The sequence below is a fragment of the Meriones unguiculatus genome, chromosome 10 (assembly GCF_030254825.1).
Source record: "Meriones unguiculatus strain TT.TT164.6M chromosome 10, Bangor_MerUng_6.1, whole genome shotgun sequence".
NCBI lineage: Eukaryota > Metazoa > Chordata > Mammalia > Rodentia > Muridae > Meriones > Meriones unguiculatus.
In genome coordinates this window covers 112,265,890-112,405,049 of record NC_083358.1, presented here as the reverse complement: position 1 = coordinate 112,405,049, position 139,160 = coordinate 112,265,890, and the positions used below count along the sequence as shown (strand labels likewise).

The following is a 139,160-nucleotide window of genomic DNA, read 5'->3' as shown; positions in this document are numbered from 1 at the left end:
GGAGCAATTGTTCATGAGTCTCAAACTCTTTCGGGATTTTGTCTCGTCTCTCAGAAGGTCTCTGCTGGGCACCATATCTGTGTGCAGGGAAAGCTGGCGTGTGTGTGTGTGTGTGTGTGTGTGTGTGTGTGTGTGTGCGCACGCGCGCTCGTGCCTGCGTGTTGACAGACGGCTCCTGCCCTTTCCAGGCAGCTATTTTGAGAACTGTGGCTTTATGTTTCACTTTCCCGTCTTAATTAGATACTAGAAGAAAAAAATCTTGCAGCCAGTTACTTCCCTTTCTCTTTCCATATTCAGTTGAGAGTGAGAGAAATAATTTACAATGTATGAGGAGCGAGGGTGAAGAGAAAATTAATCTACTAGAGAAAGTCATTCCAAGAAGGGAAATTCTGCCAGAGTGCTGGCCAGGTTCAGTATTTTTGAGAATGTTCCTGTCTTTGAAGAGCTTGGCTCCCACCACGCTCCGAGGTGCTTTCATATTTAGGAACTCGGTACTTCAGTATCTAGTGTCTGTCTACAGAACAGATGGGATGCTTGGCTTCTGGGCCAGTGGAAGGAAAAAAGCCTGGATTTCTTCGGCAGGCACAGCATCTGCCCAAATTGGGAGCTGTATTCCGGAAGCCCCTGGGCTAGGAACCTCTTCCATGGTTTGCTCTAGCTAAGTAAATGCACGGTTTGAGGTCGAGCGGTGTCAAGAAGAAAATTCATACACAATTCAGCTCAGAAGTCAGTCTTTAAGCCTGGGTGAGAGGATCCTCTGGAGACCCCAAATCCAAGTTCATTATCTGCAGAGTGGCCTGGACTTTGCTTCCTTCAGTGGGATTCTGCCTACCCTGCTGGAAAGGATTAGTCTTTTAGAGGGGCGGGGCTAGAGCAGCCGGTGAAGTGGGGCAGGGCTTCGTTACTTCGCGGCCCGTCGCCTAGACAACCGATTGCAGATAGATGGAGACGGTACGCCAACAGCTAGCGGCACTCCGACAGCCAGCGGTACGCGGACAGCCAGTGGGACCGGAGCCGGGAACGCTGAGCCAGGAGCAGCTGAAGCAGTTGCGAGATTTCAAGGTGCGTGAGTTGGGACCTTCTCCTAAAACCTGTCTCGATCAAAGTCAAAGTGAAGATCCCCAGGACCGAGGTCCCTCGGACAGGGAGGAGGGCCCTGGGAGAGGATAGGAGGGACGAAGGGCCAGTTTCCTTGGATGAGTGTCAGAGGACTAGGTGGAGCGCTCCTGAGCCCAAAACCCACCAGGCATTTGAAAGTGCAGGACAAACCAAATAGAGTTTCTGACCGGAGAAATGACAGGGGACATAGATCAGTTGGTGGAGTGCTTGCTTAGCATGCCCTAACTGATGGGTTCTGATTCCCTCTAGCCCCTACCCCATGCGCATAAACCAGCACTCCCTAGGTAGAGACAAGAGGATGAAGGCCAGCTTCAGCAAATTGCAGGCCAGCCCAGGCAACTTGCAATATGAAACTCTGCCTGAAGAGAAAAGAAATGAGGCTGTCCCAAAAGAAAGTCTGAAGGCTGCCCTTTGGCTTTCAAGCACTCCAGGAAAAGACCTGGTTTGCCCCAGCCACTTCACACCTCCTTCCTGGGTTGAATCCTGGATCCGTTTCCCCAAATCCTTGACTCTTGGTTGCTGCTCTTTAGATCCAGACTCGGATCGAAAATGAAAAGTACTTGAGGACCCACAAAGAGGTGTCGTTGCTCATTAGCGGCTTCTTCAGGTAGGTGGTTTGACAGGCTAGCCCTGGGAACAGATGACTAGGTTAATATGTGTGCCCTCTTCTTTCTTTAGACACTCAGGAAGAATCTTCAGTTTGAAGCCAGCCTGAGCTGGCTCTAACAAAAACAACAGCAAAACTGTTCCCTTTTCCTTTTATTTTTTATTTTTTAAAGACAGGATCTTATAGCCAAGGGTGGCCTCAAACTCAAACTCATTATGTAGCATAGGTTAGCCTTGACCTTGTGATGATCATTCTGCCTGCACCTTCCGAGATGTTAGAACCACACAAATGCACCAGTCCAACTTGTTTCAGTCCTCTTAAAAGTTAAAAACACCTAAGACTCAAACTCTCGTAACTCTTGGCACTTTACATCCTTTAAAATACAGTGTTCAATTACTTGAGCTGTACAGATAAACACATGTATGGAATAACACTGGCGACACCCTGCGGTTCTCACCCTGGGAAGAAGAGGGTCCCAACAGTGCAGACTCTTGGCCCTTGCCTGCCTGAGAACACTAGATAAGTGACAGGAATCCACGGGATAAAGGCTCAAGGCTGTAAATCCAGCATTTTACGTGCTGAGGCAGGAGGATCACAAGTTCAAGGCCTGGACTGCATTAGGAGGATTTCTGAAAACAGAAAGAAAGAAAAGAAAAGAAAGAAAGATAATGAGGCAAAAGAATATTATTTTCTGAGTTTAAAGGTAATCTCATGGTCCCACGATTTGAGAGGCAGAGGCAGGAGGATTTGTGAGTTCAAGGCCAGTCTGATGACTTCTCTCAAAAAGCCAAAATCAATAAAGAAACACATAAATCTCCCATTTCTCAGTATGTCCTAGGATAGGTTTCAAGGCATTCCATCTGAAGAGAAGACTCTCAGACTCCAGAATGGCCGTATGGTGAAGGCACTGGATTTAAGGAAGTGGGTGTGGTGCGCACCTTTAACTCCATCACATGGGAGGCAGAGACAGGTGAATCTCTTTGAATTTGAGGCCAGTCTGGTCTACAGAGTGAGTTCCAGCCAAGGTTACATAGTGAGACCCTGTCTCAAAAATCTAATGGGGTTAACAAGCAAAGAACTGAAGGAAAGAATCCTGTAAGAACATGGATGAAGAAGAGGGCTAGCTCAAATTCTGTTTGGCCACATCTAAGCTAGCATGGTTAAAAGAACACTGGTATTGTCTTCTAGGCACTGTTGTGTTTCCATGCATCAGCAGTCATCAAACTGATTGTGATGGTATTGTCAGTCCTTGATTTATATTACTGGTCCAATGTTCCAAATGGTGGTACTGGTACCATGTGTGTCTCCATAGCAATTGTCCTGTGATGGCATCTTGGTAACATTTTGATGATCCTTTCAGTAACTCTAAAAAAGAGAGATGATGATGATGATTCTGAGACAGTTTAATTATGTAGTCTTGGCTGGTTTGGAACTCACTATGAAGACCCTCCTGGCTTCAAACTAACAGAGAAAAGCCTATCTCTGCCTCCCAAGAGCTGGGATTAAAGGCACACCAGCATGCTCAACCCATTATCATTTTTAGAAAGCCATCTTCAGTGTCTGGAGGGATGGCTCAGCAGTTTAGCCCACTTGCTGCTCTTACACAGGACCTGGGTTCAGTTCCCAGTACCTACATGGTAGCTAACAGCCAGTTCTAGGGAATCTGACAATTTCTTCTGCCCTACACAGGCATCAGACAGGCATGTAGTACACCTACATACATGCAAAAAACAAACAAACAAACAAACAAACAAAATACCCAAAACAAACCAACACTCCTGCACTTTAAATGAAAATAAATCTTAGAAGTAGGGCAGCTGGAGAGTGCTTATGCACTTAAGAGGCAGAGGCAGGCGAATCTATATGAGTTTGAGGCCAGCCTGGTCTACAGAATGAGTTCCAGGACAGCCATGGCTACACAGAAAAATTCTGTCTTGAAATGCCCACCCCACCCCACCCCAAAAAGAAAAAAACAAATAGAAGATGGCTTCTAGTGTTTCCATTTTTGCAAATGAGACAAGTTAAGTTCAAAGATGGGACGTACATTCCTCAAGTCCCTGACAAGGAAGACACCCCTGTTCTTCCCACTGGAAGATGTGCACAGGTGCACACTGGACACCTAGGGCTTAGATGTGTGATGCCCTGGATTCAAGTGCCATTTCCCCAGGCCTCTTTTGCTTTTCCTTGGATCTCACTAGTCTTTATATTTTTGCCATTTCTCCAAGGAGCTTCCGATTCCCACAGCAGGTGGGGAAGGAGTTAGTGAACACTGAGATCTTGTCTCTGTGAAAGGCGGAATTGATTATGGCCAGTGCATATACTGTGTGCACGCTTTTAACCCCAGCACTCAGAAGGCAGAGAAAGTGGATCGCTGTGGTTGAAGGTTCAAGGCCCATCTGGTCTACATAGTGAGGCCCAAACCAGCCAGGGCTACAGACTGAGAACCTGCCTTAAAACAAACAAACAAACAAACAGCAGAGTCCTCTGCCAGCGTCAGATGTGCGGATTATGTTTTTCTCTTTTATTCTAAGGGGAAATAAGGACTGGCATGACTCCAGGTCTGGGAGCTTGAAGTACAAGTTGGGCATAGTTTTGGCAGAAAAATTGAAAACAAACAGTAAGGACCCAGAGTTATATCTACGTTGGCAACATTCCCAAACACAGGGTTAGAACACTGGGTGGTGAATGGGGGTGGAGTGCGGGTGACCCTGTGTCTCTGTTTGTCTAAGACGTTTCCAGGAAGAGGAGAGGTGTGTGGGCCCAGCTCTGCACTATCCATGCAGCCCCAAAGCCTTCCTTTTCCCTCCTCCCAAGATCAAGCACCCCAGCCCATGGCTTTGCTGCCCTGCAGCTTAACTTGGTGAACTCCTCCTGGGCCCTCTGTGGCTTCTCCCTGGGCTGGTATTTGAAGTATGAGGGCTAGTTTGCTTGCTGTTAATTTCCTTGAGCAATGCCAGGGTGAGCTTTGCTCAGCTTTGCTCTGGAAGCTTTTACCCAGTCCTCTGTGAAGAGGAGAGGGAAGGAAGGGCTAGATGAAGACAGCTGGCCTGCTGTTCTGTCTCGGGGGTTCTGACATCCACTCCTGATGAAGGTTCGAATTATTCCCACTGGGAAGGGCATCCTCCAATTGAGCTTTTTGGTTTCTGTGATCTGTGGCAATTTAGCCCCCCTCTTCAGAGATACAGTGCACTTAATACCTTCGGTCTGGACCTGTGGAGTTAGAAGCAGAGGGACCAAACATTTTAGGTACCCAGAACTCTCAGACTTAGGACTGGAGATGCAGTGTCCTCATGTACTTAGGCAGATGCATCTTCCCAAACGACAGCTCTGATCTATCATTTCTTGTCTGGAAGAGTCTTGCCTTTTTTATTTGTTTTTAAACCTGTTGAATATACAGAGAAGTTACAAATCTGAAGCCAGATGAACTTGCCCATACACTTTATGCTCTGGGTAGAGAAACAACTTTACCAGCACTTCAGAGCCCGAGTGACCTCATTACTTATTTTTATTATAATTTCAGACACACTCTTACAACACAGGCTGGCTTCAGTTTCCCAGGTGTTGGGATGACAGGTGTAAGCCATGCCGCCGGCTTCTAGCAGAACAAACCCTTGGCAGTCTTGAATCCCTGCCTCCCTGCACCCACCTCCCTACTTTTACTCAGTACTCCCTCCGTTCTGTGATTGTGTGGCTGCAGCACTATTGCCATGCCCATCCCCCCTTTTTCTTTTTCACAGTGCCGGGCACCCCAGTGCCTCGTGCTAATAGCATCTGTTCTGCCACCTCCCGTCAGGAGCCCTCCTTTTCTCCTTCACTAAACATGTCTCTATGCCAACCAGACTGGTCTTTCTAGTTCTCCCCAGGCCCAGGGAGCCCAGGCAGACACCCCTGAGTGCTCTCCTGGACTCTGGGGATACAGTAGTAGACACAATCCAGCTGCTAAGCTCAAGGCATCACACACACACATACCTCAAGACTGTTTAGGCTTTGGTTGCTGTAGTTTCCCTGGACCTGGAATGCTCTTGTCCCTCAACCTTTATGTTTCCTAATTAAATCCCATTTGCACCACTAAGGGTTCCTTTCAATCCACTCTGTGAAGGGTTCTGGGGTACCACGTTCAGTAACCATTCCCCACCCCCAAAGCTATTGGATAGTCTTCTTTTCACACCTACTTTGAGGTTACTTGGCCTTTTGGAAAGCTTACCTATTTCCTTTTGTCTGGAAGTTCTTTGAGGTGGTGCTGTGTGTGTGTGTGTGTGTGTGTGTGTGTGCATACCTATGCTCTAGATTGTGGAGGCCAAGTGCTCTCTGCCTTATTCACAGGGTCTCTCACTGAACCTGAATGAGGCTGGGGGCCAACAAGCCCCAGTGATCCTTCTACCCCCAGTCACCACAATGCTGTGGTTACAGCACCAGGTCATGGCCCAGATTTTGACATGGATGCTGAGGGTCCAGATTCAGGTCCTCACGCTTGGGCAGCAAGTAGTCTGCCCTGAGACATTTCCCTAGCCCCTATCTTTTTTTCTTTCTTATTTTAAAATCATTCCTCATGTATTGTAGTCACTTATATGCATTTATACTGAATAACTGTCTAGCTGAACAGAAGGAGGAGAGAAACAAAATTATTGGGCTTGGGCATTCTTGGCAAGGGAGACTTTAGCTAAGAGAGTACCTTAAACTGGAGGTGGGCAGGCTACGGCAGCCCTTGGCCAAGAAAACTGTAGGGAGCAATGGCCTTGGGGACATAAGAGCTGGGCTCTCCTGTTCTGTTTTTTTGTTGTTTTTTTTTGTGTGTGTGTGTTTTGTTTGTTTGTTTTGTTTATTTTTGAGGCTTGGTTTCTTTATATGTAAAATGGGGATATAATTGTCACCTTACAGGGATGTTGTAAAGTGAGATAGTATTAGTGAGCCTGTTTTATCAACTGTGAGGCTTACTGGGTTGTCAGGCATTTCCAGGGTCCTGGTGGCATCAAACCATGGCATCATCTTTGTGTCTGTCTTGTGAGCAGAGATAACAGGCCATCTTGAAGTCCTTAAATATATATATTTTTAAAGCTTTGTTTATTGTCTCCCTGGCCTTGGGAAATCCATAGGTAAACTTCCTGAGACCATTACAGGGTCACATTTTTGTCTAGTCGGCATGGGCCTTTGAGAACCTAGAAGAATGGCTTAATATTTGCTTGGCCCGGGATTGTGAAAGCATCAGGTAACAAAGCCTCACCTGGCTGCTCCATAGCTCCTCTGTGGAATGAAGATAGCCTAGGCTTATTGCCGTTTGAATGCTTGGTTTATTTATTTTATTTTGACAGGGTCTCACTGTGTAGCCCTGGATGGTCTGGAACTCATGGAGATCCTCTTGCTTTTGTCTCCTGAGTGCCCAGGTTAAAGGTTAAAGGCATGGCCACTATGCCCAGCCCCTCTATTGTTTTGTTCTTTGCCCTAAACTCTCCGGTTTTGGTCTTAGACTCTTGATCTATTGACTTTTAGAATGGCAGGACTGCCCTTAATCCAATTCCCAAAGAGCAAGACAGGGCAGTGACTGAGGCCTGCCCAGCCCCATGTATCTCCTCCCTTACCCTTTAATGTTTTCCAGAGAAATGTTTCTGAAAAGACCAGACAACATCCTGGAATTTGCTGCACGTGAGTACCGAGGCAGCTGAATGTCCTCCATGCTTGTGTGAGAAGCAGGATTGGGGATTTAGAGAGGACAAGCCCGGGACTTTCTGTGGGGTCAGGGTTCCTTCTTCATTTGATATTCCTCACAGGGGCTGGGTTTGTTTATTGAAGGCTCTTTCATTCCCCTGTCTTTTTCTCAAAACCAGGCCGGAGCAGCGCTGGGGCAGGACTTCTCTTGGATTAAGAGCCCTGAGATCCCCAAAGGAGAATGGGGCTGCACGTTAGAACCACCTGGGGAGCTTTTAAAAATGCTGATGCTCAGGCCGCACCTCTAGAGATTTAGATTTAATTAGTCAAGCAGCCAAGGTTTTGAAGGCTCCCCAGGTGATTTTAATGGCCTTGGCTGCAGAGATGGCTTCGGGTCAAATGGCGTAGAGTGGGGAGCAGCAGCGGGTGTCTTGGGTGCGGTTAACCCTGGGAGCCCATTGCTCTAAACTCGCCTTCGCTGCCGCAGCAGATGCGCTGTGACTCACATTCTTCCTGGTGTAAAAACCCCCTCTGCTGTCATCATGCTGTGAGCTTGGCTCTCCTCAGGGAGGGTGTTCTCAGGAAAGGTCTTCGTTTCAGAGACAGAAGCTGGCAAACTGAGTGGAGACCAGAATAATATTTGGTTTTTATTTAGGTCCTAAGATGGACCCGGAGCAGAAACCTCAGAATCTCTGAGCTCTCCGTGGCTCCCGGAGCATCAAGTGGGTCACGAGCACAGAGCCTGAGCAACCTGCATGAGGCTTGCTTAGGATGGGTTTCTGGCATTCATGAGGGCAGCGGCCAGGGCGGGGGCAGCGGGCCAGGGCGGGCCTCTGTGAGAACTGAGTACATCGTCCAGTGGAGACCACCAGTGCGCGCTGCTAGGACAAAGCATCCGACCTTTTAGCAGAGTAAGCTGTTGTCCAGGCTGTCCCTTTCAGTGTAGATGATTCCGTTCCGATTTTTCATCCCAGACTATTTCACGGATCCAAGACTTCCCAACAGGATTTACATGCAGCTAATTAAAGACAAGAAAAGAGCCTAATTAGCAAAGCCACGATGCTCAGCTGCTGGGAGAAGCCAGAAGGAATCCAGCCTTCGGTGGGTGTTAGCCTCACTCTTGTGAAAAGCTACGGGTTTATGGGTCCAGGCTGTGAAAGCATGCAAGCAGGGAAACAGCAGAGCAACGCTGTGACGTTTTCCTGACAGTTTAGTGGGGATTAGAGACTGTGACCAGAAGCCTAGAGTTGGTCTCTGTGGCAATAAGCGGAATCTTTGGTGTAGTGAGGGGATTGGAAGGATAGAGTGGGAGGTGTCCTAGGGGGTAGGGGGATGGAGGAGAGTCTAGTCCTTCTCCTGAGCCCTAGAGATGAGGAGCACTGGGGCCGGGAGCAGCTTCCTTCCTCTTCCAACTGCTTGTTTGATCCTTTCCCCAACAACCCCGCCCCCAGGCAGGATGATCCCTGAAACCTTTTTGAAGGCTGTTTGCTTTGCTTCGCTTCTTCCTTTTTTAACGTGAGGTGGGAAAGGCCACACTTCTAATGTAGGGAAACCACTTCTGTTTTGCAGGGTCATCTGGAGCAGAGTTGTGTGGGCCTTCTCCTATTGCAAGAGCCTTAAAGATCCTCATTCAATACAGACCCACTGTGTCCTACTCTGCTCTTTTTCTCCTTGAGGTGGTCAGGGTCAGGGGTAGGAGGGACTGTTCTCACTCTAGCCGCTTTGCAAACCACAAACAGCGCGTCCAGACTTGAGCATCCTGTCTCCTTGACCTTCCTAATCATAAGGTGGTGATTCATGTTGCTTTCCATCGAAGCAATAGTGAGAGAAACTGATCGAAAGGACGTGAAGAGAGGTGGACAGACACTGAAAACTCAAGAGGGGCCACGAATCTTGTGAAATATACCCCTGGCAGGTGGCTGAGGAGGTAGAGGACTTTAGGAGCAAGCTGGCCATGTATTTGATGTCTGGCCAAGAGGCAGGAACATGGCAGATGGTAGCATGAAGCCCTTTGCACTTTGTACAGTTTAGGAGCGTGTGTTTGTGTGTGTGTGTGTGTGTGTGTGTTGTGCATTGTGCATCTTTCAGGGTTGGGGCCTCAGTCTTTGGCCTCTGCAGTCAGCTGGCTCCACTGTATAAAGGAGCTCTCATGTGTGTTTCACATGGCAACATCACCATGGCAACAGAAACACAGGCAGAGCGGTATTTGTATTCTCTTGCTCCTAGCTGCCCTCACTTGCCATAAAAAGGGCAATGGAACAGGAAGACTCAGAACCATCTAAGTTATGAACTGGACCCTCAGAGGTTGGTTGGTTCTTGTTTTAACACAGGTCTCACACTATAGACTAGGCGATCTCGAATCTGCTGTGGTCCTCCTGTGTCAGCCATGGCTTTGAAGGTTCTAGGATGATTCCCATTCATGCCACATCTGGCTCTAGAGGAGCTGTTTCTGTGCTTTCAGAATTAGACTTCAGCATCTCTGGCATGGACAGTGAGCTGTCCTTGCTTAGAAAGTACAAAACCAAGGGGCTGGGGAGAATGAAGTGCTTGCTTTGTAAGATGGAGGACCTGAGTTCAGAAGCCGCATTAGAAACCTCCAAGTGTGGCGGTGTCCCGGGACTGCAGGCATGTGTGGATTCCTGGGGCCCGCTGCTGAGCCAGCCTCGCCTAGGAGGTAAGTCCAGGCCAGTGAAAGACCCTGTCTCAAAAATAAAAATACAGTGAAATAAAAGTAGACGATGCTGGGAGAACACTTGAGGCTGTCGTCTGGCTCCACATGTGTGCTTGTGCATACACATGAGCACACACACACACACAAAGTCTGGTGTAGTGGCTCCTGACAAGAGTCCCAGCATTCAGGAAGTCAAATGCTAATTGCTGTGAATTCCAGGCCAGCATGGAGTACAGCATGCAGCCATGTCTCAAATGAACAGGGATGGAGAGAAGGCTAGGTGGTTAAGAGCACACATTGCTCTTCCTGAGGACTTGAGTTTGATTCCCAGCCCCTGCATCAGGCAGTTTGCAGCTGTCTGTAACCCCCAGCTCCAGGTGGATTTGACCTCTGTGGGCACTCACATTTATGTGCATGTAGTTCCCTCTCCCACATGCATAGAGTTAAAATAATAAACATATCTTTAAGCAAAGCAAGCTTTGATCAGAACACACACACAGTAAGGCTTTTTCCTGTGAGGTGTCACATTAGATGGGCTCATCCCAGTGAGAAGAACCTGCCAAGATGGGATGGGAGAATACAGGGATTTTGAGGTGCTTGAATGCCTGCTATAATGATGGTGGACTATATAATGGCTTATTCTGGGGCTGGAGAGATGGCTCAGTGGATAAGAGACTGTCAGCTTGCTCCTCCTAGAGGTCCTGAGTTCAGTTCCACATGGTGGCTCCCAACCATCTGTACTGGAATATGATGGCCTCTTCCAGCATGCAGGTGTACATGCAGATAGAGCACTCATACATAAAATAAAATAATAGCTCATTTTTAGGTGTGTGGGGGTTCCCTGATAAGACATGAGAAATATATGTCCCCTTATTGTTTAATATTTTTTATTTAAAGTTTTTATTTTATGTGTATGAATTTCGCCTGCATGTTTTTCTCTGCATCACATGTGTGCTTGGGACTCAGATAAGCCGCCAGAAGAAGGGGTTAGATTCCCCTGGAACTGGAGTTACAGACATTGTGAGCCACCATATTAGTACTGGGAATTGAACCCAGGTCCTCTGGAAAAACAGCCAGTGCTCTTAACCACCCTGTTTTATATGACTTTTAAAATGGCATACGAAGAAATGGGTTTCATGGTGATATTTGCATACATGTATGTTCTCTAAAGGAACAGAACCGATAGAATGAATCCATATAAATACGTCAATAGATTTATTGGTAGCCCAACAATGGCTCCCGCCTGACGGGAAGGCTAAGAATCCAGTAGCTGTTCAGTCCACAGGAGTAGATATCTGTGCCAGCTGTCCCGCTTGAGTGCTAGAGCAAGCCTAGGGAGCTACTGCTCTTTTGTGTACTTGGGCATGGTGAAGAAGTACGTTCTCACACCAGCAAAGGAATGTGTCAACGACAGCACAAATGAACTCAGCAGTGAGAGTGAGGGCAAGCAGGCAAAAAGGAAAGCTTCCTTCTTCCATGGCCTTTTATGTGGGCTGCCACCAGAAAGTGTAGCTCAGTTTTAGGATGGGTTACCCCACCTGCAATAGTCCAATCAAGAAAAACCCCTCACAGGTATGCTCAGCTGCCTGGGGCTTTAGTTGATTCCAGATATAGTCAAGTTGACAACCAAGGTTAGCCACCACAAATGTATGTTTGGTTCCTGTTGTCCTCCAGCCCCCCTTTCCTGAAATGTAGACATTTCACCGCCTTGCCAAGAAAGCATGGGTTTAACACTTGGTGGGAGGGTTTCTTATGTCCTTGGAATGAGAGAAGGTTTATGGTCTGGGAAGATGAAATTCTTTCCTCCCACAACTTTACCTGAATTTTTTTTTTTGGGGGGGGGTTCTCTGTGTAGCACTGGCTGTCCTGGAACTTACTCTGTAGACCATGCTGGCCTTGAACTCAGAGATCTGGCAGCCTCTGCCTCCTGAGTGCTGGCAATAAATGCTTGCCCTACCACGACTGGCCTAACATCTCATTTTTTTTTAGATTGAAAACTCCAGAAAGATGGGATCCAGGCCTGGCTGTCAGCAGTGACTGGGAACAGATGTTCATCAAGTGTGTGTGTGGAGAGAGTGAATGTGCACATAGTTGAATGAGCCATCACATTTCAGTATATCGACAACTATATATACCTATGATAGTAGCAGATATGTATTATAAAAGGCAGGAGAAAGAGCAGCTTTGGCTGGAGGACGGAGGGAGATCTTGTGTAAACTGGCGTGGAATGGGCAAGAAAGTTTTTCCAGGAAGATTTGGAGAACAGTTCCTCCCATTCTGCTGATGGCGGGAGGGCAGGGCACATCCTGTTATCACCTGCTCAAGCTTCTGCCTACGGCAGTATTGTGTTTGAGTCAGTGTTTCTCTGTGTAGTCCTGGTTGTCCTGAAACTCAGTCTGTAGACGAGGCTGGCTTCATACTCAGAAATCGGCTTTCTGAGGCTTTCTGAGTAAGCCTCCTGAGTGCTGAGATTAAATGTGTGAGCCACCACAACTGGCCTGTACTTTCTTTTTTTTTCTTTTTTCTGAGACAGGGTCTCATATAGCCCAGACTGGCTTCAAACTTGCTATGGTGGCAAGGCTGACCTCAAGCTCCTGCTCTTCTATCTCTGTCTCCAGAGTGTTAGGATTACAGACACATGCCACCACATTCAGCTCAAATTATAAATCTTTCTTGTTAACAACTGTTAACAAGATTTGTTAAGGGCAGCAGTTAGCAAAGTCTCAAGTATTTGATCATATGGGGTCTAGGCCAAGCATAACTGTTGTCGATGTTTTGGTTTGATATGTTTTTTGCTAAAATTCCAAGTTGGGGATTTTAGTTTGCCCACACCTGTTAAGTGTCTCCTGTGGTTCGTGATCTTTGCCAGGTGGAATTAGTTGAATTCTGAGGACTTTGGGGGGGGGGTTATAAATGTGACAGCCCAGAGGAAGAAGGTTCAGCTGCTTGGAGGAGGGCTGCTTGCTGCTTGGTTCATGCTGCTGCTGCTGCTGCTGCTGCTGCATTTGCTGTTTGCTGATTTGCTGATATCTGGACTTCTGGATTTCTGGACAACTGATATTGGTATTACCCCCAACAAATCCTACGACCCTACCCAGCGGGAAGTGATAGAACTCTGCCCCCTGCCCCCTAACCTTCTTTCTCTCCTACCTAGTGTTGGAGGGTTGGAAGGGAGGTAGAAGTGTTTAATAACCCTAAATAAAGTAGGTTTGTTACAAAATCAAGATAACACAGAACAATGACATTCCCTAATTTTCAAGCCTCCCTTTCATGTGCCTGTGGCATATATATAACAGGACGCCGGGAGGTTCTAGGGAAGCTTTTGTTGTTGTTGTTTTGTTTGTGAGACAGGGTTTCTCTATGTAGTCTTGGCTGTCCTGGACTAGCTTTGTAGACCAGTCTGGCCTCGAATTCACAGAGATCCACCTGCCTCTGCTGAGTGCTGAGATTATAGGCGTGTTTTTTAGGTATTCTAGGTATTATAATATAGGTATTATATTAGGTTTTATAGGTATTACCACACCCAGCTAGGAAGCTTGTTCTTGAGTGGGGCTGGTACAGCAAATGTAGCCAGTGTAGTATGTGCTTTTCCTTACCACCTAGACCTGAATATTCGATGCTTGAAGCCTAGCAGGTAGCATGAGAGCATATGAAATAACAGGTGTCAGGGTAAAAGCCAGTCTTCTGAAGCAACAGAGAAGATCTGAAGACCCCAGGCCTTGGTGGCATCTTGGTAGGGAAGGAAGCAGCAGAAGGAGGTGGCAAATAGCAGACAAACCACAAAAAGCACAGTTGACTAGGGAAAGGGTAGATTCTTACCTTGAGATGGAGAGAAAGCAAAAAGTTTAAATGATAACCTCCTGGGGAGAGATGCATTTACAAGGTGTCACCTATGGAACAGAAAGTCAAGGAAATTAGGACTAGAAAGGCCTGTGGGGAGACATGAGCCACTCCCTGGTCTCTCACCTGTACCTTGCAAGTCACCCCTTCCCTGTCCAGAGTGTACCCACTGAGAATGTTAATTTCCTCACTAGGCGGTCTGTTTACACTGGCTTCCATGGTAGGGGGGGTTATTTTACTCAGTAATTCCGGCAGCAGCAGGATTCAGTTTCCAGGATGGAGACATGTACCCAGTCTGGGCTCTCCTGGCTTTTCACTCCACCAGCCTCAGCTGGTCATCTGTTGCAAGAAGGCTCCTGGACCCCTAGTGCACTTCTACATTTCTGGCAAGAGTGGGCAGAGCCCCACTTCTGACACTGTTCCTATGCACAGAACCAGACTCAGGGTCATGTGACCGGTCCATCAGGAACTTAGCAGAGAGCAGGTCAGGGGGCAAAAGGAGGTCAGCTCCCCACACCCCTGACTCTCTGACTCGTTCTGGTAAAAGCTGGAGGATCTGGGAGAGGAATTTGGATAGCCATTTTTGTCTTTGCTGCTGGAGATCTAACCCATGGCCTTGAGCAAGCTAGCTAGGCACTCTATCACTGAACAATATCCCTGGTCCAAGAGGCGTCTTAAGAACCCTCATCTGAATATGCCACTCTCCTGCCAAAGGCCTCTTTTTAAGGCATTATTTTAAATTATGTGTAGGTGTGTAGGTGTGTCTGTGTGCATGTGCATACAGGTGCTTGAAGAGGCCAGAGGTGGAGTTACAAGTAGGTGTGAGTCACCTGATGTGGGTGCTGAGAACTGAACTTGGAGCCTCTGGAAGAGCAACCAGTGCTTTGAATTAGTGAGCCATCTCTCCAGCCTCTGCCTAAGGACTTATTGGTATCCCATGAACTTAACCTAGACGGCTCTCCTGGGGCCACAAAACTTCCAGAGACCTCACTCCCTACCTTACAGACGTCAGCCATCCTGTCTTTCCTTATTCTACAGCAGCCATGCTCACCTTCTCTCTCCCTCAAACATCCCAGTGCACTCATTTTGGGAGTTAGGGATTCTGCCTACTTCTCTTCCTACTTTGGTCCTCTGGTGAACCAAAATACTCTATGGTGAGAGGGAGATAAAAGCTTGCCCAGAGTGGTTTCAGCACACAGGGCTTGCTTCTCTCACACAGCTGTCTGGAAAGGCAGGTGCAGGCTGGTGCTGGTTCAGGACCAGCATATCTGACATTTCCAGGGATTGCAGGGGCAGACGGGAAACCATGAAGAGACTGTCAATATTTATTTTTCTCTTCTGGAAAGCAGCATGAGCCCAACATCTTGCTCTGCCTTGGCTGGGTTTCACAGACCTCTCCATGGTCAGAACTCTCTAGATGTTAAAAGGAGGTTAGAATTTGAATATTTAGGCAGCTTCAGTGCCAGACTTGGAGGACCCTTCCCTTGAGATCTGACTGGGGAGGTGGAAGTGTAAGGACCAGAAGTTTAAGGTCCTCCTCACATGTTGAGCTGGAGGCCAGCCTGAGCTGTATGAAACCCAGTCTCAGTCCAAACGAGAGCTGGAGAGCGGCTCAGTGTTTGAGAGGTCTCACTTTCCTCCAGAGAACTCCAGATCTGGTCCCAAAACCCACACGGTGGTTCACAGTCCTCTAACTCCAGTTCCAGGGAATCCGGTGCTGCCTTCTGGCCCCTCCCGCACTGCACACATGGTGTCTTAGAGTTTCTATTGCTGTGAAGGGACACTAGGACCATGGCAACTCTTTGAAGAGAAACATCTAACTGGGGCTGGCTTACAGTCCAGTTCCATGGCAGGAAGCATGGCAGCATGAAGGCATGCTGCTAGAGAGGTAGGATCTGTAGGCAGCAGGAAGAGAGAGCACTGGCTCTAGCTTGAGCTTTTGAAACCTCAGGCCTACCCCTAGTGACACACTTCCTCCAGTAAGGCTATACCTACTCCAACAAGGCCTCACTACTTAATAGTGCCACTCCCTTTGGGCCCATGGAGTCCATTTTAATTCAAACCACCACACATGGGATATACATACATACATACAAGCAAAGCACTCATACAAATGTTCAGAAACAAAGGTCTTGCCACGCGTGGTTGTGTGTGCCTTTAATCCCAGCACTTGGGAGGCAGAGGCAGGTGGAGCTGCAGTCATATCTTGATGAGTTTGAGGCCAGCCTGGCCTTCAAAGCAAGTCCAGGACAGCCAGGGCTACACAGAAAAACCCTATCTTGAAAAACCAAAAACCAAACCAAACCAAAAACAACAAAAACACACACGCAAAAACAAAAACAAATCCAAAGGTATCTTCCCCATTAGTTTCTAAATCATCCTTCCTATTGTGTTTCCTTCTCAGTACTCTTCACTGCTATTATTCTCTTACTGTCTGTGGCATGAACTTGTGAGTTCCTGTGATGGCAGCCCTTGCCGAGCCTGCTCAGTGCTCCATGACCAGCCCCTCAACAGTGTCTCATAAATGGTATTGCTCTAATACATCTTACAGATGGATTTGTAGGTGGGCAGCTGGAAGCATGAACTATGGGTAAGCCTTAATCTATTTGGTGGCACAGACAGCTAAATTCCAGGAAGTGTCAGGAGAGGGAGAGACAGGACTTGTGATTTGAATGAGGTCAGGTGTAAGGGAAGTGTAGGTTTCTTGCAGGGAGCAGCAGATTTTATTATTCATGGACACAGAAGGGAAGTGATGCAGAATGAAGTTAGTTCAGGTTTGTAGGAATTTGCAGCTGGGTCTTGGGTGGTATTAATCTGAAGAGCTGCGGTGGGGAAGGCAGAAATTAGCAGTGGGCTTGGCAGCAGCTGTTAGGTGAAGGTGTGTGGAGGGGCTACATACACCTGTGTAGGTGGCTCTCTATAGACGTCTACTCTTCTCTTGATGCTCCAGGCAGTGACTACTAAGTCCTGTTAAAGCCTAGTGAAATAACTGGGGGTGCGGAGGCACAAAATGCCAGCACTCAAGAATAGAGGCAGAATTTAGAGGAGTGTTATAATCTGCTTGCTTGCTTGCTTCCTCCTTGCCTTCTCACCTCTCTCTCTTTCCCCCTTCCTGGAACACACTATGAAGACCAGACTGGCCTCGAACTCACAGTGATCCACCTCCCTCTGCCTGGGTAAGTGCTGGGATCAAAGGTGTGCACCACCACTCCTCACTTTAGCATCCTTTCTATTGCTGTGATAAAACATTCTGGCCAAAAGTGACTTGGGGAGGAAAGGGGCTATTTCTCTTTCACATCCCAGTCACAGCCTGTCACCAAGGGAAGTACAGGCAAGAGCTCAAGGCAGGGCAGAAGCCGTGGAGGAATGCCATTCATTGGCTTGCTGCTCATGGCTTCCTTGGCCTGCTTCCTTCTGTAACCCAGGACCACCAGCCCAGGTATGACACTGTTCAGTGTACTGGCCCTCCCACATCAATCCTCAGTCAAGAAAGTGCATCACAGTCGCGCCCACAGGCCATCTAACAGGGGCATTTTCTCAACCTAGGTTCCTCATTCCAGGTGCTTTAATGTCAAGCTGATAAACAACTACCCAGGACAAGAGGTCAGTGCAAAGACGGCCAGCATTTAGAACGTGCTCTTGGAGCAGGAGACGATGGAGGGTCCAGAGACTTGATACTGTCTGTTCCTGTGATCTATTTTATTTCTAGGCTTACAAAGTCAGGAGCTTGCTGGAATTGTTGTTCAGATGGGATCTGATATTCAGGAACACGGAGCCCAGGCGTCTGGCTTGATCACCTAGTGCTCTGAAGAAATCCCAGTGCCAAGGGCCTTATCGCTCAAAATGGCTGCAACTCACTCGGGCTTGCCGTAAGAATCACCGACTGCAAGGTTTATTTATTACTCATTGCTGTGGTTATTCATTTACCAAATATCAGGACTCATCATACATTTGTGATGCAAAGACTTGAGGACAGTCTTTCCTAAAGGAACTCACGGCCCAAGGGAGCGGTGGAACCAGGGCAGCAGCAGGAAACCATGATTCCCCGGGCTTAGTGCTCTGGTTCCTACTGCCCTCTTGTGGGCATTTCTATGAAACCAGGAGAATTCCATTCCAGAACAAAGTCGAGAGATCTAGCAGAGGAACCAGAGCTTTGAGTGGAAAATATATACACATTTTCAGATTTCTTTCTTTTAAATCCTTTTTTTCTAGACAGGGTTTCTCTGTGTAGCCATGACTGTCCTGGAACTCACTCTGTGGACTAGGGCGGCCTCACACTCACAAGACCCACCTGCCACCATGCCCAGCTTCAGATTTCCTAAAAAAAAAAAAATCTTTTTTCTATTTTTGTGTCAGGTCCCTGGAGCTGGAGTTAGAGATGGCTGCAAGCCACCATGTGGATGCTGGGAACAGAACCCAAGTCCTCTGAGAGAGCAACAAGTGTTCCCTGAGCCAGCTCTCCATTTTCAGATTTCTGAAGTAGAAAGTTTCTTGGAAAATTCTAGAATCCAGGGCTTCACTTGTTGGCAGTGATGCCTCACTAAGCACTTAGATGCTTTTTTCTCCTCCCCTTAAAAAAAAGAAAAAAAATTATTCTAATTGTATAAGTGTTTACCATGTACATGTGTATGTTCACCATGTGTGAGCCTGACACCCACAGAGTCTGGAAAAGGGCACCAGGAGTTAGAGAGAGCTGTCATGTGAGCACTGGGAATGAAACCTGGGTTCTCAGCCATCTCTCCAGCCCCAGTGATTGCTGTCTAAACATGGCCGAAGGGGAAACCTGGAAAGGTTCCCCACTTCGTTTATTATTTTCTGTGATCATTCATTAGCAAATGCCAGGACTCATCATATATTTGTGATGCAAAGTCTTGGAATTCCCTCAAGGAATTCAGTCTAGTGAGTGAAGACAGATAAAGTACAGTTTCAAAATGAACCACAACACTCCCTGCACAATCTTCATGCCAAGTATCAGAAAAGCCTTAGGTGTATACCATTGTGTGTGGTTTCTCTTCAACAGGTGACAGGGAGTCAAATTGTGAGACATTCATGCTGAGCTAAGTAGGGTGAGAAGATGTCTTTTTTAAAAATTAATTAAATTTTAATTACAATTTATTCACTTTGTATCCCACCTATAGCCCCCTCCCTCAACTCCTCCCAATCCCACCTTTCCTCCCTTTTGTCCTCCCATGCCCTTCCCCCAGTCCACTGATAGGGGAGGTCCTCCTCCCCTTCTGTCTGACCCTAGCCTATCAGGTCTCATCAGGGCTGGCTGCATTGTCTTTCTCTGTGGCCTGGTAAAGCTGCTCCCCCCTGAAATGTCTTATGGAGGAATTCTCTCCTGCAGTAGAGGCTGAGGTGTCCTTTTAGAGCCTACTCTCAGTGCCAGGCATGGTGGCACACACCTTTAATCCCAGCACTCAGGGAGGCAGAGGCAGGAGGGTCTCTGTGAGTTCAAGGCCAGCCTGGCCTACAAAGCAAGTCCAGGACAGCCAGGGCCACAAAGAGAAACGCTGTCTCACAGGGAAGTTGGGGTGGCGGGGAGGGACCAGGAGCTAACTACAAGTTCAGCTGAACCTTTGGTGCCTGATCAGTCCTTTCCAGGACTGCCCAGCCCCCATAAGGTAACTCACAACCCTCTGTAACTTCAGTTCCAGGGGTTCTGATGCCCTCTTCTGGCCTAAGTAGGCATGCATGTGGTACAGACATACATTCAGGCAAAACACCCATAGACCTAAAATAATGTTTTTGTTTGTTTTGTTTTTTAAAGTGCTGGGGCAACAGAACAGCCAGGATCCCACAGCAGCAGGAGGCAGGGCTGCTGAGTGTCAATCACCACTTTACTTTGTTAAAACATTCACTTATGCCTGGGAAAGGGGATGGTCATGGAGAGAAATAGATCAGGTTTGAGAAATGCATCAGATTTCATAAAGGATGTGGTTGGGGCTATTCAATACACTTCAAAAAGACAATAAAAGTTAAGAGTGATTGCTCACCGATTAAAAGTTAAGTGTCCAAGGTTCTCAAGTTACCAAGCCAAGTCTGCAAGATAGGAAGGGCTCTACACGGAGCTTCAGCCTTACAAAGACACTCAGATCTCCTGCCTCTACAGGGCACAAAACACTGGCCATAAAGCCCTGGACTTGATACTTTCGATCAAATTCCCTCTCATCCCTTGGGCCTGTAAAAGTGTCTGTTTTTTGTTTTCCAAGACAGGGTTTCTTGTGTAGCCTTGACTGTTCTGAACTGATTTTGTAGACCAGCCTGTCCTCGAACTCAGAGATCCACCTGCTTCTGCTTCCCTGAGTGCTGGGATTACAGGCATGCACCATTGTACCTGGCTAAACACACCTACTTGTTTTGTTTTGTTCTTGACATTTGCAAAAGTGGCATTTTGGGTGCTCTCTCTTGTGCATACACACACACACACACACGGGGGGACAGAGAGAGAGAGAGAGAGAGAGAGAGAGAGAGAGAGAGAGAGAGAGAGAGAGCACACTTATCTTAGAGATACTAGAGGGGCTGGAGAGAAGGTTCAGCGGTTCTTCCAGGAGTCCTGAGTTCAATTCCCACCAACCACGTGGTGGCTCCCAATCTGTACTGCTAGAGAATGTGTTATGTGAAGTCAGGCAAGCCACTGAATGATTATGTTCCATCAGAGAAGCCCAAAGACATCCTTACTGGTGTGATAAATGTCTCTCCATTCAGTTTTTTCATCCCCATGACCAACATTTTAGTTTCCTTTGTAGGTATGTGTGTGCACAAGTGCATGTGCGTACATGCGCTTGCATGTGTAAGCCAGAGGCCAATGTGGTTCCTTCCTCTGTTGCTCTCCACCTTATCTTTTGAGACAGTGTCCCTGACTAAATGTAGGACTCGCCATGTCAGCTAGGCTGGCTGGCCAGCAACCCCTGGGGATCTCTAGGCTTGTGCTTCGTTTTCCTGTACAGACCAGAATCTCCTACCCAGAGAGTGGTGCTGCCACAGTGGGCTAGGCCCTCCACATCCAGTTAGTCAAGACAACTCCTCTACTGAGAGCCCCTTCTCAGATGACTCTCCTGAATCTACCTAGTGTGTGTGCCCACTTCTATTTCTTGTTCTGAGACAGAATCTTAATATGTAGCCCAGATTGTCCTTTAACTTCCAGCCTCCTGCCCTAGTCTTCTGGGTTCCAGGCTTACACAAACCTACTTTTGAGCCATTTCCATACCTCTCAGGCCGTACACTGCCACGGAAGTCCTGGCATTTCTCCATCATTTAGTGTGAGTCCTGGATTCCTTCCAAGCTTCCAAGTTTCCCAGACAACACAAGTGGGACTCTTGTCAGTGTATAAATCCTGAGCATAGGATGATGGCCCATACAGCCCACGTTCAGTACAGATAAAACCACATAAACCAACGCAACATACTATATGGACACACAGTAAAGAAGGCTCAACTAGAGCGCTGAGGAGACTCTGTCAAAAGGTGGGTGGTAGCAGGGTGCACCACAGGTCACAGACCCAGTGTACAGACTCAGTGTAGTTTGCCTGCAGATTAATTTTTTTTATTTTTTGGAAAATTTCTAGTGTTCCTCCTACCCCAAACATATGATCTAAACTTGGATTTGTTGGTGTAGAAACTGCACATACAGTGGCCAGCTGTGAAGGAACCAGTTCCTATACTTGGAAAGGCTGCAACATGCCGCCATCTGCCATCTGCCATCTGGAGACCTTGGGGAGACTGTGATTCAGTGAGTCTGAAGGCTTGAGTTCAGGGAGCTGATGGTGTAAATCTCAACAGAAAGGCTTGACGCCTCAGCTCAAGCAGGTGGGAAGCAGAATGGAAACAGTTCTCTTCCCTCCATTACTCTGATGAGCTTTTCCAAAATGGGGGAGTGATTAACTTGCTGAGCCTATGCCCCACTCTCATCAGCATTTCTGGGTCGCCGTTTGCTCTCTAACTATGCATTAGTTCCCGCACTCAGATGCCCTCTGGCGAAATCACTGGAAAACCTGTTTTTAATTTTAACTTTTGGGCAATTTTACACATGGATACCATGAAATGATATTTAAATCCCAACACCACCACCCCCCGTTACCATCTTGTCTCCCTCTCACTATTTTTGGTCCCTTTTTCCCAACTAATCATCTGTCACTCATCTTTTATTTTTTTTTAAAGATTTGTTTATCATGTATATAATGTTGTGTTTGCATGTACACCTACACGCCAGAAGGGGACACCAGATTTTATAGATGGTTGTGAGCCACCATGTGGTTGCTGGGAACTGAACTCAGGACCTCTGGAAGAGCAACCTCTGGGCCATTTTTCCAGCCCTGTCTCTCATCTTTAATTTTCAAGAAAACTACCATGGAGTGAGGCATGGTGGTACATCCATCTAGTCCCAGCACTCTAGAGGCAGAGGCATGGAGATCTCTGAGTTTGAGGACAGCCTGGTTTACAAAGTGAGTTCCAGGACAGCCAGGGCTACACAAAGAAACCCTTTCTTGAAAGGCCAAAAAGCAAGCAAACAAACATACAAAACAAAAACCCAAAGACCATGGAAGTGTATTTTAACAAAATATTTTATGTATGATTATTTTGCTTACACGTATGTATCCATACCATATTCATTTGTGACCAGAGATCAGAAAAAGGCATCAGATTCCTGGAGTTTAAGTTATGGATGATTGTGAGCAGCTATGTGGTTGCTGGGAATCGAACCTGGGTCCTCTACTGGAGCAACAAGTACTCTAACTACTGAGCCATCTTTCCGGGCCTATTTTTTTTTAAATGCTATTTTTACCCGTATAGGTATTTGCTGCACGTGTCTACTTGTGTTCAGTGCCTGGAAGGCCAGAGACGCCAATCCTCTACATGAACAGTAGTACCCTTAACTGCTGAGCCATCTCTCCAGACCCTTTTATCTTCTTTGTTCTCTTGAGACATGATCTCACAGCATAGCTCTGGCTGGCTTACAAATGGTTACAGAGACCAGGCTGGCTCCAAACTCAGAGATCACCTGCCTCTGCCCCAAGTGCTGGGGTTAAATGTGTGCGCCACCATGCCTGTCTTTTTATGCATGTCATAATTGCTATTCATGACAATGGCTGTTATGTCCAGAATGTATCATTTCCAGCACTCTTCCCACCCACCCACCTGGAATCTTATAATTGCTCTCCTCCCTATTCCTTGATGTGCCCTAGTCTTGGAGGAGGTGACAAAAATACCTTGTTTAGGGCTGTTATTATTTTCACACTTAGGTTTAAGCCTTTAATCTAGTGCAGCTCAAGGCTTTGGCCAGAGAAACTTCACTGTTTCAATGGTTAATATAGACTAGAAACTGGTCAAAATAAGAATAAGTACTTTTAAAAAAACGTGTATGGGTAACTGGGCTCAGTGGCACATGCCTGTAGTGTTCATTAATGAGTCTTATAAAAGTTTTTTTTAAATTAATTGTGTGTATGAACAATGTGTGGGTGCCCAGAGATAAGGGCACTGGTGAGAACTCCCTGGAGGTAGAGTCTTAGGTGGTTATGAGCTATTTAATGTAGGTGGTGAGAACCAAACTCAGGTCTCTAGAAAAGTATCCTATTAGTCAGGGTTCTCTAGGAGTGTTCCTCAGCCTCCCTAATGCTGTGACCCTTTAAAATAGTTCCCCATGTTGTGGTGATCTCCACCCACAAATTATTTTGTTGCTATTTCATAATTTTAATTTTGCTACTGTTATGAATCATAATGTAAATATTTGATATGCAGGATACTAATATGACCCCCCAGGGTTGAAAACTGTTGCTCTAGAAGAACAGAACTGCACATAAAGAGGATTTATTAGGGAGGCTTACAGCTTGTGGTCCAGCTAGTCCACAGTGGCTCTCTTCCTGAATGCTGGGATTAAAGGTGTCTACCACCATGCCCAGCCTACAACATCTAGTCTTGAATCATCATCTCCTGCTTATTCTCAGTCTGGAAAAATCAAGGTTTATTTATGGAATGTCAGCAGCTGGTTAAGAACTCCTTTTAAACTTTTTAAACCCCAGCTTCACTTTCTCTGTCAATCATCCTTAGGCCTTATTCAGATCTTGGTGGAATCCATGTGTCACTCACATGGAGAAAGAGAAAGTTTTAAGAGCAGATATATTGGCTATATGCAGAGTAGCCTGCTCATGGCAACTGTAGGACTCAGAATGGTTGTCATTTCCTTCTTTGTACCAGACTCCATGGCTCAAGACACCTTACTTGGTAACCTGCTCAAAAATCAACTGAAGTCCTTTATTTCTGCATGAGACACAATCTGGATGAGACGAAAGCAACTGTCAGAACAATGACTAGGCCCCTTCACTTGTTCCCATGCACTTTCCAACAGAAGAGACGGCTAAGAAGACTGCCAGTCACTGATATTCAGCTTATAAAAGCTCCTGCTCGCAGAATGTTGCAATACAGTTGGGTGTGATGAGCACTGAGGGCAGAGATGACAAACATGGAGAACCTTACATGTATGTACAGTTCAGCCTGAGTACACATGCTCTCCACGATCCATCTTGCTCAGAGATGGGACAGTTTCACACACTGGCCCATTATACTCCAATGCTCTTCTGACTCTGTTTTATGGACTTGGGGGCAGAGAACATTCAGACTGTCTGGGAGCTGGTGGGGTCCATGTTCTTGGCAGCTTGCTGGGCTAACCAGTGCTTATATCTTTTAGTCTTGGGCTTCTGAAAGAGCACTACAGACATGGGAACTCTCACAGTGTCGATTCCATTCACCTGAACACACGTTAAAAACAGGAATAGACAGATCAGCTGTACAGAACCAACACCACCACCCAATCCAGCTCTTCATGTTGATTCTTCTCCCAATCAAAAGAAAATCCTGGAAACACTCACAGTCACATCACACCAGTACTCGCCCCACCGAGTGATAGGTTCCTCTGGTAACTTCAGAGCATGCGGGGCAACCACAACACCAAGCTGAAAAACAACCAACCACCAGATAAACCCTTCAATTCCAGCCTTTGGGCAACCTCATAAAGACACTCCAGGTTAGATTTTCCTACACAGGACTGAATACATCTGGGGAAGTGATTTCTGGCTGACCCCAGGGGAGGGCACAGATGCCTGATATGAAAGCAGAGAGGCTAAGTCTTCGTTTCTCAGCAAGAGTGGTGAATTTACAAATAGAACAGGTCTTGAGACCAATACTACTTCATCCACCAAAGTAGCAATTCCCCAATAAGCTACATATTCCCAGGTTCTTCTGAGCTAGAGATAAAAAATAAATGCAGCTGCCCTTTCCCATGTCTTTATTTTTGGTTCTGAGCCACATTTCCAGGTTCCTCCCGCAAACCAACCAAAACTAACTCCCAACTCCAGGTGGTAAAACCATTTTATTAAAAAAAAGGTTCAATCCTAGGTCTCCTACACACAGGTGGCTCCTTCCTAAAGGGAATACTATTGTTTGGAAACACTCACATTCTTGAAGAAATGGCGGGCAACGATTTCAGGGTTTAGTTCCCATTTGACATTGTTCTTCATTCCCACTTCTAGATGACAATTTCTCAGAAATTTCACTGTCTGAAAACAATTATGAAGGGTTGGGTCAGTAGGAGTCAGAGTCATACAGAGTCTAGGAGTTCAGGAAAAGGGCATAATCTCTGCCCTGCAGCTAAAATAGGTGAAAACCAAACATTATTGGGAAAAATCGGAACGTTCTATTTTCGCCCTCAACTCTGATATGTAAGAAGGTATTTTTCAAGACTTCATAGGGGATTTCATTTACTCTTGGTGTTGCTAGGCAAAAAGAAAGTCTATATTAAACTCAGGATTAGGGCTGGCAAGATGGCTCAGTAGGTAAAGGTACCTGCTACCAACCATGATGAGCAGTTTGACTCTAGGACTCACATGGAGGAAAGAGACTGACTCATGCAAACTGTCCTCTGGACTGCACATATGCCCTGCCCCAAATTCATAAACTTAGGCTCATCTATGAAAGTCCCTGGTATATCTCAGGATGAAATTACTTTCAATAGACTTTTAACCTCACATTTCTGGCACTTCAGTTCTACTCATATTTTGTCATTAGTTCTTTCCTGCTTATAAAATGAAGTATAAATTACTTAAAGATTCAAGATATTATTTTTTTACATTTTGACACCCAACCCTCTTTTCAGCTGTATATTTTTTCTTTTTCTTTGGTTTTTCCAGACAGGGTTTCTCTGTGTAGCCCTGGCTGACCTAGAACTCTCTTTGTAGACCAGGCTGTCCTGGAACTCACAGAAATCCACTTGCCTCTGCCTCCTGATGCTGGGACTAAAGGCCTCCATAGCCACAATCGCCCCAGTTGTAATACTTTCTAATATTACACTATATAAACCTTTACCTTAGGTAGACTAGACCATCTTCATTGTCAAAACATGCCCTACAGCTGTTGGTGGATGAGTGCCTAACATATATGAGGCCTGGGTTTGATCCCCAGCATGTATAACTGGCCTTCGAGTTACACATCTACAATCCCATCACCTGAAGGGTAGATAAGGGTAGAACGTCAGTACTGGCCTTGGCTACATATGGAGTTCAAGGCCAGCTTGAACTATATATCCCCACCTCAAAACATACCTTAAATGTTTATTTATACTTCCTAGATTGCCCCAAACCTACCAATTTCAAAAGGTCTAATTTAATAATATATGAAAAAAATTCTCCCTTCCCCCCAGTTAACTCCATAGCCACCAGGGAACTTCTGCTTTGCTGCCTTTACTTTGCTGATTACCTTCTCATGTGTCTACATTCTCTTCAACTTGTCTGTAAATATTCCTAAAAGGCAGAGTCCTCACCTTACATTTTCCCACAGATCCTGATTCCCAGACTTGGGACTCCCTCAAAAGCAAAAGCACTTTTGGCAAAAACAAACAAAAGCAAAACAACAACAAAAAAACAAACCTCCAAGGATATAACTGTCTCACATGTAAGAAATGAACTAATTAAAAATTTGGCACATTTTCTTGAAGTAAAAAAGCAGCTGGGCAGTGGTGACGGCATGCCTTTAGTCCCAGCACTCCAGAGGCAGAGATAGGCAGATCTCTGAGTTCAAGGGTAGCCTGGTCTACAGAGCAAGTTCCAGGACACTGTACTAAACAAAGCATTTTCGGAGGACCCCATACCAACTACAGGGAACAACAGTCACAATATTACTTTTCCTCATCCTGTGTGTAACATTAAGCACACTTGAAGGATATCAGGGAGACTCTCAGGAGGAGATTGGTGACCTCCATAAGGGACCAGTTAAAAACTTCTTACCATCTCTCCAACCTTCGTCTGGATCTTCTCCAGTTTTCCTTCTTGTCTCAGCTAAAAAAGATAAAACTATGTAGAAGAAATGAGCCACACTAATAACAGTCCAACTAGGATGGCAAAAAGCTGGGCTTCTGGGTTCTTGTTCTTACTTCATCTCTGAATTAAATAACAAAAGGAAAGGAATTCCTAGCAGGAACTTTAAAGTATTCCTCCAAACCCTTTGGTGCTTTGAGCTTACCAATTTCTCCTCTTCAAATAACTTCTTATTTTCAGGGGATGCATACACAGCCAGTCCCTGAGAAAGGAGCTTATTACGACCCACGGATTTCGTCACTGAAACCAGATCACCCCGGACTCCAATTTCTGCCAATGAAGACAAATATGGCAGATGAAAACGCTGCAGGAGTCTCTACGGAAAAGATGATCAGTGTGGGTTACAGTCCAGTGGTAAAGGCCTTGCCGTAGCAATCATAGGCTTTGGTGTCCATCTTCTGCATTTTCAAAGTGTGGGGTGGGGCGTAAAAATGAGACAGTTCTTACTTTCTCAGTTTTTAATTCTTCCTTAGAAAAATGTCAATTCACGGGGGCAGGTTATAAGGCTCAGTCATTAAAGTGTCAGCTGTGCAGAGGACCTGAATTTGGATGTGGTCTCTAACCTTAGCACTAAGGAGGAGGAAATAGGCAGATCCGCGGACATTTAAACTACACGCCACTAGTCTAGTTTAACTGGAGTAGACTGAGTTGTTCAATCAAAGGATGTTTGTGGTACAAACTTTTAGGCCTTTCTTTTCACATTAACAGTATTGAACACACGTTTTAATTTTCCGTGCTGGAGGCGAGTATCTCAAGTCACGGTACTTTCTTTCCTTGACTTCCATACAGGTGCAGCCCAGGGGGTTAGCCTCTGGGTCCAAGCCTTACCGTCCACAGACTGCGTGAGGATGAGCTCCAGGTTCTCCTTGGGCCGGTGTTTCGTGTCCTCCACCAGCTTATACACGCGGTGTCGCCGGTGCAGGCGCGGCTTCCGTCCCTCCCCGGCTAGCGGCACCTTCCACCAGCGCTCCACGATAACCGTGTTCTGCCGGCCGGGGAGGCTGGGGTGAGCGAGTGTCCGCAGAGAACACCCAGTCACCCCGCCAGTCACCCGCATCCCCACGGCGCGGCCTTTCCCGGCCTCTACTAGGCCTGAACAAGCCCTCCCGGCCCACGGTGTAAAGACCCCAAGGCCCAGCCGGCGCTCACCCGGTGATGAGAGAGGCTGAAGTCGCGTCCCGCGGTGCTCCCTTCAATTTGCGCCCGCAGTAGCTCCCCGACGCCTCCTTGACGCGGTAAAGCAGCTCCTGCCCACAGCAGCGCCCGACCACGGAGAGCCACGGCGGCCGCCATGACCCCGGCGCGGACAGACGGAGGAAGGACCCCGCGCAGGCGCAGCTGGGCCCTTTGGGGCTGCCCGCGGCGCGCCAGAGTGGCCCGGCTGCAGCTCCGCTGAGCCCCGGGGATCAGTAGGATGCTGCTCGCTACCACACCTTGCACGCCCAGGACAGGGCATCGGAGAAAACGCTGTTTATTTTCGTCACTCCTCTCCACAGAGCACTGAGTGGACTGACAACGAAAACATACTATCTTTTTTTTTTTTTTTTTTTTTTTTGGCTTCACTTTTACAAAGAGGCGGAGGGGGCGTGGTGACTCACACCTTTAATTTTCCAACAGGATAAGTTCCAGGCCGACCTGGTTTACTTGGCAAGCTCTAGGCCAGCCAGGGCTACATAGTGAGACCAATAATAACTAACTAATTAATGATGATGATAATAATAATAATAACTAATGATAACAAAAACTATAAATGGTCTGCTTTAGTTCTATTTGCTGAGATCACTTCTAATTTTGACATGCTAAAATTTCTGAACACTTAGAGTATGGATGCCACTCCCATTTTTCCCTTGAATCTAAAAATAGTCGAAGGATAGGATCCTCTAAAAACTTTACTTTCTATGATACTGTTACATTAGAGTACGTAAGCTAATATTTAGAGTTGCAGGAGACATAAGCTATAGAGAAAAAGAAATTACTATAAGGCCCAAACAGTTGCTTCTGTGCAGCCTTTGTGCTGGATAGATGATTATAAAAGTGGGCTGAAAGTCTATAGAGGAGCGTGGAAAGATGCGCTCTGCTTCATTGTATGTGCCCATAAGTAGGCTGACCAACCTGCATTTCCTTGACATTTAGGGGGATAGTCTTCAGCAGTCTTTTTACTTTTGATCTTTTACACCCAGCACTCAGTATGTGGAATTTCACTCTTCTTAGTTTCCACTCTCTGGATATTCTCTGTACATCTTATGGCTGGTTGCTATTTATATGTCAGTGATGTCCAAATTTCTTTCCTAGGCTTCCCACAAACTTCACATTGGAATACCCAACTTCCTATCCATCATCACCATCTTTTCTCTCTCTCTTTTTTTTTTTTTGAGACAGGGTTTCTCTGTGTAGCCGTGGGTGTCCTGGACTCACTTAGTAGACCAGGCCTAGAACTCACAGAGATTATCTGCTGCTTCGAGTGCTGAGATTAAAGCTGTGTGCCACCGTGCCTGGCTTCATCATCATTTTATATGTCTAACAGACAGTTTGAAGTTAACTACTTTATGCATCATTCTTCTCAAACTGCCTGCCCCCACAGGCATTCCTGTTACAGTTGATGAGAATTCCATATTGTTGTTGTTTTGTTTTTCTTCAGTTCTTGGAAATGTCTTTTTATTATTTTAAAAATTTTCACACGTTTATATTTTTGAGATTATATCATTTCCCCCTCCCTTTTCCTCCTTCTAACCCCTCTCATGTACCTCTCCTCCTTCAAATTTATGGCCTCCTTCCCCTTATTTGTTATTATTTATATGTGTTTATATATTCTTAAATGTATAAACACAACCTGTTCAGTCTGTACATTGTTACTTGTACATATATTTTTTAACAAAATTTTTTAAAGATTTATTTATTTTATGTATATGAGTGTTCTATCTGCATTTACATCTGCCAGAAGAGGGAATCAGTTTACAGCATAGATGGTTGTGAACCACCATGTGGTCACCAGGAATTGAACTCATGATCCTTGGAAAAGCAGACAGAGCTCTTAACCACTGAGCCATCTCTCCAGGCCATACATATGTTTTCAGAGCTGACCATTTGGTACTGGTAAGCAGCTGGTGTGCTCTTCCCTGAGGAATACTGTTGCTCCTGTTCTTTGCATTCTTTAGTTGCCTGCAGCTCTTTGTCTGGGGTTGAGGCCTTGTGAGCTTTCCCGTTTCTCAGTAAAAATTCATGGATGTAGCTTCCCTGACATTTCTAGGAGACACAGTTTCACAGCAACTTCCTGTTCCTCTGGTACATAGAATCTTTGTGCCTCCTCTTCTACAGCAATCCCTATACCTTGGGTGCAGTTATGGATCAGTTGTTGTGACTGAGCTTCACAACTCTTCATTTTTAAGGTGTGGTTTTCTGGATTGATGTCCACCTGTTATAAAGACATTTCCTTGATGAGCAGCAAGAACTACACTTACCTGTGGATAGAAGGATAAAATTTTAGAATATAGTTAGAGATTATGCTGGTTTAGTAAGGTGGTGGATATTGGTTCTCCTCCAAGATCCGTGGCTTCAGTAGGCCTAGGTGTCTAGGTTTCCAGTGCTCAGCATGATTTCCCTCATGTTGAGAGGACCTGAAGTACAATTAGAAAGCTGTTGGTTACCGCCAAGGTATGCATGCCATCCTGGTCATTGTTGTGGTATGGAGGTATCATAGCTAGGTAGGACTGTCAGTTGCTTTCTTCCTTTGGAAGCTTGCATGGCACCTTCTGGTACTATGAAAGCTAGTTCTCAAGGAGGAGGCTTTCAGCACAGAACCACTTCTGATCCTCAGAATCCTGAGCACATTATTATTATTATTATTTTAACTTCCTTTTCTCATAGGTCATCAGGAAACCCTGTGTGTTCTACCTTTTAATTATTTCCAGAATCCAAACATTGTTACCCAAAGAGCTTAAGAAAGGTGCTGACACATATGCTGGTTTACTGCCTGAATGAGGGTTGGAGGAGAGTCTGTCTATGGCTAAAACTGTGCAGACAATAGCCTCACTGACATATGGATTTGTGTTTCTTTGAATTTTCTGCTTGCCTCTGCATATAAGCATGTTCTTTATTTAAGAAAAGCTAAAGGCAGATAAGAAGTTTTTATTTTCAGTTATTGAGTTCCAAGAATAGAAGGACCTAGCAGGACGCTGTGAGAGCAACAACCAAAGCTCTCTACTACCTTGGTCAGCCCCTATAAGGATGCTACACTCTGTAACCCAAACACAAATGAGGTCAAAGAAAAGGTGAGAAGAAAAAGGGAAAAGGGGAAAAGAGAAAGAAAAAAAATCGAAAGGAAAGAAGACAGGAAAGGTTTTAAATCTAAGTGGCAGAGCTGGAAAGACAGGTCAGTGGGTAAGCTGCTTTTACGCAACCCTGATAACCTGGGTTAGAATCCCACAACACACACAAACCCCCCAAAACCCAGATGAGGTGACAAGTTTGTTGAGTCTGTAATCCCAGCTTCAGTATTCCTGTGGCGATGGGAGGTAGAGACAGGAGAATTGACCAGAAGCTCAAGTTCATGGTGTAGCAGCAGAGAGACTCTGTTTTAAAAACAAGGTGAAAGGAAAGAATAGACTCCTGGAAAAACTGTCTTCTGATTTCTACATACATAGGCATACAAATAAATTAATTTTAAATAATCCAAGTGGTAGGCTGGTGTGGCGGTACTCACCTTTAATCCCAGCGTTCAGAAGGCAGAGGCAGGAGGATTTCTGTGTGTTCCAGAACAGCTAGAGTTATACAGTGAGACCCTTCTCAAAAAAAATAAAAAAAAAAAAAAAAAAAAATCCAAGTGATAACAAATTTTGGCTTCACTGCAGAGAACAAATGTAATATTGGAAAGAGGCAAGAGACTACCTTATTTCACTTCTATTCTGCCTCAAACTCATACTGAAGTTATTTGCTTGACTGTGAGTTTGTTTTAAGCCCTGAGGAGGAAGGCTCCTGTCACACCCACTCCTTCCTCCTTTGCTTACTGTCCTAGTGAGACAGCTTACAGAGGGCATTTAGCCACAGCTACTTGTTCCTCATCAGCCAGACAAGTGGGGAAGCTGAAGTGTGAAGGCTTTCTGACTAAATTGGTTAGTTCAGCCAGCTAGCATGCACAGCCATGGGCATCAAATTGGAAAGAAACTGGAGTGTGTGGGAGGGAAATTTGCATCCATGAGACAGGAGAGGATTTATTCTCTCACTTTTTGGTGGGGGGGGTCACAAATATGTTACTGGGAGTCACTCTTGAGCACCAATTATTCCAGGTTTTTGACAGTTTGTTCAAAGAATAGAAAAAGTGTACAAGAACAAAGTAGTTAAGAGATCTTATTCAGAGGCAAAGTAAAAGCACGAATTAGATGTACTACAAGGAGCTGTAGGTCCTAAGCATGTAGCTCAAGAGGGTCTGGTTACTGTTTGGGGCTTGCTTTTTATGGGTTCAGGAAGAAAAGCAGTTGGTTTTGTGTGTGTGTATGAGACAGAGAGAGGAGAGAGTTGAGGTTTCTTGTTTTAATTGACAGTATGGGATATAGAAGCCTTTGCTCATTGTGTATGTTCTTTTCCATGGGGCATCTAGTTTTAACCATATACATCAGCAATCACTCATAGGCATAAGATGGCAAATGTGGTAAGACAGAGTATGCCTTCCTGCACATGCCTCAGCACCAGGTTGGTTCAGCTATTGGCCCTAGTTTCAGGACACACTTTTGACCACAAAAGAATTAGTAAGGGTTGCTAGGGAGCTATATGTTGGGTTACTGCTTTGTTTGAAGGTGTTTGTGTGTGTGTGTGTTTATGTGTGTTTGTAGCTAAGGCAGGTGGGGGTCCTAGGTTGCTACGTACTTTGTTGGGAAAGAAGTATGAGTAGCTTTCAAAACACTTGCCTGCCTCACCGTCACCTCTAATGCTCCACTGTGGAGAATACGTTATCTTTTTTTTCTGTAGTTGTCACTGAACCAGAGATGTCTACTATACAGTTCTGTAGGATTTTCTCTCTTTAAACCAAATGTGGTAGCACATGCTTGTAATCTCAGCACTTTGGAGGTGGAGGCAGGAGGAATAGAACTTCAAAGTCTTCACCTACATAGTTCTAGGCTATTCTGGGGTGCATAAGACCATGTCTTAAATTTTTTTTCTTTTTTCATTTGAGACATGTAGCTAATCCAAATTAACCTCAACCTCAAATTCTTGTTTTGGAGGCTGTTCCAGCCTCCAAAGTGCTGGATTATAGGTGTGCTCCACTGCCTAAGGCTTATTTTTAAAACATGTCATATCTAGTTATTCTTTCAATCAAAACACTGCTAAGTCACTTCTCTTTTCCTCAAAAGAAAAAGCCCACAGATTGGTATAGGTAACCCTGTATCACGTGACCCCATTAACATTCAATCCTTGGAATGTATACTGCCCCATTCACCTATAGTAGCTGCCTTGCTGTTGAAAATAGCAGACACTTTTAGCTTTGCATTGTCTGTTGCTTCTGAATCAGATGGTCCTTATCCCTAGACATTAGCTTCATTAACAGTCTTGTTATTAGTATTATTTGTTTTTTTTGAGACAGGGTTTCTTCATGTAGTCCTGGCTGTCCTGGGATTCACTTTGCAGACCAGGCTGGTCTCAAAATCAGAGATCCACCTGCCTCTGTTTTCTAAGTGCTGGGATTAAAGACAAGTGTCACCGTGCTTGGCTGGTTAACAATCTTAACTTTCTACTTCTTTGATGATTATTTTTTTCAGTGAGGCTTACTTGTATTATCTGTGCAAAACCCTGCTGCATATCCCACACTAATAATCCTTTTGTTTGAGATAGAGTTTCACAGTGTAGCTCTGGTTAGCCTGAAGTATCCTCAAACTGAAAAGATCTGCCTGCTTCTGCTTCCCAAGTGCTAGGACTAAAGGTGTGTGCCACCACACCTGGCTTGATCTCTTTGCTCCTCCCCCCATAACAGTTTTCTTCTGGCATACTTATTTTCTGTATTCTTGCTTTGCTCTCGCACTTTAAAAAGTTTCACAGAGCAAAGATCTATGGTTCACTGACACAACCCACACACCATAGTAGTGTCTGGCTCACAGTAGACCCTCAATAAATATTTGAATTAATGGGTAATAAATTTGAAGAAGCCTCAAACTATTGGTTCTAGAACCAAACTTTGCCCTCAATGTTAAATTTTATCAGTGTTTTAGTTAGGGTTTTTATTGCTGTGATAAAACATCATGACCAAAACAACTTGGGGAGAAAAAGGTCTATTTCAAGTTACAACTCTCAGGTCATACTCTGTTACTGAGAGAAGTCAGGACAGGAACTCGAGGTAGGCACTGAGGAAGAGGCCATGGAGGAGTGCTGTTTACTACTTTGCTTCCCAGGGCTTGCTCAGTCTCAGGCTGCTTTCTTGTAACACTCAGGACCATCAGCTCAGGGTTGCATTACAGAGTGAGCTGAGACCTCCCACATCAGTCACCAGTCAAGAAGATGCTCCCAGGCTTGTCCACAGGAAATTATCAATTGAGATTACCACTTCTCAGTTGGTTCCAGCTTGTGTCAAGTTGACATAAAAATTAACCGGCACAACCAGTTGTTACTGTAGTCTCTCTCCCCACCTCCTGAGTGTGTGTGTGTAATTTATCATAAATTCTTTCTAGTTTCAGTTGAAAACTTTTAAGATCTAGCACCAGTGATTTTGTGTTCTTGCACAGCAACTTACTGCTCAGTCATGGTGGTGTGAGCTTTCTACCATTTTAATATATCCTTTCTAGAACTCCCCTAATTTCCATTGGCTATTTCCATTTCCTATGGATTTTTACGTGAGGGTACGTGTGTGTGTGTGTGTGTGTGTGTGTGTGTGTGTGTGTTTGAAACAGGGTTTTGCCTTGTCCAGCCAGAACCTTCCTATTGCAAACCAGGCTGGGTCCAGATGTTGAACAATCCTATCAGCACTGCCTCTTAGCTGCTAGGATTAAGGATGTGTAGGATTAGGTACCTAGGTGTTTAATTTGGGATTCCTACCCTATAAAGCCAACAAAGAATGTTCTGCAGTTTGTAGTACTTCTGTGCTATGGGGAGGGATGATAGAAAAAATGAATTATAAAACAATTACTAATAAGGTCAGTGTGAAGCAGGGTCTTGGAAGCTTACTGTGGCATTAGACACTAACTCTGCAGTTGGTGGATTTTGAAGTGTTCCAGAGGGAGGGCCAAGGTGTAGATTAAAAAAAAAAAGAAAAAAGAAAAAAAAAAAGAGCTCAGGTAGGGCTGTTTATCAACCAGTATATTAGTTCTAAAGCATTTTAATGATCAGTATAGTTGTACAGTATATACTGGTTGAATATGAGCCTTGGTTAATGAGACAGGGTTGGGGTGGAAATGAAGTGACATAAGCAGTGACCTAGAGTCTATGTCATAGTGCCTGCCAGGTCACAATGGACAAGATTGCCTGAACCTCTGCCACTCCTCCTCTGAACCTCACTTTGCCGCAGGGAGGCACTGAACAGAGAAACTGCCTTGTTACAGGTCCCGCCCCTCTCTCTACTCCCTTTCTTATATCAAGAGGGGAAAAACACGGAACTACCTCTATCCCATCTGGTCACCATACGCCTATTACCTCTACTGCTACAAATACCGGTTCACCCTCCGGGAGAAGATGCTGCCTTGTTGTTACAAAAGGTATTTGTTTTCATTTTTAACGGTTTACATAAAGTATAAGTAAAATAAAACAATTTGAAATAATTTCCTAACTGGAAGGATAGAAGCTTGCCATGGATTTGTATAATTTTTCTATATGGTTGGCCTGGAAAAATAAGCTAGTCCATAGGTGACACAGGAAACAAGTATTGAAGACTGGACCTGTGTAGCTAAATCAGGAAGCTATCTTCATAGTTTTATGTCTTTATCCTAAGCTCTGAGGTACACTAATTTGTACACTAATTTGGGTCTTTCTTTCCCAACAAGCATCACTTACAAGGAACACGAGGACCTGACTCTCCGGCCCCGTTACTGCCTCCAGTGCTCCTGAGTCCCTAGGAGGCCTCCAGGTGGGCAGGAACACTGAGCAGGAAAAAAACCACAACCAGCTTAAAGAACTGTATTCAGTAAGTAGACTATAAGCTGGTGGCGTGACAGGGCAGCTCTTTGATTTTTTTTTTTTGAGGGAACATTATCCAGTTGATAACCATAAAACCTAGGGGTAGGTAGGACCCTAAGATCATGTGTAAAATCTACTTGCTTTCTAGATGGATTTTAGCCCAGAGATCTAAAAGTCATATAGCTGGTAGCAAATAGTGGGATGAGAAGTAGGAACAAAGGTGTATCAGATTATAGTGGAACTTGGGGACATAAAGTAGTTTAGAGATGTGCCTGGTAATAAAAGGCCTGTAATTCCAGCTTCTCAAAAGAGCTGCCTAGGACACAAAGTGAATGCAAGGCTAGCCTCAGCAACTTAGCAAGACCTTATTCCCCAACTCCACAAAAACAAAAACAAACAAAACAAAACAACCAAAAACTAAAAGTGAGGCTGGGACATAGCATAAGACCTTGAGCTTTCTAGTACTAGGAGGTACTCCCAGGTATTTGACATCACATAGAACTCAATATGGGATGGCTATTCCTAGGACAAAAGAATATTGTTACATCTCAAGATTCTGACCTTACCCAGTCTCCCTCATCTGCCTCTCCTTGGTTCTACAAAAGTACCCCAATTTGCCCTTGCTGTGATTTGAAGATTAAACGAGCACGGATTATTACTTCAACCTTATTTCTTTTCTAGGCTGGGAACCTGACAGTGCTATCAACTGATCCCCTGCTTCACCAAGATCCAGTTCAGTTAGACTTTCACTTTCGTCTCACCCCCAATTCCTCTGCTCACTGGCACGGCCTTCTGTGTGACCACCGACTCTTCCTGGATATCCCATATCGGGCCTTGGATCAAGGCAACCGAGAAAGGTTGGATGGGCGTGGGGAAAGAGATGGTGTTACACTCTTTATCATGTCACAGTGACTCAGAAGCTGGGTCAAACAAAACACTAGTAGCACACAGACAAGATCTTAGGTTTTAAGGAATAATTTCAGGTTGAGGGCCAGTTGCTAGACTCAGACTCAGGAACACCAAAGTGAGAATCCAAAATAGATGAATATTTTTCAGCTGCTTAGCAGTCCTTTTCTCCATGACCCCTTCTGTGACATTCACCTCAGTCAGGTAGAATCCCTTGGCTTCAGAGAAAAGCTCCCAAACTCAAGTTAACTTTTAATTTCCCAGTTTTAGTAGGTAGAGAGCAAACACTCATCAGTATTTCTCCTGCTCTGTCTTTTTAGATTCTGAGTTAGCTGGGTATTAACCTTCTCTTTGGCCTCTAGTTTAACAGCAACACTGGAGTATGTGGAGGAGAAGACAAATGTGGACTCGGTGTTTGTGAACTTCCAAAACGATCGGAAGGACAGAGGTGTGTCCCTTTTCCTTCTATTGCAAGAAAAATTAAGGCACACAACATTCTATTCAGTATTATCACAACTAGACTAACAAGAAGCCCCTGTAGGTGGTGTCACATACAAGGTTGGGAGCATGTGAGGAATTACAGAATCCATTCAAGGGATAATATGGCCGACTGACAAAGTCAACTACATGTATTAAGCCTTCAACAGCAGGGAAAAGACATGTATAAGGACATGTCTAGGACAGGAATGTATTTAACCAAATTCAGTGTTACTGCTCATCTCTCAAAGAGTTTATATCCTGTTGAATATAAGATGAGGGGTTGGGGATTTAGCTCAGTGGCAGAGCACTTGCCTAGCAAGTGTAAGGCCCTGGGTTTGGTCTTCAGCTCTGGAGAAAAAAAAAAAAAAGATAAAGACAAGATGAGCTGGGTATGATAGAACAAATCTGTGAGCTAAGCATTTGGAATTCCACACTCAAGGTCAGACTGGCTAGTGAGATCTTATCTCAAACTAAACCGCAAACTGAATGCCATCACTGCAGTAAGTGCTTGAATCTTAAATCTGTGAAGAAGGTTCTCATTTCCACTTTACAAATGAGTAAACTGGAGATCTGAAAGGTTAACTAGAATGTTAAAGTGGATTTTAAAGGTAGGGTAGAGCCATTCCAAAGCACACCCTAAGCCTGCACTACACTGCTTTCCAGAGTGACTTCTCTTGAGAAAACCTCTATTAGTATAAGAGCTGAGCTTCAGTGAGTTTTTTTTAAACTTTTATTAATTATACTTTATTCACTTTGTATCCCCCATAAACCCCTCCTTCCTCCCCTCAGTGGGTGTTCTAATCATTTGTTCTGTTCTACAGGTGCCCTGCTGCGAGCCTTTAGCTACATGGGTTTTGAGGTGGTCAGACCAGATCATCCTGCCCTCCCTCCCTGGGACAATGTCATCTTTATGGTGTATCCCCTTGAAAGGGATGTTGGCCAGCCTGGCCAGTGAGCCTCCCTAAACATGTTTATTCCATCTCTGTGAGGGGCCGGAAACCTCAACACCCGGGACTCTGGGGCCCAGGATGTGATTTAAGACACTTCCATCCTAGGAAATAAAAGTGTAGTGCAATCAAAGTGTTGATGATTTCTTGCAGGGAGGGACTGTTGGAGTGGAATAAGCCTTACACAGATAAATTCACTGCAGGACATAACTGAAAATATCACAGGGAGGGACCCGAGTCAGACATGGGAGGGCTCCTCTTGCCTTTCCCATAGCCCTATACCATTTTTCCATTCCCACTTACTGTTCACCTGCCAAGATCAATAACTAGTCAGCTAGAAAGTTCAGAAAGACTAAACCTTGCCAGAATGCATTTATATATGTCAATTCCTTCTCTTGGATGTGAAGAAAAACAGAGAAAGTGTCCTAAAGGAAGAATTACAAGAAAACAGAACATTCCAGAGAACAGCAAGTACTGGGTTGTATTGGAAAAATGGCAAGGGGACTCAAAAGGTGAGATTTAAACTGACAAGACACATTGAAGGGTAAAAAGTTTTGAGACTGGGTCTCATGTAGCCCAGGCTGGCCTCAAACACATTCTGTAGCAGAGGACGTTAATTCTTCCACGTCTACCTCCCAAGTTCTGAGAACAGGCTGTGCACCATTAACTGTGTTTATTTTTACACTTATGGGTAGGAGTGTTTTGCTTACATGTATAGTACACCATGTGCATATCTAGTGCACAAGGTAAGAGGAGGTTCCCTGGGACTGAAATTCCAAGATGGTTGTGAGCCACCATGAGGGTACTGGGAACTGAACCTAGATTTTTCTCCAAGAGTAGCCAGTGTTCTTAACTTCTGAGCATCTCCCCAGCCCCACAAATTGGTTTTTAATAGGCTTTTACATAATAAACTGCAAGTTTTATGATCTCCATCCCTGAGAGAAAGCAGCACTGAGGAAACTAGGCACTCAATGGCCTCCAGAGCCTGTTGTATAGTAATTCCAATGCCAGGCTGAGTACACTTCAATGGTTCACCACAGTCAGAACCTGAAACACTAATGGGAGCCTGTCTAGGTTCTCCTACAGGAGTGTAAGAGATGCTCAAACTGTCCCTTCTTTGAAGTCTAACTGGTTCTAAAAATTTTGAACTTAGGATATTACAAATGACATAGAAGTGCTATACCACTGAGCTACATCCCTAGCCTCCCCTTAATTTTTGAGATAGCATCTTAGTAAGTTGCTCAGACAAGGCCATTAGCTTTCACTCTCCTGCATTGGCCTCCAAGTAGCAGAGGTTATAGACCTGAGTCACATGGGATGGCTACTAATGCTAGAGTTTAAAGAGGCACACATAAGGCATCCATGTGTTCATTTTTCATTGTGCAATCATATTTAAGTACTGTCACAAGTCTCAAAGATGTCTTACAATATTGTCAGCAATGGAAAGCTGCCAGAAGGAAACAAGTTACCTAAAGTCTTTTAGCTTTTGTGTATATAGCTGAAACTGGTTATAATTCTGAGGGACTGGCTGATTTCTGAAGTGACTTTAGGGGATGAATATGAATGTATGTATTATGGGAAGAGCACTTCTTTCAAGATGCTTCTGTATGTGAGGCAGCTGGCAATTACTACCAAGACTTACTCAGAAGAGACTTTACCTACAGGCCTATTTCCAAGTTGTGACTGAGTATTTGGGTTTAGATAATTTTCTTGAGAACTTTATTCAGCAAATAATCCCCCAAATTATATAAGCAGAACTACACATCCTTTCTCTCTCTCTAAGTGTGTGTATACAAGACACAAACTGGCAATTTACAACATTTCCTAAGTTGCCTCTTCCTTTCTTCTAGTTGCATTTTAACTAAAGTTCACAAAGAAATAACTGGAGTACTGTAAAAAACAAACAAACAAACAATCTCTAATAACCTCAGCAACTGAGGGTGAGAGGTAGTGCTCTCCTCCCCACGAGGCTTTTAAATATATTTATGCTGATTTTTGTCTCCTGATAACTGCAGTCTTCTGAATTCACCAATACTTCCTATAAACTATAGTCGCTGATAAGGTGACTCAGAAATCTGCAGAATCATCACTTCCAATGCCCAAACCGTGGCTGTTTCCCAGCCTCAAAAAGAACACAGCCCAGCAGTAATGCAAATTATTACTGGCAGAGGGGACTGCCTGATATGACGAGGCTAGGAATTACACAGCAGCATCCAAACATTAAAAGACAGGGGAAGAACCAGATGAGTTAAGTGAGAAATCTATTTGTCTTCATTTGTCTCCATCTGTTGCTTTCTGGTAAGTCCAATGGAACAGAAAATGGATTTGATCCACAGCAAGCCACACCATGTGAAATAAAGGATTTCATGGATCTTTCTATCATAGACTCCTCTCTCCTGGCACCAAATCCTGCCAAAGACATAGAGACAAAAAACTTAAAAGGGCTCTGAGAGCAAGTTAAGCTGCATCAAAGATGCTGAAGAGAAATATACAAAGGTAGGAGCATAGGGAAGAGGAAATAAAAGCCCTTGTCACCCTCATTACTTTCCTGTTGCTACAGATAGATGACAGCACCACTCACACAGCAAAGCAGACTGCTGATCCAGTAGCGAAGCCCAGACTTCAGAATAAGTCACCTTCTTCAAGGTTATCATCACCAGACATAGAGGCAGCTTCTGTTGAGCAGAAATGAGATAGATTGCCTTGTTTTAGCAGGCACTACCAGTGAGGCTCAGGAGGAAAATGGGTGGTTGGTGCTCAGTGTCCTAAGAGCCAAGTATTTTGTGTGTGTGTGTGTGTGTGTGTGTTTAGACAGGGTATCATGCAGTGCAGGCTGGCCCCAAGCTCTGTCTTTAGCTGAGTGTAACCTTGATCTCGTCATAATCCTTCCTACACTTGCCAATACTTCCTACACTTGTGTGTCATACTCAGCTGGGAATATAATCCAGGGCTTTGTGCATGCTAGTCAGGTACTCTACCAATCAAGCCACATTCTCCAGTCCCAGAACCAAGCTTCAACTTAACCTCCCAATTTGGAAAGATGAAGAAAAGGTAACTTTCACAGATGCTGTATGAAAGTACTGTCATTTGTACCTGATAAGCTGAGGCAGGAGAGGGTATGTGGTATCTCTTCAGGGCTCTTTTTGGTTTCAGTGAGTATGCTGGCAAGAGAAGCATCTGTTTCTGTGGCCTTAAGGTATGGAAAAAGAGAAAAAGGAAAGAGTATCTTGACTGGTAGGAAGGCTGATCAGAAGTTTTGGTTAAGGCTCAAACTGGTTGCTGAAAAGGCACAATGTCTTTAATCACATTTTAACCAGCCTAGAAAATGAAAAAGGTTCTCAGGATGGTATAAGCTTCATCTCACTAACGTGTGTGAAATGGAGCTAGAGATGACTCAGAGGTTAAGAGCACATATTACCTTTCTGGAGTACTTGAGTCAGATTCCCAGCACCATGTTAGATGACTCACAGTCTGTTATTCACCTTCAGGAGTTATAATGCCTCTTGTCTTCTTGGGCACTCACACATCTGGCAATCACTCTCACATACAGATACATACATACAGATGATTAAAAAAAACCAAATTGTTAGGAGCTATAGAGATGGCACAACAAGTTAGCAGTACTGGCTGCTCTTCCAGATGATCCAGGTTCAGTTTCCAGCACCTACATGGCAGCTTACAATTGGCTATAAGTCCAGTTTCCGGGGTTCTAATACCTTCTTCTGGCTTAAGGCACTACATGTATGTGGTGTAAACATATACACGCAGGCAAAACAGACACACATATGAAAAAAATCATTAAAAATCTTAAAAAAATGAAATTGGCAAATGTTATGACCAGAGAATTTCATTGTGCCTCTATGCACTAGACTTTCCTGGAAGCACCACTGTAAATGACTACAATGACTTACCATGTCCTTCAACATATCTGGGACAGTTCTGTTTTCTTCCATGTCTTCAGGAAGTTCGATTGCATAGCCTTTACGAACTAATTCTAGCCCAATATCAAGTTTCTAAAAAAGAGAAATGGAAAGGGAATGATCTTCTGTTGTAAGGGAGAGCAAATTTGCAATTGGGATGGGGTGAGATGGTCAGCAGACCTTCCAAAGTAGACGTAATATCAGATAAGGGTTTCTGGGAAAGAAAATATGCAGCAAGCACTATATGATCCTCACCCTTACCTTCCCTTTGCTGGTATCATATAAATAGATCTTTGGCCAAGTTGAGACTCCAGCCTGGACATAGCTAGAGATCTTGGCCACTAGGGGCTCCCAGTCAGCACAGTGAGTGAGTCTGTCAAACTCATCTAGAGCTTCTTCTTCCCACTGTTCACCTGGAAGAAGATCATAAGGCAAAATAAGGAGCTGAGACTCAGACTGGTAAGAGCAGTACTGGTAAGAATAGGAATACACCCTGGAATGAAATTGAAACTACTTTTTATTCCCAGGAATGTACTTATGTTCTCTGATGGGTTTGGATGGGACTACCAACCAAGTTTGTCTTGCTTTCTAGTGCTGATAAGGAAAAGGCACTCGAGTTTCCAGACCTCAGAAAGGTTGAGAATGTGATAATTCCTCTTCTGTGCTATATGAAAGTTACTTTATTGGAGGTGAAGCCAATAGGTGGCGTGACTCGTTTACCTGAGGGGGCAATCCGTGCCAGACTGCATTCTATTGCTTGAAATGGGAGGCTTAGAAAGTCACTCCTAAAATAAAAAACTGAAATTAGAATCGCAGGTTTATACATGTTCCCTTCTAAATCCTCTTGATCATATATACTAACAGCTCACTACTTTATGGCTAGAAGCGAGTCAACAGCTGAAATTCTAGCAGATTCCACAGTGGCTTTGGTACTCACCTGAGGGCCCTGAGATCCTTCAGTGGACAGTCTCCATTATCTCCAAAGTCAACGAAGTAGAGGTCCAAGTTTCCATTTTCCAAAGTTCCAAGAACCCGGGCTCGATACCAAAAACCATTTGTAGATAAAGGTGCTGCTACAATGTCTCCTATGTTCACAGTCAAGTCTTCAGGCTGTATTTGGGGATGGGAAGTCAGGAGGGGGTAGTCATAAAGTTGTAGCTAACAATCAGAGAATAACAGAAGGAAAAGAACATGTTGCAATGAAAAAGATAAGGCCCAGACTAGCTTTTTGCCTGTGGCAACTCACCAGACTATTCTCATAGTGCTGGGTCATCTCACTGACAAGTTTATCCAATTGCAGGCTGCGGGAGCCAACGATCTGGATCCAAAAGTGGTTAGGGTGCTCAGAAGCGGAAACGAAGACTTCTAGGTACTCATCAGCATGGAAACTGAAGTCAGGACTGGGAACTGAACACAGGGGTAAGGATGGTGACCATATCAGTTCCATCTTTGTTTAGAATGGGGAGACTGTATCAGGGAGATGAAAGATACATATACCCAGTGGCTGTTTACCATTTTAGAAATGGTTAGAGGGACAATTTGGTGACTCAAACAAAAATGCCGAGGGAAGGTACTAAGTTATCTTCTATAACTTCTATGTAACCAGGCTTACATTGTCATTCTCCATGTACTCGAATGAAGCATCAATTATAGTGAAGGTTAAGCCTCAATCTGTTAGGTCTGGCATGATCAATAAAAAAGTACACAGATAGCAACTCTGCTTATTTCAGATTCTATTCTACCCGGGATTTATTATGTGAAACTAGGCAAGCCCATTAGGAGGCTCTGCCCTTTCTTGTTCAAGCTAGCATGTCTGCAGAGAAGAGGAAGCCAATGGCCATTTCATTCTTCAGTAATGACATCTAGAAACAGTAATGAGACAGGCAATATAAAAACCAGGCTGAGAATTTGTGTAAAAATTTATGCCTAGATATGAGTGCTTAGCAACAAATGGGAGATCTATAGCACTCCCCATCCCTACCTCCCACCCAGGCTCAGGGAACAAAAGGAAATAAATAATGTAAGGATCAGAGGATGAGGAGTATTATAAAATGGGTCTTTTGGACATTACATGGAGGTTGCATATAAGAACCCACAGCTGATGTGGTTATCTGCACAAGATGAAGCCAGTTAAAATTTCAAAATGGATCAGGGAAGGGCTCCTGAGGCCCTATGCCTACCTAGATGAGGAAATAATGGCAGCTGTTGGATGCTGGGGAAGGTAGAGTTACTTTTCTTTGGGAATATGGTCACTCATAGGTTACCCATGCCTCAGTGGATGGCCCCACACCCATGCAAACATGGGCAGCACAAATTGGACTTAGGGAATTATAAAATGAATGAAGTTGGGAGGAAGATGTAGTGGGGGAGCACAGGGGAACTTTAGATATCAAGATATGTTGTATATACATATGACATTTCTTAAGATAAAGTAAAAATATGATTTAAAGTAAGTGTAAAAAAAAATATCCCTGGGGCTGAGGACAATGGTTTAGTTGGTAAAAAGTACTTGCCATGCAAGCATGAGGACTGTCCCCAGTTCCCACATAAAAATCAGGGTTTGGTGGCACTACTTGTAGTAACCCCAACCTCTGTGCCAGGGAGGCCAGTCATCCTAGTCTAACCAGTAAGCCCTAGATCCCAGTGAAAAGGCTTTGGCTGAAAAAAGTAAGGTGAATGGTTCTTGTAGAGCAGCACAAAGCTCATGTCTGACCTCCATGCACTCATGTGACATACATTCAACGCTATCCTGGCATGAACACAAACACACAAACACACACACACACACACACACACGTAGAAAGAGGATATAATAAAAATTTAATTATTTAATGTATTACTTAGATCTGTTTACTTTGTCAACATATTTCTAATTTTCCTTCATTGGCTGTACTCAAAAATTATTATTGTTTGGTATTAATCTAAGTAGAATATCATCAGAAAGTCATTATCTATGATGACAGAGATGGAAATCACAAAAACAGAATTTTTAATTGTTTCCTATTTAGGTCAGTTAAATCCAGTATTCCTGTCTCTCATATGGTTAATAGGCTCCTCTTCATTACATACTTTCAAACATGGACGTCTCTGGACTGCTCTGGGCACCAGAATTCTGAAAGCTGTCATCATTAGGTTTCTCCCAGGAACCTTCTTTTGGTCCTACAACAACCATATCACCACCTCCTTTTCGGAGAGGAACCTCCAGGGGTGCAGCTGGCCCCATGCTAGTATTGGTATTTTTCCATAAAGCTGCTTCTCCAGCTCCACCAGGCTCTGTCACTTCCTCTCTTCTTACACTGATTGGCTGCTTTCGTGGAACTCTGGTTTCTGCAGAATGGGCAATTCTCTTCCGAAGTTCTTCATCTTCTGAAACTTTCTCCAATATCAGATGCTGTGGGAAGTAAGAGAGGGGTCATTTCTGTGTAGTCAAATACTGACAAGAGGCCAGAGGATCACCCTCATTCTCAGATATACTTGCCTTAGCTGCTGCCACTTCCTTCTGTGTTCCTGAGATTTTTATAAGTCTTGAGAGTAGTAGGGTTCCCTCTGATTCTTTGTCACAAGTAATTTTGGCTCCAGAAGCCTTACAGATAGATCGAATTGTCTCGCCGCCTCTCCCTACATTAATATAGAACAACCTGTCCTTTCCTCTAGGCCAACAATCACTATAAGAGAAATCACTATTTTGTGCATGTTACAAAAAGGAGTCAGTTCTCATAACCAACTTGAACAGAACATAAGACAGTAAATGTGAATAAGGAACTGCTGGAGTAACTACTGGAGAAAAGAGAATATAAGACTCTGTTTTAACCATTTTATTTAAACTTATGCACTGGATTGATTAACTTCAAGTCATTTTCATTTTTTGGACACAAAGCAGCTATACTTTATATTTTCACCTGAAAGTCACAGGTCCATCAGCATCCTGGACTGAGGACAGGAAATTTCTTTGCCTCTAATAGCAGCACAAAGGAATGGTCCACAGAAAAGCATAAGGTACAGTGATCTCTGGATCACTGTCTTCAAAGGTCTAGGGTACTATTGGTATTTGCTAGCATCCCTGGAAGAGCCTATTTTTAAAAATTAAATCTTTATTGTATATGTACATGTTCATGTTGTATGGACTAGGGTTACCACAGCACATGTATGGACATCAGAGGGCAACTGGGTTCTTTCCTTCTATCATGTGGGGCCTGGGATGGAACTCAGGTTGTTACCTTTATCCACTGAGACATCTTGCTGGCCCATAAAAACCTGTTTGGAAGACTTTAATCATACTGCTTCTTGATTTCTTTTAAAAAAAATTTCTGAAACTAAAATTCCTAACTAAGTATGTCATTTTCCCCTAACAAAGTGAAGGGGAGGCCAGGAAAGCCCTTGGAAATGTGGGAAAGACAGGCAAAGGTAAAGAATAAAGCAAACAGCAGAAGAAGCTGTTTAGTGGTACCTATGATTCTGCCCACAGATCTCTGGGGAACTGAGAGTTGCTCAAACACTGGAGTGTTCTCTGTCAGGATCTGATGGATTGCTGCTTTGGCCTTGCACACCTGAACAGGAAAACCACTGATAAGCAGTACTCGCTCATCGCCTACATCCTCAGTGTCCACATCAATCCGAGCACCTGTCTGTTTCCGAAGCTGTAGAGGAAAGGAGGCACACACATTAAAGAACTTCAGTTTGGGCCTAGCTAAAGACAGTCTATCAAGCCCTGGATGCAGGTGGAACTGGCCATAATTATTAATGGCCCTCATTTACTTGTGTTTATGCATCAAAATTAGTGACAAAGGTAATCCAAATAGTTAATTTAAAGCCATCTCTGTTTATAACACCTTTGTTCTCTGCTTTTGTTGGGATTAGCAAATATTTTCTTTTCTTTTCTTTTCCTTTTTGCTAGGGAGCAAACCCAAGTCCTCCCAGTGCTAGTCAGAACTTTACCAATGACTCCCATTCCCAGCAAAAAGATTTTGCTTTCTTGACATTCCAGCTGAACAAGAGAAGATAGAAGATTAGCTAGGCAACAATTCCTTATTGTCATCTATGGGAGCTCATTAGCTACATAATAAAAATATTCATGCTATATCAAATTAAGAATCATCCAATCAAATACTATTTCAAGCTTAGTCATCTACCATCTGAGAAGTACTCATTTTCAGAAGGAAAACAGTGCGGTTAGCCTAATAAGTCCCTGCATTTTTTTTTTTTTAAATATATGTAGTATGGGTGTTTTGTAAAATGTGGTCAGAGGAAGGAAACAAGGAGTCAACAAATAGAATCAATCTATGGGAAAGCCATCACCCTGCTCACATACTTACCTGTTTAATATTGGCTCCTTGTCGACCAATGATGAGCTTCACAGCCTCCTGGGGAACTCGCATCTCTATCTCAATGTCATCTTCTCCAACAAATGTCAATCGCTCTTCTGTGCAGACCATGACAGACTAGACTTAAATATGCTAAATCTACTACTGTTCCTCCCCTGAATCAGACTGTCAAATACACTAATCCAAGAGACAAACTGTGGATCTCAACCACAATGCAAAACATTGCATCTGAGTGTGAATCAAGGTCTCAAAAGACCAGAGCTGGGGCTGGGTTTATAGCTCAGAGGTGAAGATGTAGTGCATTCAGAAGGGCAAGATCAATCCCCAGTACTCTACCTGCCTCCATCCAAATACCATATGGCATTTTCTTTGGGATACTATTTCAGATGTTAATATGAGAAAAGAAGATTCTGGAGAAGAAAAGTTATAAGTTTAGGATGCTAGTTTAAGACATGACTTCTATAGAACCATGAAGGCTAGAAGTTGTTGGAGGCTTCCAAGAGTCTAAAAACTTAATTTTATATTAGTTATTTCTTTGGGACCTGTTCGCTAGGTCCACCTGTGGCCTGTCTTCTGACAGCTGGAGAGAAGCAGCAGAATGAGTATACATATATTTAAAATCATGTAGTTGATTTTGCTAAGGGGAAGAGTCAACAGCATCATAATGAGTTTCCTTCAGAAACTAGTATTCCAATGACAAAGGAAGAAATGAGATATTTTCAACTGCTTCTCACAGAAAACTATATTTTAACAAACAGGACTGGGTTTGACAGGTGCAGCTCTCATTTCAGCTTAAAAGAGGGAGACAAAATATTATTGCAGGTACTGCTTGGGTTCACATACCTCTGCTTTCCCTATATCGGCGGTATAGGATGTAGGCAACTGTTGCACTTGCTGGGATTCCAAGGCCCAGGGCTATTTTTTGAATAGTGGACAGGCTTGTCCATGAAGTTTGTTTGGTGGACATTTTCTTCTGTACTCTGACTTAACATCCTGAAACAAAGCAAAAAGTAGTTATTTTTGTCACTTGTCTTGTTGGCAGAGAGGAATGGGAACACATTATACTGGAAACCAAAACCAAAACAAAAAACTACTAAGCCAGGTAGTGGTGGTGCATGACTTTAATTCCAGCACTTGGGAGGCAGAGGCAAATGTATCTCTTTAAGTTTGAAGCCAGCCTGGTCTACATGATGAGTTCCAGGATAGCCAGAGCTATAGATAAAGAAACCCTGTCTCAAAACCAAAAAACAACAAATAGAATTGAGAGAGAGAGAGAGAGAGAGAGAGAGAGAGAGAGAGAGAGAGAGAGAGAGAAAACCACTACTGCCTATTTTACCATTTCAAAAGCTCCAGCTTAAAAAAAAAAAAAAAAACAAAAAAACCAAACCAAATGATTTCATGGAAAAAGTCTCAGAGCACTTAAATATGTTAGTTAAGGACAAACATCTCACTTTTTTTTTCTGAAGAAGAACTAGATATTAATTTTTAAAGACAAAGGAATGAAAAATTAAATATTGAAAAACCCCATATACAGTAGAGAGCAGGATGTTTGTCTTCTTTGGGTCATGGCATTTGTGGTATTGAGCAGCTGGGAGTGAATTAAAAATGGGTAATGTTGAGAAAGCCAAGCAGACTTTTGTTCAGAAGTGTGCCCAGTGCCACACTGAAAAAGGTGCCAGGCCTATAAGACTAGACCAAATCTCCATGGTCTGACTGGGCGGAAAACAGATTAGGCTGCTGGATTCTCTTACATAGATGCAAACAAGAACAAAGGCGTCATCTGGGGACAGGACACACTGATGGAGTATTTAGAGAATCCCTAAAAGTACATACCTGGAACAAAAATGATCTTCACTAGTATTAAGAAGGGAGAAAGGGCAGACTTAATAACTTAACCTTAAAAAGGCTATTAATACCACTGCCTTATTTATTGCAAAACAGATGTCTCAAGGCTTTTAATGTGTACTATAATTTAATTCATTACACCAGAATAAATATGAATACATAACAATGTTTTTGTCAGATAGTTTATTGATTTAGTAAAACTGACTAGTAGTAAACTGGAAGTGATCTTTTTTAAAATAACAATTCCAAGCTGGGCAGGGTGGCACATGCCTTTAATCCCAGCACTCAGGCAGGCAAATCTCTGTGAGTTCGAGGCCAGCCTGGTCTACAAATTGAGTTTAAGATAGCCAAGGCTACACAGGGAAACTCTATCTCGGAAAAAAACAAAACAAAAACCCAAAACCCCCAAACCAAACCAATTCCAGTTGCATAAATACTATCAGTGCTCTTTCTTTCTCAAGATAGGATTGGATTTAATTAGTAATGTTTAACTTTCCACAAAGAAGGGGATATCACCTAGCCAATGTTTTTATTCTTAGATTTACATAACTGGACATATGAATATATTTAAACACTGGGAAATTCACTGTCTTAGAACCAAGCAAAAGACTGTGTTTCAAGTTTGTATTCACTGGCTTGTTATAGGCAGTGGTTAAACGTCACGATGCAACTGTTTATTCTTGACGATGCCAATTTAATTAGAATTCCCTGTCAAAGGGTGCTTGCTGTCTTTTAGTACTGAAAAGGTATTTAGTGTGGTTTATGTACAATATCAAATAAACACTGAAAACAATATCCCACATATAGTATATAGTTAGATTTCATATCTAACTACTTAGAATTCCTTATTTATACTTTTAGGCCTTTCCAGAAGCTGTGGTCTGTAAGGAGTGCCGTTTTAGGTCTAGTAAAGATCTTGGCTTTTTATTTTTTTTTTGGAGGTATAGTCTTTATTTACTGTCTCTACAATCTCATTTCTTCTTCCTCCTCTTCCTTCTTTATTTAAATATTTAGTTTTATTTTGTATTCATCTGAGAGCCTCCATATTTGTGTACCATGTAAGTACAGGTGCCTGTAGAGTCTAGAAGAGGGTGACAGATCTTTTGGAACTGGAATTACAGTTGGTTGCGAGCCACCATGTAGGTGCTGGGAACTTAACCCTGGTCCTCTGCAAGAGCAGCAAGTGCTCTTAACCACTGACCTGTCTCTTCAATCTCCATCTGTTTTTTTTTTTTATACTGCTCAGCCAAGAGTGAGCTAGAGCTGAGCTCTGTTCTGCTCCTTCACCAGACTCCCCAGATTAACCCAGATAACATTCATGAAGCCTTATTTTACTAGTCTGCAAATGCAGGAAGGCAGCTACTTTCACAAAACTCCCTCCTTCATCTCTGCATTCCCCTGCATTCTCATTTTGTTTCTCTGCCTGGCAGGGCCATCCAGTCCCTTCTGCTAATGTTACTGCTCTTTTCAGGCAACCTCACTGACACCTGTAGTTTCAAGTGCTCCCTACAACCTAATAATTCCCACAGAGCCTCACCTGCCCCACTTCAGGGGGCACATCAGATCTCATTTAGAACATTAAACAGCTTTCTTACTAGTTTTGCTATGAATCTCTAACTGTACCTTCACTTTGTCAAGCAAATATAATTTCCCTCACTGTAATTTCTTATCCCACATGTCTAAATGCTCACAATTACTTCAAACTATTGCAACTTTCTAATGTTTCTTTCTTCACCCCTTTATTCCTTTTTTAAAGACAGGGTTTCATGTAGCTCAAGCTGGCTTTGAACTTAAAAAAAATTTTTTTAATTATATGCGTGCTTGTCTGTGTATGGGTAGTAGGAGTTTCAGGCCGTTGTGAGGTGCCTGATGTGGGTGTTGGAAACCAAACGTGGGTCTCCTGGAAGTATAGCCAGTGCTCTTAACTGCTGAGCCATCTTTTCAGCACAACATTCTCCTTTCTTAAAGAAACTCTATTTTGATTTTACTTTCCCCCAAATGATTTCCATTTTTCCTTTCCTTTTGTATAAGACCACAAAAGGTGGTAATGTATCTGTCCTCATTTTCTCTTCTTGAATACTCTCCCATTGTTCATCAATTGCACCGCTAAATCCAAAGATCAATTGGATTCTGCTGATCTTTTCAGTTCCCATCTTCCCTGACTTTGCTACAGTATTTAGCATAGCATGGGATATCCTCTTTTCTTTGCCCCATTTTTTTTTCCCCTCTAGGAACTCATGGTAGGCAGTGGTTCTTATAAGTGATCACATTTTTTTCTTCCTTTCCTCCTTTCCTTCCTCCTGTATGTTAGGTGAATGTTCTTGAGCTATATCCCCAATCTTACTTTTTTGGCCAGAGTCTCTCTGTAGTCCAGCCTGGTCCTGAATTTGAAGCACTTCCTGCCTCAGTCTCCCAAATGCTGGGATTACAGGTATGAGTGACCATGCCTCCTAGTCTTTAAATTTTTTTTTGACAGGGTCTCACTAAATTACCCAGATTGACCTTAAACTCAAACTCACCCTGTGACCCAGTGAAGCCTTGAATCTGTACTCCTACCTCAGCCTCACAAACAGCTGGAATTATGGGCCTATACCACTAGACCTGCAAAATCCTCTTTTCTAAAACATTTTCTTCATTTGGCTTTTCCAACAGCATAGGCTTTTAGTTTTTCATCTCCATTTCTCAACCTTGCTTAGCAGTTCCTTCTCTTGTCTGCATGTCTTTAAACCTCTTAAAATGGAGTGTCCCAGGGATCTTTCACCCTAATTCTGTGTTCTGCCTCACTTCCTGGCTGATCTTATCAAGTTTCATTAATGGCTTTGACTTCAAATCCAATCTAAAGGATGATAACTCCCCAGTCTGTAGATTTACTTAGAAATTTCCTCTTAAACTATGAGTTTGTATCCAAACCGCCCCCCCCCCCCTTTTTAAGGCAGAGTCTTCTAGGTAGTTGGCATAGAACTAAGTAGCTCAGGATGGGCTTGTGGTACTCCTATCCCAGCAGCCTAAGTGCTGGGTTATAGATTAACTGCCACCATATCCAGCTGTCTGTAATATTACTGACACTGGTCACTCTACTCTGATCACTTTGTATTCTTCTTTTGCTAGACCTCTGCTCTAGATGTGGCTGGGATGTAGCTTAGTGCTACAGTACTTGTCTAGTATGTTCAAGACCCTCAGTTCAATTCCCAGCAATTATACTTAGATTGATACAATTGCTTAAGTATTTGCCATCATCTTTTCAGCTTATCCTCAAAGTTGGAAAACTTCAAGTAATGTTTCCTCTTAAAACATTCCAGTGGTTTTCCATATTGCTATGATTAAAAGCCAACTTATCTGACAACTTGCAAGGTTATTTCTCATCTCTACATAAGAATGTAAATTCCTCAAGGGGGCAGATTATTTTGTTTCCTGCTTCAATGTTTAGCATACAACAACCACTTAACATTTGTTAAATGAACACAATTTCTCTTATTTTTTCCCTTTTAATGTGGCTTTAAGCTACCTAAATGTAAATTCCTTAATGGGATGAAAGATACTTTGTAGTCTGATCTTTGCTTGCCTCATATTCTTTGTTACAGAAATAGGATCTCCTTACTTCCTCTGTTACATGTCGCCTATGTCTTCTTAGTCTTGCTATTCTTTCAACTTTCATTAATACTACCTCTTCTGAAGCCTCAGGGGTTCCTAGTTCTGGCTGATTTAGGTCACACTACTCCATCATGGTACTTGTCTGTTATCCTACTTCCTCTAAACTACTGGCTTTACTAGTGCAGTTTAAGCACATTAAGAACTTCCATCTGCTAGATACTATTGTGGCATTAGGAACACCAAGATGGAAAAAAAATGAATGTGCTAAGCAGCTACTATCCCAGTCACTTTATACATATTCTATATTCATATAACCTTGTAAGGTAGGAAACAATAACCTCATTTTTTAACAGAAGTACACATATACCTGAGAAGCTTATTTAACTTATCATCTAGTGTTTGAGTTATTAGCTTATGAAAAATCTTGTCAAGTGATTTCAGAAGTTTCTTAACTTTCCTTTTACTTAAACTTTCAGGGTAACAGTATGTTATAATTCTTTATTTTGATTAAGTTCAATGCAAAAATTAATAAACACTGGTAGAAAACACAGATGAATTAAACAATTAAACAATGTCCATTCCAGATATTATGATATACAGACCATAATGTGGCCAGGTAAGGTGGCATACCCCTTTAATCCTAGCAATTGAGAGGCTGAGGCAGAATGATTGCCAGTTGAGGATCAGCCAGAGATACACAGGGAGGCTCTGCCTTAAAGAAACAAAACTCAAACATAATGTGTACTTTATTTATTTATTTTTTCTGATGGGAGTCTCACTATGTAGCCTTGGCTGTCCTGGAACTCACCATGTAAACCAAGCTGCTCTAAAACTCAAGAGATCCATCTGCCTCCAGAATGCTGGAATTAAAAGCATGTACCACTATACCAGGCCATAATATAGTTTTTAATGAGAACTGCTTAAATATATTGCTCTAATTTGCCCCCAAGTAAGAAATTCAACCCAGGTAATAAAAATTCTGGGTTCAGGAAATGCTACAAGCTTGCTCTGTACAAGCCTGAGGTCCCCAGAACCCATGTGAATCAGGTAGTGGCTATCTTTAATCCTAGCACTTGAGAGGCAGGTATTGGATCCCCAGACTGGACAGAACTGGTGAGCTCTCGGTGGTTTAGTGGTTTAGTGAGGGACCTGATCTCAATAAATAAAACAGAAACTGAGGAAGGCACTTGGTGTTAAGTTTAGGCTTTCATACACACAATCTGCACATACACAATAATGAACACATGAACATGCATACAGATATGCACACACAAAATATTAAAATATCTTTAAAAAATAAAAAATAAATTTTATTCTAAGTAAGTTTAGAAACATATCCCACTACAAAATCTACTCTGGAATAAAACTGGTTATAAATGTGCTGTCCCTGAAAACCTAGAAGAGAAGACTATCAAGAGAAAGAAGAGACCAGTATGGAAATCTCACTGCCAGGAGCAGACACAAACTGGTAGTGGATTAGAGGTGGATTTTTATTTTCCTACTAGTATCACAATTGCATCTGGCATGCTGGAGGTGTAGCTTACGGGTAGTTTTCTCATGCCTGTATCTTAAGGTCCCAAGCTCCAGCACCCCAACAAACAAGCGTGCATAAGCCTTTGTATCTGGCCTTGGAGAGCTTTACTGATCAGAATGGTACAAAGTTCTTCAGAGAATCCATCAGAGATTTGACAAATCTTTTTTTCCCAGTCAGTAGTTTTAAACAAAAAAAATTTTTAATTTTCTTTTTAAGATATTTTACATCCCAAGGGCTCCTCCTCCCACCCCCATATCAACCTTCCCCTGCACATCAAGTCACATCAGGACTGAGCGTATCTTCATCCCCTGAGGCCAGGCAAGGCAGCCCTGCCAGGAGGAAAGTTATCCAAAAGCAGGCAGTAAGAGTCCATGTTAGAAACAGCGACCCCCACCCCCATTTGCCAGGCAGCCCATATGAAGACCAAGCAGCCCAATGGCTACATGTGTGCAGGGGGCCAGTTTCAAACAAATTTAATCCGCCCACTCGACCAGACTTAGGTCCTGAAGAAAAACCAAAAACCAACCAAACAAAAAACCCACAGAACCTTCTACTACTTTGGGAATTCAGGTGTCTTGTCAATTTGGGATAGTTGGGTTGGTAAATTTAGTGTATCACTTTAGGAACTAAGCATTAACACTGAGGGAAACTGGCTTTCCCTAACCACCCACCCACACTCACATTTTTTGAGGGAAGAATCGATGATACTCTGGAAGAATTCTACTACTGATGTATAGCTCTCTTCTTCCCCCATCCTCCCCCTTTTTTGGAAACAGGATCTAAGTTGCCAAGGCTAGTCTGATCTCTGGATCCTCTGCTTTAGCCTCCTGGTAGCTGATAAGAAGCACTTAATAGCACCTCTGACTCTCCCCACCAGTCCACTCCCCAGCCCACATACATACCTTTCGGGGGAAAGAGAGAATGAATTTAATGTGGTCTGAAGTTGTTTGTTACTTTTCACAAAAGTTTGTGATATTATATAAATAACTTTATATTTACTCAAGGGAAAGAAACATGTTTGGCTTCATAAAGGAGATTCATGCGTATATAATTTTCAAACATATTAACTTTGGAATTGCTACTTTCCTACATCAAGAAATAATTTTTTTAAAAAAGAAATAATTTATTTTGGATGTCTAGAAAAGATTTTAGTTGTTTTAGCTCCTGGTTCAGTTAAATACTGCCTGTATTTTGTTAAAAGCTACATATGCTGAGGGCAGAAGGAAGAATCAGAATTCCCAGCCTGTGGGCTGGGGAGATGGCTCAGTGTTTAAGAGCACTTGCTGCTCTTGCAGAAGACCCAGGTTTGGTACTCAATATTGAGGTATCAGCTCACTACAGTTTGTAATTCTAGCTCTAGAGGAGCCAATTCCATGTTCTGGCTTTTGTGGGTATTACATGCACATGGTGCACTGACCTACACACAGGTAAACACTCATACACAGAAAATACAAATGACATCTTTTTAAAAACTCCATCTAGTAGGAGAAATGACACTAAAATAACTAATGCCATGATAGTGCAAAAACAACAGTGAATGCATAGAAAGAAGTTATTTCCTAGATAGAGCATATTAGAAAATCATCTCAAGATACAGTTCATGGTGCTGGAGGTAGTTCAGTGATTAAGTTTTATTTTCTGGTCTTACAGAGGACCTGAGTTTGATCCCCAGTACCCACAGCAGTTAACTGACTGCATATCTGACACCCTTTTCTGGCCTCCACACTCAGGCACACATATACATAAATAAAAGCAAATTAAATCTTGGAAAAAGATGATTCAGCACATTTATCTCCTGCCAATTTACTCACACTAATAACTACTGAGTATCCAATATGAACTTGGTTCTGAGGACATAGCAAACAAGACTTAGCTGCCTTAAAGGAGCTTTCTGGATGACAGGGAGGTGTGTATTCCCTAGGTGAAAAATCAAAGAAATCTAGCTCTGTGTTTATTTATTTATTTTTTTTTACAACTTATTCATTTTATATCATGAGTGTAGCCCCCTCTCTCCCTTTCCCCCAGTCCACTGTAAGGGGGAGTCCTCCTCCCCTGCCATCTGACCCTAGCTAATCAAGTCTCATCAGGATTGCCTGGATTCTCTTCCTCTGTGGCCTGGCAAGGCCGAATTGCCAGGTGGAAGTGATCAAAGAGCAAGCAACCAAGTTCATGGCAGAGGCTGCCTCTGCTCCCCTTATTTAGGTACCCACTGAGCTGTCAATGGGTACCTAAATAAGGGGAGCTTATTTGGATACTGAGCTGTCAATTGGCTACATCTGAGCAGGGATTCTAGGTCCTCTCCATGCATGGTCCTTGGTTGGTGCATCAGTCTCTGCAGGTGCCCATGGGCTCAGCTTTTTTAGCTTTGTTGGTCTCCTTGTGGTAGCTTTATGTCTTTTCATGCTCTTTTTACAGTATTTTGGTCTCATAATTCATGTTTTATGGCACAGAAATAAAAAAATTTAAGAACTGGGATGGATCATAAAGACATGTCTGTCTATTCATGTAACAACTGGGAAAACTGAGGTTTTGAAATAAAAGGATTTTCTCAAGAGCACATAGCTGGTTCATCATTTCTTGAAAATGCAAGGGAAATAACTGTTTTGAAGGCCAGTCATGATTGTATCTCTTTATAGAGGCCCACAGCACCAGTTTTTCAGGTTTGAAACTATCAGAATCATAGTCAAAAATATCTGATATTTTTCTGTATCTGCATCCAAATTTCCTAAATCCTGAGCAATCCATAAGGACTTTCACAGTACAAACATACTTTCATAGTGCATGCCAAGCTTATAACCATTCCTAATTGTATTTATTTATCTGTATCTGTGTAAGCGTACAGGCATGTATGTAGAGGCTGCAGGACATCATTTGTGAATCAGTTCTCTTGACAACTGTGTGCCAAGACAGAGGAGTTGAAGGTGAGAGGAAGATTTTGTGGAGTTGGTTCTCATCTAGCTTTACATTGTTTCTGGAGACTGTGTGAATCTGGTTTCTCTTTGCTGGATTAGCCATCTTCCTGACCCCTGTAATTCTTGATTAATGGCTGTCTGTCATGAGAAGAATGAACTGAAAGCAGTAACAGTGGGAACAAAACCACTAGATGGCTAGAGCAGGTATCAATAATAGAAAAATCAGAGTATGAATTGGTGGTATGAATATTTAGCAATTGATTTATGGGAAGGTAGAAGGCAAAGTCAAATAATTCGTTGTAAAATTTCTGAATGGGACACCTGGTAGATGGTATGTCAGAAACACTGATGATTTTTGTGGAGAGCGTGTGTTACAGGGTGAATGTTTGTGACAAGGACAAGTTTGTTGGGTAAACTAACTTCAAATATTGCACATAAATTCGTGCTAAGTGAATTACCAAGTGATAGCATAAGGAATGGGTTAATGAATTCTTATCAGGCAAGCCAACCAGGATTTTACTTAAAACACTGGTGAGGACTGAGCCTGGTTGTGGCAGCATGTGCTCATAACCCCAGCACAGAAGTGGTGGCAGAAATATCTGGAGCCCAAATTCATCCAAAGCAAGTTTAAGGCCACCTTGGGTGACATGAGAGCCTGTCTGGGAGCTGTGGCAGTGGCCAGTTGTCCAATTCCCAAAATACCAGTACCTGAAAGGTGGAGGCAGAAGGATTGGCAGTTTAAGGTTGGCTACAGAAAAGTTCTTGGCCAGTCTGGATAGACTACATGAGACAGTGTCTCAAAAACAACCAATCAAACACTCAAACCAGCCAACCGACCAAATAAAGAGAAAGGAAGACTACCGGAAATACATTCGATCCAAAGTGGACTGTTGCGGCACTTGCCTGTATTGAACCTCTGTCCAGAGGCAAAGGCTGGGGGAGCTCCAGTTCAAAACCAGCTTGAAACAGACCCTATCACAACCTAATAACCAAACAGCTACTGGACTAAGTTGGGGAAGGTAAAAGGCAAAATAATAAAAAGCCCCTCGTTTCAAAAACAGCCAGTCTAGGAGTGCAGAGTTGTGGTGAGTGCCTTACCAGTCCTGGAGGCCTAGCCTCCTGCGGCCGGAGCCCGTGTTCCGCATCTGGTTACTAGCTCCCAGCGCAGGTGTCCAGACGGTGACCGGAGGGAGGGCCTCGACGCCCCGCGCCTTCCCGACCTCCAGCCCGCCACTTCTGCCTCCCAGTTGTCCTGCTGCCCACCGCCTGGCCTCTCCCACGCCTCAAACTCCCCTCTCGAGCCCCGCCTTTACCGCTCCTCCAGAGTCGCGCGCTCGCCTCGCACCTCACCAGACCAGCGCCGCCGCCGCCGCCGCTCCCTCGCTCTCACCGCGCCGCAGTCCCGCGAGTCGCTCTTCAGCCTCCGCTTTCCCCGCCCCCGCGGCGCGCCCGCACCAATCAACGCTCGCCTTGAAGTCCGACCAATCGTGTTCGTTCGCCGCAGCCAATCCTCCCGCGGGCTGCCGTGAGCGACCTGGCTGAGGCGCGCCGACGTCCAATTACCCGGATGGAAGTCCAAGCCCCGCCCCCACCGCGCCAGCCAGTTAGAGCCGCGCGTAGCAGATGCTGTTAATGGAGCGTGCACCTTGCCGAGAATTAAGTAGCCAATTAGAGGCGCCTGGAGACCTCTAAGCCAATTGCAGAGGAGGTTGTGCGGCCTCAACCGGCGGGGGACTTCGGCGCCCCGAGGCTCCGGGTGTTTGGGTTGTCGTGGGCGACCCGGGTCCTGCAGACTCGCCACACAGCGCTAGGGGAAGCCGCCTCCTGAGGGGAGGTGCGGCGCCGCTCATCTGTTAAGAATGAGTTCCTGGATCACCCCCCACCACCCCTACTTTGGCCTGGGGACGGGCAGGCAACTATGCTAAAGGAGTGAAACGGGGGCGGGCGCTGCGGCGCACGGCGGCCGAGCCCGGACCCGCCGCACCGTGGCCACCACCCGGGTAAGGGCGCCCCGGCCCCGCGCAAGGGCAGGCTTTGGCGGGCAGTACTTTTCTTGAAAAGCTGAATTCCAGCTCGTTCCGGGACCGTTAGGAACGGTTGGCCCTGCTGCCCCCTTCCCTGCGGCGAGGGGCACAGTCGCTCCGAGTGTCAGGAGATGCTTTGCACTGTCCCAGTCGTGCCTGGCGCGTGCTGAGCACTCAATAAACGTTTGTTGAGTGAATACGACATTGTGTCTGGTCATTCAGAGGTCGTTGGGTCGGTTTCCCCGTTACGACGTTATTCTAGGGACAGGGGCTTGCTGTGTTGCCCATGCTGTCCTCAAATTTTCTTTGCTCAAGGTCTTGAGTAGCTGGGGCTTAGAAACATGCTCGCCTTCTAGTCATTCAAAAAATATATATTTGGGTAAATAATACATGCACCTTCTAGAAGATTCACAAGTAACGAAAGGTTATTGTTGAAAATGTCTCTTCAGAGGCAACCAGGACAACCAGTTTTTTTTTTTTTTCTTTTTTTGGGGGGGAGGAAATTTCACAAACCATTCCATAGTTAAACTACGTATAAATGTATTTTCACACAGCTGAAAACATGCGATATATACAATTTTAGAACTTCTCTTTTACATATTCTAGAAAGCTTTTCATAGCAATGTATCTCTCTGCCTCATAGTTAAATCTCAAGATATGACATGGATATAGAAGATGTATTTACCTAGAACTTTTACATAGTGTTTATTTTGAAGCATACTTCACTTTGCACTTTAAAGAATTTTAAGACGAGGTGTAGCCCTGGATGGCTTGGAACTCTCTGTCTGGACCAGTTTTGTTTTGTTTTGAGACAGGGTCTCTCTTTGTAGAGCAGGCTGGACTCAGAATCGCAGAGATCCACCTGAGCATATAGCCTATATGCTCTTATATGACTTCATGCTAAACACTCAGTGACAAAAACATTAGTTCAAAGGATTGTGTCTTGTTACTTCATTTGGATGGACACAGCTTTGCAAAGATTTTTCCGTGAATGTTTTTCCAATTTTCAATTAAAAATATTTTAAAAGTATTTGATTTAGTATTGCCAGATTCCCTTCCATAGATGTTTAAGAAGTTTTTGCACCCATCAGACATACATGAAAAGGACCTGTTTGATAGCATACTTATGCCATATGTTGTCACACAGCTTGATTTTTTTTTGACAATCTGATAGTGGAAATTGCCATGTCATTCCAATTTTATTTTTTTATTTCATTTATTATAAGTAGGGTTGTATGCAATGTTCAAGTGCAATTGTATTTTGTAAATTGTTTACATGCTTTGTTAATATTTTACTGGTTATTAAGTCTTAATATGTGTTCATTGTACATAAGTTAGAAATATTTCCCTCTTTTTCCAGTTTCCATTTTTATTCATTTAAATATTTCTTATTTTATGATTATAAGTGTTTTGCCTGCATGTAAGTGCACTATGTGTGTGCCTGGTGCCCACAGAGGCCAGAAGAAGGCTCTGGATCCCCTGGAACTGGAGTGACAGGTGGTTGTGAACTGCCATGTAGTTGCTGGGAATTGAACTAGGGTCCTCTGAAGAGCAGTCAGTGCTTGTAACTGCTGATCCATCTCTCCATCCCCTAGTCTATGTAATTTCAAATTTTGTTTATGGTTTTGCAGTACAAATAGCTCTTTGTGTATATGTGTGATGTATGCACATGTTTGTTTGCATGGGTGCATGTGATGTGCAGGGTGTGTGTAAGCCAGAGGTCAAACATGGAATACATCTTCCGCAATCATTTTACACCTGGAAAAACAAGAAGAAGCTGGGTCTGGTGATGCATGTCTTTAATCCCAGTACTCAGGAAGCAGAGGCAGGTGGATCTCTGAGATCAAGGCCAGCCCGGTCTATAGAGTGAGTTCCAGGATAGCCAGGGCTACACAGAGAAACCCTGTGTCAAAAAAAAAACAAAACAACAACACAATCCAAAAAACCCAAACAGGGCCTCTCACTGAACCTGGGAGTAGTGTTTAGGCCAGGCTAGCTGGCCAGTGAGCTGCAGAGACCGGCCTGTCCCTTTACTTCCTGGATACAATATCACTCCAGGCTTTTTGTGTGAGTGCTGCCAATTTCAGTTTAGGTGCTTGTGCTTTCAGAGCAGGCCTTTAACTGGCTGGACTATCTTCACAGCCCCAGTAATTTCTATGTAGTTGAATTCATCAACATTTTTCATAACTTTTGGGTTTCATGTCACATTTAGAAAAGTCATTACTTAAAATTATTTTAAAAACCCTTGTTTTTTTAAAAAAACATTTTGTTTTTGTGAATGTATAAATTTTTGATTCTTCTGGAGTTTATTTTGGCATAAAGATGTGAGATATGCAACTCTTCATATTCTCTGTTGTTTTTTAATACTACCTTTATAATACCCAAATTCACACATGTAGTTGAATATTTTATGAGTATGAGTATTTTATCTTCATGTATATCTGTGCACCGTGTGCATGCCTGGTGTCTGAAGAGGACAGTTCCAGGTCTTCTGGAACTTGAGTTAAAGATGGTTGTGAGTACCATGAGGATGGTAGGAATCAAACCCAGGTCCTCTGCAGGAGATAGCAAGTGTTCTTAACAGCTGAGTCATCTCTCCAGCCCTCTCTTTAGGCCCATTTTGTTCCACTGATCTATTCATGTTCTAATACCACTGATACATGCTATATATTTTTGACACAATTTTAAAAATTAATTTATAGTACATGTACAAATGATAAATGAACATTTTGTTGGTTTGTGACAGGATCTTGTTCTATAACCCAGGCTGGCTTGGAAGTCACTATGTAGTCTAGGGTGGTCTCAAACTCAAGGCAGTCCTCCTGCCTTACCCGCAAGAGTTCTGGGAATACAAACATGAGTTGCCATATCTGGCCACTAAATATACATCTTGATGAGCTTTCAAAAATGAAATCGTTTGTAAGCAGCACCAAATCAAGTAGTAACATTACCAGTGCCCCAGAAGCCACTCATGAGTCCCCTTCCTGTCATTACCCCAAGTGGGAGTCAGGGAGCATGTCCTTTTTGTGTCTAGCTTTCTTTGTTTAGGTTATTTCAGTGGGATTCAGCATTACTGTATATACATTTTCTTCATTTATTCTCCTTAACATGTCACATTACATGGTGAGAAATTTCCACAATTTACTTTTCTTGCCAATGTTTTTTTAATTAAAATCATCTATTTTTAGATTAAAGGAGCATTGTTGTATTTATGATACAGATTCTTCCTGTAGGTTTAAGTCTTGGATGTCCCATTGCTGTATTGTAAAGTTTTCATCATGTAGGACTTGCATGTGTCTTAAGAGTATTCCTAGATCGTTGAATGTCTTGATTGCTACAGCAATTTGAGAATATTCCATTTTGCTTTCATGTGTATGTGGGTATATTTATGCGAATCTGGGTAGGATCAGAATTCAGGTTCTTTGCAAGTGCAGCGAACACAGCTTAACTGCTGAGCTATCTATCTTGTCTTAAAAAAATTGTTTAATTTTTTAAATTTAGTTGTTTTTAATTAGTTTATTTGTTGTGAAGTTGTGTGTGAATGTACAATGTGAGTATGTTGGTCAGAAAGTGTGTTTGCTTGACTGTGTTATAGAACGCTGTGGCAGTTAGAGAAAAACTTGTGAAAGTTACTTCTTCCATCCAGCTTAGAGGCCCAGGGGGTGGTAGGGATCAGGCTGCCAGGCTTGGTGGCAGTTGCCACTACATATTAAATCATTTCGTTAGCCACTGTAGCCACTTTTTAAATTAAAATTGGTAGAGTATTTAAATCCATGATTATTTTATAGGCCCATCATTTTCCAGCTCCAGTGCAGGTGAAGCAGATGAAGAAAAGAAATGAAATGGAAGTTCAAAGTAGGAATTAAAAACTAAAATTATAGCAGAGGACCGTGTTTTAGAATTTACTTAATAATTTGTGCATGTGTTACAGGACGTGTGTGTGTGTGTGTGTGTGTGTGTGTGTGTGTGTCATGCTCCTGGATGGCACATGGGCACATGTGTTACAGGACACGTGTGTGTGTGTGTGTGTGTGTGTGTGTGTGTGTGATGCTCCTGTATGGCACATATGTTACAGGACGTGTGTGTGTGTGTGTCATGCTCCTGTATGACACATGTGTTACGGGACACATGTGGGAATCAGTTCTTTCCTTCCACTATGTGGGTTGCCTGGGCCGAATTCAGGTCACATCAGTCTGGAGGAATTCCTTAATCAGGGTATTGTTACTTTTCAAGGGCATCATGTCTCACTGTCTGGGTAGGAAGTTTGAGGAGCAGAAAGAAGGAGTGAAATGGCTTCAAATGAATTCCCAAGTCACTGTGAATTTTAGATTTGTCATCTCATTTCCCTCGGGAGCCCAAAGGATTGAAGTTTTGAGTTGCTGGGTTGGATAGATTGTGATCTCTTTCATTTCCAACTCCTAAAAGTCTGTTCTCTTTCCTTGGAAGGCTTCTGAACAGACTTCAGGAGCCTGTAGGTAAGCTGGGATAAAGTCTCAGCCCATCAGGGAGAGTTTTTATTCAGTAAGGCAAAGCAGAAAGCAGGCTTCAGGGGATGGAGTTCACTGCTCTTCTGGAGCAGTTCCCAGCACCCACATTGGGCCACTCACAACCACCTGGAACTCCAGCTTCAGGGGAGCCAAGGCCTCAGGCCTCTCTGGGCACCTGCGCATGCACATGGCCGCACAGAGATGCACATACAATTAAAAAAAAAAAAAAAAGGCTGACTTTGGATAGTATGGGGTTCTAGGCAAAGGTAGCCTGGCTACAGAACTCTGACTCAGTGTTCCTTTCCCCAGTCAATGTAAATGACCCTTTCAACTGCTGCTGTGCTGGATAATCCTTTGAAAAGCAGCACTTACCTCTCCTTTGCCTCCCACCCACAGTAGGAGCTACAGCTTCCTCCCCCATCAATCAGATTTCCACCAGAAACTAGTAATTGGCACCAGGAGGCTTACTCTTGTCATTTATGCTGATGCTCTGCTATCCTGTCTTGATATGAGATTGATCAGGAGTCCCAGGAGGGAGATTCTCAGCCTCCTCCTCCACCACACTCTAAGGCAGCTGTTCTCCACCTTCTTTTTTTTTTTTTTTTTTTTGTTCTCCACCTTCTTAATGCTGGGACCCTTTAATGCAGCTCCTCATGTTGTGGAGAGCCCTAACCATAACATTTTTGTTGCTACTTCATAACTGTAATTTTGCTACTGTTCTTAATTGTAATGCAAATATATGTATTTTCTGATGGTCTCAGGCAACTTCTGTGAAAAACAGTCATTTGACCCCAAAGGGTTTAGAACCCCCCCCCCCCCAAGGCTGCCTCCCACTTGGTTTCCTTTATAAAGCAATTTAGAGGAACAGGATTTGTAAGCTGCTATCCTGAGATGTTGTCCATCCTGAGTTACCCTTATGTTCCTCTTTAGAGTAGGAGTCCCACCCAGAGGTCCCTCACCTGTCCCTGAGAAATGAGTACTGGTAGAGGCAGGGGACAGGGACCACCACAGCACCTGCTGTAGCATCTCTGTTACAAGGTAACCCTTTATTCTTGTTTTTAATGGACCCTGGGGAGCAAAGGCAGCCTGAGCCCTCACCTCTGCTTTACCTCTGCAAACAGGCTTCCAAGACCAAAGACCTTCAAATGAATTCCCAAGTCACTGTGAATTCCCAAGTCACTGTGGAGTCTGTGCTTGTTTTGGAGTGACTGGATAATAGGAAACATTTACTGTCACTGCTTGCACTAGGTAGTATCAAGAGAAGCCTGTGACCCAACGGTGAGGGTGTTGCTTTGCAGGGCTTTCATCCTAGAATAGTATCTAGCACAGCAAAGAAAAGCCCGATGTTAGAAATTAGAGAAAGCAATCTGTCAGGAACCAATATGGGAGAACGCTGAAATGGTCCTAGAGGGCTTTGGGTCTGTTCTCTCAGCCTGTGAGCTTTGATGCTCTTCCAAAATGGGAGAAAGGAGGATAGGATTGGAATGGTTTAAGAAAGTCCTTTCCAGGAAGGGGCATTCGTGAAGAAGGGGAGGGAAGGTGGGATTAGGAGGGGAGGAGTGAGGGGTTTATGGGGGGATACAAAGTGAATAAAGTGTAATTAATAAAAGTTAAAAAAAGAAAAGAAAGTCCTTTCCAACAGGGGTAGGCAAAAGCTGGACAGAGCAATGGATTCAAATGACTCTGGTTGTTTTACCATACTGTAAGTTTCTTTCTTTTCTTTCTTTCTTTCTTTCTTTCTTTCTTTCTTTCTTTCTTTCTTTCTTTCTTTCTTTCCCTCTGAGCCATCTGTCTGTCTATCTATCTATCTATCTATCTATCTATCTATCTATCTATCTACATATCTATATATGCTTCCTACGTATATGCCTACACACCAGAAGAGGGCACATCCCAGATTGCATAGATGGTTGTAAGCCACCATGTGGTTCCTGGAATTGAACTCAGGATCTTTGGAAGAGCAGACAGTGCTCTTAACCACTTAATCTCTCCAGCCCCCTGTAAGTCCCTCTTTAACCCAAGAGTTTCTGAAGTTAAAACCCCTGAAGTTTTAATCATGATAAAATTCTTTTCTGGGAGACAGGCAGTCTCTTTTCGTCTGTCTGATGCCTGGAATTTTTGCTCCTTTCTGCAGTCCTTGAGGCAGACAGATTACTAAGAGATGAGAGGGATAAAAAGGAGTAAAAGCAACGTCCTGAGTCAGGCACATCACAGTTACAGCAGAAAGGTCACAATCAACAGGTGGATCCAGACCCCCTTAACAGTGGAATGGTTAGGATATGACACCTCACTTTTCTCACAGCTTTATGCCCTACAACTGAGAGTCTGTTACAAGAGCGCAACAGTGACTTTGGTGGTAGAGCAGAAATGGTGGATTTCTGAGTCAGTCACCTCTGAGTTCAAGTACAGCTCCCTTATTAAGCAGCTCTGTGCACTTGAGAATCTTAATCTAATTTACCTTTAGGGTTGGTGTGAGGATTAAACAATCACACACACACACACACACACACACACACACATACACACCTTAGCCTGTGCAATCACGACTGAGCTAAGAGCACCCTTCCCAGCAGATCAGGTAAAAGACTCACTTGTAGATTATCAGAACAGCTGTGGAAGTGCTCAACACAGTAACTGTAAATGAATGGGCTTCACTTGTCCAAGGTTTCCTGGGAAAGCTATGCAAGAATATGGATTGGGGTGGAGGTGGAGTGGGCATGGTGCCACATACCTTTACTTGTACTTTCAAGGCAGAGGCAGGCCTCTGTGAGGTTATAGTCAATTTGGTCTATGTATCAAGTTCCAGGCCAACCAGTGAGACCTTGTCTTAAAAGCGGGGAGTAGAGGTTGGGAGGGAGACTGGAGAGGTGGTTCAGTGGTTAAGAGCACTTGATGCTTTTGTAGAGGACTTGGGTTAGGTTACCAGCACCCATAGGTTGCCTTACAGACATCTAAAACTCTAGTTCCAGGGATCCAATGTTTTCTTCTCACTTCTGTGGGCACCAAGTACACACACACGGTGCACATACATAATACATACATGCAGACACATACACATAAAGTAAAGAGATAAATCTTAGAATAGGGGTAGTGGAGAACAACCCATAGGCACCTCCTAGGTCCCAACCTAATAAGCTCCTGGTAGAAAGATGAGGAGAGGAGGAGGCTGCTGAATGGCTCTTCAGACTGTGAGGGCATGGAGGAGCTTGGGGTCTTAGCGTTGCCTATGTCTCAAGAATGTCCTTTTCTCTGGCCTTTATCTATAACCCCTAAATTCCTATAACCACTTCTAGCCCTCCCAAGTGCCCATGTCCCCTCAAATCCAGCTTTGCTGGCTCAGTGACGCCAGCTGTTCTCACCTGTCAGGGACAGTTTGAGCTAGGACTTACTGCAGTGAGCAGTTTCCTGAGAGCAAGGGCAACAGCAGCCGCTAAAAAGCTCATGGTGGCATACTTTTTAGCCTGAGGTGGGCAAGAACCCAGCAAGGAGGAGGGAAACTAAGGACACTGGGTAGATTCTGCAGCCAAGAGAAACCAACTCCCCGGGGCTGCATGACTCTCCACTTGTCAGCCCCTCCTCCTATCCTGATGTCCCCCTTTCCTCCTCCCCCTCGGATGCTGATGCTGTCACTCTGAGCACCCAGCATTTTGGGCTCTGCTTTGTCCTCTGTTGGAAGCATACTGTAGTAGTCAGCAGTTCTACTTCTGACTCCCCTTCCTCCCTGAGGTAACATCTATCCAGGGACAGCGTGCCACCGGGACCACACTAAATCCAAATGGGGGAGCAGAGACTGATGCAGAAGCACCCCTGCAGCTGCTGCCCTCTTCCTTCCACTTCCCATTGTGGCTTGCAGAGCTGCTCAACCTTGCACATTCTGTGTTTGTTAGCCTTTTCTAGGAGTTCCCCTCTGGCTTTCCCCTTGCCAAGCACACTTGGGATTTGTAACCCTGGAATGATGGAAGATGTGAAATAGGAGATTTCTGAATAGGGATCCCTGTCAAAGATGGAAGAATCTTGCCTTCTTTGTCTCTAGAGAGCAGAGTAAATGGGGAAGCATGCAGACCGAGAGGGTTGAGGAGTGCTGACCTCTGCAGGCCTTTGTGTCTCCTCACCCTTTGTGTCAGACTTAGTGAGGCAGAAGCAAGATGATCAATAACTGAAATGGGAGGAAAGGGAAGAAGTAGACAGAAGTAAAGAAAGTTCCAGAGGTCATGTTTCATTCTCACTGCCCCTGTGGTGGCTTTTGACAGTCAGGAAAGTGGTGGAGGCTCCTGCAGACAGCGTGCCAGAGTGTAGTCAGGCCACGCTCTCAGGCATCCTCTGGAGCCCTTGGCTCTAGTCCCTTCCTGTGCCTAGGGGCATAGGCTGGATTGGATACTGGTTAACAGAAAAGAAAGGGAGACTCTCTGCCTGATGAGCAGACTCTAAGAAGCTTGTGATGCATCCCAGCTCCACTTCTGAAATAATCTTGTGGTTGTTTGGTAACTGCTCCTAGTTATTAAAGGATATACATGCATGGCGAGCAGCCTGGAGCCTTGTGTGTGGGTGCCGGGTGGGGGCATCCTGGATGTGCTGGCGATAAGGTCCCTATCTGCAGCTCCCTGGGGCCTCAGGGAAGAGGCAGCAGTGCTGGCCTCAGACTAGAGCAGCTCTCCTTAACGCAGGTGACAGGTGTGGGAGGACGTGCTGGTTAGCATGAAGCTGTGCTTCAAGAGACCTTAGTCCTGCCTTTTCCTTTGCTTCTGAAGTGGACCCGGGCAGTCTTCAGTGTGGAAGGAAAGATCAGAATAGCTTGGCAGTGACCCGGTTACCCCCGGAGTTCTTATCCCCAGAGGGCCGAGGTGCCACAAAATCAAAAGTCATGTGGTGCTTGACTCGTCCCTTGCCCTTACTCCAAAGAGCGATCAGACCGAAGCAGAGGGTCACTGAGGTGAGGAAGGGGAGAAAGCCCACTGCCAGCACCATAGCTACACCCCTGCTGTCCAGAAAGAAAGGCTCTGGGATTGCTGGCATGGTGATGTTGGGGTCAGAGAGAGTGCCATTTGGTGGTTCAACTTGGATGACTTCTAGCCAGGTCCTCAGGGAGTCATTCCCAGCGACATTACTGACTACACAGACATAGGCCCCCCTGTCCCGCAGCTGCACGGAGCGGATCTCCAGTGTACCGTCTTCCAGGACCCTTACTCTCCCAGCCCTCCCCAACCAAGCTCCATGAGGCCTCATCCAGGACACAGTCGGGGCTGGATCCCCATCTCCGGAGCAGGAGAAAACAGCATACCCACCCTCCTCTGCAATGACCCATCGAGGCCCAGACTTTCGGATCAGGGCTGGTTTGCAAGTGAAGTGGCCTGGAGGCAGGATGTCTGAAAACTCCCTTAAGCTCTTCCCTTGGACATGCTGGGGGCCAGCACAAGCAGGGGGGGATGTACCGAAGTCCAGGCGGCGGCGGAGGCGGAGCAGCCAGAGGAGGCGGCAGTCACAGGTGAGGGGGTTACCGGACAGCCTCAGGGTGACCAGTTTGTCTGGAGAAGGGAAAGCTGTTTCCTCCAGAGTCTGAAGAGCATTGTCTGCCACATCCAGCAAGTGGAAGGCAGTCAGGCCGTGGAAGGCGTGGGCAGCGATGGAGGTGAGGCAGGCGCCCGACAGCCTGAGCTCCTGGAGCCGGACCAGGGGGCTGAGCCTTCGGGCTGGGATGGCCGAGATAGGATTCTGAGATAGATCCAAGACGCGGAGGAAGCTCAAGTGGTGTAGTGCTTGGAAGGGTACTGAGCTCAGATTGCAGTGGGTGATGGCCAGGCTGCTCAGGTTGAGCCCAACCAGGCTCCCCGGGTCCAGCGCCTCCAGAGATGGCCAGTGGTGGATCTCCAGCTCCTTTAGTTGCCTTAGCCCTCTAAGTGCCCCAGCCGGCAGCCTCTCAATATCCAGTTCTCTAAGCCTAAGACCTACCAGGGCTGGGAGCTGGGCAAGGGCGAGGCCAGGCACTGTGCTGAGGTTGCAGCGTTCCAGGGTGAGGGTACTTAGCTTGGCCAGCCCAGAGAAGGCCCCTGGAGCCACGAACACCAAGTGGTTGTCGCCAACCTCCAGCTGCTGGAGGCTGCCTAGTTCACCAAAGGCTCCATCTAGGAAAAGGACTATCTGATTGAGGCGAAGGTCCAGCAGCGTTAGGGCAGACAGACCTGAGAAGATCCCAGCACCCACAATCCTCAGCCGATTGCCCTGTAGCCTCAGGGTAAGTAGACTTTGTAGGCCATGGAAGGCCCCAGGCTCAAGGGTGGAGAGCTGGTTGTAGCTGAGGTCCAGTTCTTGGAGGTGGCCCAGTCGGGAGAGCATGCCCTGCTGAAGCCCCCACAGGCGGTTCCCACTCAAGTCCAGGAGCTCTGTATCCAGTGGAAGCCCTCCAGGGACAGCGTCCAGTCGCCTGTGGGCACAAAGTACTGCCCGTGTCTGGGAGGTGCAGTCACACACAGTGGGGCAGCTACTGAGGCTCCCTCCAGGCAGGAGGAGCAGGAAAAGGAGTGGGGACCATGGGAGCCAAGCTTGCTTTGGAGTGGTGGCTGCGTCCATCCCCTGAGGCCTGGAATAGATGATGACATGCCTTCTTTGGAAAGTGGCTTCAGAGGATGGTGACCCTGCGCTCCACTGAACCACCTTAAAGGGGAGGAAAAGTGGCCTGTCTGTCTAGATCTTGCCAGCCAGTGTGGCACATACATGCCGTACCTTAACAGGAAATCTCACCTTCGTAGCCATGGATAACTGCCCATGTACTTCCTATGCATGGTCAAGCTGGTTTCTGTGGTGGAAGCTGGAAGGGAAAAAATTCTGCATCTCCCTGTAATGAGCTTTCCCCCTGTATCTATGAGAACAGGAATACCTGGGGTCCTGTCTCCCTGAGATCTGCTCTCTGCAAACTCTGCTCTGTTCTTCTCACCCAGTTCTTGTTCTTCCATATTTTGTGCCTGCAGCTTTACCTCAGGCTCAGGGAGATCCCCATCTAGACTTGAGTCTCTGACCCTGCTGACTGGAGAGAGGTCATCATCACCTGGACCAAGTCTCCAGAAGCTAGGGGCATGCAAGCTTCAGCACTGCTTCAGTTTCTGCCCAAGGCCCAGGCTCTGGACTAGCCAATTTGGTGTCCTCAGAGTATTTGTGTGGATGACAAGCCTCGCTGTATATTATCCATGGAACAGAGTACAGGGGCACTAGATGACGAGACTGGGAATTCCTTACAAAAGCCCCAAGGGCAGCACCTCTTCCCTTAAAGATGGGGTTGTGATGTGGAAACTATCAAAAGAATGCTCAAATTTTGCATGGGGTTTTTCAGCTCTGAGCTCCTCTTACATCCTTCCTTACTTGTGTTTTGATTCTCGCTTGTATGTGCTTCCGAGAGAGAACTTTCATCCTTTTTCACCTGAGCTGCCCAAGAAGGCACAATAAATGACTTGTGAGCCAAGGAGCCATGGATAAAGAGGAAGAGACGGTACATGACCTGATGGGTGGGAGGAAGGGAGCCACTGGCTAGCATAGCGGACACCTGGATACAGGCAGTGCTCAGCACCCATCTATATAAAGTGGGTTTCTGGGTACCCAAAGACCGGGCAATAGCAGGAGATGGTGACCATGGTAACTGTTGGAGGCTGGACAAAGTGATAGAGATGGAGGTATCTTTAGTGTTGAGTGCCTCTGCTTGCCTTGCTAAAGCAGTAGGGACCACAGAGAGGAGGAATATTAGAGTTAGAAAGAGATGGCAGAGGGACAGGAGCAGAAGCAAGCTGCTACTACTGGAGGAAGCCTGCTGTGTTTCCCCTGGCCGCAGGTCCTGCACCTCTGGACTTTGGGGCTTCGGTTTTCTGTGCCCTGTGGAGTCAGCTTTCTTCTGCATGCCCTATTTTTCTCCCATGTGGGACACAGAGGGAACTGTGACTTCCCTTGCCTTCCTGTACTCTAGGAGAATAATTCTGGAGACTCTCCTCTAGCCACTTCAGGGGACTCCAGCAGATGGGAAACCAAAGAGAGATACCAAGTTCAATCTTCAGTGTGGAGGACAGAGGGAAGAGCAGGGGGATGAGGGATGCAGAAAACTGTTGTGAAGTGACTTGGGAAGAGGAAAAGTGGCAAGGGGCAATGGCTGCTGTCTCCCTTCCTGCCCCTTTCACAGCCTAACAGGCATCACTGGTGTGCTAAGAAGTCTCAGCCTCTCTTCTCCCTGTGCCTGTTCTGGGAAGCTACCTGACAGCTAGCTCTTCATCACTGTTGCTGCAGTTCCTGTTCATCCCTTTGCTCTGCATTAAGCAAAAGTGAGGCGCGTGAGCCAGCTCCCTCCCTTCTGCTTCCATTGAGTTTCCTCTTTGTCCCTCCTGGCCCAGTGGCTGGGGGACTTAGGGTCAACATCTTTTATTTAACCACAGTCTTCCTTTGTTATCCTCTATGGCTACAGGACTGGCCTCTGGTCACTTTACAGGAAGAGATGAATGTTACAAAGCTCTTCCCGGGGTCTGGAGTCTCAGTCATTGCTCCTCAGGGCTATGGAGCTTTCTTGTGTCTGTGTGACAGCTACAGACCTATAGGAACACATGTCTACTTTCAAGTGCATCAGACCAAGGCATGGGGACCTGCATGGTGAGAGAGATTTTTGGAGTATCCACACTGACTGTGGGGGAAACCTTTCTAGAAGTAGGGGTAGGAGGGGTGGTCTCCTTGGCATCTCCCTACCAGGGGTACCCAGGACATTTTAGTTTTCCAGTCACGAGATGAGTGGTTGGCTGGCTGGAGGGTGCAAGCTCTCTTTCCTGCACTGGCACACTTAGCGTGGCCTTGTCTTTGAGAATGCCAGGGGAAAGGGCAGCTGAGACTTGCGCACAGAGGGCAGGGGCACTTACCGGAGTAGCTGGAGGGTGGCATCAAGTTGGGCGCTGCATCGCTCCAGGGCTGGGGCCTGTCCCATCCAAGCTGCACCTTGGCTTCTCCACCTCCCCTGTGTGTCTGGCTCCCCGCTCCCCACTGCCCGGCAGCTTGCGGCATCAGCCGCCAGGCAGGACTGCTGTGGCTGCAGCTGCCTCTGCTGCTAATGCGGCCGGCTGCGCTGCCAAGACCGAGCGAGAAAAAAGAGCCAGAAAGCATTTCTCCTTTCCCCCCTTTCCCTCCTCTTCTCTCTTTTAAACCAGAATGAGTCTGCAGCAACCCTGTTGGTGCAAAATAAATAAATAAAACAACCAGGGAGGGCTGCAGCCAGCGCCACTACGGGATGACGAAAGTCGGAGGAAATGAAGAGGGGACTCTGGGCTGGGGCAGGGTCTGCTACTGAGACAGCCTGGGAAGCTTGAAAGAGTTCTGACGTCCTGGTTCCTCCTGGGGAGCTAGAGAGCGCTCAGGACGCTGCTTCCACAGACTCTAGTCTCGTAGATACAGGCAATTCTGTTCAACCTCTGAATCTAAGCGGGCCTGTGGGCATCATTTGTCGGAAGTTCTCAGTCCAGAATATCTTCCTGCAGTTCAGTTTGTCATTCCTCCTGCGCCAGTCAGCTGAGCACGAGTTTCCAAGTCTCCTGGGAGGGACTATTTAGCTTGGGGAGAATCTGGCGGGAGGGGGGGAAGGGGGGGACTAAAATTCTTATAAAACAGACGAATTGCTGACTCGACACAGGAATAAGAGTGCAGAGCAAGCATGTATCCCAGGCAGTCGCACCAAGTCTGTCACCGCCCTACGTGTCTGTCCTGCACCCTTGCACAAGCACACATGCACAGCACACTTCCAGCCTTTAAAATCATTTTATAAAGAATGGCACAAGCTGGGGTTTATGTTTGCCTGGCTACATCCTTTCCCAGGGAGGAAAAACAAATTCTCCCCCCCTCATCACCTGCTTACCCCTCCTAGGGGAGTCTGGCTTTTACAAAGCTGAGAGAAATTCTGAGGAAGATCATGGAGAGCAGGTCCCTGCCCTGTTCCCAGTCATGCTGGAGTCAGCAGCACACAGGCACAGAGCAGGGCATGGTCCTGCCCTCCTTCCTCACAAAGAGAGACCTGTGGAGACTAAAGTCAAGTGCGTCCTCCCAGGTGCTGCTTCTTGGATTTCGGATGGTCAGCGTCCAGTCCTCTGCTTCTCGTAGGGACAGTTTATGGGACAGCATACAGCTGGAGCTGGGATGGTACCCTGTATGGACTGGAACTCTTCCTTAAGGCTCTTAGGTTTCTCAGAGCTGCGACCTCAAGGAAGAAATTGTATCAGAGGAAAAGTGTTTACAGAATTTCGTTACCCCATGCAGAGGCTCTGTGTACTCTGTCTGTGTGTGGATGTGACAGAGCTTCATCGCTGGAGGCAGAGCCGCTGTGTGCTCCACCTGTGTGTGAATGTGTGTATCTGATTAGACCGCTAGCAAAGTTGGCTTTACAGGTGTACACAAGAGGTTCACGCCATCGATGTTCTTGGCTGCCATTGTTTTCTCTCTCCACACCCAAGCCCCATGAAACAGTCATCTGGCCTTCATCTCCATCCCATCCTCATTCTTTACATATCCAGGTATTTTAGGTCCCAGAAAAAGGGCAGGGTAGCCAACAACATTATGGAACTAAGAAGAAGAAAGGAAGGCAGAAAAATCTCAAGGATCTGGATTCTTGTTATATACATACAGGTCCTTCTGGGTGCTTGCCACTAGTCTCTGAGCTAGGTCCATCTCCCCCAGCCGGAGCCCATGGGAAAATTCAATGAGGTATTCAAAGGACAGGTGTTACTTTTGAGCCTAGAGTTGAATTCATCCCGGGTACCTGGATTTATCCCTCTGTATGTTGGTTTGTTTTTAATAGGTCTTTATATCCTATCTATCCCATATCTTCCAGAAACCAGGGTGGAACTTATGGGAAATCAAACAAAGCAAGCCTTTTCTCCATCACCTGCCACTGTTGGACTGCCAGGCAAGCCTCAGGGCAGAAAACCAGTCTTAGTATTTGCTTACTCCTAGGGATATCACCCTCCAGAGAGTGCAGAAAGGGAAAGGCTGGGAGAGTGGAGGCCAGGGAGATGGGCCAGCAGGCTGAAGGAAGTAGAAAGCTGTCCTTCCTCCAGGTCACTTGGATAGGCCCTCCGGGGACTCAACATCAGTGCTGAAGAGTTCCTTATAGAGTGGAGGGAAGGTGGCTTGGACCACGATGGGGTGGAGGTGCTGGAAGATCTGCAGCTTTTCCACATGTTGGCTGCACAGGCTCCGGAGCTTCCCTTTGGGTGGCAGCTGGGGATGGGTTAGGAGGTAATGAGGATCAGTACTTCAGTGCTTACAGAGCAAACACATCTTCTTGCTGATACTGAGCTAGATGACCTCCCTGCTGCTCTGTCCCAATTAACCCCACTGGAGCAGCCCATCTCACTGCTTAGATGTGTGTCTGGAAACCGAAGGTAAGTTGGAACTGGTGTGAGACAGGTGACCTTTTCCTGAGTTCAGTTTTGAAAGTCATTTCTATAACTGCAGCACTATGCCTATCTTGGAACAAGGACCCTCTTGAATGGTGGCAAAAATGGCTCTGCCTACCCTGAACTGACTTTGTTCCCATGGCTCTTCACCGTGGTTCATGTTGTTTCCTCAGCTGGAGTATCTTTCTAACTCTCTTTCACTCTGCAAATGTTATCTCTTCTGAGAATACCCCCCCTACTCCCTCACTGGGTTAAAGCCCTTCTTGTAGGCTTCCTTCTGTGTAGGACTTGCTACACTGTAGAAAAAGGATCCTGTTTGCCTTCCTGGCCCACATGTACTTAGATAAGGTCTGTCTGTCTTTTTCTTACTATGTAGTTTCTGCTCCTGTTATAATGCTGGCACGGATGCTCAACAATTGCTTGTTTGAACTAAACAGTTTCTAAGCAGGTACCCAAACGTTGCAAGTAGTAAATCAGTCCAGTCAGCCTTCAGCCAAAGGAAGAAAGGAGCAGGAGCCCACGGGACAAAGAGGCAGGGACAAAGACTCCAGACACCATCTTTCCTATGCAATTTATAGCATAATAAGGCAAGACTCAAAAATACCTCATTGTTAAAACTTAAAAACATCTCCCCCTTCTTAGTTTAGTTACCTAGAAAGGTAACAGAGAAAAGTAGGCAGCAGGATGACTCCCTTACATCTCTTGAATTTGTTATGTTTTTTTTGTTTTAGCACTTTGCGCTTGCCTGGGTTACTACAATAGTTTCTTTTTTCTTCAAAAGATATTTGTTGAGAAACTTGATAAATCTAGATGAGGCACTCATGAGCTTTGATGTAACATCAGTGAATAAAAAATGTACTTTTAGTAAGTGTGCATAGTTAATATACAGTAGCCAGGGGGAGTCATAAACAGTTACGTGCTGCCTAGCAACTTTTTGGGGAATTGTGAACCTCAAACCACACTGTCCCATAAGGTTAAAGGGGAAGTGATAGCGTAGCTGTGCTCATCTGTATAAGGCTAGCCTGTGGTGCAGAATGAGGTGAAATGATTAGTAGACACATTTCTTAGAACACACTCCTGTTGGTAAGCAGCATACAACTTTATCTAATACTAAAGCAGCATGACGGATGGAGTCCTTCTCCTGTTGTGTAATTGTTTAAGGGAAAATGTCTCCTGAATGAAGGCATGAATAAACAATTGGAAATGACAGGAGACAACAGCAGGTACAAGAGGCCCCAAGGGAGATGGGACCAGGCATGGTATGTTTAAGGATTAGCAAAGAAACAGTGTGGTCAGAGTAGGAAAGACAAAAGGGTGGTGCAAAGTCAGGTGAGGGAGAGGACAGGGTCCATCATGGTCCAGATGACTATAACACAGACTCTAGAGTTGAATTTTGGCAACCATGGGAGGCTGGAGAACAGAAGAGGCAGGCGATAGGCTTGTCTTCTTAAAATGGCCAGGGTGGATACTGGGTGAGAGCTGTGTGGCCCTGATATGGCAGACAAAGATGGAGTGGAAAGTTGAGTTAAGAGTTTAATAATCCAGTTGTGGCCAATAGCTGGGGAGTATATCATGGAAGCTGTGATGTATTTTGAAAGTGGATCCTGCTGGGCATGGTGGTACATGTCTGTAATCTTGGCACTCGGGAGGTAGAGGCAGTAGGATTATGAGTTCAAGGCTAGCCTTGGCTCCATGAGACCATGCCTCAAAAAAATAATACAAAACACACCAAAGTGAATCCAAGCACATTTGCATTCCCAGTCTCTGTCTCTCCCTCTTTAAATCCATTTTGTTGCAGATTCAAGTTTACATTCCTCAGGGAGAGACTGAGGTAATTTCTATATCTCAGTTCTAGTGTGAGGATTGTGTGTAACAAGGACCTAAGCAAATGATTGCATAGATGGGTCCTTTACACAATAAGTTTGGGCAATAACTTCCCTAGGGACAGCTCTAAAGACAGCATTGCTCTAGTCTTTGGGGCTCCCCATTGCCTAGAAGCAAAGCTTTCACTCTTCCTATGGCACGGAAAGTTTCCCTGCTGCTGTTCCTCTAACAGTTTTCAGGCCTACCTCCTTCTTCACTGGTCTACCCTAGCTTCTGACCTCACATTTACAAAAGTGCCATGAGGGCTGAGGAGACAGCCCAGTCAATAAAGTGCTGGCCTTCAAGCATAAGGACCTGAATGCAGATTCCAGAACCCATTTAAAGAAAACCAGGTGAAAGCTGGGCATGATGGCCCAAGACTTTGATTCCAGTACTTGGGAGGCAGAGGCAGGCCTCTCTTTGAGTTCAAGGTCAGTCAAGGCTACACAGAAAAACCCTTTCTCGGAAAAAGAAAACAAAACAAAAACCAAAAAAAGGGAAAAAGAAAGAGAGAGAGACACAAAGAGAGGAAGAGAGGGAGAGAGAGAAAGAGAAAGCCTGTCAAGATAGTATGTTTATAATCTCAACATTTGAGATGTGAAGATAGGCAAATCTCTGGGGGCTCTTAGTAGTCCTGGGTTAATCACAGGCCAGGCCAGTGTGAGACTCTGTCTCAAAATGAATTAATGAGTGAATGAAAAATATAAAAAGGTGGCACCACCAAAGGAATGACACCTGAGGTTATCCGACCTCTTCTGCATATGTACCCACATGTACATGACCACACAGCCACCCCCACACCCCCTCCCACACCCACACCCACACACACACGCGAGTGCCAAAAGCTATCTTCCCTCTATGTACTATTGGCTTCCTTAGAGTTCCATTAATTCCATTCCCTAAACCTGGATCCCTGCTCTTCCTCATGAATGTTTGTTAAAACCTGTAACTTTCATGGCCTCATTTTCTCGCTTCATATCTTTTAAAGGAAGCCTTTACATTTTACTCCCTGTACCCTCAAAATTTTGAGAATTTTTACATTTTTAATTTGTGTGTGTGCTTGTGTGTACACACTCGTGTATGGAGGTCAAAGGTCAACTTGCAGGACTTAGATTTTTGCTTTCATCATGTAGATCTCAGGGATGAAACTCAGGTCATCATGCTATTCTTTGCGGCAAGTGCCTTTACACACTGAGCCATCTCACCAGTTCCTTAAATTATCTTGAGCCCCTGTCTACACCATCATAAATATTTTTCCAAAACCACCCCCCAATTTTTAGAGGGGGGTTTCATGTAGCTCAGGCTGGAGCTGAGGATGACCTTGAACTCTGTTCCTCTTGCTTCCTTCTGCCTCTTGAGTTCTAGTATTACAGTCACACACCACCATGCCGTGCTTCCAAGAGCTTTTATAATAATAAATCAGGGGCCCCAAGAATATTGTCAAAAGAACATTGGGATTAAGACTTGTGTTATCAATTAGTACCTGTAACTGAAATCACTTTATTGCTACAGGAAGATTTTAACAACCATCCTGTTATAGCTGGGTTGCCATAAGGATAAGAGACATACCATCCAAAGCACTCTGTTAACCTCAAAGTTAAAATAGTAAAGTATCATGCATCCTACTCCATGTTAGCATTATATCAGAAGATACGCAAGTCTCTTCATACCAGATTAAAATATCTTATTGGGGACAAGAACTGCATCTCTGTATCTTTCCACAGTGCCTTGTGTAAGCAGGTGCTGGGTAAGTGTCGGCTATATTAAACTGAATTGTTCCCTGGAGGTCCCTTACAACTCCTGGCTAACTTTCCATCTCTTCGTACATGGAAACAGATGCTCCGGCAGGCCCCACTGCTGTTGCAAACACTGACACAGCACAGCACTGCAGCACTCCCTCCTCTGCTCCTGAAGACCCTGGGCCTCAAGTCACAGAACTGGCATTGGGCCTAGTCTTTCTGCCCTGTGGGCTGCTCCTACCTTGGCTAGGAGGCCTTGGCGATGAGTCTTGCAGAGGTGGTGATGGAAGGCCAGCTCCAGATTGTACTGCAGATGCTCCACTCTCCTTTTCTCTTGGAGCCCAGGACGGTCTGAAGGAAGGGATGTGACCAGAGTGAACCAGAAACAACAGACAGTTGTGCCCAGCAAAATGGTGTCATGTATTTTTTTGGAGAGGGTCTCTCAGCTGAGTGAGTGTGTGTGTGTGTGTGTGTATTCATTGGCGTGCGCGCGCGCACGCACACACACACACACACACACACACATGCACTTGTGTGCACGTTGGTTTGATAACAGCAATCTATGGGACTCTGGGCCTGTCTGGATAACTACTAGGGAAACCAGGCAGAGATGAAAGGGTGGGGATTGTTAACCTTCTAAGTCCAAGGTTACCTTGTCCCTGGTCACCTGGTCTTTCACATAGCTCATTCAATGTCAGGCAGTAGATTTCTGTCATGGATGTAAAAATGGGGAAGAGAGCGTCCCCATTCCAACAAGAGTGGCTAAGTAACAGACCTAAAGCAGCAGACCCACCTCCCTAGGTCCTCTGGATATTGTGTTCAGTGGGCTTGGCCCAGCCACTCTAGTCCAGTGGAGGTGACACCCAGAACCCTACCACTGCTGCAGGCATTCTGTCTCTAATGATATCACACCAATTCCCCATCTTAATGGCTCAATCTGGAGGTGGTTATTAAGATTTTAGGTGCAGCCTGGGTGAATTAAACAGAATCTGGAAGTGGGACCCAGACACTCAATCAGTTTCTGTTGTTGTTGTTGTTTTGTTTTGTTTTTTTGAGACAGTGTTCACTGTGTAGTCCTCGCTCCCAGGATGGCCCCGAACTCAGAGATCCACCTGCCTCTGCTTCCTGAGTGCTGGGATCAAAGGCATGTGCCACCATGCCCTCTCCGCTACTCAATCAGTTCTTAAAGCTCCCCAGGTGATTCCAGAGGAGTTGTTGCTATATACTGACCAGTAGGTTAACATCTGTTGGGAAAGTGGCTCATTTTCCTCCAACCTCCCTTCTCCCTGCTGCCCCATGTGTGCTGCCCTTGCCCTGTGTTAAGGTTCATCTGGATACTTTATTGAGCAGAGCTCATTTTGCCATTTCAAGCAACTTCCCAGATCTAGCCACCTCTGCAGGCCTCCATTAGCAGCTGTGTCCCAGCCACCAGAGCACCCTCTCCCATGCGCAGCCACACTTACTGGCATTGATGAGAACGAGGGCCGTGTAGAGGGCAATCTCATCCTCAGTAAAACACAAGGTACTGAGCAACTGGGAAAAGTCGAAAATGGAGCTGATGAGCTCGCTGCAGCCTGCCGGGGTGGAATTGAAGAGATTAAGCACGGTAGCTGGTCCCCAAGGACACCGCCCTTCAGGTGTTTATAGCCAGGGGACCATCAACCCTGCATAGGCCTGGCACCAGGAACTTCTCATTTGCCCCTGTCCCTCACCCAAGGCTCGGAACAGCTCCACGCCACCATATTTGCCTTCAAAAAAGACCGTATGATTGTTGGCATTGTAAGCCCGGCACATTCTGACCAGCACGACTTCCATTGCTCCTGGATAAGGGGAGAGAGATGAGTAGGCAGTGTCAAGCAGAGCTAGGGACTCACTTCCTCGGTGTCCTGGCTTCCTTAGGCCACCTCCCTCCACTTGGTCCTGGCTCTGCCTCCCAGGCTTGCTTTGCATCTATTCCCACCCCATCCCCCAGCCTGTTCACCCAGGGCACCTGCTTTCAGTAGTATGATCTGGTCATTCTGGCAGAGCTCCATGAAGCCCGAGAGCCGCTTAGCAAACTCCACCACGTACTGAATGGCCTCAGTGAGGTGGTGGGCACAGCGCTCCCACATCTCCCACATCGACTGCAGGGACAGAGGAGGAGACCTGTGATCCTCCCAAGTCCCTGCACCCCGCAAACTGGGTATGTGAATTCTACATTTCCATGTTTCTAACACTGAAGCCTATTAGCACAAATGTACTCAGGGTCAATTCCTGTCAGTAGGTTCTACCTACTGATCCCTCCCCCCCTACTCCCATCCCAGCTCAGCATAAGAAAACCTGGAGAAATACACAAGGGATGAAAACAACTTATTTCTTAACTCCAAGCTCCCTTTTCCCTGATAACCTGGTCTCTCAAGAAACCCATTCAGTGCTAGATTTTAGGATTCTGCTATGGGAGAGAAAAAGTTGCTAGAGAAATTCCCAGACTCCTACAGAGTGGCTCCAGATAGGAGGTGATGGCTTTCCGGCGATAGCTGCTGTGAAGAAAGGGAAACCGTACAAGATACGGTTTCACCTGCAAACAATGTACACACTGCTATTGCTGCTCCCACTGAAGAAGGTCTCAGTAACTGAGAGAGGCAAATGTGAAGTGCCAGCAGCTTTCAGAGCAGCTGCCATTGTCAGAGTGTGACAGAAGGGACGGCAGACACTGTAGAGCCCTCAGGTTTGAACTTGACTTTGGCCCTATCACTGATCCTGAGTACCTCTACCTCAGTGTCAACACTAGTCTCTGAGGCCAGTTGTTAGAAGGGCTGAGGATGATTTCACAGGTCTGCCTAACCTTTGGCATTGTGATATGATATGGTTATCTACAAAATTTATGCCTGGGAATCAAGTTTTGTTTGTTTGTTGTTTTCAATATCACGTTTTAAAGCTGGGTGTGGAGAACACACCTTTAGTCCCAGCACTTGGGAGGCAGGGATAGGTAGATCTCTGAGTTTGAGGCCAGCCTGATCCATTGAGTGAGTTCCAGGATAGCCAGGGATACACAGAGAAACCCTGTCTCTAAAACAAAACAAAACAAACAAACAAACAAAAACCCCTCGTGATTTTGCATTGGGCCACATTCCTCACCATCTTTAGTGAATTTTAGCTCACAGGCTGCAGGTTGGACATCTATCATCAAAGCTTCAATTACAATTTCTGATGCGAAAGGGCATCCAACAAACGGCCCTCGGTACTGATTGGTGTCAGTTACTAATGGGGGGTAAAAGGCAGTGTGGTGGGGTGGGAGGGGAGGCAGGCCGCCAGCTAGGTAAACATTCAATAAGCAGGAGCTATGAAAACACTCATTTAGCTGCTAGGACACAGACAGACACACCTATTGACCAACCCATCCATGATATCCTCTCTACCTGTGTGAGCGGCCATCTCTGGGCTCTTCCAGTGGTGGTGGAGTGATCCCCCCCCTCAGGTCTCTTGCCCTCACCTTTCTCTGGTAGCTGGTCACCTCCTCCCTTGAGAAGAGGTTGGTGCGCTGTCGTAGAAGGTCCTCCAATCGCAGCTGGCACGTCTCTCGATAGGACTTGCAGACATTCTGTACCAGGTACTCTGGGGCCAGAAGAGGGAGATGCAGCCAGATCTCAGCGGGTTCTCACCCTGACTTTCATAAAGGGGCCCTCTGCTTGGCCTACCCTGCTCAGCTTCCTCTCTTTGGTCCTTGGCCCAGGATCTCCCAATTCCTTAGGACTGATGTTTGGTTACAAGGGATGCTGGGGAATTCTTCCCTCATTTTCCCCACCCTCACCCTTCCCAGGTGCTCACCTATGTCTGTCAGAGAGGTATACGGTGCCTCTGGGGCAGAGCAGAAACTGGGACTGCAGTGGCTGTCTGGACCCTGTTCTGGTTCCCCAAGCTTAGGATGCCTGGATTCCTCAAAACGAATTCCACGTCTTCCAGGAGTAAGCTGTCTGTCTGTGCTATAGATGCCATCTCTGCCTTCAGCTTTGCCTCGCTCTGGACTGTACTCAAGGTGGCAGGAGGCCCCTTGGACCTCTGTTTTGGCCAAGGTGTTGGAATATGGTGGCCCAGAGCCCGAGGCTCTCAGTAGGCCAGGGGGACAAGCAGAGGCCTCAGGCAGGTCAGGTGAAGCACCCAGTGGTAGCTGCCCATCTGGGAGCCCTAAAGTGTACGTAAGTGTATCTGCTCCATGACCCCCTACTGGAGGAGTCTTGGCCGCTTGTTCCTGTTGCTGCTGCTGCTGTTGCAGTTGTTTTTGCACTTCTGCATGCAGACTGTCCCTCTGCTTCTTGGACATTCGGCCGAACTTGACAGCTGAAGAAAGTTCAGGAATCAGTACAGAAGGCAAGAGAACATAGCACAGGCCGGGTCAACAGGCACACAAATCAGACCCCAAGCTCTATTTCTCCAGCTCCATGTATGAACTTTACTTTTGGGAGCTTAAGCTCCAGGCTCCTCCTGTGCTTGGTTATGTTCCCTTTAGGATGGATCTCACTGGCATTTCCATCTCCTAGCAAAGTCTTTTCAGTTCTAAACTATAAGCTAATAGTGACAGAACTCAAGCAAAGAGCTTGGGCCGGGGATTCTAGTCTCCTGAGACTAGGCTGAGGTGGGGGTCGAATAGGGGACCTTAGGCTGTATTGGGGTCAGCTTGCCTGTCTGGGAGGGCTAGAGGAAGAGAAGGGCTGCGAACACAGGTTTCCCTGTGGTCAGGCCTGCAGGCTCCCTGGTGACCTAGATACTCACCACAGCCCAACCCAGGCTCCGTGGCTTGTTTCTGAACATCCTCTTCTGCTCTCTCTTTCCTGCCCTTTCGCTCCCCCAACCCCTCCCAGGTGTGGGGGCACAGCCCTTCGCCCCGCCTGCCCCTTTGCACCCCTGCATGTTTCCTTTCGCTTTGTTATTTTGAGCACAGAAAAGTGCTGACAGGATCCTTCTGGCTCCTCCTCACCTCATGCCCCCCACTCCACCCAGGGCTCCTTCTGTGGTGAAGATGGTGGGTGAGGAGGGTGGATAACGCCCTAGGAACACCACACTCTATCCACACCTTCTGGATCATTCTCAAGCCAATTCTGATGGCGTTCCTAGCTACAATCCCATGTCCGAGGATGGTCACACAGGGCTTGAGAGGGAGATGGAGCTGAACTTGGGTGACAGGGAAGGAGGTAACAATGTGGGGACTAGATGGGAACTAGGCCAGGAGAAGGCAGGATGAAGAGAATTCATTGGAGGAAGAAGAGACAAGAGTGACAGGATGTTGGGAAGGATTTTCTGGAGCAGAGCCTGGAGTTGAGACTCTGAGGGGCCTGGAGACCCTCAACAATGGTGGGACAAAGGGCTGTGGTGGAAGAACGGCGAGAGGCCCCTGGTAGGGGGTTTTTGCAGGCCAGCTCTGTCTGGCAAGAGCTGGGATGGCTCTAGAGGGACAGGGACTCTTGGGGGGGGCGGAGCATCCTCACCGTCTCGGGACATGCCCAAAGCCAGGCACTTCTGCAGGCGGCAGTGCTGGCATCGGTTGCGGCTGTTTCGGTCGATGGGGCAGTTCTGCTGACGGGTACAGGAGTAGGCCACGTTACATTGCTGGCTACGGCGGAAGAAGCCCTGGGGAGGAGAGACTGTTTGTGGCCACCCATGCTGAGCTCAAGGTGGTCCCCAGGACCTCCAATCTATGTGCACTGGCCTCAGGACTTTCTACACCTGGAAAGGCACCAAAGTCCCAGAACCTCCACCATATAATTGTGACTGACCCTGTGCTCACTTTCCCACATCTAGACTAGATGCTCCTCCTCCGTCCTGTCCATGACCCAAGGGACCATGAAACAGAGACCACTGAAACAGCCAAGTGCGTGTCTGCAGACGAATGCCTGCAACTCACCTTGCACCCCTCACAGGTGATAACCCCATAGTGGATCCCTGATGACTTGTCCCCACAGATCTTGCAAGGGATCACTTCAATTTGTGCTGAAAGGGAGAAAGAGAAGTTAGCTCAGAATATTGTTCTGGATTCCACTACCATGAACCTGGGCTGCAGACACAGGGGCATGGTGCTCCCGCCACTTCTTCAGTGAGCTCCAACATGCCCTCTTGCATCATGGAAGGGGAAGTAAAGCGATAATAGCTTTTCAGCGAAGGGTCTGAGGAGGCTGCACTTTGTTCACGAAGCAGCTGGGAGTTGTATCAAGCTTTTGTGGAGACAGAAAGCAGCTGCAAAGAGGCCACCTGCTCAGCCCTTCACATCTCCAGTGCCCCCTCCCATCCTGTGCAGGGCCAGAGGAGTCCTCATTGCTTCATAACACCTGCTTCCCTCCCCAGGGGCTTCCTTTGTGCCTCCTGCCCCCCACTGAGGTTTGGATCCCATGAACAGAGTATGGGGCATGCCAGGAAGATGAGGTACAGCAAGCCAGTGGGCACTAGACAGATGTCAGTCACTCCTGGAAGAGAGAGAAGGCCATACAGGGTCAGGAACTGAGGGAGACCAGTACAGTGGGATACAGACAGGCCAGGAAGAAACAGAGATGGAGCCTGGAGAACGGCTCCACCCAGCTTTGCTGTCTGTCCAAGAGCCCACACAGACTCTTGGCCCCAGAACCAAATACAAAGTAGTTCTCTGTGTATAAGTGAGTAAGAGGATATACAAAAATATCTGTGTCCATTAGTGTGAGCACAGAGCACAACTGTTAAAACTGGCTGAGATTAAAGCCTACCCCATTCACCTATTCCCTCCATAAAAGAACTAGTTGGCTCAGGCTCAAACAGCTAGTTTGCTTGAGTGCCAGGTCTACAACCCCACTATCCTGACTGGTCCATTATGTGTTCTGTGCAGAGCCTTTTGACATGTTTGGAGGTGTGTGTGTGTGTGTGTGTGTGTGTGTGTATGTGTGTTTACAGACGAAAAGTGTAAGTGGATTGTTAGGCATGATGCCACATACTTTTGATCCCAGTTCTAGGGAGGCAGAGGCAGGCAGATCACTGTGAGTTCACGGCTGGCCTGGTCTACAGATAAAGATCCAGGCTAGCCAGGGCTACATAGTGAGATCCTGTCTCAAGAAAAAAACTTGTGGCCAGTGGATTGGTGGCACATTTGCACATTTGTTGAGTGGAGCTCGCTTCTTGGCCATTAAAGCCCAAGTTTTTCAACAGGTGGTGGTGGTACAGGCCTTTCATCCACCCAGAAGGCAGAAGCAGGTGGATCTCAGTGACTTTGAGGCCAGCCTGGTCTACAGACTGAGTTCCAGGACAGCCAGGACTATGCAAAGAAGCCATGTCTTGAAAAACCAAGATGAAACAAACAAAAAACTAAAGTTTTTGCTTCCACTGAACTCATGGTAAGGCTGCCTGATCATTCTCTGCTGTGGCTGCTGCTGGTCCTGGGTTGATTTCCTTTCTTCTGTCTCATCCCTGTCAGCTTTCTGCAGCATTTCAAGGGGCATCAAGAGGCCTTCTTCCAGTCCTTCCTTAAAAGGGAACAAGACGAGCCAGGCAAGGTGAGATTAAAGCTCACACCTTTAATCTCAGTATTCAGAAGGCAGAGGCAGGTGGATGCCTAGGAGTGTGAGCCAGCTTGGTTTACAGAGTGAGTTCCAGGACTGCTACACAGAGAAACCCTGTCTTGAAAAACCAACCAACCAACCAAACAAAAATATAAAAAAGAACTGGAAGGCCTGGGGACCTAGCTCTGTAGTAGAGCAGTATGCATGAGGCCCTAGGTTCAATCTGCAGCTCTTGAGGATATGGGGAGAGAAGGAGCAGCAGCTCGGTGAAGCTTGCTGAAGTCCCATCCGATCCAGATATTTCCAGCATCACATCTAAAAACTCCTGTGTGTGTGTGTGTGTGGTGTATGTGTGTGCATGCATAAGTGTGTGTATATGTGTATGGAGTGTGTGTATATGTGAATGAGTGTGCATGTGTGTGTCAGTGTGTGTATGCATGACTTTGTGTATATGTGTGTATAGTTGTTTATGTGTGTATGTGTGTGCATGTGTAAGTGTATATGTGTGTGTGTCTTTTCACCATCACTGACTGGCCTTCAGCTTTCCCTGAGTGGAGAGGATAGAGCTGGAGCAGGCCAGAAAAATGGTCCAGAGTAACAGCCCCTTCTCATCTGTGATGTCTCCTACCTTAGGGAAAGAGGAAGTGCCTCATAGGAAGCAAATTCACTCCTATGTGATCTCACTTCCAGACTTGGCCTGGTGCCCGGTCACTTGTGACCCTGCTAGCTGGGTGGGGCTGTACATTCCTGTAATTCCAGCATTTAAGAGGTGCAGGCCAGAGGACTGGAGTTCTAGATTACCCCGGCTTCATAGTAAGTTCAAGGCTAGCCTGGGCTATGTGAGACACGTGTCAAAAACCAAAAGCACACAGGTCTGCTGACGTGAGGGTGAGAGGCAGACCACGATTTGTCCACCGCTTCCCAAAATATCCCATCCTCCTTAAACCACGATCTTCTCAAGCCAGCCTAGATCCAGGCCAGACTAGGTAGCTGCCTCTTCAAGGGACTGCCACACGCACGCCTGAAATCTTCCCATTAAAACTCAGTTCTTTGTCCTCCCCCAGACATACTCGCCACCCGCCAACTGCGCAGAAAGCTGTGGCCGCCAGACGTCAAGCTCTCTTTTCAGATTGTTTCCTGTAAGTTACAAGCTGGTTTAAATGCTTGGGGGGGGGGGGAGAACAAGAGGGGACCTGGGTGCCTGGAAGAGCGGTGGAAAGTGTGGGGGCACGCACACTTCCAGTCACAGCACTCTCTGCCTCAGTCCCTTGGCAGCAAATGAGAGCAGGAGTTGCCTGCTGTGTAGGTCACACAGCATCAATAAAGACAGTTCAGGAGGGGCAGGAAACGACGAGGCCGGTTATTACCGTCTGAGATAAAGCAAACCCATGGGCATGACAGGCTGGCAAAAACGCTTGGATCTGTAGGCTTTGCCCCTACCCAACCTCCAACTCTTTACTCGGTGTGTATCTCTCTTTAGCAGCCCTAAAACCGGGGGCAGGGGGGAACCAACCTAGGTCACCCAGAAAAGCAGGTGGTAGGGAGATTAGGCCAAGCCACAGTGGGAACTCAGGCCCTGGCCCAGCAGGCAACCACAGGCCTCCCTACCTCTTCCCTTCTCCAAGAGCCACATCCGCATGCGTGTGTACACTGACCGCATGGATGACCCCAGTCACACCTCCTGTCCCATGCCTGACCCACTGTTGTTCCTAGCCCAGGAACCTTACCACAAAGTGACTAAGACCCTGCTGTCTTATAAGATGTGTCCAGTTAAGAACTGGAAGATTTGGGGGCTGTGAGAGCCTTGGACCCTAGCCCAGCCCCTCCTTTTATCTCCCCATAGCTAGTCCAAGGCAGTGGTCCCCAATGAGATAAGCACATGGAATCTGAGCTCTCTGTGTTAGACTCCCTAGCCAAATGAGCTAAAGAGACTAAGAGGTTCAGGACCGTGGGGAAATAGTCAGATATAGCAACGGAGAGACAACAGAAACAAAAGAAAACCTCTTCTGTGTCCTGGTCCTGTGCTCAACCTGTGTCTCCTCAAGAACAGGCTTCTTGTCTTTCTCTAAGCTTCCTTCTCCTACACCTCCACTCCCTTCAGTACCATCACTCTAAAAACTTAAATATCAAAGAAAGTACCATTGTGTGTGTGTGTGTGTGCTCACAAGTGTGTCTTGGGGAAGAAGGGGGGGGAAGGCTGGCAGGGAGGTGGTGAAAGGAGCTGAGACCTTCCACTGCAAACCTTTAAGCCTCACAGGGTGAGCCAGTCCCTGACCAGCAGGCGATGGGAACCTTGCTTGGGGAGGGGTTGCTGAGTAATCACAGGATTACTCAGACTGTTGCCTGGGAGCCTTGTCTGCCAGGAACTTACCATCTCAGGGCCCAGTGGTGCCAGGAACTGGAGCCAATCAAAGGTCAGGAGCCTCCAAGCCAGTCCCAGCCCCATGGCTCCCACAGCAGCCAAACTGTTGATACGCTTTCTTAGGATTTTTGTCCTACCTGATGTTCCTTCAGTGTACCTTTCTCCTGAAAGTTATCATGGAAAAAAGACCCTCGAGTTGGGAAATCTCAACACTCAGAAAGCAGGGGAAGAAGGGTTGCCATGAGTTTGAGACCCTGTTTCAAAAAGGACCACCAAACCCCCATTCTATTCTCACTAAAGGAGAAATGCCGGGTGCAGGGTAGCAACGATCTAGAAACAACGTAGCCTTTTGCATTAAGAGAGAGAGAGAGAGGCCAGGGTCTTGCTATAATGCAGGACCTTGCGCTGCAGATGTCGCCCAGTAGTGGAGGGCTTGCCTGGTATGCCCAATGTTCTGGGTTCCGCGGCCCAGTACACAAAACTAGATAAATCCAAGTCTTTGTTCAAGCAGCCGGAGTGGGGCTTGGAGAGTCTGTACTTTAATGAGCTTTAGGCTGATGGCTCTGCCTTGGGACTATATTTAGAACAGAAAGGTTTTAGTCCCCCTCACTGCTTTTGTGCCAGGCTGCTCCTCCCAACCATCAACGTAAATCTGATGATCTCTTCCAAAGCCCATTCCTTATACATGCCAGCTCACGAAGCTTATCCTGCAGCTTCTCCACCAATGTAATGTAAAGCGTGTGATTATGACACAGCCCTAGAAGGCAAAAGTGACTCTCCTTTGGATTGCTTCAGCCCTGAAAAGCTCTCCAGGGAGCACCTCAGAGCCTCCTACGAGGAGAAATACGGTAGAGGCAAGCCACCTCAGCCTCCCACCTCCTCTCATCTCACCCTGCTCACAGCTGCAAGATTCATTGATAGTGCTTTTAACTCTATCCAGACCTGGGCCCTGGGTCCTGACCAGGTGCCTAGCCACAGAGAGGAAGTGGCAGGAACAGAGAGGGGCTGCAGCCCAGGGTGGGAGTCTCCCTCCAGAAGCTCCAGTTGCAGAGAAGGAATGGTTCAGGCAGAGGCGCACTAGGGCTCTATCTCCTGTCCTTCTCCTGCTTTCCAACCGATACGGAGTAAGGAGAAATAACAAAGAAAGATGTAAACACTACCTGAATTCTTAGTGTACATCATGCTTACTGTGTGTGTGTGTGTGTGTGTGTGTGTGTGTACCGTGCTGGGGACAGAACTCAAGGTCTCATGCTCATAAAACAAGCATCTATTTCCCTAACTTTGAGTTTTTTTTAAAATATTTTTTACGTTTATTTATTAATTGTGCGTATACATAGCCACATGCCATCGTGAACATGCGTGGAGGTCAGAGGACAGCTTCTAAGGGTTGATACTCTCTTTCTTCCATATGGGCCCGGGATTGAAGTTACGTTATCAAACTTGACAGCAAGTACCTTTACCTGCTAAGCTGTCCCACTGCTCCCCTCTTCCCCCAAAGCAGGGTCTCACTGTGTACTCAGGCTGGCCCGGAATGCAAGATCCTCCTCCTTCAGCCTCCTGAGTGCTAGGATTATAGGTGTGAACCACCACACTCAGCTTTCTTCTTAAAAAATACTGAGTGTGTACATGCTATACACGTGGGCACACATGCCACAGCTCACGCATGAGGTCAGAGGGAAACTGTGGAGTCAGTTCTCTCCTTTCACCTTCACATGGGTTCCAGAGATTGAACTCCAGTTGCCAAAATTGTATAGCATCAATGCTGGAGCATCACCTTGTCCTTAGGATTTTTTGCATATACTTTTAATGATCACAATAGTTCTGTAGAGTCCATTAATATTGTCCCCATTTTACAGATCAAACAACTGAGGTCCTAGAGAGTGACTCAGTCTATACAGCCAAAAAAAGGCAAACAAGGAGTTTATATCCAGGTCTTGGTAACTGGAGCTGGAGTCCTCAGTCATTAAGCTGTATCCCCTTAGAGGATGGGATGCCTACAGACCACTTGTGCACCCCAGCAGGGCTCCTCTGGAAGTCCACAGCTCCTTTAGGGAATTGACTAGGTTACCCCTCGTTAGGCCTTTCTTTGAAGCAACGAATGAACGGCTGGATGAGAAAAGGCACGCATCTCTCAGTTTAGGCCCCTATCTCTTCACTGAGACCACAGCTCCAGGCAGCGGAGCTGTGTAGCCCAGCCTGTCCTCGGCCTCCCTCTTTTCTTAGCTCTCAGTTCCTCCAGTTTCTGCTGGAAGCCAAGGTGGTGGATGCCACCAGAGGGCCAGGAACTAGGGACCTACCTGGTGGGCACATCCCCAGCCCAGGCAAGCCCTCATGAGAATTTTCTACTGACATACCTGATCCCAGAACTGAAAAACTAGTGACGCTGAAACTCAGGTGGGCGACGGAGAGACAGGTTTTGCAAAGCCATGAAAGCCAGCCAGCCACTAGAAACCCCCTCTTATTGCCCCCACCACCCCCACAGTCTGGGACAGGAGAAAGGAGGGGAAATAAAAGAACTCTAAGAAAACAAGCTGAGGATGGGGGAGGGGATGAATCACCAGGAGGAAGCTCTCAGGAGTGGGAGCCATACTCAGCAGCCTCCCCTGCCTCCAGAGCTGCGGCCCTGCCCCTGGCCACTGCCGGCTGCATCTGGAAGGGAAGCAGACCAGAAAGACCTGGTCTTATTACTGTTCTGCTCCCAATAGAAATATCCACTCCTTTTGAGCTTTGGAGTCTCAGGGAAGAGGCTGTGTCATCACAGCAGGAGTGGAGATTAGACCCCAGGAAGCATTCATGGGGACAGGAGCGAGACCCCAGGCTGTCTTCCTTAGAGAGCGCTCAGCATGGGGAAAGTCCCTGTCCCTGATGGTTTGAGTCAGCAAGCAGTACAGAGGCAGGGGAGGGGTGGGTGAGCAGTTGTCAATACACATTTTCCTTGCAGTGGGACAGATTGAAGGTCTTCACATTCTAGTACCTTGAGGCAGTTGGGATTTTGGGTAGAAATGGGAAGAAAGGAAAAGAGAAGGGTACAGGGGTGATACAGGGAAGGAGCAAGCCCAGGCGGCACACAGGCAGGCAAGTCAGGAGTTCACAGCTGTACGTGGAGTCCAAGGCCAGCCTGAGCTCTATGAGACTTTGTCACAAATAAGCAAGGAAGCAAAACAAAACCAAATAAGGCCCATGAGATGGCTCAGTGGGTAAAAGTGATAGCCACAGAAGCCTGATGACATGCGTTCGATCCCCAGAACTCTAAGGAAGGAATTGCCTACCAAATGTTGCCACTCCCGTGGTACTTGTATTCACACACACACACACACACACACACTGGGGACTTGAAGTTCTTTGTGGCCCACTGCCCTGCTTTATCACTGGCTGGATTCAAGGAGGAAAAACAGACAGACACCTCCCTTTCCTAGACCTCCTGACTGCCTATTCCACACTGAGCAGCTCCTAACAGTGAGATAGCTGGGGCATACACTGTTGGCTGGGGAGGGGAGTTTAAAGGTGGGGGGGGTGTGCGTTTCACTCTGAGGCACCCTCCAGTCTGCCACATTTCTTTACCATCTCACCCGTGTCTGTACCTTATGGCCTGTGTGCCCAGTGGTCTCTGGACTTCTTACTCTATGGCTCTCCTGGTATTCCTCCATTTGGACACTACCTTTCCCCTTGACCTTAAAACTCTCTTTATTTCCTAGGCTCCTTCTGTTCCTTGCTTCTCTGGCCTCTCTCTTTGGTGTGTCATGGTCCCAAGTCCTGTCTGCTCTGGCTCTCCGAATTTGGTGATAACTGGCAATCAGCAGGATGTATTTCTGTGTGTGTGTGTAAAATGCAGAGCCACCCAAGTGTCTCCCTCAGCCACTGCTGGGGACTTCTGCTCTCTGCTTGGGCATGAAGTATGCAGAAACGTGGAAGCTCAGGGCTGGCCTGGGGCTGTTTCTGTGAAATCCAGTCTGCCAGCTTTTGCTGTTGAGGAGAAGCCAAAAAAGAACCCGCAGCTCCGACTCCCATTGTCAGGACTTTTGGGTGTTCTCCCATCTTCCTGCTCCAGGAAGGCTCCATGCACGCTCCATCCTATGCATGCAAGTGGCATTCCCAACTTGATTGATCTGCCTTCCTAGCATGCTGTGGGAGTAGGTTCTGTTTCACCTCTGGGGGTGCCTCATTAGGGAAAAAGGGACCTCTCTTTGGTCCTAGGCTCTTAGAACTGGGAGACTCCCATTCTTGGCTTCGTTGCTAAAGTCAGCTCATTTGTTTTGGGGTCAGAGACTAGAGCTCAGTGGCTTGCCTCATGTGACCCTGTGCCAGAACCTGCTCATTAGACTTGCAGTCCATGGGTCTTTCCAGGACCCACTATGGTCTCTCTTCTGCGGCTTGTGGAAAGACCCCAGGCTAAAACTGAGGCTGCCTCGGGCCTCAGGCTACAGGCGTTAGGGCGCCGGGCTTCCTTCTTCCTCATTTACCCTGGACTTTGAGAGGTCCTCTGGCTTCCCTTACATGGACATGGAGGATGATCTGATTTGCCCACATGGCTCAGCTGGAAGGCAAAAGGGCCAGACCTCTGCCCAGCAGCTGTCAGTCCATGGTTCCAAACAGAAGGCTTTCTGCCACATCTCTACTTGCCTTGGATGGGCAGCCCACCTGAAGGCACCTGCAGCTGCACACACAAACACACACACACACACACACACACACACACACACACACACAAACACACACACACACACACTACTCACTGCCTGGACTGAACTTAGCCATCATGTCCTGGTGTTTGAGTGTGTGTGTGTGTGTGTGTGTGTGTGTGTTTGGGGGTGAGGGGGTTGGTCAGAGTGTCTGGAGGTTCTGAGGCCTTCATGATAAGTCCTGACCCCCACTGCCTGCTGACACTCCTGCTTCAGGGGCCAGCAGCGCCTGTGGTTGGAGGCACAAACAGAAACTCTTCACTATGAGCTAGGAATGTAAGCTGAGGCTCCTGATAGCCACCGGCCTCTGCCAGCTCTCAGGCCCCAGCCGTGAGCTCTTGGGTACCGCACTCCCCTCTTGAGTCTTGGTCTCTTTTGTGAATCAAGGGGCTGAACACTTTGGGCAAGCTCAGTCTTCCCAGAACTCATGTCAGGAACTCCTTAACAATTCCTTTACCATTGGCTGCCAAGGAAGCTGCTTGGGGAGAGAAACTCCCTGGGGACTCCACCCATCTCCCAGAAGATCTTGACCTTGACTGGGACACACCCTGTGAGGGTACACTGCAACACACCCCTCCTGTTCATCGGACCTAGGGATGGTGGCAGGACCCAGGCTCCCCCACAACCAGGTCGCCCCATTCACTTACTTCTCATGACTGAGCCTAGGCTTGGCGGCCTTGGCTCCCCGTCCTCCTCAGTAGAGTAGCCCAGGACAGCGCACAGCTGGCAGTGGAGGTGGGGTGAAGCCCTCTCAGCGGTGCCTCAGCCCGCAGATCTGCACAAAGCTCTCCCCCAGTGTTTCTGGGCAGGGGGGTTTAAACTCTGCACCACACAGGTGGCCAAGTGACAGCCCCCCCAGCCCCCAGGGGTTCACTGGGTATGATGACAGGCACCCCACGTGGCCAATCTGGGTCTGGGGCAGGGTGTGAGGGGCGGGGCAGCCAATCACAGGGGGCGTTGGAAAATTCCAAAACCACAGCCACAGCCACGGTAAAAGCTGTTTCCACTCGCCAGGGCAGTTCTAGCTGGGGAGCTTCGTGGAGCTCATGGGCAGAGGCCAGGCTCGAAATCCCCTCTTCCTGAGTACCCCAGGCCCAGGTGACACCAGGGGTAGGGATGTTCCAGAGGTAAGTCACAGGCTATCTGTCTTGGGTGGTGTCTTGTGGCACTGAGACCCTGCGGACTGTCATCAGCCATATCCATCGTGGTGCAACCAGGAGGCTGCTGACCCCTTACCACACTCACATTTCTTTGGCACACATGATGCTATCCTGGGCTGAGGAAAATGACAGTGGCAGAATCATTAGGCAAATGCCCAGGACTCTGTAGGATGGGTTGGTCCTTCAGGAGCAAGACTGCTAGACCGGAACTCAGACAGTGGCCAGCACCATCTTCATCCTTGTAACAGCCGTGCTTAATTCAGTGTTGGGAATGACTCGGTTCTGCATGTATTTCATACTCCCCACAAAATGCCTTATGTAGTAGCTACCATCCCAAAGACAAGTAAGGCAAGACACAGAGAGGTTAAGTAACCTGCTCAAGGTCACACAGGTAGTAAGAATTCAAGGCCAGGCAGAGGGACCTCAGATCCACTTGAGGGACAAGAGGGTATCTCTGGTTCAACTTTGCTTTTGAGGGTGTCTCAGATCGGCCAGTCTCTTGGCACTCGAGTTTCTCTGCTGATTTTATTGGGGTGAGGTTTCTAATTGATGGGCCCCTTTGTTTTCTAATCTGCTCTGTGGGGGTACCTCAGCCTTGGAGGTTTCTTTTCTGGCCTCTTAATCATTAGGCTCCCTCTTGGAGCCTGGGTGTGCCCCTAGGTTTCTCAGCTTGGACCCCTTTCTTGAGGTTATGTCACTTGGGAGGCAGTGTTTATTTTCTTGGCTTGGAGTTTGGGGAGTGGATCTCAACATCTGAGCCAACCCCCTTGAAACATCTTCAATCTTGCTGGATCCCTTAGCTCCGCAGCCATTAAAAGGCTGCCTCTGCTAGCTTGGAAGTTGGGCATTGGACTGGTGAGGGCCACCAGCCTGAGGAGGAGGAAGACACTCACGGTGGGGGCTAAAAGGACAGGAGGCAGGTGTGAAGGCTTGGCTTGGTCTCTCCCAGTTTCCACTGCTCCAAAAGCTCCCCTTCTCCCCCACCAGTGTGGTCCCTGGTCCCCTCCCCCAGCTTGCAAGCATCATTCTGACTCGCTTTCCTCCCAGGGACCTGCTCAGCATTTCCGTGGGGCCCTGTGGCTAGCGGCACCTGAAGCTGATCAGGATTATGCTGAGCCAAGCACCCCTGACCCCACAGGAGGATGGAGCATCCTAGCCAGCCCCAAGCTCAGGGAGGAGGGATGCTGGACCAGGAAGACTGTAGATGGCTTTGGCAGTGGGAGGAACTGGTGGACAATGGAAGAGTATGTTATGGAGGAGTGGAGGTGACCTCTGTTGATGAGATCATCATCATCAGCTTAATGATTGTGTGTAAGTCTTTTCCTGAGTGCCCACAAGCTGCTGAGGCTGTGCCTGACCCCACTGGGCAGGACTTTGGTGGAATAGACACAGTTTGAAGGGGAATAGTCCCTCTCTCTGTGGCTGGATTTGGGGTGCTGCAAAGGCCTGAGACAAGATGCTTACTTGCAAGTGGGAAGTCCTTTTGGAACTCTAATCTCTTCCTGACACACTGTAGTCTGAGGATTTCAGGACCTCAAGACACAGTGTCCCAGTCTGTTCTTTCTTACAGAGGCAAGGTTTTCCTGCTCTCTAGCTCCTGCAGAGCCACGCTGTAGGCTTTCTCACATCTCAGAATGTGTTAACCACAGAAATGAACACCAAACCTGACTCTGCCACCACAAAGTCTTGGGCACGCTCCCAGGCCTCCCATTGTGGCTGCTGGGTTCCGAGGCTGGTGTGGCCTCCCTGCCCAGGCCCAGCAACTCGAGCCTCTGTCCAGTCCTCTGCCCTCCTCTTTTCACAGTTCCCCTTTTCTTTCCACTGCTTCTTACTCAACACTCTTCGGGCTTCTTTTTTTGTCCCTCCTTGTCCTGGCCTACAGGTCTTTTCCTTTGGCCCTCATCTCTTGGGCCTTGCAGTCTCAACCTGCCCCTTCCAGTTCTGGGTCTTTCTTTTACTAATGCCTCTTGAACTGTTTCACCATACCCAGTACCACCTTCTTGGCTCAAACCCCTACTCACAGGTATGGGTCTTCTTTGCAGCCGGTAGCTCTGTAAGGAGAAGAGAAGGAAAGGTCATTTAACAGTTGACGATGTACAGGGTGGGCGAAAGACTCCCCTAGTTACTGGGTTCCACCCTACCTCATTTCCCCCCAGCACTGCCTAGCCTCTGAGGAGAAGGTGGGCCCCCTTGGCAGTGCTCATCACTCTGTTCTTTGGCCACACTGGCCCTCTTCCAGGTCCTGAAGGTGCCTAGCTCCTCTCTGCCTCCAGGACTTCCCCATGCCACTCTGCCTACCTCCCACACGCCTTCATTTAGCTAGGTCCCAGATGTCTCTTTTTCTCTGGGGCAGCTACCCCATGCCCTCTGCCCTGCCCTGGGGTTTATTCAGTCAGCACTGTGCATTGTTTCCTGGCACTTGACGTAACAGCCAACTGCCCTAGGTGTGCCATGGTCCCTTCTAGATTGGAAGCCCATTTGGAGGCAGAGCCTCTATCTGTCTTGTTCAGCTTGTTGCTCTGGGGAACAGCAAGAACCCTGTAGTATCTGATGCATTTGAAGTACACAAATATTCTGCACCCAGAGTCCAATCATTGTGGGAATGCAATCTTTTGGTTGCTTATTTGCACCAGGAAGCATGAGGGAGTTGCAGAGGTGTGAGGCTGGGAACAGATGGGGAGGATGGTAGAAGAGGAAGACAAGGAGGGGAGAGTTGTAGACCGACCCTCTCTGGCCACCACTGTGGGCTTCACTGGCCCACAAGCCTATAGAGGGAAGATCCCTTTTCCTTGTTGCTCTGCTTCGTGGCTGGGTCTGGGTGGAGATTAGGCAGTAAGAAGCACAGTGTGGAGGTTTGCAAAAGTGCTCTGTTGTCCAGGGGAGCAGCTGCTGAGGGCAGAGCCTTGGCTACTACACAGTTACAAGGGATGAAGGCAACATGCAGTCAGTATTTGGGAAACACCTAGAGAGGGAGCCCTTGGCAAAAAGAGACATTTCCTATGTCCACACAGTGCCTAGGGCCAGTCTTTTGTTGCAGAAAGCCCATTAGCCTTGCCTGTAATGTCCCTAACCTTTGACTCAGTTCTGTTACTTTTTGCCTTCTGCTGTCCAAGACTGGCACACATACCCTGTCCCTCCCTCCCTGTCCCTCTACCAGGAGATGCACCCTGCAGCCAGGCTTCGGACATTTCATTGCCACGGTGGTAAATGGGACCTGGTAGCCTGGTTCCCTGGGATGGAGGAGGGGAAGTGTGACTTCATGCCATGCCCACCTCCCTGCTAATCCTGTCTGGCCCTACTCAGTTTTCTCCTGGCACCCTTGCCAGCTTCCAGCTTTGCATTTCAGAGCAGTCTTGTGTGGGAGCACTCTCCTCATTGGCCCTGGAAGCTGGTAGTTCTGTCACTCACTCTCTCTAGCTTCCCCAGGTAACCAGCATGGGAGGGCGGGGTGCCCTGTTCTGAGACATCCCTCCTCACTCCATCGGTAGAGCCTGGAGCCAGGGACTGTTCATTGGGGTCCTTCCTGTGCTCCACAGGTGCCTCACACTCTGCATGTGGTAAAACTCCCATGCCTGGACCAGCTTGGGGGCAAGTGTAGGGCTGCTGGGATGGAGCAGCTGGCAGGATACAATTGCACCCCACCCCCTCCACCCTCTGTACCATATAAGCAGACAGGGTAGGGTAATCCACTGGTGAATGAACAGGAAGGTGGAGAGGGTTGCCCTTTCAGCCACTGCTGCCCAGGGTCCTGTGGCAGGGAGGGGCTGCTCATACCTGGGAGCCAGCCCCATTCCCATCCTCTTGTTCTCACCTCCCTAACACGGCTCCTCCCTCTTGCCCCCACTCCAACCTGTCACTTCCTTCTTGCCTTCTCTGTTCTCCTAAGTCTCCTCCTGTTACCACCTCAGCCCCTCTTCCTTTCCTCTCCCCCTCCCCCCAACCCCGCAGTTTATGTAAAGACTCGTCCTACCCCAGCTTGCTGCTCCTCTCTGCCAGTCCATCTCTCCTCTGTGCTCCCCTCTTCTCCCCAATTCTTTCCCAGTCTCTTTCCACCCCACCCCTCCTGGCAGTTCTTTCCACCTGTCTGCAAGGCTCTAGGGCCTCTTACCCCGAGATGTTCGGTGGTGTCTCTGTGGGGCCCTGTCCATGGGGTAGCTCCCTTGGCGCCGTCCTTGCTGCCCTGGCTGCCCAGGAGGGCAGGGAGCAGGGCCCAGGGGAGGGAGGAGGAAGGAGGGAGGGAGCACCTGGCCCGTCAGCAGGCAGGGGAAAGGAGTGGCTGGCAGAGTGTCCTGGCACTAGGAGAGGACTCAGGGACAGAATGGTGGATCAGTGTCTGGAGGCCTGAGGAAAACTGGTGAAAGGGGAGCTAGTATTTATTGATTGCCTACTGTGCACTGAGTTTTTGCCAGGCCTTGGAGGTAAATCAGGGTTGTGGTTTTTAGAAACCCACATGATAGCCACTATAGGCAAGTGTGATATTCATAATCATGAATTCATTGTTGCTCAGGATAGAAAAGATTTGCCAAGTAACTCACTAGGGCAATTCATGATTGAGATTAGATTTGAACCCTGGTCTTTGTGACTTTTTACCAGACCCTACATGAGACAAAATAGTAAGAAAGAGAAGACAGGAAGAGTGAAGAGAAAACACAGCATGTCAGAGGCTCCAGGATGGGATCAGGTGTTCTTCCCTGCAGCTTGGGTTCCTGCGACACATACCTGTCTCTATCTAATGCCATGCTGCCCTCCTCTGGATTTCGCTGGCTTCTAGGTGCTTCCCATACTCCTGGTGGGGCGGGGTGGGGGGTGGGGGAATGTGTGGAGGAGGAGGAGGAGGAGCAAAGTAGAGAGGAAAGGGATAGAGAAGAGCAGAAGAAAGGAACTGCGTTAGACCAACAAGTTTGGTGGAGAGGAGCTGTCTTCCCTCCCCTCTCTGGCCCCCGACTAAGTCGGTTCACATGAAGGCCTGCTCTGTAGTCTGAGTAGGGCCAAGAGCCAAGGCTTCTGTGGATATTGGATGCCACAGTTCGGCACAGCCTCTACCCAGAGTTTGATTAGCTGGGCCTGGATTTCCTGCTTACCCAACAGCAGCTGGCTAGGGGCCAGGCTGCGAGCCCGAGGCTCCCAGCCCCTCCTCCTGCTTTCTCCAGCTGGTAAACAGCAGAGCAGGAGCCAGCCACGCCAGGGCCTCGTGACCCGCCCGCCCATTCCCTCCACCCAGCGCACGTGGCAGCTGGCGTGGAGAGGGCAGTCAGTTGTCCCTACCCTCCCAGCACTCTGTTCTCCACCGTTGCCATTCCTCGGAGCTTCAGACTCTGCTACCATCAGCCCTCTGCTCCTTAGGGAGCCGAGTTTCCTAAGCCTCAGCGACAAACATTAGGAGAAATCGCCTGTTTGACTTCTAGGGTGATTGATAAGGGCTCCTGGGGGAGTGGGACGACTTTTGAGGCTTTGATTATTCCCATGTCCTTTGTATGTGTATATGTTTGTGTGTTTGTGTGTACATGTATGTAGTACATGTATGTAGATGTGTGTATATGTGTGCATGTCTGGAGGCTAGAGGTTAAAGTCTGGTGTCTTTCTCAGTCTATTTTTTTTGAGACAGCTCTTATGGAACCTGGAGAGCACCATTTTGGCTAGACTGGCTGGCCAGTGAGTCCTAGGGCACTGAGTGTCTCCACCATCCCATTATTGAGACTACTACTACCTACCTACCACTGTACCCCATTTTTATTGTGTGGGTTCTGAGGGATTAGACCTTGACCCTCATGTTTTTGTGGCAATGTTTTACCGACTAGGACACTCTACGGAGCCTTTGGTAAACAAGGGCCCATGAATACTCTACTTAGAACACAATGTCAGTCTGGAGAGCTTTGGGGTAAGAAGCAAAGTTCTTCTGGTGGTGGCACCCCCACCTAGGAGTAGAACAAGAAAGAAGCATGGGGAAAGGCTGGGCATTCAGGAGATGGGAACTTTGCTTGCTCACCCCTATACCAGAGCTATCCCCTCCTGCTCTTTTCCATGCTCCTTCAGGATTCCCCCTCTCTATCCATCACTCTTCAGTTTTCTGTGCTCTCTCTCCCATCTCCCCTATTTTTTGTTCTTATTTCTTATTTTCACTTAATTTTAATTTTTAAATCTGTTTTGCCTGCATGTTTGTCTGTGCATCATTTCTGTCCCCCATACATTATGGGGAACAGAAAAAGATATCAGATTCTCTGGTACTGGACTCATAGATGGTTGTGAGCCACTATGTGGGTGCTAGGAATTGAACCTGGATCCTCTGGAAGAGCAGCCTGTGTGCTTAACTGCTGAGCCATCTCTCCAGCTAGTGGTATATATATTTAAAGCATGTTCTCCTAGGGTGACCTCCAGCTCGCAACCCAGCCTTGGCTTTGGGTGTGCTGGGGTTACAGGCCCACATCACTGACCAGATCCTTTTCTCTTGGTGATTCTGGGTCTCAAGATCTTCCAGTAGGCCCTCTGGTAAGTCAGGGTGGAAGGCCCTGGGAATGCTTGCAGACCACACCCAGTGTGGCAGGGGCAGACACTGCTTGACACTGCCAGAATGGTGGCTTCTCCCACTGTACCACTTCATGCTCAGTGTTCAGGGAGTAGTGACTGGGGGGGGCTGGGAAGACAGTATCTTGGCTGCAGGCCTGGAGAGCCACTTGCTTTCTAGACATTTACTCTTTGTTGCTGTGTTGTTGAGACAGGGTCTCACTCTGTGGTCCAGGACGGCCTTGAACATTCGTGGTGATCCAGTTTCCTCAGCCTTCTGAGTGCTGGGATTACAGGCATGAGCACCTTACCTAGCTTTTGCCCAACTGCCTCCAGCATGGCACTCTTTGGGCTCCTTCTATTTAGACTGGCTCCAAGACCAGAGCTGCATTCTCCTCCATGCTCACAGCTACCCGGGGATTGCCCCACAGGAGGAACTGCTCCAACAGCTTCAGCCATTTGTCCCTCCCACAGTGGCCATAGGGTGTGGTTATCCAGTGTGACCTTGGGTCTTACTCAACTGGTCAAGAGAACAGAATAGGTTCTGGGCTTATCCTCGCTGGGCTGTTCCTGCTCTTGCCTGACCTAACCACCTTCTTGCTATAACCAGTGCTCTTTTTCCGTAGGAATCTTGCTTTCTAGAGCAGGGCAGAGGTTATTTCCTCCTCAAATACATTCTTTTGCAAGGAAGAGGCTGATAGGGATCAGAGAATCATTCTACCCCCCACGTGCCCAGCCCTCTTATCAGGCCCAGGAATCTCAAAGCAGGCAGCAAACAACCTGGAGGGGGTGGTGGTGGCTTGGAAATGGGGAACAGTCACCAACTCTTCTTTCCCTTCCTCCCCACCCCTTAAACCGCAGAAACCACTTAAAGCTCAGCACAGGTCTGTCCTTCCAGGGAGGACCGAAGTAGCAAAAAAAAAAAAAAAAAAAAAGGAAACCTCTGGGGTTTGGGCAGCATTCATAGCTGGTCTTGGCGCATACCGGGCCGTCTCCCATTAGAGCCTAATGCAGTCCATCAGGGACCACTTTTCTTTGATCGCTAGGGTTTCACACCTGAGGAGACTTCAACCCACCAGAATGACTTGGGGAATGGAGGATGTCTTGGCCATTAAAAACAAAGAAACAATACAAGGTCTTGGAAGTCTGTGGTTTCTGCATCACAGCTTCCAGTCCCTTACCGTCACAGAGGCCCAGTGGGAGAGGAATAGGAAGGGTTGGCCCTAGCCCTGCCTGGAACTCTCTATGGTGACCTTGCTTATAGCTCTCATTTCCCAGTTAACACTGAGGGGGGATTGGAGGTGGGGGTGTGAAAATCAGGACCTGGGCTGGAGATGGAGCCCTAGATTCAAGCCCCAGCACCTTATAACCTGGTGGTGCTTACCTGCATGCCTAATACTTGGGAGATGGAGGCAGGGAGAACAGGTCATTGTCATCCCCAGCTGCCTAGGGCATTTGAGGTTAGCCTGGGCTACATCAGAGCATGCTTAAAAAAAACAGTTACAAAGAACAAAATTGGGAGCTCTGATTTTGGGGACAAGGAAAACTTTAACAGTGTGTTGTCTTCTAGGTAACAGCCATGAGCCCTGAATCCTGCCACAACCTTCAGCCAAATGGGGGAGCACCATGGCTGCTGACCTGTGCTGATGGCAGTACTGTGGGGCCCCAGCTCCTTTCACATAGGATAGGTTCTTAGGTTCATTTGCTCCCAAGGCATTTATCTGTGGCTGGGACTGTGTGTCCCTGTCATGAGCCCTGAGGGCTGGGAATGTGACAACTTCTTGGGGAGGAGGCTTTCCACCTCATAGACTCCCCAAATTCTTGGGCTGGGTTGTGGCAGGGGATATTTGTGTAGTCACTGTCAGGAACAGTCCTTACAGCTAAAGCCAATTCTCAGGCAAGTTTCTTTAACCTCTCTGGTCTCTCTGTGCCTCTATGAACTGGGAATAAAACTGCCTGCCTTACCCAGTGGTGGCGAGATAAGACCAGTGGGTAAAGTACAAAGCTTGGTACAAAGTACTGCAGCTAAAAAAAGTATTCCAGTCCCTCCCTCTCTTTTCTACCCCTGTAATACCGCCTCTCTCTCTTTCCCTACTTTACTTTAGTTGGTGTCTCATCACCAACTAATTCTTTACTCTTACCTCTTCGTCTTATACCTCGCTTGACTCCTGCTTTTGTCTTCAACACTGTCTCCATTGCCTGGCACCGCATAGACCCTCTGTAGCATTGCGTTGGTGGAGGAATGGTTGAATGAAGGTGATCTGACCTATAGGTGTCTTTCCATATACTTTCAAGTCTCCTTGCTCACGAAGGGTGGTTGTGAGAGAACTTGAGGAATACGGTACAGCACAGTGGGGCTCAGAGTTTACAGGTGCAAAGTGCCAGAATGTGAGATGACTGAGGAATTATCATCCTGGGGAAGAAGAAACCCTTCAAGCTTTTAATACAGATTTTAAAAATTACACTTACTTACATGTGTGTGAGTGGACTCTCCTTCCACCTTGTGGGGCTCTAGGCTTAAACTCAGATTGTCAGGCTTGGCCACAGTTACCTTGCATCTTGTCACCTAGTTTTGTTCTTTATTATCTGTTTAAGGCCCAAGGTCACGCTGAATAACAACTGCACTCTCACCTTATGGCGGTTGCCAGGAGGAACAAATGTTTGCATTTCCTGCTATGGGGTTCATCAGGTTGCTATCAGCAGGGACAATTATTTGGTCAATGCCACCACCTGGTGGACACCTGGAGCAAGGTTTTTTTTTTTTTTTTTTTTTGGCAGCGGGAATGTAATCAGTGGAGGAAGAAGGAACTGAAGTGTGTGTGTATGTGTGTGTGTGTGTGTGTGTGTGTGTGTGTGTGTATGCACCTACTGAGATTTTTGTTGTGAACAAGCAGGTTAAGCTCTTGTGTGGAGCGCAACTGTACCATGGGAAGTGAGAAAGGCCCACGTGGGAGGAGGAAGAAGCTGGATTGGTCTAGGGCCTGGCATCTATCTGCCGTCCCCCATTCTGGCTTGAGCCAGGAGGAACCAGTTCCCAGGAAGGTAGAGGTAGAGAGAAGGTCACTGCTGACGTCAAGGACTTTCAGGTAGGAGGTAAACACAAGATGACCCACTTTTATCTCAGTGTCTTCCCCCTCATCTTCTGGCATCCCTATAACAGCTCTCACGCCTGATAGCATCCTCTTTCCCAGCACCTACAATCCCAAGTAAAGCTGGGTACCGAAGCACTACTCTGTGGCTCCCCCTTCCCCCACTGGGTTTTTTGGCTGTCCTGGAACTTGCTCTGTAGACTTGAACTCAGGGATCTGCCTGTCTTTGCCTCCTGAGTGTTGAGATTAAAGCTGTTTGCCACCAAGCCTGGCTTTACTGCCTGGTTCTTGACTGTAGCCATTTTTCCTGTTCCTGTGGCCCAGGGACTGGGTGTGGTTGGGACTGGCCAGAGGGGGACGGGAGGTTTAAAGGGCACTGGGTATTAGTCTGTGCTCACCTGGCTAACTCTTAAAGTTCAAACATGTCATTAATCTTTAGGACATATACTTGTCTAAGAGGTAGGAAGGACCAGTTTCCTCTGTGCAGACCAAAGGGACCCTCAGGACAGGGTGGCTTTGTGCTCTGGTTCTCTTGATGTGGGGCTCACTGACACAAGGGCTCTCTGAAGGTTCAGGATTTTGTTGGACTCAGGGGACCCGTGATTATTAGTTATAATTGTCAGCTCGACACAGTCTAGAATATCCTGGGAAGAGAGAAGTCTAAATCATGCTGGCCTGTCAGTGGGGGGTTCTGTTGGTTACAGTTAATTAATGTGGAAGACTTACCCATTGTGTGTGAAACCTCCCTGGGTTTGGGTCCTGGACTGCAAAAGTGGAGAAAGTGAGCTAAGCATTAGAGGCATGAATGCATTGCATTCATTTCTCTCTATTATTATTATTATTATTATTATTATTATTAAAGGATAGAGTTTCACTATGTAGCATTGGCTGGCCTGATCTACTTGCTTTGTAGATCAGGCTGGCTTAAAACCTATAGAGACCTACCTGCCCCTGCCTCCCAAGCACTGAGATTAAAGACACAAGCCACCATGCTCTGATTATTATTATTATTATTTTCAGACAGAATTGCTTTGTGTAGCCTTGGCTATCCTAGAACTTGCTCTGTAGACCAGGCTGGCCTTGAACTCACAGAGATCTGCCTGCCTCTGCTTCTGGAGTGCTGGGATTAAAGGTGTGAGCAAGCACCACGGGGTGTTATTTTTAAAATTTGTACGTATGTGTTTTTATTTATGTATGTGTATGAACATCTGGCCTCCAGAAGCCAGAAGAGGGCATTGGATTCCCTGTAACCGGAGTCTCACGGGCAATTGGGAGCTTCCTGACGTGGATGCTGGGAACTGAACCATCTCTTGAGCTCACTTTCTGCACCTGACTGTGGCTGTGACCAGCTGCTTCAAGTCCTGACTTCTCCACAATGATGGACTATCACCTGGAACTGTAAGCCAAATAAACCCTTTCCTTAAACGTAGCTTTGTGTGTATGTGGCGGGGGGTTAGACAGGATCCTAGGGCCTCCTCAGTCTAGGCTTCTTGAAGCAGCGTCTCTTGGGTATGGACCCTAGGCTCTGTTTAACAAGTGCTTCCAGGGTTCTGAATCTCTTGACCCTCCTGGTCAGGCGAGTGTGGACTGCGCAGAAAAGAGTTGCTGCAAAGCTTAGAGTTTTTGGTGCCCACTGGGGAGCACGCAGCTAAAGGCAAACTGATGTTTTTATTAACAAAAATCAATACACGCTGGGCAGGTGGCAAGAATGAGGGCTGCAGACCCAGTGGAAACCTCGGGAGGAAGCCGTGGTGCCAGCCTACAAGCTGAGATGCGCAGGTGCCAGGGAAGACCCTGGGCCTAGACCTCCAGCCAGCGGCGGCAGCAGGGCGACGAGTGGCGTCTCGCACTCGCCCAGCAGCACATCCCGGCGCAGCCCCGCACCCCTGTCCAGCACCTTGGCCCTCAGACTACGGGCGGCCAGGTCCGGCGGGCCCAGCCCTTCGAAGAAGAAGTCTTCATTGAAGATGGGGTTGGAGCTGCCCTGGACTACCCGGCTCCGCTGAGCTCGCGGCTGAACGCGCGGCCGCAGCCACAGCACCACGCAGCAGCCGCCGCCGCCGCTCCCGGGGCGAGCCCGCGGCCGAGGCAGGCCCTCGGCGCTCACCAGGCGCAGGCGCAGCCGCCCGGGCCCCGCCTGGTACTCGGTGGAAAGGCGCAGCTGTCCGCCGCGGGGCCCCAGGCTCAGCACGCTGTCCTTGGTCGGCCGCAGCTGGCAGCAGAGGAAGTCCAGGTGGAAGAGCGGCGGCACGCGGCGCGGCGCGGACGGGCTGGTGTCCGCCGAGCTGGCCTCGTCGGGGGCCAGAAAGCAGGGCCTGCGCGTGCGCGGGGAGCCGCAAGGCGAGGAGTCGGGTGACGAGGCCGTGTCGCTGTCCGGGGCGCGGCAGAGGCGGAGGTCCGGGGCTGAGACGTGCAGCCGCGGTTGCGCGGGGGGCAGGCCTGCGGCCGCGCCGCGCGGCGCGTGGAACAGGGACTCGCGGCGTCGCGTGTGCGGGCTCTCGGGCAGGAAGGCCCAGCCCTCGCGGCCCGCCAGGTGCGGGAGCGAGCAGGCGACCGGGAGGTTCCGGCCACGCAGGTTGCGGTCCACCCTGGCCTCGGCGCCGCCGGGGTCCCGGAGCCGAGGCGGGATGAAGAACTGCGGGATGCGGTCGGGGGTGAGGATGTTAGGGTTGCAGCGCGAGGGTGAGCCCGGGGTGCGGCGCTTGGGGAGCAGGCCGGAGTGTGCCTGGCGTGCTCCGACCTCTGCAGTCCTCACCCTGTAGCCGGCTTTCTCCAAGAGCCACATGCAGTGGGTGGGGGTAAAGAAGCGCAGAGGCGGAGAAGGTCCAAGTCCAGCCTCCCGATTGGGAGCCCTGGACCCAGATGCGCTGAGAGAAGAGAAGAGGATGTGAAGGTTGGTGATGCTGCCGAGAGCGAACACCTAGCTGTCTGCCTCCGTGGCCTTGTCCCCACGCTCCTGGGGCATAAGGCTGGTATTTATAAGCAGCTCAAAGGAAGGGTGAAGTCTGGAAACTGGAGAAATGGAGGACAGAACCAGACAGTAAGATTTTCAGATGGAGGGTCTGGAGATGGCTCAGCTGTTAGGAGCACTTGCAGAAGCTTTGGTACCCGGCGCCCACATGGTGATTCACATGATCCAACACCCTCTTCTGACCTCAGCAGTTACCAGGCACACACATGATGTACACACATATATACGTACATACAGGGAAAACAGATATACATAACATAAATACGTCTTAAAAATTTAAAACTTTTCAGAAGGAGGCCTTGTACAGCCAAGTATATAGACCTTCCTATTGCTAAGGATGTCCCACCCACTTCAGATCTGTAGTCAAAATCATGAAACCAGATACTAATTTCGGCTCATATATATTCTAGCTCTGCAAGTCACCGTGGCCTACGGAGGCCAGCTCCCTTGTCCTGAACCCAGAATCTGGTCTGGGGCCCTGGAAGCGCCTTCCCTGCCCAAGTGCCTTCTGGGCCAGCTTCTCTGAACTGACCTATCCTTGGGCACTAGCCCCACCTAACTCTTGTCTCCTCCCCCAAATCACCGTTTGCCTTCTCAAGACTCACTTCTGGTAGCCAGGAACACGCCTAATTGCTGACCCGTGGACACGCAGGGCCAGGGCTAGTCCAAGGAGATTCCTCTCTTTTGGTGAGGCACAGAACCCTTCTCCCCTCTTCTTTACCCCCAGCTTTTCAACCCGGCCGCATCAGGAGGCTGTAAGGCGAGCCAGGTAGTTGAGTGGTCCCTCCCACTGTCCACTCTTTTTCCTTAGGAAACTTCAGAGCACAAAGGCACCATTGATTTTCCGCCACCCCCAGTGTGGGCACAGGAAGGCTTCTTTGCAGAGAGCTCAGTGCACCCCTGCATGGAGTCACCATGAGCAACGAAAGTACCAATAGTCTGCCAGGGACTCCGAGCCCGTGTCCGGCTCAGTCATGTGCCTAGAGTGTAAACCTTACCTGTGGGTAGCTGCTGGATACCAGCTTCTGGCTTCAGGCCCCAAAGCGTGCAGAGCCCTAAGGGACCAGCTTCCTCTCTAGCTTTCTCCCCCAGCCCAGGCTTTCTGGGAGGAGTTGGCAGGGGCCTCTGCTGCCTACGCCTGACTTTTCCTGGATAAACACAGGTCTGTCTCCCTGGCCTTCAATGGGGCTGTCTTAACTCCTTCCTCCAGTCAGAGCCAATTTTCCAGTAGCAGCCTGCAAGACCTGAGCACAGGGTGCTAAGGTTGGAAGGGCTGCAGAGAACAGGGACACCGCCATCAGTGGCCAGAGGCTAGCTGTTGTTCCAGCCTCCCCTTGCCCCAACCCTTAGCCTAACCACACATAGCCTATCTTCTGCAAAACCCTCCGTATTGGGATCCTGTCTTGGCCCCTAATTCTGGGCTCTGGAGCCATCCCAGGAACTCCTCAGCACTGTGGCTTTCAATGACTAGTTTTCTGAATTATACCCACCCTGCCCCGTCTCGTGCTCTCCCCCTCCAGAAAGAGTAGCTAGGCTCAGAATTTCTGGATGTTAAGACACTGAGGACAGAGGATTCCAACAGTGAGGACCAGCCGACTTAGGTCCTCTATCTTTGGCAGAATCAAGGAAGCACAGCTGGCTGCTGGGAAGGTGAGATGATCAGGTTTGCAGGCACACCTACCACCCTAATTCTCTCAAAGGCAGAAGCTCCCTCCTTCCTTTGCATGAGCTGTTTTCCTTTTACTCTTTTCCTCACTGGCAACTTTTCTTCTTAATCAGAAGTGCTTCCTGTCCTATCTCACAGTATCCCACCTTTTTCCTTTAGATCTTGGTTAGTCTTTTTTATTAAGGTCAGAGTGAGTAGCCTGGAATTCCCTAATTAGCCCAGGCTAGCCCAGGTTAACCTTCCTGGTCCAGCTCCCCAAGTGTGGGGACTACAGGTATAAACCATTATGTGATTATTCTTTAATGCCTTCCCCTTCTTAGGGGACAGTGCTTAGCACAAGCCAGGTCAGGTGTTCAGCTAGGATTTATAAATGTATATGTTATCTATTTGGATGGATATTTAGTCTGCATGTATATCTGTGCATGATGTGTATGCCTGTCCTCAGAAGCCAGAAGAGGGCACCAGATGTACTGGAGCTGTGAGTCACCACAGCTGGAAATGGAACTTGGGCTCTCTGGAAGAGCAGCAAGTGCTCTTAAATGATCATCTCTCTAGCTCCTCAATCGGGATTTTAAGGTAAATGAACACTGTTAAGCAGAAGTATACTTAAAATGGATTGCCCATCTGTTCTTTGAAAATATAAATTGTAGGGGCTGGAGATATGGCTCAGCTGGTAAGAGCACTGTCTGTTCTTCCAGAGGTTCTGAGTTCAATTCCCAGCAACCACATGGTGGCTCACAACCACCATGACATCCAGAAATTCTATACTGGAATCTGATGCCCTCTTCTGCCATCTAGGTGTACATGCAGATAGAGCACTCATACATAAAGTAAATAAATAAAATCTTAAAAAAAAAAAAGAAAATCTAAATTGTACCAGTTGCAGTACTGAGTACACAGAATGGGGAGCTGACAGAGAGAAAGAGAGAGAGAGACACACACAGAGAGAGAAACATGTCTGCCACAAGGACAACCCCAAGACAAACAGTGGAATGCAGGATCATGAAACCAGGAAAGCAGTGATTATTTTGTCATCTGATGATATTTGAGGATTATGATTCTTTTGTTGCCCTTGTAACCTCTGACCTTTCATGCCTGAGGCCCATGACTGTACAGTCCTGATGGTTTTTAGGGGTGGGTTGGATGCCGCAGGCCATAGTTTGGGCAACAATCATATGGGTTGGAGGTCCTGGCTTTGAAATGTACCAGTTTTGTGACCTGTCACATGCAATGTACTTTCCTCATGGTAGATAGAAGGGATGTACCTAATTCTCAGAGCTTTCTTTCTTTCTTTCTTTCTTTCTTTCTTTCTTTCTTTCTTTCTGTATTTTTTTTTTATTAAACAAGCTATTGAATGGGCATTAGTTAGGTTGACTCCTGCCATGAGAAAACAGAAAACCCAATTTAATACGGAGTGATAAGGACACTTAATAAGATTTAGTTTTATATGTGTACATGTTTTGTCTTCATGTATGCACAACGTGGCTGCAGTGCCAGAGGAAGCTAGAAGAGGGCATTGGGCATCAGGAACTGGAGTTACAGGTAGTTGTTAACCACCATGTGGGTGTTAGGAACCAAACCAAGCTCTTCTGCCTTTAATCCAGGAGACAGAGGCACACAGATTTGTTTTCAAGGGCAGCCTGGTATAGAGCAAATTTCAGGTAAAGAAAAGCTTAGGTCCAGGTGTGGTATAGGTCTTTAATCCCAAACAATGAAGGTAAAGTTAGTTTGTAGAAGGAAGCACCCATGTTTGAAAGTGAGTGGCAGAAACAGTGATCTTTATCACAGAAAGATTTGACACAATAGGATATGCCCAACTTTCACAAGAAGAGAGAGGCAAGGGAAGCGACTTAAGAAAGAAAGATGGATGAGGGTCTGGAGAGATGGCTCAGTGGTTACGAATATGTACTGCCCTTCCAGAGTTTGATTCCTAGCACCAATATTAGGCGACTCACAACAGGCTATGACTCAGTTCCGGGAGATCTGCTGCCTCTAGCCTCTGTGGTCACACACTCAGAGTAGCAATTCTAGGCTCTGGTCTGCCTGGTTGATTATTATCTTAGATTTAGTCTTTCAGGATTCTTATGGCAACAGAAAAATCATTGTTTTGGGAGTACAGTTTTGGTTTCTACTACAGGTTATAAACCTGCAGGAGGCCCCCCCCATTAAAATAAACCAAATCTTTAAAAAAAAAAAGATGGAAGAAAGCAAAGGCAATTTGTGTTGAAGAGAGTTGGCTGAATGGGTAAGGAGAAATGAAGCCATGGCCAGAAGGGAAAGGAGAATCAAGAGAGAATTCGTTGTTTTGAGACAGGCTGCCCTTGAATTATTTTGAAATCTCCATGTAGTGGAAGATGACCTTGAACTTATTTATTTTATGTATGTGTGCTATAGCTGCATGTACACCTGCATGCCAGAAGAGGGCACCAGATCACATTATAGCTGGTTGTAAGCCACCATGTGGTTGCTGGGACTTGAACTCAGGACCTCTGGAAGCGCAGACAGTGCTCTTAACCACTGAGCCCCCATATCAAGGGAGGGAGAGAGTACTTAAGACAAGGACAGTACACACCATAAAATATGGATGCAGGCTTCACAAGAAAGAGTTGCCCCATCTCTCCTTCTTGTATCTCCTCTTTTTCTTCTTTTGGTTTTTTGAGACGGCATTTCTCTGTGTAGTCCTGGCTGTTTTGGGAGTGGTTCTGTAGACCAGCCTCGAACTCCGAGGTCTGTGTGCCTCTACCTCCCGCATGCTGGATTTAAAGTAGTTGCCACTATGTGGGCTTCCTTTCTCTTCTTTAGCATAAGTGAGATCATATTTTCCAAACATTGCCTTTCAGTTTGGGAGTGCTTGAATACCTTTGAGGCCAGACCCCCAATCCCACCTCTGTGGATCCTCTCTGCCTATATCTTGCCACTGGAAGCCAGCACCAGTATAACTTTGGTAGTCTTGTGTTGAATATGGAAGAACGACTGACCCCTGGCCACCACTGTCTAGAGTGAAAAACACCTTCTGTAGACTATGTGGGTGAAGCGACAGAGACTTAAAGCATTTGACCTTACTATATCTCATAAGAAAATTCTTTGTGATTTGGCCTTTTGAAACTTTCTTTTTTTTTTTTAAACATTAAGGTATTTTTTTTAATTTTACTTATTTATTTTTATTTTATGTGCATTAGCATGAAGGTGTCATATCCCTTGGAACTGGAGTTACAGACAGCTGTGAGCTGCCATGTGGGTGCTGGGCACTGAACCAGGGTCTTTAGGAAGAACAGACAGTCCTCTTAGCCACTGAGCCATCTCTCCAGCCCCTTGAAACTTTCTTAATTTTGACTTTTCCCCCAAACATTATCTCTTCCCACTGGCCATAATGCAATAATGACTGCCTTCTTCTCTTGCAGCCTGCCCTGTGGAAACCCCCTTTATCTCCAGGTTCTGAGAAGACTCAGACATCTCCCAGTGCCCATTGCCTCCTCTATGCCTCCATTCTACTCCATAGCGAGCATTATCTCTTTAGATACATGCACCAGCACATTGCCTTCTTTCCTCCTATACACAGCTCCCACACAGCTTATCTGCTGGCACACCTGGGCTGTGCTGGCTGGCTCCCCCATCTTCCTCCCACTTAGGTTCATGCCACTTCAGGTACCGTTTTCCACTAGAGTGCTCAGCATGACATGGTCACACATGTACTTGGTCAACTTGGTTCCCAAGGTGTTGGTATAATGTTCTTGTGGAATGTATACAATTTACCCTTGTTCATTCAACGCTGATTTCCATACTATCTGGTCTCAATCCGGACATTGCATTGTGAAGTTTATTCTAAGCATCACCTGTCTCAAGTTTGTATAAACATGCCACCATTTGTTCTCTGTATTGTCAATGAAACAACCAGCCACAGTGCTAAGCAATGGAGAGAATAGGGTGGGGCATCCTGGTCTGGAGGGGAGAAGGAAGTGAGTGGGAGGAGGAGGAGAACAGAGATCGAGGAGAGGACTTGGAACCATGAGGAGAGATGAACCAGACCTGACCTAAGATATGACTAAAAGCAAGTACGTGGAAAAATCTGAATGGGAGGAAACTATGCAGGTTTGGAGGTTTAGGATGGGGTAATTATTTCCCAGAATTGTGCTCTAGGTTAATTAATCAAATTCTAGTCTCTGTGTGGTGAAAGGGGTATACAGCTGGTTTAGGAATAACCACTGCTTAACTAAAAGATAAATAATAAATATTAATAACCAACAACACTAAGGTCAGAAGCTTCTCTTCCATCTGTGCTGCTTTGAGACTCTGTGCCCCCAGAGACTCGTGCTTGGTCCACAGGGAGCAGCACTACTAAAGAGGCGTAGCCTTGTTGGAGTAGGTGTGGCCTTGTTGAGGGAAGTTTGTCACTGTGGAGGCCAGCTTTGAGGTCATATATATCCTCAAGCTCTGCCCGGTGTGGAACCCAATCTCCTCCTGGCTGCCTTTGGATCAAGCTGTAGAACTCTTGGCTCCTCCGCCACCAAGTCCGCCTGCATGATGCCATATTTCCCACCATGATGATAATGGATTGAATCTCTGAAACTGTAAGCCAGCCCCAATTAAATATTTGCCTTTATAAGAGTTGCCTTGGTCATGGTGTCTCTTCACAGCAATAAAATCCTAACTAATACACCATCCAAGGTCGTGCTTCTCATTTCACAGATGAAGCTGAGGTGCTCTTTTGTCCATTCCCTCAACCCTTTTGCAGTTTTGTGTCCCCATTTTCTGACTTTTGGTCTCAGAGTCACTTTGATGCTATCCTGTGACTCCTCTCTCCCTCTGTGTTCTTGATCCATCTCAAAGACCAATTCTTTTTTTTTATTAGTTATATTTTTTAAACTCTGTATCCCAGCTGTAGCCTGCTCCCTCATTCCTTCCCAATACTACCCTCCTTCCCTCATCTTCTCCCTGCCCCTTTCCAAGTCCACTGATTGGGGAGGACCTCCTCACCTTTCATCTGACCCTGTTTTATCAGGTATCTTCAGGACTGGCTGCAAAGTCCTCCTCTGTGTCCTACCAGGACTGCTCCTCCCTTGGGGGGTGTGGAGGTCAAAGAACCTGCCTTTGAGTTCCTGTCAGAAATAGTCCCTGTTCCCCTTACTATGGGAAACCAATTGGTTACTGAGTTACCATTGGCTACATCTGAGCAGAGGTTCTAGGTTATATTCATACATGGTCCTTGGTGGAGTGTCAGTCTCAGAAAAGACCCCTGTGCCCAGATATATTTGGTCCTTGTGGAGCTCCTATCCTCTCCACATCATACTAACTCTCCCTTCTTTCATATGTTTCCCTGCACTCTGCTGAAGGTTTGGTTAGGAGTCTTAGTATCTGCTTTGATACACTGCTAGGTAGAGTCTTTCAGAGGCCCTCTTCGGTAGGCTCCTGTCCTGTTACTTGTTTTCTCCTACGTCAAAGACCAATTCTTAATCTATTTATAAGTACAGTCAAATTTCTTTTCTTAAAGAACAGTAACAACAATATTCCCAGAAAGAAAAAAATATATATTCATTTCCTTAGTCCATTCATTTTTCATCTACTGTAATCTAGATTTTGCCACCTATGCCTTCTTCCTTAATGCTGTGCTCCAAAGCCTCCCATCATTTCTAGAATCCTTCCTCCTCGCCTTCTTCACTTCTCTGCTCTTTAGGTCCTTTCTTTTACCTGACTTTAAACTTTCATGTGGCCCAGAGCGGCCTCTGACCTCTGTTCTCCCACCTCGTCCCTTTACTGTCACTCTCTCACTTCCTCTGTACTTTCACTTTCCAGGAGGCCCTCCCTAGCTCCACATCTGAATACCCAGGCTCTGGCTGGTACTTCCTACAGGGTGGGAGTTCCCAGAGCACTTCACACCCAAAAGTACTTTGAGCCCACTGTCCACCTCTGCCTCATCCCGGGCAGCATCCCTTCACAGATGTACTCTGTAAAACGGGTGTGAGTCCCGAGCTTCTTTTATTCCCGGAAGTGCTCATATCAATGGGCCTGACCCATGCAGCCTCTACTGTCTCCAGTTCAGAGCCTTGCAGGGGTCTCCTGTCTAATTCTCTACCTTTGGTCATCTTGACTCTTTCCGGATCCCAGAGACATCTTTATAAAAGCCAGAACTTTATGCTATGCATCCTGCCCCCAACCCTTTAAGGGATCTGTTTGCCTACAAGGCAGAGTTGAGGCTCCAGAGTGAGAATCCTGATGCCTCCAATGCCTTCACCTGCCCTGCTGTGTCCTCTTTCCTACCTCTTGCCATTCAGTCCTTGGGGTTCTAGGAACGCCCTGAGCTCTTTCACACCACGGTGCATCTGCTCTTAAATTCCCCTCTGCTTAGAAGAGCCTTACCCTCCCTCCGACCAGCTGGTGCCACTTGGCTTTCTTCTTGTGGTGCTGGTGATAGAACCCTGGCTGTGTACACGCTAGGCAAGCACCCTTACCACTGGGTTTTGTTCCCAGACCACCAACTCTGCCTCTCTGTGTAAATGTGAGTCAGTGTATAGGCCCAAGTGTGTACATATGGAGGCTAGGGTTCTAGCAGTGTGTCTCTTGGTTTTGAGACTGAGCCTCTGGCTAAATCTGGAGCTCACTATTTAGACTAGACTGGCTGGCCAGCGAGCCCCAGGACATGCTTGTCTTCACCCTGTCCCAGCTGGGGTTAAGGACCTTGTTGCCACTCTTACTGTCTTTCCCCCTATGGGTTCTGGGGATCTAAACTCATGTATTCACACAGCACTTTACCCACTGAGCCACCTCCCCAGTTCCCTGTTGTTTTAAGACAAGGCCTCACTATAAAGCATAAGATGGCCTGGAACTCAGGATGCTCCTGTTTCACCTTCCCTAGAGCTGGGATTACAGGTGTGTGTCGACACACTACATAACTTTCGAGTTCAATTCAGTTTAGGCAAAGCTTCCTTCTGATTATCTCCCTTGGTTCAGAGTTAAATGGACTTGGCTCTTTTTTTTTTTCAGCATATATGGCTCTTTTGACAGGAACCCAGGAAAGGTGGGAAGATGTTGCTATGGTGCTCTGTGCTCCTTCAGTGTGAATCTCGAGGCCAGTGACCCTTACTTTCGTTGCAGTGTGCCAGGTGCCTCATTCAGTACCTGGCACTTGGCAGGAACTCTGTAAGTCTCCCCTATTGGTGCTGATGGGAAGGAAACATTTTTAAAAAAATTAACTAAAAAGAGTTTAAAAGTTAATTTATTCTATGTGTGTGGGTGTTTGGTTTGCATGTAAGGCACTGCATGCATGTCTGCTAATCCATGGAGGCCAGAAGAGTGCATTGAATCCCCTGGAACAGGGTGACAGATGGTTGTGAACCACCATGTTGATACTGGGCATCAAAGAACAGCTAGTGTTCTTTGCTGAGTCATCTCTGACCCATGGACAATTTTGATTCCAATTACAGAAGGTTCTTGGGCTGATTATGGGGTGGTACAAATGCCTTCTCCCTCATCTGCCACCTGATTCCTGGGGACTCTTTTCTGTTGTGTGGTGGTCCTGGGGAGGCTAAGTCACCATGGTCGACTCTGCTGGTCATTGCTCCTGGGATGACTCTTCTTCCAGCTGCAGCTGAAGAAAAACACCTGCAAGGAAAGGGTGAGCTGAGTGCTGAGAGCCAGGACCATGAGAGCAGCAGCTGCTGAGGGCATGGAATGTTTGCTTCAGATTACAACCACCTGAAACTGTCCTGTGGCGCAGGTTGGGTAATCTTCACTTAGGAAAACATTCTAGTTTTGTTCTCTTTCTCTTTGTCCATGTCTCTAGCAAGTACCCAATCCTACTCCTGAAGGTGCTAGACCCCAGCTTGGAACTAGGTCATTAGCTCATCTTCCCTCCCATTTGCTGCGGGTTTGGTCGTGGCAGGCCCAGGCTGAGGTTGAGGATTTCTTTACCAGAGGATTTGGCATAGACTGTCTGTTTGTCTCTGCTCTGGGCGATGCAGGACATGTAAAGCTTCTGGTCCTCAATCTTTTCTACTTGAATGTCCAGGACAGCCAGAGAGCCCACGGGGATCAAGCTGGAAGAGGAGAGAATCGAGTTCATTTCCCCTCCTGCTCCCACACTGGCCTCCCTCCTCTTTTCACCTCAACCCTGCCTCCAGCACTCATGGGCAGCCCTAGGTTCAGGACTGTTTGTTGGCGCCGGGTGCTGAACGGCAGAGGTTGCATCCTGGCCTGGGTCTAGAGATATGCTTGGCTGGGAGAGGAGGAAGACAGGCGGGATCTGCACACTCAACTTGCAGAGCTTACATAACCCCATGTTAAATCAGAACCAGACATCTGGACTTGCTTTGAGGACCAGGCTGGCCTTGCACTCACATGGATCCACCTGCTTTTGCCTCCCTGGGTGCTAGGATTACAGGCATGTGCCACCACTCTCGGCTCCACACTTACTTTTTGAACCTGATGTTAAGACTTAGTGTGAATAATCCTTCTCCAGCCAGATAGGCGGTTTTAGAAAATGTCTCATCCATCATGGCTACCAGCGATCCTCCATGGGCAAACCTGGGGATCAGGATGGATAAAACTAGCGTTAGGGCTTCACTGGACTTCCTCTCCATCCTGTACCAAATCCCCCTAGCTTTTCTCTTTCCCCAGAGTCCCCCAAAGATAGGTCTTCTATCTTAGGGAGCCAAATAGGAACAGACACAGAGATACATCCTGTGGGCCTCAGAAGGTCACAAGAAACTGAACTTCTCGCCTTTTCACTCCAGCATGTGTCAACCACTGATACAACTATTTTATTTCACCAAGAGAATTTTTTTTTTCACAAAATTAATAGAGAATATTTTTCTGAACGGTCACCTAATTGCTGGCTGCAGCTGCCACATTTTAGAAGGTTGCATACATTCAAAGCAGTGGAAAAGCCTGAACTTTTTAACTTAGTCTTTTGTTGTTTTTCTTTTTGAGAAATAATCTCACTGCGAAGTCCAGGCTAGCCTTGAACTCATGGCAATCCTGCTTGAATCCCAGAACTCAAGAGGTGTGAGGCAGCATGTTTACCTTGATTTAGTCTTTGAAAATGAGCTTGGGCTGTCTCTCACCACATCAGTCACTCAGCCAATGCTGGACCCACAGTTTCAAGGCAGGTTAATTAACTTATGACTTATCAAAGGGCCAGCAAGGTAGGCACCTGAGCAATACTGCCCGGAAAACGTAAGAGCCCACTTCAGTGTGATGCCACATGCACTCACTTTACTTTGAGTATATAGAACACTCATTATCACTTATGTAAACTGACCTCCATGACAAACCTTTGTCATTGGTTAGGCTAGGAGAAAATATTGAGGCATCCTAAGATAATACGTAAACAGCACAAAACAGATCTGGGTATTGAAAGTACGTACAATTCGTCATAGACCCGGGCCAGATATTTTTCTGACCCGTCAAGGCTGCAGTGAGGTTCCCAGGCCCTCTCCTCCTGCTTTAGAGGTAGCACACCACCTGGCTGGACCCCTACTTATACCATTCATTACCTATGTGTTCTTGAACAACCTGCTGAACCACTATAAATCTTCATTTTCTCAGCAGGCATTGTGAATAAAAAGAATCACTATATCGTTGATTAAGTTCCCCCCAAATCTCACCCACACTTCTGGGCACCTGCCTTCATCGCTGTGAAGAGAAAATGAACTGGTGCCAAAGAACTCCAAACCCGCCCTTGCCTTGTGTTCCCTGGCCAGACAAAGGATGTGTTTGCAGTAGAGCAGTTCCCAGCCAATGGGCAATTCACCCAGTGCTTGAGACCCAGCGGATATTAAGCTCTTCTCTGTACTCTGTCTGGCTGCTGACTGGGCTCAGTGTCAGATCATTGCTCTCTCTATTTTTTTTTAATAGCTCCCCATACCTCTGAATGAAACTCATGCACGAATTTCTACCCTGTCTCCCTGAGGATGTCTTTTTCAGAGGGAAGGGATCCTTGGCCTCTCAGGACTCTTCTTTCTGGAACATTCTGAGGCTTCAGTAAGGGGGTTCTTCATATATGTGTAGCAGAGCCTGGACACACTAACCCAGATTGTCCTTTCAGACCCGACACTGAAAAGTTGGAACCCAGTTTCTTATATCCCATTTTAGGTCTTTAGAGACTCCAAGGTCTGGTGGCTTCTGGACCCACCCTGCTGAGCCAAGCCTGGGAAACATCCACGTTGGCCTGTCTGAGGCCTTACCCTGGTGGCCCCTCCAGGTAGGGGCCTGGCTGGAAAAGACAGACTGACTTCTTCTCAAATGGGTGGAAAAAGATGACATATTCAAAGCCTTGTCCTTCCAGTTGGATGCATCGGGTGAAGATACGCCAGTCCTGCTTGTCTGGTGGAGAGATGACAGTTTGCAGCAAAGACACTTCAGGGCATAGGGATCTGTCAGGACAAGCAAAAGGAAAGAGAGAACCAGAAGACACCCAGACTTTGTTGTTAGGGAGGCCTTCCATGGTGGGGGGGCAGTGCAAAACATGGTTCTTGTCTTCAGAGAGCCTGTATCTTGGGGAAACAAACAGTCATGGCTCCCCAGCTGGGGTTGAAGGCAAGATTGGGAGTAGGCAAGTATTCTACCAACTGAGCCATTTCCTCAGCCTGAAAATAAGTTTTTTTTTTTTTTTGTGGTTTTTCAAGACAGATTTCTCTGGGTAGCCCTGGATGTCTTGGAACTCTCATTCTTGTAGACCAGGCTGGCCAGAGATCCACCTGTTTCTGCTTCCCAATAGCTGGGATTAATGGTATGTACTAGCATGCATGCCTTGATGCCTCTGCTTGGTCTGTACCATGAGTTCAAAGGTCACCTACTAGCTATGTCACTCATTCATCACTAAGCAGCAACCATGTGTGTGAGTGAAAAAAAAAAAGACACAGACAGACAGGCAGAGGGGCAGATGGATGGATGGCCACACACACACACACACACACACACACACACACACACACACACGGCGGGAGGTGGAGTGAAGGTGGCAGCTCTGTCAATCAGATCCTCTGTGTGTCTTAGAGTGCCTTCTTGCATGCTGAAGCCTGCAGTGGGAAAGGGAGGCCCAGAGGATTTTACAAGGCTGGGAAGGAAGGTTTGGGACAGAGCCTAGCTGAGGGGAGAGCCGCTGGTGAGGTGCCAGAAAAGGCAGCCCCGCAGCCTCCCACTGGCAGCTCTCCAGCCAGACTTCAGCTGGGAGCAACCTGGGTGTGCCCCCTTCAGAGGGAGGTGAAGGAGGCAGCAGAGAGAGCAGTGCAGATGCACGCTTCTGTCCACAGCTGGTCTGCAGCAGAGGGAGGGGGCAGCAGGAGGAGCCTCCCGGCTGAGAACTGGAGGGGGCCAGTGATCTTTCTTTCTGAATGTCTTGATTATTTTTTTGTAATAATTATTGGGGAATTTCATACATGTATTTTGGTCATATTCACCCTCTCCCCCTTGGAGAGAAATTCTTACTGTGTATCCCTAGGTGGCTTTGCAGACCATAGTCACCTGCGTCTGCCTTCTGGGTGCTGGAATTTGTGTGCCAGCATGGCTAAAAGGCAGCAGGCTGAACTGACGGAGGGTTTCAGGCAGGGACCCCCTCCGTGTGTGCGTCTGTATGTGGGGGGAGATGGGGAGGTGTGTGTAGAGGGGAGCGTGTGTGAGTGTGTGTGAGGTGTGTGTGTGTGTGTACATGTACACTCCTGTACTCTTTCAGACCTGGTCTTACCTGAGGCAGCTACCAGCCCCGACGGGAGCTTAAGCCCTTGGATATGCTCTCTGTTGGATTTGAAGGAGGGTAGTTTAATCCAGCTGCCTGACTTGGATTTCTCCAGAAATTCCTGGTAGAGGCTCAGCATATCTGGACACCAGGTGGCATTGGGAAGGGCATAATCCTTCAAATCTGACTTCTTTGGGCAGAATCTTGCAACCTAGGCAGGAAGAGTAGGGTGACGTCTTGGAAGGTGGAATATGTTCTTGGGCTGTGGGACCATGATTTGGTCTGTTTCTGGGTTTAGGGCTTTTCAGTTTTGTCTGCTTGAGTGTTAGCCCCGAGGGAAAGTGCCCATTTTCCTTGTGGGGGCTTGGGGGTGTCTGTGAATGAGAGGCCTGGGGGTGTTAAAGAGCAATGAAGTGGGGTTGTTCGGGATGGAGCTGGGGGTTGGCCATTGCAGCTGAGCTGGGCAGAGGTGCAGCATTGTCACTGAGTGGCTCCTTGAAATGGAGAGCTGGTACCAGTCCCAGTGAAAAGGTGGGGAAGCTGGGAAACTATGATTTAAGGTTGTCACACTTAGGAGAGAGAGATGGTTAGGCCTGACACTGTTTTCCTGAGGGGCATGCCCACAGCTGGTGAGAAATATTTATTAGACCCTCACTACAGGGACCAGTCAACTTATGAGCCTGCCTGGCAGCTCCTTTGACATGTTTTCCGGTTCCAAGGAAGTATAATATCATGGCCAAGGTCAGGGACAATGTATTTATCTGCCAGATGTCATGCATTAGTCACTTCTGTGGGTAATAAGCAAGCTGATTGCCAAACCCACAGATAGGGGCCTCTGTCTGGGAATATTCCACTTAGCTTTCAGTGTGAACTCTATGAGATTTGCCAATGGCCACACAGGATTTGGACCAGTATTTGTCCTAGTACATTTGGTTTGGGATATGGCTTATGTAGTAAGTACCCTGAAGGATTTTACCTTTGCCAAACCAAACAGCTCCTTATCATCCTGGATATGAGGCAGAAAAAAAATATTTAGGATGCTCAAGCCCTTAGAGAGAAAGGGAGCTCATCCCACTGCCTGGGAACTTACCAGGGAATCTGTTGAGGATCCACACGCTGAGGCCTGTTGGAGTCCCGGCAGGATTTGAAGGTTTCTGGGGAGAGCATTGTTGTGAACAAGTCTTGCCACCCGCTGGAGGCCTGTCTTCATCATGGTTGAGTGCCAGGATTGAGTGCTTTGCTTGGATAAAAGTGCCTGACTCCGGAGGACGAGTGAGCACCAGGCAGCCTCACTTGGACTGTGATAAAGTCACCTCCCACCAGGCGCTCTTAAAAAAAGCTTTCTTGTAGCAGGGAGCTCCCCTGAAGGTGGGATGACTGTGCAAGACTGGGCTGGGCTGCTACAACACCTATAGGTGCTCGGGGCCTTTGGCTGGTCCCAGGGCCCTGCCCAGTGTTGGGGGAAGGGTAGATGCTGCTTGAGAATGAATGGGTAGGAGAATTGGTCCATGCACAGACAAGTAGTGTGGGGAACACAGAATCCCAGAAAGCCATCCTAGGTTTCTGGGACAGAAGTCAAGAAAACATCCAGAGAGATCTCCTTAGAGTCAAGATCAGATTGCTGCACAAGCCACATGCTCTGCAGCAGCCCTTTCCCTACCTACAGACACTGACAGGTACCTGACTGAGAGCACCGTCTGTGGCTCGCTAGCTCATAGACTCCCAGGTGCCCAGATTTCTCACCTGGGGAAATCTGCAGGCTCCAGCACATCAAAAGGCCGTGGATGCCCACAAATCCTGCTCCTCCTCCCCCTTCCCTGATGCCTGCTGGGAAGTCAGAGACCCTGACTGCTCCATGTTGTGAACACCTCTCCTTCCTTCAGAGACCCAGGGAGGAATCCTCGCTTCCGCCTTCTGAGCAGAGTCCTCAGAGCTCCTACCAGTCTGCTTCTGTCCATGGCAAATAACGCTTCTAAAAAACTCCATGCTCCCAAATGTCTGTCTCACTGTTCCTCTTGAATCCCGCCTCTGAGAACTTGCACCCATCTCCCTCAGTGGAAGAATGTTGATGAAGCGTTTTTGGCATGGGCTCTGCAGCATGATTTTGAAAGTTCTGATATGATCACAGCCTTAGACACCTTCCTCTTATGTGCTGGGTAAGAGTTTACACAGGGAGGCATCTTCTCGCTGGTTCTTGGCTAGTGATAGGAGTTGGTGTGGGGTGGGAGTGCAGAAGATGGCTGAGAGATGCCTAGCAAGGGACCCTGTGTATCCCTCCAGGGAGAGGATGAAAGCAGCAGAGTGCTGAGATTGAGGTGCTAGATGCATGTGTTACAGGAAGCCCACCAGAGATGACCACACAGACACAGTTTATAGCCAACTGAAAGTCTTTACTCCAGCTGGTTGGTACTGCCCTAAGGTATTTGGAGACCCAAGTGTAGCCTTGAGCATTTATACCAAGGAGCTTTTTAAAAGCAAAAACCACCTCCTGGTATCTCTCTCAGTGCCTGCAGGGGGAGGTTTGCACAAGCAAGAAGTTTAACAGAATGCAAGGTTATGCATTGTATTTTTGTTGTTGTTATTTCTTTTCCTCTCCCTTCTTTCCTTCCCCTCTTTCTTCTATTCTTAAGACAGGATTTTGCTATATACTGCAGGTTTGAACTCATGATCTTCTTTTTACAGCTTCCCAAGAGCTAGGATTACAGGTGTGTACTATTAGACCCAGAAAAACTTCCAGCTTTCAACAAAAAGTTCTGGTTTTAAACTTCTTAAAATAAAAAAGGTTCTAGAAACCAAAACAGCTGGGCATGGGAGGGAGAGGCAGGCAGCTCTCTGTGTGTTTGAGGCCAGCCTGTTTTACAGCATGAGTCCAGGACAGCCAGGACTACATAAGAAACCCTGTCTCAAAAGCCCAGGGAGGGGGGACCAGAACAGTACAAACATGGGTTAATGGCGATGATATTTTGGCTGGTCCTGGAAGATCAAAGTGATTTTTTATGGATCGTAAAGGTTTGTCTCATTACCAACCAGGGCCATTTTGTCAGCCACACAAAATACCAACAATGGAGAAAATAGGTTTCAAGAAAGAGTTTACTTGAATGGATCCCACAGGATTTAATGCTTGCCATGTTGGATTTGGTCAAGTCTTCTGTGTAGAATTTGCCAATTTGCATGGTGCAAAAACTCCCTCCACAGCTGATTTGAAGTCATTGGCTGGACTGCACGCACACCTGGACAGCAGGTGCACAGTCAGTTTTGGTGGGTTGTGGGAACCGGCTGGTGAAGGTGACACCACTGCACTGATCAAGGTCTCACAGCAGGTTCAGCAGATTAACCTTTGCCCAAGATCTGAACTCACTTCACTTTAGTATGTTTTGTCTCTTCAAGGATCGCTAATGGTTAGGACGTAGTCTCCTCAGCCTATCCATTTAAAAATTTTGTTATTTTTATTTATGTCCATGTATCTGCGAGGCTGTCCTATTTACTGGAACTGGACTTATAGACAGTTGTGAGCTGCCATGTGGGTGCTGGAAATTGAACCCTGGTCCATTTGAAAGAGCAGCTAGTGCTCTTAACCACTGAGCCATCTCTCTAGCCCCACAGCCTCTCAAAAAAAAAAAATACATAGGGCATTTTGTTGTCCCTCAAACAAATGCATAGGGTATTTAATAACCAAGAATAAACAGAAAAATTATCAACATTTCTAGAAACCTTGCCAAGTCTACCTCATCTTGGGTGGCTAAGGAAGCCCCCCTCAGGTAAATCTGAACCCAGGACAGTGTTCCCCTGATGTGGGCTGGCTCTATGATGTGGGATTCCCAGCACTTTGGAGAGATTCTGTCTGGGATGACCCCCTACCTAGTCTTTCTGGATAAGGAATAAACTTCCCAGAATCCATTGCTAGGCAAGCGCTGTACCCTCTAGAACTGGGTTTGATCAGGTCTGATTCTGAAACCCTGACTCTTTTTTTTTGGATGCTTTACGGATGTCTGGTAAAACAGCTTTGTTTTGTAAATTTATATTCTCCCTATAAAACAGCTAAGTTAGGAATTTTGTATCCTTTCTGCACCCAGCAAAATCCTTACCATATGTTTCTTCTGGTAGAGTTTTTTTTGTCACTGACTTAAAACACACCTCATTGTAGTCAATGTTATTAGTGATCTGTGACATTTTCATGTTTAAGTAGAATGTTGTTGTTGTTGTTTTTTTACTATGAAGAACTAGATATAAGACTCCAGGTTTTGTGCCATTCAGTCACCCGGACCCTTAAGCTTAACTATGGTACCTAATCTACACTGTTAGAACTAACAGGCATTCTCTTAGTTAATTTAAGATTTAAATTAGGATTATTTATTTTGTTTCTTCCTTCCCTGCTGTATCCCAGTCTTTAGGTGAAGTTGAACTAAGTAGTTTAAAACATGTTAGGAATAAGCACACTTTGAAAGATGTTTTCTAGCCCTGAATTTTAGAACACTGGACACTAAATTTGGAATACACTAACTATTGAGAACAAAATTTGGAGCTTAAGAAAGGGATTATTGGGGCCTTTATGATATAGGAGAATCACATCTTAAACACTGTAAACAGAATACTTTCTTCTGCCTGCTGGGTGTGAAAATTCTCTGGGAAGATCTTTTACAAAGACCATTTTTTAAAATGTAATTTACCTACCTAATATAAGTGTCCTTAAACACGTAGGTAAACCTCCAAAACCTGTTTGTCTATGTATTTAGAAAATACACAAGAATCGTTATCAGACTTAAAATATAAACTAAACAAAAACTAAAACCATCCCAGCCCGGATACAAGTCCTGAGTTCATAACCCCACTGAATGTGTGTTCCTGGAGTCTTATGAGGCGTCTTGTAAGAGTCTCGGCTTATTTTCCTCTCAACCCATGGCTAACTTCCATGCTCATGCCAAGACAGGCCCACTTTTACCTGGACTATGGATCTGAGGCCAGCTGCCCTGGAGTAGTTGTGCTTTATAAAGCTGGTGGGCTCCCATGGGTACTGTAAAGGGACCACAATGGCCCAGTTCCCCTCAGGAGATATAACAACATATTGTAGACCCAGATACCAAGTCTGTGAATTTGTAAAGAACACTTGACCAGAGCCTTTGTCCTTGTCTCAGGGTCTGTTTGCTTGCCCACATCAAGATAAAATGTGAAAAATAGACTCATTTCTGGTTTTGGCCAAAACTGAAGTCTTTAACCTTCCCCATGGTACTATCAGAATTTATAGAAAGGATTCAGTAGTTCTTAGGGAATATCCTCTGTAGATTGAGCTGTGTATCTCAGTGAGTTGAGCAGGGAGGTAAGTTACTATTCCACTTTTTGTTTTTGTTTGTTTTTCTAGTTGCATCCTTCTAGCACTGGGGGTTAGGTAGTATCTTTTCTAAATCTGTGAAACACTCAGAGGTTAGCACAATGTCATCTATGTGACAAAATGTTTGGTGATGGTGGGTCTGAAGACACATCACTGACCATTCCAAGAATGTGTCAACATGAATTCAGCAGCTATAGGCTACCACAACAAAACAGAACACCAGCATGGCTGAGGACAGCAGGAGCAGCTCCATTTGTTTAAATGGATCATTTCCTCCAGCGAGCTGTGCAGAGCTTGACAAGGTGAGCAGGAGGCACAACCTTTATCTATCTGTAACAGTTTACCGTCGTCCTCCAGGAGACACCACCTCCCTCACTCAGGAGCAGTTCGGGAGGTCAGCTGTGCACCTTTCTGTTTCAAGGTCTTGCAGCTTGCACTGCTTACCTAGCTTGAGGCTGAGGAGGGGCTAAGGAGAAGGAAGACTGCTCCTACTTGCTCCTGCCCACCACACCCACTGTACTTGCCACACCTGGGCCAGCTCTGAATCCCTCACAAAACCACCACTTAGTCTGTAAAAAGAGACTATACTATATTATTATAAATAAGACGATCCATTTTAAAAATTAATTTTAAACTTTTCTCAATTTTTAAACCTTGTAAATTGCAACCTTTGAGCATTGCAGACAATGTATAGAGCCACTGTGAAGACACGCGGTGCTGTGGTGGTTTGAAGGAGAATGGCTCCCATAGGCTCATGTGTTTGCATGGTCGGTCCCCAGTTAGTAGAAAACTGCTTGGGATGTACTGGAAAGTCTGGCCTTGTTGGAGGACTGTGTCACTGGGGGTGGGTTTGAGGTTCCAAAAGCCCAGGTCAGATGTCTCTGCCTGTGGATCAGGATGTAACGCTCTCAGCTACTGCTCTAGCACCTTGCCTGTCCGCTCCCTGCCATGATGAGCTCTGAAATTGGAGGCTAGCCCCCAATTAAATGCTTGCTTTTATAAGAGTTGCCTTGGTCATGGTGTCTCTTCATAACAATACAACAGTGATTGAGACAAATGCCACACTTTAATTCTAAAGTCTATACTCTCCCTTATATTTTGAATTTAAAGATGATAAAAATTGATTTATTATAAAAAGGCCAAGAATAATCAGTTAAACTTTTATTTTCATGCTACCCATTACAGCCAAGAAGCACTAAACACTTTTGTATCAGAAAGATGACCACACTCACAAAAGACTACATGCAGATGTGATTCAAACTCAGTGAGAGAAAGGGTGCTCAGGTCTCTTGCAGACCTTATTAGAGTTTGATAAAGTCAAAGCACTGTCAGGTTACAGGGCCTGGCAGACACTGAGGTCTAACCAGGCACATGATTCTGAGGGAGAAGGAAAACAGCAAGTTCTTTCTTTGTGGGTGAATCAAGTGGCTGAAATTTTAGGAACAATTCTTTTTAAAAAATTTTTTATTATTAGTTACATTTTATTAACTATGTATCCCAGCTGTATCCTGCTCCCTCATTCCCTCCCAACCCACCCTCCCTCCCTCATCTTCTCTCTGCCCCTTTCCAAGTCCACTGATTGGGGAGGACCTCCTCACCTTTCATCTGACCCTGTTTTATCAGGTATCTTCAGGACTGGCTGCAAAGTCCTCCTCTGTGTCCTACCAGGACTGCTCCTCCCTTGGGGAGTGGGGAGCTCAAAGAGCCTGCCATTGAGGTCATGTTAGAAATAGTCCCTATTCCCCTTACTAGGGAAAACCAATTGGTTACTGAGCTACCACTGGCTACATCTGAGCAGAGGTTCTAGGTTATATCTATACATGGTCCTTGGTGGAGTGTCAGTCTCAGAAAAGACCCATGTGCCCAGATATATTTGGTCCTTGTGGAGCTCCTATTCTCTCCACATCATACTAATTCCCCCTTCTTTCATGTGATTCCCTGCACTCTGCTGAAGGTTTGGTTATGAGTCTTAGTATCTGCTTTAATACACTGCTAGGTAGAGTCTTTCAGAGGCCCTCTGTGGTAGGCTCCTGTCCTGTTACTTGTTTTCTCCTATGTCCAATGCCCATCCCATTTGTCTTTCTAAGTGAGGATTGAGCATCTTACCCCAAGTCTTCTTTCTTGTTTATCTTCTTTAGGTGTATAGATTTCATTATGTTTATCATATCTTATAGGTCTATATAAGTGAGTATATACCATGTGTGTCTCTCTCCTTCTGGGATACCTCACTCGGAACGATCTTTTCTAGATCCCACCATTTGCCTACAAATTTTATAATTTCCTTGTTTTTGATTGCTGAGTAGTGTTCCATTGTGTAAAAATACCACAATTTCTGTATCCATTCCTCCGTTGATGGACATCTGGGTTGTTTCTAGGTTCTGGCTATTACAAATAAAGCTGCTACAAACATGGTTGAGCAAATGTCCTTGTTGTGTACTTGAGCAAATTTTGGGTATATGCCTAGGAGTGGTATAGCTGGATCTTGAGGAAGCACTATTCCTAATTGTCTGAGAAAGTGCCAGATTGATTTCCAAAGTGGTTGTACCAGTTTCTTTTAATGATAGTACGATGTGAGATAAAATTTTACTGAAGAGAAAGAGGTTTATAAAAGCAAGTCTATCAAGATTTCTGTTTTAGTTAGGGTTACTATTACTATGATGAAACACCATGACCAAAGCAATTTGGGGAGGAAGAGGCAGCTTACAATTCCACATCACTATTCACTATTGAAAGATATTAGGGCAGGAACTCAAACAGGGAAGGAACCTGGATGCAGGAGGAGTTGATGCAGAGGCCATAAAGGGGTGATTTTTACTTGCTTGCTCACCTGGCATTTTTAGAGAAACCAGGACCACCATCCCAGGTGTGGAACCACCCACAAGAAATTGAGCCCTCTCTATCCAGTACTCATTAAGAAAATTCCCCATAGGCCTGCCTACAGCCCAATTTTATGGAGGCATTTTCTCAGTTGAGTCTCCTTCCTCTCTGATTATTCTAGATTGTGTCAAGTTGACATAAAACGAGGCAGCACAGACCCACTAACTCTTCACAGTCCATGCCCTTCCCACTCTCCCCTTACACTGAAACTAGCCTGCTCACACAGAGGATGCAGTCTTTCACTGTGTGGCTGACTGCCAAACTCTAGGCACTCTTAAGTAGCCCTATTGTCTGCACACTCACCACAGTTTCTATCAGATGTCTGCTTAGTTTTGGTTTTAAATAGAATTTCATTTCTGCTCTAAAGTCAATGCATCCTCCAGTGACTATTTTACCCAGACTTAATTCAAGGGTGAATCTTCAGCTAGTTTCTTAATAATTAAAAAAGGAGGCCTAGAGTTGATGGCTATAAATGACTGACCTATGAATCATTATATATATTACACTAATTGCATTTTTTGAGCACTAAAAGTACAGAATAAAACTCTTCTACTTGCACTCTTGTACTATACTATATCAAATACTTAGATTTCTAATTAAAAAAAAAATCTGTGTTTCTAAACCAAGGCTTTTCATAGCAGTTTTTCCATGAAAACAGATTTTTGTCTGTTAGAAACTCTTGAAAATAAGGGATTCTTCTAGGAGCATCCAAAGATTTTTAGTGTTTAGAATGCTTTGAGGTCATAGGGTAGGAGTGGTTAGACTAGTGAATGTATATAGATGGTGGGGTGGGGTGTAGAGTGTTGTGAGGTCATGGGTTGTGATAAAACAAGTAAATGTATAATGGTAGTCGAACTTAGCAAAGAAATAAAGAGGAGCATAGTTCTGTCTTTTTATTTGTTTATTTAATTTATTTTTTCTTACATTTTTTTGTAGCCCCATCCCTCCTAGCCTCCCAGTTCCACTATCCCTCCTTCTTCCCCTCCCCTATTCCTCAGAAAAGGGGAGGCCCCCCCCATTCCCATCAACCCTAGCTCATCAAATTGCATCAGGGCTGAGTACGAGTTCTTCCCTTGGAGCCTGGCAAGGCAGGCCTGCCAGGGGGAAGTGACAAAAAGCTGGCAAGAGAGTCCATGTCTGATACAATCCCCACTTTCCATACTAGAGGACCCACATGAAGCCTAAGCTGCCCATTGGCTACATCTTTGTAGGGGTTGTGTGTGTCTAGGTCCAATCTTTGGTTGATGCTTAAGCCTTAGCAAGCCCCTCTAGGCCCTGGTTAGTTGGCTTTGTTGGTCTTCTTGTAGAGATCCTGTCACCTTCAGGTCCTTTTCTCTTTTCTCCCACTTTTCCACAAGATGCCCTGAATATCACCCAATGTTTAGCTGTGAGTCTCAGCATCTGTTTTGAGGTGTTATTGGGTAGAGCCTCTCAGAGGACAACTCTGATAGGCTCCTGTCTGCAAGCTTAGCCAAGTATCACTCATAGTGTCAGAGGTTGGCACTCTCCTGTAGTCCACACTTGTAGTCTTTGGTTGGACCAGGCATTGGTTGGACATTCCCTTAATCTCTGCTCTATCTGCTCTATCTTTATTCCCGCACATTTTGTAGGCAGGGTAAATTTTGGGTAGAAGTTTTTGTGGGTGGGTTGGTGTTCCCTGCCCTCTACTAGGAGACTTGTCTAGTTAGAGGGTGTCATCTTCAGTCTCTATGGCCTCTGCTATTAGGAATCTCTGTGTCCCCCTCATATCCTCCCAGGAGCCTACCCTGACTTAGGTCTCCAGCTTGTCACAGAGGTACCCCCACCCTCAGTTTCTTTTTTCTCTACAGGCCTTCTGTCTTCCCCCACCCACTCTCCCCAGGCCTGATCTCGTCCTTCATATTTCTGTGCACCCCCTTTCCTTCCTTGTTCCCTCTCTTTGACCATTACTTCTGTCTATTCTATTTTCCCTTCCAGGTGAGATTTACACACCCTCCCTCGAATCCTCCTTGTTACTTGTCCTCTTTGGGTTTATGCCTTGTAGTATGTTTATCCTGTGCTATGTGGCTAAAATCCACTTATATGTGAGTATATACCATGTGTATCTTTCTGGGTCTGGGTTACCTCTTTATTTTTTACAAGAAGATCTATGACTAGAGCATGTGTTAACAGGAATAATAATGTTTCCAGGGAGTTGTTTTATCTTTTTTCGTACAGGCTGGCCTTAGCTCTGAGACCCCCCCCCCCCTTTTCTCTGGTTTAAAGGTTGGACTTCGGAAGTATTTCTGCCATTTCTACCTCTCCTCCTCCTCAGTGCCCCATTCTCCCCACTGGTCTTAAAATTTGGACCCTAGAAAAAGCTCTTTATTGTAGATCTTGCTTGTGCTCTCTTCTCTTGTGTATCCCAAGCAGACCTCCTCTCCCTGGCACTCCCCTCCACTTTCCTGCCACTTGTCTGCATAGTATTTTCTCATTGTAATTCTGTACAAGAGCAAGTTTCTGTGTGGACAGCTCAGCCTCAGTTCAACGTCTTATCACCAAATATGGGCCATGACACTCATGTCCCAACCTACTTATTACTTTGTCCCGTAAACTGCTTTCAGGGACTGCAGTGTATTCTCTAGTCTATTTTGGGGCCATTCATCGAATAGGAGCGTCGCCCCATGCCACAGAGAGGACGATGGCCACTCTGGGATCTCTCCTTGGGATACTTCATCTTCTCAGGGAACAGTCTTATCGTTCACAGTGCAAATACTTCAACAAAATTTATCCTTGGTTTTGTTGTGTCCTTGTTTGGGCATCATGTATTGTGTTAATTTTCCTGGGGACACATAAACAAATCTCTCACCACCATCATACCAAATAGGAAACCAAGAGATTAAAATGACAATTACACTCAAATCTAGTTTGGTGGGTATCTTAGTCCCTGTTATATTGCTGAAAAGAGACACCATGACCAAGGCAACTCTTATATAGGAGCTGGCTTATTGTTTTAAAAACTAAATCCCAATCAAGGCTCAGGAGACAGATGCTGGGTTGAAAGCCTGCTAGCTCAAAGAGGCAGAGAAAGCACACAGCTGACCTTCCTAATCAGCTGACATCTCAGAAAGAAAAAGCCCCTTCTCCACACACCAGCTTAAATGCCCTCAATGCAATGTCCCTCATTTCTGTTTATGTCTTGTTATCTGGTTTCTTGCTCCACCTCTTGACATAGGGTTAACTATTTAATTTTGTTTACAGAAAGCTCTTGGATAAAAGGTCTGTGCTAGGGCAGAGCTTCTTATTTACAATAAACAGAAAGCTGTAGGATCACAGACTTAGCTATACCATAATTAGAAGGAGGTTCGCAATCTAGGGGTTCACAATGTGATCATATATCCTGTAAGAGCTTACAGTTTCAGAGGCTTAGTCTTGTGTAGGTAACCATGACTGCTCTGACGTTAAGATGGCAGCACCTGTGCTGTGCTTGGATAACAGTGTTTTATCTTTAAAAGTTTAGTGCCTAAAACTTAATTAAATGCTTGCTCTATACTAGATGAAAATGTACTTTAACATTTTTATTTCCAGATATTTTTAATAATAATAATAATAATAATAATTCTGCAGCTTAAATAAAATTTAAGTTTGCGTGTGAGTGTTAAGATTTAGTTTGAGTGTTTTGTTTGTATATGTGTACCGCATTCATGCTCTGTGCCCACAGGGTTCAGAATAGGACACTAGATCCCCTGGGACTGTTGTGAGCCACCATGTGGATGATGGGAACTAAACTCAGGTTCTCTGCAAAAGCAATAAGTGCTCTCTCTTTACCACTGAGCCGTCTCTCCAGCCTCAAGAAAAGTTATCTCTTAATGGCACATCACAAAATGTTTTTATATGTCAGTAGTTATAAGATATAGTGTATTCAAATATATATTCATAGATTTTTAAGAATCCAAATGTATTTGTACTCATATTTAGTGAAATTTTAGTATTGTATTTATTTATTGTGTATACAGTGTTCTGCCTGCATGTGTGCCTGCAAGCCAGAAGAGGGTGCCAGGTGGTTGTGAGCCCCCATGTGCATGCAGTGTCCACAGAGGCCAGATCTCTGTCCTTATGAAGCCAGCAATTTACAGGAGCTTTGGTGGGGTTGTGCGACAGCACAAGCAGGTCTAATTCATGGTAGAAGTATTGGGTCCTCTGGGCTTCTGGGGGTCCTGACCACTTTGTGATGAATGACACATCTTACAGAGTAATGCGGCTTGACACAGAGCCTGGCAAGCACATGAATGTTGAAGACAATTGCTTTAGAAATGTCCCTAGCTGAAATGCAAATCAAAACAATTCTGAGATTCCATCTTACACCCATCAGAATGGTTAAAAAAAAAATAAAAAACCCAAGTGACAGCACATGCTGGTGAGGATGTGGAGCATTGTTGGAGGGAGGACAAACTTGCACAACCACTTTGAAGATCAATTGATGCTTTCTTAGAAAACTGGAAATAGTTCTACCTCAAGACCCAGTCGTGGGCACATACCCAAAAGATGCTCCACCATACCACAAGGATGTTTGTTCAACTATGTTCATAGAACTTTATTCATAGTAGCCAGAAACTGGAAACAACCCAGATGTTGTTGGTTGCAGCAACCAAAGAATGGATAAAGAAAAGGTGGTGGATTTAAACAATGGGATATTACTCACCTATTAGAAACACTGAAATCATGAAATTTGCAGGTAACTGGATGGAACTATAAAATACCATCCTGAGTCAGGTAACTCAGACTCAGAAAGACACACATGGTATGTACTCACTTATAAGTAGATATTAGCCATATCGAACAGGATAACCATACTACAATCCACAGACCCAAAGAAGCCTAAGGGGGGCCCAGGAAGGGGGATGCTTGAATCTCACTTAGGAGGGGAAATAAAATAGACATTGGAAGCAGATGAAGAGAGGGAACTGGGTGGGAGAGAAGATGGAGAGGGAAACAAGGGTGGGCATCAGGTGTAGGGAGAGCAGGGCTGGGAGGTGAGAGACTGAGGGAGAGAAGGGAAAGTAATGGGGGGTGAGAAGCATCTCTGGAGACAAGCTGGAGACCTAAGAAGGCTTCTGAGAAGATATGGGGGTGACTCCAGCTGACACTCCTAGCAGCAGGGTATATGGAGATGGAAGTGGCCACCAGGCAGGACTTACAGTGGAGGGCGGGGGACACCAACACATCTACAAAACCTTCGACCTAAAATTTACCCTACCTACAAGATGTGCAGTGCTAAAGATGTAGCAGAGATTCAGGAAATGGCCAAACAATGACTGACCCAACTTGAGACCCACTCCATGGAAGAAAGCCAATCCTTGATACTATTAATGATACTCTGCTATGCTTGCAGACAGGAGCTTAATATAATTTCTCTCTGATAGACTCCACCCAGCAGGGGATCTAAAGAGATGCTGAGACCCAAAGCCAAACATTAGGCAGAGCTTAAAAGAGACTTGGGCAAGAGTTGGGGGAAGGAAAGAGGGACCTGGTGGAGACAAGAACTCCACAAGACCAACCAGAGTTGCTGGTGGGAATGTAAACTTGTACAACCACTCTGGAAAGCAATCTGGCGCTTCCTCAGACAACTAGGAATAGCGCTTCCTCAAGATCCAGCTATACCACTCCTAGGCATATATCCAAAAGAGGCTCAAGCACACAATAAGGATATTTGCTCAACCATGTTTGTAGCAGCCTTATTTGTAATAGCCAGAAGCTGGAAACAGCCCAGATGCCCCTCAGTGGAGGAATGGATGCACAAATTGTGGTATATCTACACAATGGAATATTACTCAGCAATAAAAAAAAAACAAGGAAATCATGAAATTTGCAGGTAAATGGTGGGATCTGGAAAAAATCATCCTGAGTGAGCTGTCCCAGAAGCAGAAAGACACACACGGTATAAACTCACTCATATAGACATATAATATAGGATAAACCTACTAAAATCTGTATACCTAAAGAAACTAATCAAGAGGGAGGACTCTTGCTAAAATGCTCAATTCCTATCCAGAAAGGCAAAGAGGCTGGACATCAGAAGAAGAAAAGAGGGAACAAGTCAGGAGCCTGACACAGAGGACCTCTGAAAAGCTCTGCCCTGCAGACTATCAATGTAGATGCTGAGACTTAGGGGCAACCTTTGGGCAGAGTGCAGGGAATCTTAGGAAAGAAGTGGGAAACAGTAAGATCTGGAGAGGACAGGAACTCCACAAGGAGAGCAACAGAACCAAAAAATCTGAGCACAGAGGTCTTTCCTGAGACTGCTATTCCAACCAAGGACTATGCATGGAGATAACCTAAGACCCCTGCACAGATGTAGCCCATGGTAGTTCAGTATCCAAGTAGGTTCCATTGTAATAGGAACAGGGACTGTCTCTGACATGAATGGATTGGCCTGCTCTTTAATTACCTTCCCCTAAGGGGGTTAGCAACATTACCAGGCCACAGAAGAAGAGAATGCAGCCACTCCTGATGAGACCTAATTGACTAGGATCAGAAGGAAGGAAAAGAAGTCCTCCCCTATCAGTGGACTTGGGGAGGGGCATGCATGCAGAGAGTGGAGGAAGGGAGGGATTGGGACGGGAGGAGGGAGAGAACCACAGGGGTGATACAAAGTGAATAAAGTGTAATTAATAAAGAAAAAAAATCTGGAACACCTCCAGAGGTGCTCACCAACCCCCCCCCAAAAGGCCAAAATTATCTTAAAAAAACCCTAATATCCAGTAATACTAAGAGCAATCAGTGAAATAAAAAGCAATTCCCTATTTCTCTTTTCTCAAAGTCCTCTCTGTTTCTCTCTGCCTGCTATCCCACCGAATAAAAATACTCTCTGGTCTTTCTATACTCTCGAAAGAACAATCTTAAGATTAAACTGTAAAGCTTAAGGTGACCACATGGCATGAACAATTTTAATCATAATTAATTCTCTGTTTATTTTATCTCCTTTTAGACTAAGACAATAACAAGTCTCATTTAAAATTGGTATGGATTTTTATAAAAATTCAAAGTTATATATTTACAACATGCTTTAATATATGATCCAACCCTGGTTCAACATAATTTTTACATGATGCTAAAATTTCATGGTGAAAGGAAAGCCTATAGTTTTGAGTTTTAGGTCCAGGTTAAGCTAAAGCCTCTTAATACCTTTCCAGGGAACGGAGGAATGTGACCCTATCTGTGAAGACAGATATAAAAAAAGCGAGCAAGCAATGACCTTTATTCAGCAAAAAGAATGACCAGACCCTTGTCTTTGAGATAGTGTTTCTTAGCAACCAATCCAGATGGCCTCAATCCTTCTTCTGAGTAGCTCCTGACCTCCGGCCAAAAGCCCGAAGCCCTGATCTTCAAGGATGAGCTAACCACCTTTAATTGCAGCTGCATCCACACTTGGTAGGACTGGCCAAACTTGAGCACCTAAGACTAACCAATTATCTTACTTTATAGCTTCCTCATCCAATCCTAAATTGCCAGGACTGCAACTTCAAAATTCCCACGCTTTGTCTTTTAAAAAACCCAAGGCCTTTGTCTCCCGGTGCCACTCTTTGCTGACCGGCAGGGATGACCCCATTGCTCAATGGTTAAAATAAACCTCTTGTGATTTTGCAGCGATGAGATCTGGTCTCCTGAGTTCTCTTCATCCTTTCTGAAAATTAGGCTCGTGCTGGGCCTAACAATGGTTATAAAGGTCTATTCAGATTAACAAGCTAATTTAAAATGTATGTCTAACAGGCTATTCTTTATAAATTTCTGAATTTAATTAATACAGCTGTTCCCCCCCCCCACCACCACCATGAGCTGCCTGTGATCTGGGTTTACCACTACACTTTTTGGCAAAGAGATTTGGTATAATAAATCGAAATGTAATTTTAAAATTGCTTTATACTGTTCTACTATATTGTTGGTTTTAAAACTCATAACTCAGGGGTTACTAAGTAAAAGTTTTTGCCTAGATCCTTAAACTATAATACAATGTTAATACTTGGTCATTGTGCTATATCTTCACTATCAAAAAGGTTAAAATATGCTTGGTCTTATTTTCTGAATATGGTAATATTATTAATCTATAATATAGCCTTAGACTTTTTTAAGCTATGGACTTTTTATATACTAAATCATACAGCAAACTGCTATGTTCTCACTTTAATGGATTATGTTTATGACTCTGAAGGTTCCAACTTAATAATGATGAAACCTAAAGTCCTAATATTTAGTGGTTAAAAAAATGCAAGTTAATAGTCAGTCGTCTTATAGATGATCAAGTCCTCTAACATGTCTAAAATATATTTATATATTTATAGATGCAGACATAGTCTCACTGCTATCTTAACTGAATGACTGAAGATGATCCCTGAACCCCCCCATACAGGAGTTGGTAAAAATGATTTTTAAAGCCCAAGAGTCTTCCCAACAGGCTCAGCTACAACAAAAACTACGCTCCAGACCTTGGCTATTGCTCTGAGGCTGTCAGCTTTCCAACAGAGAAAACAAGAGGTCTGCAATGCCCCATTCCAAGGGGGTATAGCCAAGGTCAACTCTGCCAGGTATCTGTTTCAAATGCAGCCAGGAAGGATGCTGATCCTGCAGCTGCCTCTGGAAGTCAAAATGCTCCCATGCAGGCTTATCCTCTGTGCCCAGCCAAGGAGGCTCAACCAGCACAAGAGCCACAGACACTTCCAGCCTTCCAGCTCCTTGGCTTGGTAGAGGACAAATGGCTCCTAGATTCAGCGAACTCCACCAGCCTCACCAAGCCCAGGGTAATGCTAACGGTCTCTTTTAGCCTCACACTCATAGTCACAGTGCCAACTTCTGTCTTGGGAAGCTTCAGGTGCCTTCTCGGTCATCATAGGCAGGAGGCCAGGCCTTAAGCCTCACTCCTAGAGCTTCTACCGTCAGGTCCAGACAGTCTGCTTTGTTGATAGATTCAAGAAACACGTCTCAGATGTAACCTTTTACCATTCCTTTAGCTAAAGAATAATAAATGTTCACAGCAGTCGCATATGTGTCTCGGTAAATAACTAGATACAAAGGCCTAAACTTCTATAGACTTTTAAGTTATAAAGCTTCTAAGAAAATGTTGTTTGAGGGTCTAAGAAAGTGTTTTAAGGTTGGTAAATGCAAGCTTAAAAATTGGTTAAGCCTCCCTTCCATAATGTGTAATCATATTAAACGTTAAGATCAAGTAAGCTTTTGCCCCTTCTACTTCCTGAAAGGCTTCTGCCTTTCCAGAGCTCACCTTAAGGAGTGTTTATGCTGTTAACACAAGAGTGTATGTCTACTGCCTTTTTCTACAATGTATATTTCACTACAGATTACAATGGTGATGCTAACATGTCTAAAGTTTTTCTCCTTCGTAAAATTAAAAAAGGGATTCTTGTAAACTGCAGAAAATCCACCCGAATCTACCTCTCAGGTCAATTGGGCTCCAGATAAGAACTGCACCTACTGTCTATCTCAAAAGGTGGAATTCCTCTCTCACTCACTTCCCTTCTCTGGTTTTGGGACTCCTCTTTTTTTATATAATTATTTTTATTTTTTAATATTAATTATAGTTTATTTACTTTGTATCCCAACTGTATAAACTGTGTAGCTCAGGCTGGCCTCAAACTTGTGATCCTCCTGCTTCTGCCTGCTTCAGTAAATCCTATTGGTGTGCACCACCACAATTTTTTTTTTTTTAAATTATAGAAAAAGGAAGGAATGCTAGTGAATAGGCAGCCTGCTTCTTGGTTGCCTAGTAACCTATGATGTCATCATGTGTCACCCACCAGGTGTGTAGCAGGCAAGGTTCAGCTGCACCTGCACAAGCTATAAAAGGATCACCCTGCCACTTTGTCTCTCTCTTACTCTCCTCTCTTGCTCTCTCTGCCTCGCTTTCTTTCCTCGGGGGTCCCTAGCATATCTCTCTCCTTTTCCTCTCCATCTTTCCAACTCTATCCAATAAATCTCTTTCATATAATTTCTGTTGTTTGCGTGGCATAATTTTAAAATAAATACTAACACCTCATCCTATGGAATCAAACACATTCACCCTGAAAATCTCTCCCCCCTCCCCCCACTGCCCAGAGTTT

General features: G+C 46.3%; 8 protein-coding genes, 1 long non-coding RNA gene and 1 pseudogene across 12 annotated transcripts in view; 4 read left to right on the top strand and 6 right to left on the bottom strand.

Moving 5' to 3' along the window:
• Riiad1 (regulatory subunit of type II PKA R-subunit domain containing 1) overlaps positions 1 to 12,533 on the top strand; it is a 12,856-nt gene extending 323 nt beyond the window's left edge. The window contains exons 1-5 of the mRNA XM_021661321.2: positions 1 to 1,062; positions 1,650 to 1,726; positions 7,320 to 7,366; positions 8,344 to 8,470; positions 8,939 to 12,533. The exon at positions 1 to 1,062 is cut by the window's left edge and continues 323 nt beyond it. Of these exons, the coding sequence (XP_021516996.1) occupies positions 943 to 1,062; positions 1,650 to 1,726; positions 7,320 to 7,366; positions 8,344 to 8,414 (315 nt within the window). The 5' untranslated portion in view covers positions 1 to 942 and the 3' untranslated portion in view covers positions 8,415 to 8,470; positions 8,939 to 12,533. The remainder of the gene's footprint in view (positions 1,063 to 1,649; positions 1,727 to 7,319; positions 7,367 to 8,343; positions 8,471 to 8,938) is intronic.
• A 9,892-nt stretch (positions 12,534 to 22,425) lies between these two features.
• On the bottom strand, positions 22,426 to 28,576 carry Mrpl9 (mitochondrial ribosomal protein L9). Its single transcript, XM_021663422.2, has 7 exons — positions 28,393 to 28,576; positions 28,072 to 28,228; positions 27,389 to 27,513; positions 27,154 to 27,204; positions 25,330 to 25,431; positions 24,745 to 24,828; positions 22,426 to 24,624 (listed from the first exon to the last, which is right to left on the bottom strand). The coding sequence occupies exons 1-7, from the start codon at positions 28,534 to 28,536 to the stop codon at positions 24,490 to 24,492; spliced, it is 798 nt and encodes a 265-aa protein (XP_021519097.1). The 5' UTR covers positions 28,537 to 28,576; the 3' UTR covers positions 22,426 to 24,489.
• A 1,556-nt stretch (positions 28,577 to 30,132) lies between these two features.
• Positions 30,133 to 59,243, bottom strand: Tdrkh (tudor and KH domain containing). Of its 2 annotated transcripts, none has more exons than XM_060393144.1 (14): positions 59,103 to 59,243; positions 48,751 to 48,900; positions 47,899 to 48,005; positions 47,034 to 47,223; positions 46,065 to 46,204; positions 45,656 to 45,977; positions 43,833 to 43,993; positions 43,524 to 43,696; positions 43,307 to 43,371; positions 42,848 to 42,999; positions 42,578 to 42,679; positions 41,760 to 41,856; positions 41,248 to 41,341; positions 30,133 to 30,655 (listed from the first exon to the last, which is right to left on the bottom strand). In XM_060393144.1, the coding sequence occupies exons 2-13, from the start codon at positions 48,872 to 48,874 to the stop codon at positions 41,289 to 41,291; spliced, it is 1,686 nt and encodes a 561-aa protein (XP_060249127.1). In that variant the 5' UTR covers positions 48,875 to 48,900; positions 59,103 to 59,243; the 3' UTR covers positions 30,133 to 30,655; positions 41,248 to 41,288. The 2 variants fall into 2 exon arrangements, with proteins under 2 accessions (XP_060249127.1, XP_021519101.1); XM_021663426.2 differs by lacking the exon at positions 30,133 to 30,655 and adding an exon at positions 40,816 to 41,075.
• Oaz3 (ornithine decarboxylase antizyme 3) lies at positions 35,742 to 38,753 on the top strand. The gene is given in 6 exon segments (XM_021663414.2): positions 35,742 to 35,915; positions 36,201 to 36,260; positions 36,262 to 36,340; positions 37,015 to 37,190; positions 37,602 to 37,687; positions 38,541 to 38,753. Coding segments are annotated over 6 exon segments (558 nt in total). The 5' UTR covers positions 35,742 to 35,892; the 3' UTR covers positions 38,675 to 38,753.
• Positions 49,513 to 49,866, top strand: LOC110565678 (cytochrome c, somatic-like; annotated as a pseudogene).
• A 2,341-nt stretch (positions 59,244 to 61,584) lies between the features above and the next one.
• Lingo4 (leucine rich repeat and Ig domain containing 4) lies at positions 61,585 to 73,944 on the bottom strand. Of its 2 annotated transcripts, none has more exons than XM_060393143.1 (2): positions 73,177 to 73,944; positions 61,585 to 70,948 (listed from the first exon to the last, which is right to left on the bottom strand). In XM_060393143.1, the coding sequence occupies exon 2, from the start codon at positions 70,862 to 70,864 to the stop codon at positions 69,083 to 69,085; it is 1,782 nt and encodes a 593-aa protein (XP_060249126.1). In that variant the 5' UTR covers positions 70,865 to 70,948; positions 73,177 to 73,944; the 3' UTR covers positions 61,585 to 69,082. The 2 variants fall into 2 exon arrangements, with proteins under 2 accessions (XP_060249126.1, XP_021519100.1); XM_021663425.2 differs by having other exon boundaries at positions 61,585 to 70,874.
• A 102-nt stretch (positions 73,945 to 74,046) lies between these two features.
• Positions 74,047 to 99,254, bottom strand: Rorc (RAR related orphan receptor C). Its single transcript, XM_021663424.2, has 11 exons — positions 99,104 to 99,254; positions 97,017 to 97,046; positions 85,180 to 85,265; positions 84,764 to 84,905; positions 83,109 to 83,618; positions 82,774 to 82,895; positions 81,292 to 81,424; positions 81,014 to 81,121; positions 80,765 to 80,875; positions 79,543 to 79,652; positions 74,047 to 75,520 (listed from the first exon to the last, which is right to left on the bottom strand). Exons 1-11 carry the CDS (start codon positions 99,141 to 99,143, stop codon positions 75,359 to 75,361), a joined length of 1,554 nt encoding a protein of 517 aa, XP_021519099.1. The 5' UTR covers positions 99,144 to 99,254; the 3' UTR covers positions 74,047 to 75,358.
• Positions 99,255 to 104,012: 4,758 nt separating this feature from the next.
• LOC132656986 (uncharacterized) lies at positions 104,013 to 106,005 on the top strand. Its single transcript, XR_009594831.1, has 2 exons — positions 104,013 to 104,582; positions 105,805 to 106,005. It is a non-coding gene; the product is annotated as an uncharacterized LOC132656986 (long non-coding RNA).
• A 229-nt stretch (positions 106,006 to 106,234) lies between these two features.
• Positions 106,235 to 107,522, bottom strand: C2cd4d (C2 calcium dependent domain containing 4D). Its single transcript, XM_021663423.2, has one exon. It carries the CDS (start codon positions 107,368 to 107,370, stop codon positions 106,345 to 106,347), a length of 1,026 nt encoding a protein of 341 aa, XP_021519098.1. The 5' UTR covers positions 107,371 to 107,522; the 3' UTR covers positions 106,235 to 106,344.
• An 8,893-nt stretch (positions 107,523 to 116,415) lies between these two features.
• Positions 116,416 to 125,953, bottom strand: Them5 (thioesterase superfamily member 5). 2 transcript variants are annotated; one of them, XM_021663413.2, is made up of 6 exons: positions 121,981 to 125,952; positions 120,900 to 121,101; positions 119,401 to 119,539; positions 117,629 to 117,739; positions 117,128 to 117,252; positions 116,416 to 116,818 (listed from the first exon to the last, which is right to left on the bottom strand). In XM_021663413.2, the coding sequence occupies exons 1-6, from the start codon at positions 122,101 to 122,103 to the stop codon at positions 116,769 to 116,771; spliced, it is 750 nt and encodes a 249-aa protein (XP_021519088.1). In that variant the 5' UTR covers positions 122,104 to 125,952; the 3' UTR covers positions 116,416 to 116,768. The 2 variants fall into 2 exon arrangements, with proteins under 2 accessions (XP_021519088.1, XP_060249124.1); XM_060393141.1 differs by lacking the exon at positions 117,128 to 117,252 and having other exon boundaries at positions 121,981 to 125,953.
• Between the last annotated feature and the right edge of the window lie 13,207 nt (positions 125,954 to 139,160).

What these genes read in the sequence shown, in the direction of transcription:
- C2cd4d (XM_021663423.2), bottom strand. Translation starts at nt 107,370, where the DNA reads ATGTGGCTCTTGGAGAAAGCCGGCTACAGGGTGAGGACTGCAGAGGTC.
- Mrpl9 (XM_021663422.2), bottom strand. Translation starts at nt 28,536, where the DNA reads ATGGCGGCCGCCGTGGCTCTCCGTGGTCGGGCGCTGCTGTGGGCAGGA. An exon ending in CCCGCCATTTCTTCAAGAAT is followed by an intron (nt 24,829 to 25,329) that starts GTGAGTGTTTCC and finishes GTTGTTTTTCAG; the next exon opens with CTTGGTGTTGTGGTTGCCCC. An exon ending in AGTACTGGTGTGATGTGACT is followed by an intron (nt 24,625 to 24,744) that starts GTGAGTGTTTCC and finishes ACGTGTGTTCAG; the next exon opens with GTGAATGGAATCGACACTGT.
- Them5 (XM_060393141.1), bottom strand. Translation starts at nt 122,103, where the DNA reads ATGATGAAGACAGGCCTCCAGCGGGTGGCAAGACTTGTTCACAACAAT. An exon ending in GATCCTCAACAGATTCCCTG is followed by an intron (nt 121,102 to 121,980) that starts GTAAGTTCCCAG and finishes CTTCCTGCCTAG; the next exon opens with GTTGCAAGATTCTGCCCAAA. An exon ending in CTTAACATCAGGTTCAAAAA is followed by an intron (nt 116,819 to 117,628) that starts GTAAGTGTGGAG and finishes CTTTCCTTGCAG; the next exon opens with GTGTTTTTCTTCAGCTGCAG.
- Lingo4 (XM_021663425.2), bottom strand. Translation starts at nt 73,241, where the DNA reads ATGGGACAGGCCCCAGCCCTGGAGCGATGCAGCGCCCAACTTGATGCC. An exon ending in GCCACCCTCCAGCTACTCCG is followed by an intron (nt 70,875 to 73,176) that starts GTAAGTGCCCCT and finishes CATCTATTCCAG; the next exon opens with GCCTCAGGGGATGGACGCAG.
- Rorc (XM_021663424.2), bottom strand. Translation starts at nt 99,143, where the DNA reads ATGGACAGGGCCCCACAGAGACACCACCGAACATCTCGGG. An exon ending in ACACCACCGAACATCTCGGG is followed by an intron (nt 97,047 to 99,103) that starts GTAAGAGGCCCT and finishes TTCTCCTTACAG; the next exon opens with AGCTACCGGCTGCAAAGAAG. An exon ending in TGACCAGCTACCAGAGAAAG is followed by an intron (nt 81,425 to 82,773) that starts GTGAGGGCAAGA and finishes CTGTCCCTGCAG; the next exon opens with TCGATGTGGGAGATGTGGGA.
- Tdrkh (XM_060393144.1), bottom strand. Translation starts at nt 48,874, where the DNA reads ATGTCCACCAAACAAACTTCATGGACAAGCCTGTCCACTATTCAAAAA. An exon ending in AGGAAGTGGCAGCAGCTAAG is followed by an intron (nt 45,978 to 46,064) that starts GCAAGTATATCT and finishes TACTTCCCACAG; the next exon opens with CATCTGATATTGGAGAAAGT. An exon ending in AGAGACGTCCATGTTTGAAA is followed by an intron (nt 43,994 to 45,655) that starts GTATGTAATGAA and finishes CCCTGTGTTCAG; the next exon opens with TTCCCAGTCCTGACTTCAGT.